Raw genomic sequence first — 144,179 nt, forward strand, 5'->3', positions numbered from 1 at the left:
TATCATCGACACAACTGCCGACGCCACGGTCACTGTGAGCGAAAGAAACAGCGCCGAACGCGGATCGTCGGAGGCCGTGGTCCTTTCAATAATTCGCTTTTACCGACACAACTGCCGACGCCACGGTCACTGTGAGCGAAAGAGACAGCGACGAACGCGGATCGTCGGAGGCCGAGCTCCTTCAATAATTCGCTTTCACCGACACAACTGCCGACGCCACGGTCACTGTGAGCGAAAGAGACAGCGCCGAACGCGGACCGTCGGAGGCCGTGCTCCTTCAATAATTCGCTTTCACCGACACAACTGCCGACGCCACGGTCACTGTGAGCGAAAGAGACAGCGCCGAACGCGGACCGTCGGAGGCCGTGCTCCTTCAATAATTCGTTTTCATCGACACAACTGCCGACGCCACGGTCACTGTGAGCGAAAGAAACAGCGCCGAACGCGGATCGTCGGAGGCCGTGCTCCTTCAATAATTCGCTTTCACCGACACAACTGCCGACGCCACGGTCACTGTGAGCGAAAGAGACAGAGACGAACGCGGATCGTCGGAGGCCGTGCTCCTTCAATAATTCGCTTTCACCGACACAACAGCCGCCGCCACGGTCAGTGTGAGCGAAAGAGACAGAGACGAACGCGGACCGTCGGAGGCCGTGCTCCTTCAATAATTCGCTTTCACCGACACAACTGTCGACGCCACGGTCACTGTGAGCGAAAGAGACAGCGCCGAACGCGGATCGTCGGAGGCCGAGCTCCTTCAATATTTCGCTTTCACCGACACAACTGCCGACGCCACGGTCACTGTGAGCGAAAGAGACAGCGCCGAACGCGGATCGTCGGAGGCCGTGCTCCTTCAATAATTCGCTTTCATCGACACAACTGCCGACGCCACGGTCACTGTGAGCGAAAGAAACAGCGCCGAACGCGGATCGTCGGAGGCCGTGGTCCTTTCAATAATTCGCTTTCACCGACACAACTGCCGACGCCACGGTCACTGTGAGCGAAAGAGACAGCGACGAACGCGGATCGTCGGAGGCCGAGCTCCTTCAATAATTCGCTTTCACCGACACAACTGCCGACGCCACGGTCACTGTGAGCGAAAGAAACAGCGCCGAACGCGGATCGTCGGAGGCCGTGCTCCTTCAATAATTCGCTTTCACCGACACAACTGCCGACGCCACGGTCACTGTGAGCGAAAGAGACAGCGCCGAACGCGGATCGTCGGAGGCCGAGCTCCTTCAATAATTCGCTTTCACCGGCACAACTGTCGACGCCACGGTCACTGTGAGCGAAAGAGACAGCGCCGAACGCGGATCGTCGGAGGCCGTGGTCCTTTCAATAATTCGCTTTCACCGACACAACTGCCGACGCCACGGTCACTGTGAGCGAAAGAGACAGCGACGAACGCGGATCGTCGGAGGCCGAGCTCCTTCAATAATTCGCTTTCACCGACACAACTGCCGACGCCACGGTCACTGTGAGTGAAAGAAACAGCGCCGAACGCGGATCGTCGGAGGCCGTGCTCCTTCAATAATTCGCTTTCACCGACACAACTGCCGACGCCACGGTCACTGTGAGCGAAAGAGACAGAGACGAACGCGGATCGTCGGAGGCCGTGCTCCTTCAATAATTCGCTTTCACCGACACAACAGCCGCCGCCACGGTCAGTGTGAGCGAAAGAGACAGAGACGAACGCGGACCGTCGGAGGCCGTGCTCCTTCAATAATTCGCTTTCATCGACACAACTGCCGACGCCACGGTCACTGTGAGCGAAAGAAACAGCGCCGAACGCGGATCGTCGGAGGCCGTGCTCCTTCAATAATTCGCTTTCACCGACACAACTGCCGACGCCACGGTCACTGTGAGCGAAAGAGACAGCGCCGAACGCGGATCGTCGGAGGCCGTGCTCCTTCAATAATTCGCTTTCATCGACACAACTGCCGACGCCACGGTCACTGTGAGCGAAAGAAACAGCGCCGAACGCGGATCGTCGGAGGCCGTGGTCCTTTCAATAATTCGCTTTCACCAAGAAACCACTGCCGACGACACGGTCGCTGTGAGCGAAAGAGACAGCGACGAACGCGGATCGTCGGAGGCCGTGGTCCTTTCAAAAATTCGCTTTCACCGACACAACTGCCGACGCCACGGTCACTGTGAGCGAAAGAGACAGCGACGAACGCGGATCGTCGGAGGCCGTGCTCCTTCAATAATTCGCTTTCACCGACACAACTGCCGACGCCACGGTCACTGTGAGCGAAAGAGACAGCGCCGAACGCGGACCGTCGGAGGCCGTGCTCCTTCAATAATTCGCTTTCATCGACACAACTGCCGACGCCACGGTCACTGTGAGCGAAAGAAACAGCGCCGAACGCGGACCGTCGGAGGCCGTGCTCCTTCAATAATTCGCTTTCACCGACACAACTGCCGACGCCACGGTCACTGTGAGCGAAAGAAACAGCGCCGAACGCGGACCGTCGGAGGCCGTGCTCCTTCAATAATTCGCTTTCACCGACACAACTGCCGACGCCACGGTCACTGTGAGCGAAAGAAACAGCGCCGAACGCGGATCGTCGGAGGCCGTGGTCCTTTCAATAATTCGCTTTCACCGACACAACTGCCGACGCCACGGTCACTGTGAGCGAAAGAGACAGCGACGAACGCGGATCGTCGGAGGCCGTGCTCCTTCAATAATTCGCTTTCACCGACACAACTGCCGACGCCACGGTCACTGTGAGCGAAAGAAACAGCGCCGAACGCGGACCGTCGGAGGCCGTGCTCCTTCAATAATTCGCTTTCACCGACACAACTGCCGACGCCACGGTCACTGTGAGCGAAAGAGACAGCGCCGAACGCGGACCGTCGGAGGCCGTGCTCCTTCAATAATTCGCTTTCATCGACACAACTGCCGACGCCACGGTCACTGTGAGCGAAAGAAACAGCGCCGAACGCGGATCGTCGGAGGCCGTGCTCCTTCAATAATTCGCTTTCTCCGACACAACTGCCGACGCCACGGTCACTGTGAGCGAAAGAGACAGAGACGAACGCGGATCGTCGGAGGCCGTGCTCCTTCAATAATCCGCTTTCACCGACACAACAGCCGCCGCCACGGTCAGTGTGAGCGAAAGAGACAGAGACGAACGCGGATCGTCGGAGGCCGTGCTCCTTCAATAATTCGCTTTCACCGACACAACAGCCGCCGCCACGGTCAGTGTGAGCGAAAGAGACAGAGACGAACGCGGACCGTCGGAGGCCGTGCTCCTTCAATAATTCGCTTTCATCGACACAACTGCCGACGCCACGGTCACTGTGAGCGAAAGAAACAGCGCCGAACGCGGACCGTCGGAGGCCGAGCTCCTTCAATAATTCGATTTCACCGACACAACTGCCGACGCCACGGTCACTGTGAGCGAAAGAAACAGCGCCGAACGCGGACCGTCGGAGGCCGTGCTCCTTCAATAATTCGCTTTCACCGACACAACTGCCGACGCCACGGTCACTGTGAGCGAAAGAGACAGCGCCGAACGCGGACCGTCGGAGGCCGTGCTCCTTCAATAATTCGCTTTCACCGACACAACTGCCGACGCCACGGTCACTGTGAGCGAAAGAAACAGCGCCGAACGCGGACCGTCGGAGGCCGTGCTCCTTCAATAATTCGCTTTCACCGACACAACTGCCGACGCCACGGTCACTGTGAGCGAAAGAGACAGCGACGAACGCGGATCGTCGGAGGCCGAGCTCCTTCAATAATTCGCTTTCACCGACACAACTGCCGACGCCACGGTCACTGTGAGCGAAAGAAACAGCGCCGAACGCGGACCGTCGGAGGCCGAGCTCCTTCAATAATTCGATTTCACCGACACAACTGCCGACGCCACGGTCACTGTGAGCGAAAGAGACAGCGCCGAACGCGGACCGTCGGAGGCCGTGCTCCTTCAATAATTCGCTTTCACCGACACAACTGCCGACGCCACGGTCACTGTGAGCGAAAGAGACAGAGACGAACGCGGATCGTCGGAGGCCGTGCTCCTTCAATAATTCGCTTTCACCGACACAACAGCCGCCGCCACGGTCAGTGTGAGCGAAAGAGACAGAGACGAACGCGGACCGTCGGAGGCCGTGCTCCTTCAATAATTCGCTTTCATCGACACAACTGCCGACGCCACGGTCACTGTGAGCGAAAGAAACAGCGCCGAACGCGGACCGTCGGAGGCCGAGCTCCTTCAATAATTCGATTTCACCGACACAACTGCCGACGCCACGGTCACTGTGAGCGAAAGAAACAGCGCCGAACGCGGACCGTCGGAGGCCGTGCTCCTTCAATAATTCGCTTTCACCGACACAACTGCCGACGCCACGGTCACTGTGAGCGAAAGAGACAGCGCCGAACGCGGACCGTCGGAGGCCGTGCTCCTTCAATAATTCGCTTTCACCGACACAACTGCCGACGCCACGGTCACTGTGAGCGAAAGAAACAGCGCCGAACGCGGACCGTCGGAGGCCGTGCTCCTTCAATAATTCGCTTTCACCGACACAACTGCCGACGCCACGGTCACTGTGAGCGAAAGAGACAGCGACGAACGCGGATCGTCGGAGGCCGAGCTCCTTCAATAATTCGCTTTCACCGACACAACTGCCGACGCCACGGTCACTGTGAGCGAAAGAAACAGCGCCGAACGCGGACCGTCGGAGGCCGAGCTCCTTCAATAATTCGATTTCACCGACACAACTGCCGACGCCACGGTCACTGTGAGCGAAAGAGACAGCGCCGAACGCGGACCGTCGGAGGCCGTGCTCCTTCAATAATTCGCTTTCACCGACACAACTGCCGACGCCACGGTCACTGTGAGCGAAAGAGACAGAGACGAACGCGGATCGTCGGAGGCCGTGCTCCTTCAATAATTCGCTTTCATCGACACAACTGCCGACGCCACGGTCACTGTGAGCGAAAGAGACAGCGCCGAACGCGGACCGTCGGAGGCCGTGCTCCTTCAATAATTCGCTTTCACCGACACAACTGCCGACGCCACGGTCACTGTGAGCGAAAGAGACAGAGACGAACGCGGACCGTCGGAGGCCGTGCTCCTTCAATAATTCGATTTCACCGACACAACTGCCGACGCCACGGTCACTGTGAGCGAAAGAGACAGCGCCGAACGCGGACCGTCGGAGGCCGTGCTCCTTCAATAATTCGCTTTCACCGACACAACTGCCGACGCCACGGTCACTGTGAGCGAAAGAGACAGAGACGAACGCGGATCGTCGGAGGCCGTGCTCCTTCAATAATTCGCTTTCACCGACACAACTGCCGACGCCACGGTCACTGTGAGCGAAAGAGACAGAGACGAACGCGGACCGTCGGAGGCCGTGCTCCTTCAATAATTCGCTTTCATCGACACAACTGCCGACGCCACGGTCACTGTGAGCGAAAGAAACAGCGCCGAACGCGGATCGTCGGAGGCCGTGCTCCTTCAATAATTCGCTTTCACCGACACAACTGCCGACGCCACGGTCACTGTGAGCGAAAGAGACAGAGACGAACGCGGATCGTCGGAGGCCGTGCTCCTTCAATAATTCGCTTTCACCGACACAACAGCCGCCGCCACGGTCAGTGTGATCGAAAGAGACAGAGACGAACGCGGACCGTCGGAGGCCGTGCTCCTTCAATAATTCGCTTTCATCGACACAACTGCCGACGCCACGGTCACTGTGAGCGAAAGAAACAGCGCCGAACGCGGATCGTCGGAGGCCGTGCTCCTTCAATAATTCGCTTTCACCGACACAACTGCCGACGCCACGGTCACTGTGAGCGAAAGAAACAGCGCCGAACGCGGATCGTCGGAGGCCGTGGTCCTTTCAATAATTCGCTTTCACCGACACAACTGCCGACGCCACGGTCACTGTGAGCGAAAGAGACAGCGACGAACGCGGATCGTCGGAGGCCGAGCTCCTTCAATAATTCGCTTTCACCGACACAACTGCCGACGCCACGGTCACTGTGAGCGAAAGAAACAGCGCCGAACGCGGACCGTCGGAGGCCGTGCTCCTTCAATAATTCGCTTTCACCGACACAACTGCCGACGCCACGGTCACTGTGAGCGAAAGAGACAGCGCCGAACGCGGACCGTCGGAGGCCGTGCTCCTTCAATAATTCGCTTTCATCGACACAACTGCCGACGCCACGGTCACTGTGAGCGAAAGAAACAGCGCCGAACGCGGATCGTCGGAGGCCGTGCTCCTTCAATAATTCGCTTTCACCGACACAACTGCCGACGCCACGGTCACTGTGAGCGAAAGAGACAGAGACGAACGCGGATCGTCGGAGGCCGTGCTCCTTCAATAATTCGCTTTCACCGACACAACAGCCGCCGCCACGGTCAGTGTGAGCGAAAGAGACAGAGACGAACGCGGACCGTCGGAGGCCGTGCTCCTTCAATAATTCGCTTTCATCGACACAACTGCTGACGCCACGGTCACTGTGAGCGAAAGAAACAGCGCCGAACGCGGATCGTCGGAGGCCGTGCTCCTTCAATAATTCGCTTTCACCGACACAACTGCCGACGCCACGGTCACTGTGAGCGAAAGAGACAGCGCCGAACGCGGATCGTCGGAGGCCGTGCTCCTTCAATAATTCGCTTTCATCGACACAACTGCCGACGCCACGGTCACTGTGAGCGAAAGAGACAGCGCCGAACGCGGATCGTCGGAGGCCGTGGTCCTTTCAATAATTCGCTTTCACCGACACAACTGCCGACGCCACGGTCACTGTGAGCGAAAGAGACAGCGACGAACGCGGATCGTCGGAGGCCGAGCTCCTTCAATAATTCGCTTTCACCGACACAACTGCCGACGCCACGGTCACTGTGAGCGAAAGAGACAGCGCCGAACGCGGATCGTCGGAGGCCGTGGTCCTTTCAATAATTCGCTTTCACCGACACAACTGCCGACGCCACGGTCACTGTGAGCGAAAGAGACAGCGACGAACGCGGATCGTCGGAGGCCAAGCTCCTTCAATAATTCGCTTTCACCGACACAACTGCCGACGCCACGGTCACTGTGAGCGAAAGAAACAGCGCCGAACGCGGACCGTCGGAGGCCGTGCTCCTTCAATAATTCGCTTTCACCGACACAACTGCCGACGCCACGGTCACTGTGAGCGAAAGAGACAGCGCCGAACGCGGACCGTCGGAGGCCGTGCTCCTTCAATAATCCGCTTTCATCGACACAACTGCCGACGCCACGGTCACTGTAAGCGAAAGAAACAGCGCCGAACGCGGATCGTCGGAGGCCGTGCTCCTTCAATAATTCGCTTTCACCGACACAATTGCCGACGCCACGGTCACTGTGAGCGAAAGAGACAGAGACGAACGCGGACCGTCGGAGGCCGTGCTCCTTCAATAATTCGCTTTCACCGACACAACTGCCGACGCCACGGTCACTGTGAGCGAAAGAGACAGCGCCGAACGCGGACCGTCGGAGGCCGTGCTCCTTCAATAATTCGCTTTCATCGACACAACTGCCGACGCCACGTTCACTGTGAGCGAAAGAAACAGCGCCGAACGCGGATCGTCGGAGGCCGTGCTCCTTCAATAATTCGCTTTCACCGACACAACTGCCGACGCCACGGTCACTGTGAGCGAAAGAGACAGAGACGAACGCGGATCGTCGGAGGCCGTGCTCCTTCAATAATTCGCTTTCACCGACACAACAGCCGCCACCACGGTCAGTGTGAGCGAATGAAACCGCGCCGAACGCGGATCGTCGGAGGCCGTGCTCCTTCAATAATTCGCTTTCACCGACACAACTGTCGACGCCACGGTCACTGTGAGCGAAAGAGACAGCGCCGAACGCGGATCGTCGGAGGCCGTGGTCCTTTCAATAATTCGCTTTCACCGACACAACTGCCGACGCCACGGTCACTGTGAGCGAAAGAGACAGCGCCGAACGCGGATCCTCGGAGGCCGTGCTCCTTCAATAATTCGCTTTCACCGACACAACTGCCGACGCCATGGTCACTGTGAGCGAAAGAAACAGCACCGAACGCGGATCGTCGGAGGCCGTGGTCCTTTCAATAATTCGCTTTCACCGACACAACTGCCGACGCCACGGTCACTGTGAGCGAAAGAGACAGCGCCGAACGCGGATCGTCGGAGGCCGAGCTCCTTCAATAATTCGCTTTCACCGACACAACTGCCGACGCCACGGTCACTGTGAGCGAAAGAAACAGCGCCGAACGCGGACCGTCGGAGGCCGTGCTCCTTCAATAATTCGCTTTCACCGACACAACTGCCGACGCCACGGTCACTGTGAGCGAAAGAGACAGCGCCGAACGCGGATCGTCGGAGGCCGTGCTCCTTCAATAATTCGCTTTCACCGACACAACTGCCGACGCCACGGTCACTGTGAGCGAAAGAAACAGCGCCGAACGCGGACCGTCGGAGGCCGTGCTCCTTCAATAATTCGCTTTCACCGACACAACTGCCGACGCCACGGTCACTGTGAGCGAAAGAAACAGCGCCGAACGCGGACCGTCGGAGGCCGTGCTCCTTCAATAATTCGCTTTCACCGACACAACTGCCGACGCCACGGTCACTGTGAGCGAAAGAGACAGCGCCGAACGCGGATCGTCGGAGGCCGTGCTCCTTCAATAATTCGCTTTCACCGACACAACTGCCGACGCCACGGTCACTGTGAGGGAAAGAAACAGCGCCGAACGCGGACCGTCGGAGGCCGTGCTCCTTCAATAATTCGCTTTCACCGACACAACTGCCGACGCCACGGTCACTGTGAGCGAAAGAAACAGCGCCGAACGCGGACCGTCGGAGGCCGTGGTCCTTTCAATAATTCGCTTTCACCGACACAACTGCCGACGCCATGGTCACTGTGAGCGAAAGAGACAGCGCCGAACGCGGATCGTCGGAGGCCGAGCTCCTTCAATAATTCGCTTTCACCGACACAACTGCCGACGCCACGGTCACTGTGAGCGAAAGAAACAGCGCCGAACGCGGATCGTCGGAGGCCGAGCTCCTTCAATAATTCGCTTTCACCGACACAACTGCCGACGCCACGGTCACTGTGAACGAAAGAAACAGCGCCGAACGCGGATCGTCGGAGGCCGTGCTCCTTCAATAATTCGCTTTCACCGACACAAACGCCGACGGCACGGTCACTGTGAGCGAAAGAAACGGCGCCGAACGCGGATCGTCGGAGGCCGAGCTCCTTCAATAATTCGCTTTCACCGACACAACTGCCGACGCCACGGTCACTGTGAGCGAAAGAAACAGCGCCGAACGCGGATCGTCGGAGGCCGAGCTCCTTCAATAATTCGCTTTCACCGACACAACTGCCAACGCCACGGTCACTGTGAGCGAAAGAAACAGCGCCGAACGCGGATCGTCGGAGGCCGAGCTCCTTCAATATTTCGCTTTCACCGACACAGCTGCCGACGCCACGGTCACTGTGAGCGAAAGAAACAGCGCCGAACGCGGATCGTCGGAGGCCGAGCTCCTTCAATAATTCGCTTTCACCGACACAACTGCCGACGCCACGGTCACTGTGAGCGAAAGAAACAGCGCCGAACGCGGATCGTCGGAGGCCGAGCTCCTTCAATAATTCGCTTTCACCGACACAACTGCCGACGCCACGGTCACTGTGAGCGAAAGAAACAGCGCCGAACGCGGATCGTCGGAGGCCGTGCTCCTTTAATAATTCGCTTTCACCGACACAAACGCCGACGCCACGGTCACTGTGAGCGAAAGAAACGGCGCCGAACGCGGATCGTCGGAGGCCGAGCTCCTTCAATAATTCGCTTTCACCGACACAACTGCCGCCGCCACGGTCACTGTGAGCGAAAGAAACAGCGCCGAACGCGGATCGTCGGAGGCCGCGCTCCTTCAATGTTTCGCTTTCACCGACACAGCTGCCGACGCCACGGTCACTGTGAGCGAAAGAAACAGCGCCAAACGCGAACCGTCGGAGGCCGTGCTCCTTCAATAATTCGCTTTCACCGACACAACTGCCGCCGCCACGGTCACTGTGAGCGAAAGAGACAGCGCAGGACGCGGATCGTCGGAGGCCCTGCTCCTTCAATAATTCGCTTTCACCGACACAACTGCCGACGCCAGGGTCACTGTGAGCGAAAGAAACAGCGCCGAATGCGGATCGTCAAAGGCCGTGCTCCTTCAATAATTCGCTTTCACCGACACAACTGCCGACGCCACGGTCACTGTGAGCGAAAGAAACAGCGCCGAACGCGGATCGTCGGAGGCCGTGCTCCTTCAATATTTCGCTTTCACCGACACAACAGCCGCCGCCACGGTCACTGTGAACGAGAGACAGCGCCGAACGCGGATCGTCGGAGGCCGAGCTCCTTCAATAATTCGCTTTCACCGGCACAGCTGCCGACGCCACGGTCACTGTGAGCGAAAGAGACAGCGCCGAACGCGGATCGTCGGAGGCCGTGCTCTTTCTATAATTCGCTTTCACCGACACAGCTGCCGACGCCACGGTCACTGTGAGCGAAAGAGACAGCGCCGAACGCGGATCGTCGAAGGCCATGCTCCTTCAATAATTCGCTTTCACCGACACAACTGCCGCCGCCACGGTCACTGTGAGCGAAAGAGACAGCGCCGAACGCGGATCGTCGGAGGCCGAGCTCCTTCAATAATTCGCTTTCACCGACACAGCTGCCGACGCCACGGTCACTGAGCGAAAGAGACAGCGCCGAACGCGGGTCGTCGGAGGCCCTGCTCCTTCAATAATTCGCTTTCACCGACACAACTGCCGACGCCACGGTCACTGTGAGCGAAAGAAACAGCGCCGAACGCGGATCGTCGGAGGCCGTGCTCCTTCAATAATTCGCTTTCACCGACGCAACTGCCGACGCCACGGTCACTGTGAGCGAAAGAAACAGCGCCGAACGCGGATCGTCAAAGGCCGTGCTCCTTCAATAATTCGCTTTCACCGACACAACTGCCGACGCCACGGTCACTGTGAGCGAAAGAAACAGCGCCGAACGCGGATCGTCGGAGGCCGTGCTCCTTCAATATTTCGCTTTCACCGACACAACTGCCGACGGCACGGTCACTGTGAGCGAAAGAAACAGCGCCGAACGCGGATCGTCGGAATCCGTGCTCCTTCAATAATTCGCTTTCACCGACACAACTGCCGCCGCCACGGTCACTGTGAGCTAAAGAAACAGCGCCGAACGCGGATCGTCGGAGGCCGAGCTCCTTCAATAATTCGCTTTCACCGACACAGCTGCCGACGCCACGGTCACTGTGAGCGAAAGAGACAGCGCCGAACGCGGATCGTCGGAGGCCGTGCTCCTTCAATAATTCGCTTTCACCGACACAACTGCCGCCGCCACGGTCACTGTGGGCGAAAGAGACAGCGCCGAACGCGGATCGTCGGAGGCCCTGCTCCTTCAATCATTCGCTTTCACCGACACAACTGCCGACGCCACGGTCACTGTGAGCGAAAGAAACAGCGCCGAACGCGGATCGTCGGAGGCCGAGCTCCTTCAATCATTCGCTTTCACCGACACAACTGCTGACGGCACGGTCACTGTGAGCGAAAGAAACAGCGCCGAACGCGGATCGTCGGAGGCCGTGCTCCTTCAATAATTCGCTTTCACCGACACAACTGCCGCCGCCACGGTCACTGTGGGCGAAAGAGACAGCGCCGAACGCGGATCGTCGGAGGCCGTGCTCCTTCAATAATTCGCTTTCACCGACACAACTGCCGCCGCCACGGTCACTGTGGGCGAAAGAAACAGCGCCGAACGCGGATCGTCGGAGGCCGAGCTCCTTCAATCATTCGCTTTCACCGACACAACTGCCGACGGCACGGTCACTGTGAGCGAAAGAAACAGCGCCGAACGCGGATCGTCGGAGGCCGTGCTCCTTTAATAATTCGCTTTCACCGACACAACTGCCGACGCCACGGTCACTGTGAGCGAAAGAAACAGCGCCGAACGCGGATCGTCGGAGGCCGTTCTCCTTCAATAATTCGCTTTCACCGACACAACTGCCGACGGCACGGTCAATGTGAGCGAAAGAAACAGCGCCGAACGCGGATCGTCGGAGGCCGTGCTCCTTCAATAATTCGCTTTCACGGACACAACTGCCGACGGCACGGTCACTGTGAGCGAAAGAAACAGCGCCGAACGCGGATCGTCGGAGGCCCTGCTCCTTCAATCATTCGCTTTCACCGACACAACTGCCGACGGCACGGTCACTGTGAGCGAAAGAAACAGCGCCGAACGCGGATCGTCGGAGGCCGTGCTCCTTCAATAATTCGCTTTCACCGACACAACTGCCGACGGCACGGTCACTGTGAGCGAAAGAAACAGCGCCGAACGCGGATCGTCGGAGGCCGTGCTCCTTCAATAATTCGCTTTCACCGACACGACTGCCGCCGCCACGGTCACTGTGGGCGAAAGAGACAGCGTTGAACGCGGATCGTCGGAGGCCGTGCTCCTTCAATAATTCGCTTTCACCGACACAACTGCGGACGCCACGGTCACTGTGAGCGAAAGAAACAGCGCCGAACGCGGATCGTCGGAGGCCGAGCTCCTTCAATATTTCGCTTTCACCGACACAGCTGCCGACGCCAGGGTCACTGTGAGCGAAAGAGACAGCGCCGAACGCGGATCGTCGGAGGCCGTGCTCCTTCAATAATTCGCTTTCACCGACACAACTGCCGCCGCCACGGTCACTGTGGGCGAAAGAGAGCGCCGAACGCGGATCGTCGGAGGCCCTGCTCCTTCAATCATTCGCTTTCACCGACACAACTGCCGACGCCACGGTCACTGTGAGCGAAAGAAACAGCGCCGAACGCGGATCGTCAAAGGCCGTGCTCCTTCAATAATTCGCTTTCACCGACACAACTGCCGACGCCACGGTCACTGTGAGCGAGAGAAACAGCGCCGAACGCGGATCGTCGGAGGCCGTGCTCCTTCAATAATTCGCTTTCACCGACACAACAGCCGCCGCCACGGTCACTGTGAGCGAAAGAGACAGCGCCGAACGCGGACCGTCGGAGGCCGCGTTCGGCCTCCGACGGTTCGCGTTCAACACTCTAAGAAAAAAAGGGTGTAGTCGGGTGCATCAGGCGCTCATGCACCCTTTTCCTGAAAGACGCACCCTCCGTTGCCCAGCCAGTGTGCTTGTACACCACAATGAGCATCCCCCTCTCCCTTAAAAACATCTAGGTGTACCAATGCACCGCCACGCTAGCCACGCGCCCCGATCAGCTTGTGCTTGGATTTCCCAATGGGGGTTACTCTTTGGGATGGGCAGTTTCTTAGGAAGTATGGAGCTATCGTGTTCCCTCGGTATTGACAGTAGAGTGGACGCTATGCTTGTTTTAGGCCAATCGGGTCTCCGGGTAGGATCACGTGACTACAGTCTCCAAGCTAGAGATAAGGCAGAGCACGGCACCAGACTGAAGGCCAAGGCCACGGATAGCATCCACTGCACTATTAACTTTGGGTCGAACTTTTAAAAGGATATAAGCGACAAATCCTTTCATTGTTGGGTTGCCCCTGAAGCTAAGCCTTTGCGAGGGTGGCCCCTTTTGGCCTTGAAGGAGCTGCAATTTTCATACTCATTTTTTTTCTTTCTCTCTCTAAGCTGAAAGCATGGAAGAAGGCACGCAGTTGCCGGACCAATGAACCAAAGGCTTTTTTTATCCCTCGACCCCTCTGTCTGAGCGCGGATACGGCAGGAGCGTGATCATGTGGTAAAGGTTTCACGGATGACGTAGTAGCGATTTTCTACCTCAAAATGTCTGCTTCCCGGCCTAGTTGCTTGTGTGCTGTGCTGCGACCAGCGGGGCTGCCGTAGATTTCGCCCGCGACAATGTATTCGAGTGTACCAAGATTTGCAGTGTTTGAAAAGTCCTACGCGTGTATCGGCAACAGGGGATTTCTTCAAAAAAGCCCAAGGAAGTTATGTGATGTGTTTAGTGTTCGGTTCGGCAAATTACTGCTTCGGACACATCGTGTTGAATCTTCACGGACCCCTTTCTTTTCATTTTTGTGTTTCTGTGGTTCTGCAGTGCTCGTGTCGACATATATATCGGATTACATATTTCAAGTCCGGTATTTTCATCGTAAGTGCACTGCAACCTACTCCCTTGCAACAACTGACCGTTCCGTTCCGGATTACCTCTAGAATTAGGCAGTGTCTATTTTCTATCAGCCGGGAGAATAATTTCCCCGAAATGCTATCGGCAGTCGCCTGCCATTAGCTGTATACAATCATGTGACAACTGCAGGTGGAATACTGACTTTCCTATTCTCCTGGCGTTTTGTGAAAACACGTTTTTGTCGATTAACATTTTGTAGAAACGTTTCATCGACGCTAACATTTCATCGTCACTCGTTACGCAAAATGCACGCTGTAGGGACATTTTGTCGCGCGTGTGTCTCTGAGGCGCGTGCTCACCGACCCAGCCGACCCGCTCGCGCCGCTTCGTGGCGACAGTCTGCGGCGGCTCATTACAAAAATGTTAGCCCACCTGTCCCACCCATACACGTCACTTCGCGGATACATAGTGGGGCGGCTCATTACAAGAAAAGAAAGGAGAGAAGCTAAAACAGAAAAGCTAATCTGAGCTGTCGATGAAACGTCGTTCGATGAATTAACGGCGACTGCCGGTGGATATTCGTGGAAATAAATCTACGGGCTGCTGGCAGAATGGACACTACCTAAGACTAACCCTCGGTTCTTGTTTGCTTAGTAATCTTTTCAGTTGTGTAAAAGCTTCTTTGTACGTCTTCAGATATCACGGATTGCTTGCAAGTTTGTACTTGTTTACGGAATAGGCTGTCTAAAAAACTTCTATGAGATTTGAAAACAACACCGTGTGTCCGTTTACCTGCGTTTTTGCAATCACCGGGGTGCATACATTTTTTTACTGTTTTCCTTGATGTCTTAAATAGGTTTATGAAGTTATGAAACGGGTGCATAAAGTGGTGTAACCATGCACCTTTGAATCGGGTGCATCTGTGTTCTCTTCGAGTTCAGCGAGTGTAGAAAGTGGTGTAACAATACACTATACATGCCTTGCACGTGACGTCATATTGCACCGTACCAGCCGCCATTGCTCTGTACCAGGTTCCTGTACGGAGCCTTCTGTGGCATACATTTGGCACCATCGAATCTGCTCTCCTCGGTAAGCCTTGACAAGAAAAAAAAATTCAATCGTGTCAAATGTAGGCTGCAGAATTTACGGGCACAGGAGAACGGTACGGAGCAATGGCGGCTGATGTGACGTCAATGCAAGCCATGTATTCAACGGGGTGCTCCTGTGTTCCCTTTGAGAGCAGTAGGTGTAGGAAGGGGAGTAATGGTACACTATTGAGCGGGGTGCGCCTGTGTTCCCTTTGAGTGAAGCGGGTGTATGAAGAGGTGCATGGTACACCATCGAATGGGGTACATCTGTGTTCCCTTTGAGTGAAGCAGGTGTAGAAAGAGGTGTAGCCGTACACCATCGAATGGGGTGAACCTGTGTTCCCTTCGAGTGAGATTTCTGTAGAAAAAGGTGTACATGTGCACCACACCAACGGGTGTACACGTACTCCCATATTTGGGGTGCACTTGTATTCCCCCAAAGGGTGTAGTATATGTGACAAGCACTTACACCCCCTATGGGTGTACCCCATGACACCCTTTTTTTTAGAGTGAATGATTCGCTTTCACCGACACAACTGCCGACGCCACGGTCACTGTGAGCGAAAGAAACAGCGTAAAACGGGGATCGTCGGAGGCCGTGCTCCTTCAATAATTCGCTTTCACCGACACAACTGCCGCCGCCACGGTCACTGTGAGCGAAAAAGACAACGCCGAATGCGGACCGTCGGAGGCCGTGCTCCTTCAATAATTCGCGTTCACCGACACAACTGCCGACGCCACGGTCACTGTGAGCGAAAGAGCGCCGAACGCGGATCGTCGGAGGCCGTGCTCCTTCAATAATTCACTTTCACCGACACAACTGCCGCCGCCACGGTCACTGTGAGCGAAAGAGACAGCGCCGAACGCGGATCGTCGGAGGCCGTGCTCCTTCAATAATTCGCTTTCACCGACATAACTGCCGACGCCACGGTCACTGTGAGCGAAAGAAACAGCGCCGAACGCGGATCGTCGGAGGCCGTGCTCCTTCAATGTTTCGCTTTCAAAGACACAACTGCCGCCGCCACGGTCACTGTGAGCGAAAGAGACAGCGCCGAACGCGGATCGTCGGAGGCCGTGCTCCTTCAATAATTCGCTTTCACCGACACGACTGCCGACGCCACGGTCACTGTGAGCGAAAGAAACAGCGCCGAACGCGGATCGTCGGAGGCCGTGCTCCTTCAATAATTCGCTTTCACCGACACGAGTGCCGACGCCACGGTCACTGTGAGCGAAAGAAACAGCGCCGAACGCGGATCGTCGGAGGCCGTGCTCCTGCAATAATTCGCTGTCACCGACACAACTGCCGACGCCACGGTCACTGTGAGCGAAAGAAACAGCGCCGAACGCGGATCGTCGGAGGCCGTGCTCCTTCAATACTTCGCTTTCACCGACACAACTGCCTACGCCACGGTCACTGTGACCGAAAGAAACAGCGCCGAGCGCGGATCGTCGGAGGCCGTGCTTCTTCAATAATTCGCTTTCACCGACACAATTGCCGACGCCAGGGTCACTGTGAGCGAAAGAAACAGCGCCGAACGCGGATCGTCGTAGGCCGTGCTCTTTCAATAATTCGCTTTCTCCGACACAACTGCCGACGCCACGGTCACTGTGAGCGAAAGAAACAGCGCCGAACGCGGATCGTCGGGGGCTGTGCTCCTTCAATAATTCGCTTTCACCGACACAACTGCCGACGCCACGGTCACTGTGAACGAAAGAAACAGCGCCGAACTCGGATCGTCGGAGGCCGTGCTCCTTCAATAATTCGCTTTCACCGACACAACTGCCGACGCCACGGTCACTGTGAGCGAAAGAAACAGCGCAGAACTCGGATCGCCGGAGGCCGTGCTCCTTCAATAATTCGCTTTCACCGACACAACCGCCGCCGCCACGGTCACTGTGAGCGAAAGAAACGGCGCCGAACGCGGATCGTCGGGGGCTGTGCTCCTTCAATAATTCGCTTTCACCGACACAACTGCCGACGCCACGGTCACTGTGAGCGAAAGAAACAGCGCCGAACGCGGATCGTCGGGGGCTGTGCTCCTTCAATAATTCGCTTTCACCAACACAACTGCCGCCGCCACGGTCACTGTGAGCGAAAGAAACAGCGCCGAACGCGGATCGTCGGGGGCTGTGCTCCTTCAATAATTCGCTTTCACCGACACAACTGCCGACGCCACGGTCACTGAGCGAAAGAAACAGCGCCGAACGCGGATCGTCGGGGGCTGTGCTCCTTCAATAATTCGCTTTCACCGACACAACTGCCGACGCCACGGTCACTGTGAGCGAAAGAAACAGCGCCGAACTCGGATCGCCGGAGGCCGTGCTCCTTCAATAATTCGCTTTCACCGACACAACTGCCGTCGCCACGGTCACTGTGAGCGAAAGAAACAGCGCCGAACGCGGATCGTCGGGGGCTGTGCTCCTTCAATAATTCGCTTTCACCGACACAACTGCCGCCGCCACGGTCACTGTGAGCGAAAGAAACAGCGCCGAACGCGGATCGTCGGGGGCTGTGCTCCTTCAATAATTCGCTTTCACCGACACAACTGCCGACGCCACGGTCACTGTGAGCGAAAGAAACAGCGCCGAACGCGGATCGTCGGGGGCTGTGCTCCTTCAATAATTCGCTTTCACCGACACAACTGCCGCCGCCACGGTCACTGTGAGCGAAAGAAACAGCGCCGAACGCGGATCGTCGGGGGCTGTGCTCCTTCAATAATTCGCTTTCACCGACACAACTGCCGACGCCACGGTCACTGTGAGCGAAAGAAACAGCGCCGAACGCGGATCGTCGGGGGCTGTGCTCCTTCAATAATTCGCTTTCACCGACACAACTGCCGACGCCATGGTCACTGTGAGCGAAAGAAACAGCGCCGAACGCGGATCGTCGGGGGCTGTGCTCCTTCAACAATTCGCTTTCACCGACACAACTGCCGCCGCCACGGTCACTGTGAGCGAAAGAAACAGCGCCGAACGCGGATCGTCGGGGGCTGTGCTCCTTCAATAATTCGCTTTCACCGACACAACTGCCGACGCCACGGTCACTGTGAGCGAAAGAAACAGCGCCGAACGCGGATCGTCGGGGGCTGTGCTCCTTCAATAATTCGCTTTCACCGACACAACTGCCGACGCCACGGTCACTGTGAGCGAAAGAAACAGCGCCGAACTCGGATCGCCGGAGGCCGTGCTCCTTCAATAATTCGCTTTCACCGACACAACTGCCGCCGCCACGGTCACTGTGAGCGAAAGAAACAGCGCCGAACTCGGATCGTCGGAGGCCGAGCTCCTTCAATAATTCGCTTTCACCGACACAACTGCCGACGCCACGGTCACTGTGAGCGAAAGAAACAGCGCCGAACGCGGATCGTCGGAGGCTGTGCTCCTTCAATAATTCGCTTTCACCGACACAACTGCCGACGCCACGGTCACTGTGAGCGAAAGAAACAGCGCCGAACTCGGATCGCCGGAGGCCGTGCTCCTTCAATAATTCGCTTTCACCGACACAACTGCCGCCGCCACGGTCACTGTGAGCGAAAGAAACAGCGCCGAACGCGGATCGTCGGAGGCTGTGCTCCTTCAATAATTCGCTTTCACCGACACAACTGCCGACGCCACGGTCACTGTGAGCGAAAGAAACAGCGCCGAACTCGGATCGCCGGAGGCCGTGCTCCTTCAATAATTCGCTTTCACCGACACAACTGCCGCCGCCACGGTCACTGTGAGCGAAAGAAACAGCGCCGAACTCGGATCGTCGGAGGCCGAGCTCCTTCAATAATTCGCTTTCACCGACACAACTGCCGACGCCACGGTCACTGTGAGCGAAAGAAACAGCGCCGAACGCGGATCGTCGGGGGCTGTGCTCCTTCAATAATCCGCTTTCACCGACACAACTGCCGCCGCCACGGTCACTGTGAGCGAAAGAAACAGCGCCGAACGCGGATCGTCGGGGGCTGTGCTCCTTCAATAATTCAGTTTCACCGACACAACTGCCGCCGCCACGGCCAGTGTGAGCGAAAGAAACAGCGCCGAACGCCGATCGTCGGAGGCCGAGCTCCTTCAATAATTCGCTTTCACCGACACAACTGCCGACGCCACGGTCACTGTGAGCGAAAGAAACAGCGCCGAACGCGGATCGTCGGAGGCTGTGCTCCTTCAATAATTTGCTTTCACCGACACAACTGCCGACGCCACGGTCACTGTGAGCGAAAGAAACAGCGCCGAACTCGGATCGCCGGAGGCCGTGCTCCTTCAATAATTCGCTTTCACCGACACAACTGCCGCCGCCACGGTCACTGTGAGCGAAAGAAACAGCGCCGAACGCGGATCGTCGGAGGCTGTGCTCCTTCAATAATTCGCTTTCACCGACACAACTGCCGACGCCACGGTCACTGTGAGCGAAAGAAACAGCGCCGAACTCGGATCGCCGGAGGCCGTGCTCCTTCAATAATTCGCTTTCACCGACACAACTGCCGCCGCCACGGTCACTGTGAGCGAAAGAAACAGCGCCGAACTCGGATCGTCGGAGGCCGAGCTCCTTCAATAATTCGCTTTCACCGACACAACTGCCGACGCCACGGTCACTGTGAGCGAAAGAAACAGCGCCGAACGCGGATCGTCGGGGGCTGTGCTCCTTCAATAATTCAGTTTCACCGACACAACTGCCGCCGCCACGGTCACTGTGAGCGAAAGAAACAGCGCCGAACTCGGATCGTCGGAGGCCGAGCTCCTTCAATAATTCGCTTTCACCGACACAACTGCCGACGCCACGGTCACTGTGAGCGAAAGAAACAGCGCCGAACGCGGATCGTCGGAGGCTGTGCTCCTTCAATAATTCGCTTTCACCGACACAACTGCCGACGCCACGGTCACTGTGAGCGAAAGAAACAGCGCCGAACTCGGATCGCCGGAGGCCGTGCTCCTTCAATAATTCGCTTTCACCGACACAACTGCCGCCGCCACGGTCACTGTGAGCGAAAGAAACAGCGCCGAACGCGGATCGTCGGAGGCTGTGCTCCTTCAATAATTCGCTTTCACCGACACAACTGCCGACGCCACGGTCACTGTGAGCGAAAGAAACAGCGCCGAACTCGGATCGCCGGAGGCCGTGCTCCTTCAATAATTCGCTTTCACCGACACAACTGCCGCCGCCACGGTCACTGTGAGCGAAAGAAACAGCGCCGAACTCGGATCGTCGGAGGCCGAGCTCCTTCAATAATTCGCTTTCACCGACACAACTGCCGACGCCACGGTCACTGTGAGCGAAAGAAACAGCGCCGAACGCGGATCGTCGGGGGCTGTGCTCCTTCAATAATCCGCTTTCACCGACACAACTGCCGCCGCCACGGTCACTGTGAGCGAAAGAAACAGCGCCGAACGCGGATCGTCGGGGGCTGTGCTCCTTCAATAATTCAGTTTCACCGACACAACTGCCGCCGCCACGGCCAGTGTGAGCGAAAGAAACAGCGCCGAACGCCGATCGTCGGAGGCCGGGCTCCTCCAATAATTCGCTTTCACCGACACAACTGCCGCCGCCACGGTCACTGTGAGCGAAAGAGACTGCGCCGAACGCGGATCGTCGGAGGCCGTGCTCCTTCAATAATTCGCTTTCATCGACACAATTGCCGCCGCTACGGTCACTGTGAGCGAAAGAAACAGCGCCGAACGCCGATCGTCGGAGGCCGTGCTCCTTCAAAAATCGGCTTTCACCGACACAACTGCTGACGCCACGGTCACTGTGAGCGAAAGAAACAGTGCCGAACGCGGATCGTCGGAGGCCGTGCTCCTTCAATAATTCGCTTTCACCGACACAATTGCCGACGCCACGGTCACTGTGAGCGAAAGAGGCAGCGCCGAACGCCGGTCGTCGGAGGCCGTGCTCCTTCAATTATTCGCTTTCACCGACACAATTGCCGACGCCACGGTCACTGTGAGCGAAAGAGACAGCGCCGAACGCCGGTCGTCGGAGGCCGTGCTCCTTCAATTATTCGCTTTCACCGACACAACTGATTTTTGTGAGTTTCAACGTCGCATTGTGCAGCAGTCTGCGTGACATACGTATTCGAAGGGTGTTTTCTAGAAGAGAACCGTGTTTTTCGATCCGCGTAAATAAACTACGCATCGTAGAAAGCTGAATATCGCCGAGACGCTAGTGATGGCGACAGAATGCGAAAGTTTGCGAGCATGACGTTACCTGAATCAAGAGGATACTAATACTTTATTTGTACTCAGTGGGGGAGGATTACCCACGCGTACAGGATCACAAAAGGCAATGCTGCCCATACCGGAATGGAGCCGATGTCCACCTAAGCCTAAAAACGTCACGATTTTTTTTTCTTTTTTTTTTTAGGACCTAGGTTTTCTTCTTTTTACCACAGACTCGGGTAATTTTGAACATGATCAGCATCTGCCAGCTCGCCTGCACACTCATTGTCGTCGTGTTTTGCGGTGCAGTTTATTTACTTGGACGAATGCACGGCTGTTTTCTCAAACAGCTGCCACATCTCGCAAGCAATCCCGGCCTGCCGGTTCGAGCTTCATAACTGAGAACACGCTTCGTTCGCGAGCTTAGAGCGTGTATGCGCAGCCAAAGCGCGGCGAAACGAGCGAATGTGCCTGTGCCTGTGCTTGTCGTGCGGGTTCCCAGGAGTGGCTCGCGCACTGAACGGCAAGTGCGCGAGCCACACGGGACGAGCGCAGCGCTCGTCCCGTGGGATTCTTCAACGTCCTCGTCTGTTTTTGCTGTTCCCTACGATGAATTCCCACCAACTCGCCCGACTCTCCATTCTTCTAAGTGTTAGAAACCAGGCATTGTGAAAAACATTGTAGTATAAAAGTGTTATTTGCAGGTCCTAGTCTCAGCAGCTGGACTGCTGCATCCTGCAAGGCAGAAAGGATCCTGAGGGACTGCACTGTCGAGATGAATCTCCCTGGTCGTGGAGGAGCCAGTACCGTTGGATACTTTCGACTCTGCCGTCCCCTACTGCAGCAGCGAGGTGCCATACAACTGCATATTTCCTGCTCCCAGCAGCACGCCAGACTCCGAGGCGACATACTCTCCATCCAACCCTGCCTAAAGTTTCGAGAGGCAAGCTATGCGTATGTGCACCTAGAACTTATAAGTTTGTCTGACCTTTGCACGCCTTGTGCATTTGTTTACCCTCCCTCCGCATGCGTCCACATGCTTGTGCCCCCTTTAATTTTGCCCAGTGACAGTGCTTGCTTCGTCATTGTGTGTTCATTATGCCTTTTATGCTATCCGTTGCTTGTGTGCCCCTCCTTGTGTTCCGATGCGCCACAGACGAGTATTGAAATACATGCTCTCCGCATATTTTTTTTTATGTCCCCCGCACGTAATCAGTGTTGTACACGTTCCTCAAAAAAAGAAACGAAAGCTCGTTTCTCGTTCCTTCTGATTTTTGGAACGCGTTCCCGTTACAAGTTACATCTGTGAAAATGGAACTCGTTCCCGTTACAGTTTAAGAAATGGAACGTATCGTTACATATGCGTTACATTTGTATTTTGCTAATTACTATATTTAGTTTAATCAAGCAGAGTTGCTTTTTTTATCTATCCCATTAGTAGTGAAAATACGAGTTTGTATGTCGTTACGGAAGGGCAACAGGAGAAGAAATCAAGCGGAAGCAGGGTTTCATTTGTGTATATATTCAAGTTAAAAATCTCGGCTTTCAACCATATTCATGTTTGTAGTGGACAATTCAGACGAGCCGAATGTACTTTTACCCAACATTGCACGAGCGTTTTACGGAAACCTCACACGTTTCAATTGAGCGAAGTCCCCTGTTTGAACTTAACAACAGTTGCTTCTCGATGTTGCTGTCCGCAAGACGAGCAAGTCGAGGAGAGGGTAGGGCTTTTGGGAGGTTAGTCATAAAAAGTACAAACACTTTTTTGCAAGGTTCGCTTTGTTGATCATTTTGAAGGTGGGGGGGGAGGGGGGGGGGACAAGAGAAGAAATAATGGTTATTTTCTTGTGTGTATCTTTTAAGTGACAATGTTCGGGATACAAGGGTGCGTTCGATGTCTGGCAGTCTGTGATATTGTTGTAACTGTAGGTCTCGTTATGGAAGTTCAGAAGTGGCTGTAGTCGGCCTTAGATTTCTGGGAGGATTCGTGGAACTAAAAAAAGTAGCTGGGCTTGAAATAGCCCTCTTTCTTTGTCTTTTCCTACGACAAAAAGCCTTGCTTTTTGTACCGCAGTTTCGGACACTCAAAAGCGGATAAATGTCCACCAGCTCTCCTGCACCCGAAACTGTTAGCAAGCGAGGACCACACAAAATAATCCACAAGATTAGTAGTCGAAAAAGTAACGATATCCTGCACTTAGTAAAGATATGGTTTTTGTATTTTCAAAATTACCCTGTTCGATGCAAAATAATAATTACCCCACTGGACGAAAAAAAGGAACGCCGTTACTCTTTCCGTTCCAGTAAAAATGTAACGCGTTCCCGTTCCAGTTCCAGCGATGCAAAATGGAACGGCGGCGTTCCTTCGTTCCTCCTAAAAGGAACGCGTTCCAGGAACGCCGTTCCTTGGAACGCCGTTCCGTACAACACTGCACGTAATACTGCATTGACTTTTCTTTTCATGTGCTGCCACAGACATCCTGAAGAGGCTACACCTTGGCAAAGCAGCTCTCCTGTTGGTCTTTAATAAATGGGGCTTTCATCGAGGAGGTAGACTGGAACTGCATAAACCAAACCCGGGCAACTGTGCATGACAGCACAAACATTTAACGCAAGTTCGATGCCATTCAGACTTACAAAGCTAAACGTATTTTCCAGTCTACACTACGGTTTCCCCTCCCATCTGCAACATTGTCTCTTCTCGATAATTCACTGGTTCATGCCTTGCTAACCTTTCAGGAAACAAATGAAAATAGTTTTAGCCAAAGCCGAATGATTATGCAGAGGTTTGTTCGGACAGTAGAACTTTTGCCAAGCACCAAGAAGCATGCTGGAAGTGCATTTACACACGGCATCTGCAAGAGTAACTGTTGCAGATGCCAAGACATGCGCTCTCAGCATTTGCCTATGTGCCCACCATTCTCCTTTGTGCCTTGGCAAAAAGGTTTGATTTCAACCACTGAAAGGAATGTCAGTTATTCATTTACTGGGTAACTCGTATGTGCATTGAAGGAGCAAAAACAAACCTTGTTCCTAAACAGCGTAGTGTACGAGCCTTCCCAGCCAATGTGGCTCTGCGAACCTCACGACAGACTAGTTTCGAAAAGTGTGAACTCAGAGTTTGTTTTAATAAACAGTACCACGTGACTCGCGGCGAGCTGCTCTGTCGGTTATGTTGTCGGTAAAACACCCAGATTCAAAGGATTGCGTTGTTCTGCTCTTGGGGGCTATATAGTGCTGTGATTGCTACTACCCAACCTTGGTGTCACACCACTTCTGCAAAAAGTCACTGTAAAATTGCCAGTAAACTTGCAAAAATGACACCTATACAATTATCTTGCAGAATATAACCTTATTTAGTAATAACTGTGTCAAAAAGCATTTAAAAAGAAACCTAAACCTTTGTTCCCTGAAATACAAGATATCCACTTTTAGGTTTGGCAACAGAATATTGTTACCGAATGTTTAAAAAAGATAGGCGAAAATTCGGTTCTGTTAAATCCTAAGATACGGCACCGAATTTTCGATTCGGCAAAAAGTTTGGCCCCTCGCTAGTATCTAGTCTTGCTGTTTCAAGATAATCTGCCATTCACAAAATTCGTCAAATCACCCAAAACAAACCATATTAAAAAAAATGTGCTTCCTCTTGGAGGTCATGGGAAACTCGAACAGCTATGAATGGGCAATATGTAAAAAAAAAACAAAAAAAAAACAGTGTCCCTGGTGGTTCAGATGCACTTTGGGAGCAGGAGACTGTCAATAGGTAGTTTCGGTTTCACTGGGTCGTGCATCTGTTGTGCTATTGTCTTCGCACCACCATTGCTCATGTTGTTGTGGATGCTCCACACGTGCGCACGATGCAGTAAGTACCCTTTTTTCTCGTTGCTACATATCAATAGCAGCGAATAACGAAACAATTGGGATCTTTTCTGACACGGGGAACGAGCAAAAACACCATAACGGTGAAGTCAAGTGAATGCAGATCGAATGCCGTGCCAGCTTACCGCGTGCATTGGTTTGCAACCTTGAGAACAGCCACTGAGACTAGTACTTTGTTTCTATACCACCCTTGTTTCCGCGGCCAATTTTCACACAGCAACGTAGCAAAGGGCGCAAGTTTGTGCTTGAACATTCTCGTACAGCGAGCTTCGTCATGTATTGTGTTAGCCCAATTGCAAATAGCGATTGGCGAAGCAAAAGTGTTATAAAATGAGTGCTAGTCTCAGTGGATGTTTGTGAGGTGGCAAACAAATGCACGCAGCGAGCTGGCACGGCATTCGGTGTACGTCGCTCTACGTTCACTTCAGTTCGCCGTTGGAATGTTCTCGCTCAAAACCCGTGCCAGCAAAATTAATTGTTTCATTATTCGCTGTGTCAGATTTGTAGCGACAAGAAGAAAAGGGCACTTAGTGCATCGTTCACAAGTGTGGAGCAATCCACGACGACATAATGGCAATGTGGAGGACGATAGCAGACGACAGATTCACAACCCGGTGAAACCAAAACTACTTATTGACAGTCTCCTGCTCCCAGAGTGCACCGGAACCGCTAGGGGCACCGCTATTTTACTTATTGCCCATTGGCTCCAATAGCTCATAGCGTCCGCTGCAGTCAGTTGTAAGGTGAAACGGAGTATGGAAATATTTGCACAGAAGCGCCGCGAAGATGGCAGCCAACAAAACCCCGAGTGTTCTTGGTGAGAAGTTATGCAAATCGAATACAACTTTGAAGTGGGCAATAGTAAGTTGTCACTTGGCTCTCACGGCTAACAATACATTTGTGTGAAGACCGGCCATTGGAGGATGCAATGTTTACTTTTGTGGTGAGAAAAACATGGTTCTATACCCAGTATAACAAAAACACTTTTATTCAGTCGCACAATCAGGGCACAGGAACCCGGACAGTCCCCCACTGTTTTCACCATGCAGGAGGCAAGTGGTTGCCTGTTGCTCTGCCCCAGTCGCAGTCACAACCATAGCATCCACTGCCTATAGGCAGCGTACCAGAAGCACCTGAAACAATATCCATTGACTGAATGTAAGAAAAAAACACCACTTTAATTAACCACATAAACTGAAGCAATGACCACACTGACCCGATCAGATGTAAGAAGCAATACTCTATACTCTCAAGTGTACACGTCTTGTGTTTGTTTCCCTGGGAAACCAATGATATATTATGGTGCTTTTATGTCCCCTTTCGCTGTGCATGTGATGCATCTGCCAACAAACAGCTAGTCTGCACAACAGACTATAAACACTGCAGAGAAGTGAGCTTGTACTGTATGCCAAGCACAGCAGAAATGTCGAGACAACCTTGCTCCGGAAATATGATCCACCATGAGCTCTATAAAAAAGCGGAACCTGGTAAGGACGGCAAGAAGGCGATCCCAGATTTTTTGCGAAAGAAGCTTCTGTGAAGGGAACAATTCAACCAATTTCGTGAAGTGATCAGTCACGACAGGAAGATACTGATTACTGTACGGATTACGAGGAAACATTCTCATTACGAGTCGCAGGAAACAATCTGCCAAGGAGAGTGGCTTACGATTGGTTGCATAAATCCTGGTAGGAGACCTTCGCGTGGCTTTGACTTCTGACATCCTGGGCAAGTGTGGGCATACTTCGTATATCCTGCCTGATTCCTGATCAAGTCTCGGCATGACGTAACTTATTGCAAGTAATACTGCTGCTGCTGTGACCTGATGAGGCTGAATCATGGAAGTGACTGATGAACGGCGTTCGAAGTTTCACAATCCTGAAAGGCGAGCCATGGGCAGCATCGTCTGCTTGAAAAATGTAGCTGAGAAGAAGTCCATTCTCTCTCAGCAACTATGAGTCATACCTACCGTTGCTCTCGGTGCGGCCTACCCTTTGTTCTGCAAGCTTCTCACACACCTCCCAACATCAGTCGGCCACAATGCCAGTTATTCGCACCAATGCATCTTCGTCCTGAGTGGAAAGGACCTGCAAAGGACCATACGAGAGCACATCTGCCGCAACAAAACTCCCTTCTTGTATGTAGTGGCTTAGTGGTAAACATCAAATGTCGGAGCTCATTGTGCAAGACGTCCGACTGGATTCCGCAAATTATTCGACCAGGAGAACACTTGATTGGTCTGGATTTGAAAGTATGTGCCATTGAAATACTTGTTAAATTTTTTCAGGGCAAAAATAATGGCAAGACACTCTTTTTCCATTGCATAATAGTAGTGTTTGGCCGCTGTTGGCCTGCGGCTGGCGAAGGTAACTGGCCAAAGAACGCCGTTGTGTTCCTAAAGCAGGACTGCACCAAGGCCAGAGTCGCTGGCAGCAGTTTGATCAACAAACGGGTTAAAAAGACCCGGAAACTAACGAAGCAAAGTCGATGATTGCCTTCGAGAGCCAAGGGAAAGCGTCTTGTTGCTTTTGTCTCCAATGCCAATTTTCTCTTTTGCACAAGAGCAAATGCAAAGGGTTAGCTATCTTGGCGCAGTGTGGGACGAGTTGGCAATAACATCCAATCAATTCTAGAAAGCACTGCAAGCTCTTGACGTCTTGCGGCTGCGGGCAATCGGTTATCGCGCACATCTTGTCCCAATTGGGGTGAAAAACTCGAGTTAACAGCAAAGCCAAGAAGGTTCATTTTCTTTTCAGGGTGAACTGTCAAGTTGGCATATTGCATTTGCTCGCGGGCAATCCTAAAATGTTAGACGTATTTCTTGAAAGATTGGGGAAAATGACGCCATTCATGTACGCCATCACAAACTTGCTCTTTGTATCATCGACACCAATGTCCACTCGATGTTGAAAGCTATCCGGCAAATTTGAAAGGCTCGAACACTCCCCTGTGACAGGTGAAAGCAGTTGTCGAAACCTCCTCTGGGTCTATCTCGATTATTCTAGACTGCAGTCAAGCATTGTGAACACTTTCGTGTTGTTGATCGCGTACATGATCGAGTCGATCAAGGGAAACTGGTATGAATCTCTCACCGTTACAGCGTTGGGGCTGCGACGCGAGAAGCCCAACGACTCTGGGAGTTGCAAACAGCTCCGGTGTCGATCCACTCCTGTAGTGCCTCATTCAGGAGAGCTCGTACATGGACGATGAGGGGCTTTGGGTTGCACCGCAGTTGGTCGAGCGTCGCCAGTCTCGATTCGATGCAGCAGCACATCAGTCTTTCCTGGAACTTCCGTGCAGTACTTCGGTGGAAATGGCTGCAAGATGCTCTCTGGCTGTTGCTTTTGTTTCCTGGACGCTGGACGCACCTGCAGGGCGTCTTAGACACCGGCAGGAAAGGCTGCAGCAAGCCTTGTTGTACAGAGAGCCGGGAGAGTTGCGCCGGTAATGCAATCCTCTCGCCTCGTGAAGGGGGTCACATCCAGCTGAACGTCCATCCGGCCAATAGCCGCCAACATCAAAGTCGAGCAAAAGTTTTTCGCCTGCAATAAAATCTCCACCAAAAGGTAATTGGCACGTTCAATCTTGGCAGTTAAAGAAAATGCTAGCGTGCCTCTTCGTCGAGTAGAATGCCGAGCTTTGCAGCGCACTGCAGAAGTGTATTTTAGGAACAAAGCGGTTCTTTTTTTTGTTTTGCACAGCTTAAAAATGTCTCCAATAAACAAACTTTCTGCTCCATTATCAAGAAGGGTGGCAAAGGGAATAGCAAGTAGACAAAGTGTCATGTGAGGCTCGATGTACTGATCTGTAGGTCGTATGCGACACAGACGAGAGGAGTGCTGGCGACTCACTCATCCAGAGGCTGGAACTCGCTGCCGCCAGCTTTGGCCGGCGGCAGCGAGATCTCCAAGTTCAGCGTCGCGGGCCCTGTTGGTTTTCCTAGTTCCTCTGGCCCCGGCACCACCAGTGCAGGCATTGGCTGCGAGAATGGCCACGCTGTCCGTAGTTGTAGCAGGACCTGGGCTGCCAACGGTCTTCTGTCGCTCTATTTCCCATGTTACCCCAGTCTCTCCAACACTTGCCGCTGCCTCTCATCTCCACTAGTTCATTCCCTCATTGCCAGCCACCCCTCGGCCCAAGCTTGGGCATTTGTTGGCCGTTCAATGATCTCGAACACGGTTAGGCAGCCGGCCTTCGCCGTGGGGAAACTGCAGCCAGCAGCTTCAGAAGGTCTGCAGCATCTGCGGCAGAATTTCGCTCTGGTGCGGGCCCTCGGGGGGGAGGGGGAGCAATTCCAGCTGCCTGGGGCTTCCCTGGATTAAGAATTTAGACTCTTGACAACCCAGCTTGTTGTAAAAACATTGGACCTCCCGACGACAGTCAAGGGGGTTCAGGGCGAGGGGCAAGTAGGCGAGGTTTGTACAGACCCTTTTAGAAAGGTGTCGAGTCGTAGTTGCTCGTTCTCGGTTGACGCATGTGGGGGGTACCCACGCACAGGACGGCTCGGAGGCTTCTGCAGCTGGGGGCAGGAGGCCTGTAGTCCACGCAAGCCGCGATGGTTTCCTACACGAGGTCTTCAATGGTGTCGTAGTTGGACTCATGAAGGCACATGTTGTAACAGGGGTGGCTGACGAACAATGCGAGTAACCCTCTGCGATTCGAGAGCAGCTTGCACTGCTCGGTTGAGCAGTTCCTGCATTACCCGAATATGCTCCACAAGGCCTTCTTCTGGGTTCTGTGTACGGCACTCGATTTCCCACCGGACTCGGGACTCGTACCCCAGCGCCAGGAACTCCTCTCGGAAGCTGCGGCGGAACTCCTCAAAAGAGGGAAATAGAATGACTAATACCCGTGCCACACGGGCAACTCGAATGCCATTTACAGCGAATGACATTCGTGTGATTGATGAATCGGCTCGCAATCTGTCGCGGGTGGAATGCCCCACGCTCGGAGTGTCGCATGCTGATTGGCCGATCGTTCAAATGTCATTCGTTGTAGATGGCATTCGAGTTGCCTGCGTCGCACGGGTATAAGGCCATACGCACGACATTGTGCACCTTGACCGGAAATGGCTATACGCACGACGCAGAGAGCTCACGCTGGACAGAGCGTGTATCACTGGGAGCTCGTTAAACTGGAAGCTCGCCTGCGGCTGCTAATTACAAAACTACCGTATTTACTCGAGTAATAGCCGCACTGTTTATGAAGAAAACCTGAGGGTTCGCTTTTCTGCGGAGCAGGCAGATTGCCAATTACCGCGATCGACGGCATGATTCCAGCTGTTTACAGGGCAGAGATAATGTTTTCGTGCGAAGGTACCATCTGTGAAGATTGCACTTGTATGGAGAATCGTGTTCTCGATCTGATTATTCACTGTTATTTATGCGCAACGCAATGATTGGCTGTATATGTGTTTTGTGGAAAAGTAGACGGGAGGGCCTTGTTCTTATATAGTGCTACTATAACTGGAGTGAATACAATATTAGCCAATTGGCCCAACCCCCCCCCCCCCCTCTCCCCCTTTGCGGCGTCCAGCCGACAACCAAAGCCTCTGCTGTTCCCCATGCATCTCCGGAAAGGGAGGACCATACCATTTAGTTGAGCGAAGTTTCGTCGAAAACATTCATTTTTTTCACTGTTAATCATAAAAATGTAAATATTGCTAAATGCCGCAACAAAACAATGTTTGAGAAAAAAAAGGTAAACCTACAAGGTTTATCTGTTCTGCTGCGTACGAGGCAGACGCGTTACCCCTATGCTACTTTACAGCTTCGGAAATCTTGTTTTGACAGTTAGTTGTATACGAGAACCAAAACGTTTCGCGTCGTGCGTATAGCCCTTTTCGGTCGAGGTGCAGTCAATTAGAATCTGCAACACCCACCATCGTCTCGCACTCGCCGGCAAGGCAAGGGGGAAGATCCGCTTCAGCACGTAGGCATCCGAGGCGCTACGCGTCCGAGGCGCTCGACGCTCTTGCTTAGACGCCCAGCCCCGCCACGAAGTCGGCGACGAACTTGCGGTCGTCGAGCTGCTCTGGCTCGCGCTGCCGCTGGCCGCCGGTCCCGCCCGTGACGGCTGCTAAATGCTCCATCACCAACTCGAGGGCGGTAGACATACGGTCACTGCAGGGTCATTAAGGGCCAGGATCTCAACCGAAGACGGACCGGAGCCCAACTCCGACTCCGTGTCGCTGGAGGAGTCCTCATCCTTGGCTCGCAGCTTGGGAGGCATGGGCAAGAAAAAGAAAACGAAAACGCACGGCAAACAAGACAAAAAACAATAAACAGACACGTGAAGCGAACATAAAAAAAGCAATTGGTCGCCAAGTGTTTTCTATTGAAAGGTATCCCGTGCGGACGTGCGGCAAGAAAAACGGGTGCCGATGATTGAAACGGTGTCGACGCCGATCGCAAGTTTCACGATCAGTAAGTCGTACTCCTTTGTTCCTTGTCGCCCCGCATTTTCTTCTGCCCATAGTGGCGTATATTGTGGAAATCGAGTTATAGCACACCCCGGCTGAGGCACAGCGAGTCGAAATCCAAGTGGTTCGTCACGCAGCGCGCCGGCCCTGCTGCTTGCGTACGGCGGCAGGGTACACCGGGCGGCAGACAACCCAACGACGATCTCCATCGGCCTGCAGCAACCGCACTGGCACCTTAAAACAGAAAACCGGCATCAATTATACACGCGAGTTTTACAATAAAAAGCGTATCACCTATCAGTCCGTGTTGCGGAGTTCCGTCGCCGAGTGCGTTCTTCTCTTTTGAGTCCGGAGTCCGCTGTCGATGCCGAAGACGCTTCGCTGGCTTCGCAGCGCCGTGGAATGCCGCCGTCTACGTTTGCGGCGCGTTCGAAGCGTCGGCGTCGCGCGTAGAAGCGGCGTCGCAAGAGGTGAACCTGATATCTGCCGTCCGCCGAAGAATTTCCTTACGACAACACCACATTTGATACGTTTTAAAATGAGTCCGTCCAATACGCGCACGTTCGAAACAATCACATGGTTGAAAAAACCCCGAGACTGCGGGTAAACGACACAACACTAAAAAGTCTCTAAAGAGAGAGACTTTTTAGTGTTGTGTCGTTTACCCGCAGTCTCGGGGTTTTTTCAACCATGTGCAATGTACACCAGCTCGTTTGCGCCCTTACTTTTTGTTCGAAACAATCAGTCCGCCGAATACGCGCGCATTTCAAAATCAGTCCGCCGGGACTAGCGATTGGCTGGCGCACGGCCTTCCTTGGTGCCTTCCCGTCAGACAGCGCCGCTGACGGCGTGCGCCCAGGCGCAGAACACCGATCTTTGATTGGATTTTTAATAGGAAAATCGGCCGCCCTTGAATGTAATTTTAGGATTTTTAGGATGCTTAGAGCCCGTGGATTGCGTTATGACCATAAATAGACGATCTCAGAATGCACTTGAGAGCCCCTTTAATGTGGTTGACGACGAGCAGAAAAGGTGTCACGTACTTGCAGTTTCACGAAGTCATCGGACGTCTTGGCGAGTGTTTGCGGGAGCGTTTGTCGAGTCTTCGATGTCCGGGCACTAAGTCCTTCTTGCGAGCGGGAGCTTGAAGGATTAGCGTTGATGTCCGCCGTAACGGTTGCGGCGATTCTGGCGGGAAAATGCGACGATGTGGAGCGTTCGCTCACTTTGCGATGGCGACTTGCGTGATTTGCGGGAGGCGTGGTACTTCGGCGCTTCGTTGTTCTGGTTTCGTTGAGGTGCCTTACATATTTTTCGCAGTTTTCGCCGAATGCGGAGGGCAAGTTCGTCTGCTTCTCGCGCAGGGGGTAGCGGTGACGTCAGAACGCCGAGCCCTGATTGGCTGATCGCGACCCCCTATCTGAGCGTCGTCTGCTCCTTTGCAACGTCGTCTGCTCGCAACGTCGTCTGCGTCTGCGTCTGCCTTACCTTTCCTGCGACTTTCGAAACTCCAGAGGCCTGATCTTAAGCCAAAAATGTGCGTAAGACAAAACTTAAGAACAAATTCGTTTTCACCAAACGAAATTTTCGTAAGTTTTGCTCAGGTTACGACGAAATCCTACGCAGCTCCGAAGCTGTCTTACGCACTTCTTACGATAAAATAAGCATGGCCCATAGCGTCGCGGTCGCGACGACCCACGGACGTTTATTTCTCTACCTGCGCTTCTGACCCGTCCCGACTTCAAGCAGCAAAAAAAATTAAGAAGTGCTTGAAACAGACCACGACGAACAAGAACGCTGGATTCACAAACACCCGGGAAAAGCTCCAACGGCTACGATTCCACCGAACGCGACCAAACGAGCTGGGCAGTTAGGCCTAGCAGGCACCCCGCGACTCAGCGACCGTCTGCCCACGACCGGCTGGCGTGCTGAATGGAATATGCCCGCGCGAAACTTGTGAACCCTTCCCGTATTATACTTTGATCGCTGACCTCAATTTTAGATTAAGAGGTCAATTTCGTCCTCTTGTTATCTCCTTGCTTCCCGAGGCAACGGTGACTCTCGCCGGTGAAAAAGCGGTGAATCTCCGACAGACGCAGGAAAGGTAAAGCAGCCATCGCTTTGACTAGCAGACGTAAAGCAGACGTCGTTAACTGCGTCAACCCGCCGACGCCGTTAAAGAGTGAGGGGTCTCGCCGCACACGAATGGAGGGAAAAAGTATTTCGGAGGGAACTTCCGGACACTAACACGCTCACTCTCGGTTCTAAGCAAACAAACCTCGGCGCCCCAGGACACCTCGCCAGTGACTCGTTTGACTTCCCTCCTTGATGCGCGTCTGGTAGTTGTTAGACAAAAACAACGTACTGCTCGAGTTATTTCGTCTGCCCTCTCTAAAAAGTGAAGTCGAGCTCGCTCGTAAAGACCTGCACTTCCGAAAGTCGCAGGAAAGGTAAGACAGACGCAGACGACGTTGCAAAGGAGCTGACGACGCTCAGATGGGAAGTCCCGATCAGCCAATCAGGGCTCGGCGTTCTGACGTCACCGCTACTTCCTTTCTCATGCGCAGAAGACGAAAATGAGCCCACTTGCGAGGCGTATTGTTTCGCGACGAACAAAGGCTCCCTATGTCGACTGCGCCATGCTGGGTATAACAACTATTTATTTATCAAAATGTACGACAGGTGGCAGTAGTATAAACATTTGTTCTATGCAACGATAGATAGCGACACTTGCTCACAGTTTTAGATTCGCAAAAGTCATAAATGCGAAAAGTGAAGGTGATACCAATAACAGTGATGTGATTGGCCTAAACCATTTGAGTGCACCTTTCGGAGCAGCCAAAACAGTGTTTTGGAGCAGCAAATGTAGCCTCTGGAGCAACCAAAACAGTGTTTTGGAGCAGCAAAAGTGACTTTTGGGGCAGCCAAGACAGTGTTTCGGAGCAGCAAAAGTGGCTTTTGGAGCAGACATTCTTAGCAAAATAAAAATATTTGTTTTAAGTGCTGTATAATTTCAGGGCTCTTTGTGTTATGTCTGATGTGACGTGTTGTGACGGAACTCTTCTGTTTTTACAGCTGAGACATCTCACAAGCGTACAGTGCTGTAGGCATTGCCGAGCAATTCCGAAAACCCGCTTGCCACCGCTTTACTGGTTCCCGACGTGCCAGATTTTTTGTCAAAAGTAAGCAAACATAGAACAATGAATTGCAAGCGTCCCGGCTGGTGCCTCTGTCGTGTGATCATGTTCGCATGCACATGAGGGCAACTTCGACAGGTAAAAAAAATGTAACTGTCGAGCATACAACAAAAAACAGTCCAGTGGCACGTGCTTGCCAGGCCGGCAAATAAAATCCACAAAAAAAAGCCTGATCGCATTGATGCAAAACATTGCGAGCCAGTGACAGAACGTTCTTGGCGCACTTTGTGTAACCACTGAACTCGAGACAAACAAGCGCGCTGTGCGGGTTCAGCGTGCAGACATTTTCTTCTTTCCTTTAGCTCACTTCTCTTCACCAACTTTCTTTCGCGGCAGATTCTTCACGTACCGGGGTCCCTCTCAAAAGAAAGCCCACCGAGAGTAACCTAGGTAATCAATACTTCGACACAGCAGTCCAAGTTAAAGGGGGATTTTTGTAGCAACGTATGATTTAAATAAGAACAGGAATGTTGATGAACATGCGGCGGACTTAGTTTGATTTTAGAAAGCGAGATATCTGCATCAACGTGGGGATGGCAACACCCGACGTCGCGTGAACACGGTGACTGGAAGGTAGGAACCAAATATAGTTTTCCCACGGCCGTAGCTTTCAGGAGCGAGTGCTTCAGCTCACAAAGTTACTCCCGCCGTGCAAAAACATGGTTTCGTTTCACGGCATGACGGCATGGCTGGTACCCGGCATGCTGGCGTCGGAGTGTCCGCACACACCCGCGTCTATCGGACTGCTTGCAGCACATAACACACGCGTGCTCGATTACGGTACTCAGTTTAGTTTTGGTTTCGAAAGGCGACCGAAATTGGCCCTTTGGCGCAGGCTTGGCGCAGATTACCCATATTTTTGCAAAATGTAGCTGGATGTAGCAGGGTTATCCTTTTGGCGCAGTTTGGCGCAGCAATCCGATCACTGCAATAACGAGATGCAAATTTCTCTACACTTTTCAGTGGGGTAACGTCACATGTTCTAAAATTTGCAGGTCGAGCGGGCGGTCTAGAAAATGCAGTACGTCACACATTTTTGTCGTTCTGCTGGTGTGAGCTTATCCAGTATTCATGCAGACCATCAAAATTATTTTTAACTATTGCAAACAGGTTGTACCGCCCAAACCACAACAACTGTCATTATGTTTTCATTGTTGCCAACAAAACCTTTGATTTAAAAAAATTAAAAAAACTTCGTGAGGATCATGCATAGTGATGTCTCAAAACTTCTATGAGCTATTTGAATCCAAAACAATAATTGCGGTTTTAAATTTTTTTTGTATATTGTTTGAGGCTTTTTTTCTCTGGCCCTGTCCTTCAAATTCAGGCGTCAAAAGTATAATTATAACCAATCAAAGCTGACCTGCAGTGGTATGTAGAATATCCGAGACCATCGGGCCCACCGAGATCTCCCAACAGGTCAGCCACTTCTCCTAGCACCCCGATGCATCACAGTAAAGCTTGACATGACCAGATACAGGCCCGCATACAGTTTATGCGGCTTCCGGGACTACACCAGTGCGGCCCATGAATCGAATCGAATAGCAAATTATCTACAAATTATTAAACGTTTTGAATATTCACACACAGCTCTACTTGGCACTTGATTCGTCTGCTCGGTCCAAAGCCCGAGAGTCACTAAACAAGTTCAGGCTTGAAGTATTGCCGCTTAATTTCCCGATTGTCGGGAAATTAAGTTTATGGTAGCTGCACATAAGAGACTTTCAAGTCGTACATCTTCCCAAAGATTTACCGATTTGCAGTCATTGAAAACATAAGATTCCAATCAAGTATGCATTCCCTAACGCTTTTCAAGAAACTGGGTATATATCTTCCGAAATAAATACCCGGCTTATACCCAATCTTATTTAAATTAAACAAATTTGAAAATAAATGGTCAGCTAAACAGTGATGTGATTGGCCCCATTCAATTCGGAGGAGCTTGTTTAGCAGTAAAAAGTCCATTTTGGAGCAGCAAAAAGATTTTGGAGCATAAAAGCACACTTCATTTTCATCCATATCACTGCAAATATTATGTAAGATTCATGCGTTCATCTGTCCAATCAAAGGGCAATGCCTAATTTGCGTTCTCACTTATATGCAACCTTTTGTTAGCATCGATTACACAGCAGGAGTGGGTCCCTCAAACACAGAACTAGCTCTTTAGTTGCATGTAGAAGCACCAGACAGGGTGACAAAAAGATGACCGACAAAAGACAGCACAAATTGCCGTGAATGGTTATTTTAGGTATTGAGTCGCACTGTAATAATGCTTAATTGGAAAAGGATGCCACGTCAAAGTTTGATTCAGAAATTGTGCCACGCCTCGCTTATGAGGAACGCATTAGAATGGCAATCTGGGCTAGTTGGTTCATGATAACTTTCAGGGCGCCGAAAATACACAAGGACAAGATACAAGAAAGGAGACGTGAACAAGGCGCACTCGCAACTAGCGTTTATGAAAAAACCACTCTCTTATATACTCATGGAAAACAACACAGTCATACTACACAGCCATACTACACAGTCATACTACACAGTCATACTACACAGTCATACTACACAGTCATACTACGTCCGGTGTAGCCCCCTTCGTAGAAAAGTGTGCTCTTTTGCCGATAGTGACACAGACGTGTCACTGATGCAGTCCTTGCCCTTTTCTTTTATTTCGAAGGCCTCGTGCAGCTCCCTCGATATCCGATCGGCGTATCTGGCCAAAAACCTCGTGTCACTAAATGACGGTGTGCAGGAGCAACGGCTGCAGTGCGTGGCGAGGTGTCCCGACGGGGTAGCCCGTGTAGCCGCAGCATGTTTGCGGGCGCGATCATTAAAGCATCTGCCCGTTTGGCCAATGTACGATGATCCGCATGACATGGGGATTTCGTATATGACGCCCGTAGCACATTCCTTGTACCTGTTGCGGTGCTTCGTGTTGCAAGGATCTGCTGACTCACGGGGATTGTTGATTCTGCGACACAGTCTCGATAGTTTGTTTGGTGCGGAGAACACAATAGGCACATCGTACCTATCAGCAACCTTTTTAAGATTGTGGGTTAGTGAGTGTACATAGGGGATTACCACCGGCCTCACTGCTGCTCTTTCACGGGGCTGCCTCCGTGTGCCTTTAAACTTTTTTTATTAGGGTGTCCGCTACATCCACCAGAACTCTCTGCGGGTAGCCCGCTTTTTGCAACCTCGCTGCCTGTCTCGTGAAGCTCGCTTGAGCGGTGTGTGCACATGATCTTCTTAGTGACGCCTCGAGACAACTAGATGCAATTCCTCTTTTTACAACTTTCGAATGGGCCGAGCTGAACGGAAGGATACCCTTCTTAGAGCGTGGCTCATATGTCCAGCATATGTGATTTTCTTCAAGACTTAGCCTAAGGTCCAAGAACTGTATATGCCCGTTCACTGGCTCTTCATGTGTGAACGACAACCCATCCCTGCATGACCTAAAAATGTCAAGCACTCCTTCAACCCCGCAGCTCGGTGCGTCAGCGGGTCTGCCGAGGACAAGAAAGTCGTCCACATATCGGAAGATGCGACACTGGTTCGCGTCGCCCAACCTCTCGGCAATCTTTCTTCCGCACACACTTAAAAAAATATTGGACAGTATCGGCGCAACACAAGACCCGATGCATATTCCCCTCTTCTGCACATACATCTCTCCCTCAAAAGGGACAAACATGCTCTCTAGGTAAAATGCCAAAAGTTCCAAAAAATGATCAACGGAAATGCCACAAGAGGCTTGGAACGGTAGAACACCGTTTCGTTCAATGCACTCTCTGACAGACTCAAACAGGGGCTTGTGCTCAATCGAATAAAACAGATCTACAACGTCGATCGAAAAAGCGCTGCGCATGCCGTGTGCTTCATTACTCAGGTATTCGATAATGCAGTCTAAATTTCGCGCAAAAAACGGATCATGCAATTCCAGCAAGGTCAGATACTTGCTAAGGTAGCTGGCAACATGAGCCTGCCATGACCCCCTCTCCGTGACAATAGCCCTGAAGGGGATATCTGTCTTGTGTGTTTTCGCGGTGAAGAAAATGTCAAGTTGAAGGTTCTTACTGGACTTGGCACTCTTTAGCAGTCCCGTTAGTTCCAATGCACCACACATTTCAATGGCGCGGGATTTCACCTTGGCTAGCGGGCCTGGTTTCACTCGTTTGAAGTTCTTCTGGATGGCTTCCCTTGCTTTGGTTTTGTAGAGGGCTTCAGGCAGGACCACGAAGCCTCCTTCTTTGTCCGAAGTGAGGAGCTTGAGGTTGTGCTCCAAAAAGTGGTCGACGATGGTGTTGGTCTTGAACTTCCTAGTCATTTTGCCCTCAAGGCGTTGCAGGACATCCACGCCATCGGCTACACACCTTTCTCTGTCTTCGGGTTTGGCTTTGTCTCCCATCCATCTGATCAGCGACAGCTTTAAAACGGGATTCATGCACGGTTCATGGCTGTACTTCGGCCCTTTATCCAAGCAGGCCTTGATTTGCTTAGGCAGTGTTACGTCTCCAAGCACAGTTACCTCCTGCTGCCCACCTTCGTTGCGTGTGGTATTCTTCGCCAGCCTCATTCTTGTTTGCTGCCAGAAGACCTCCGTGTACTGGGCTGCTGTCCGGAGGTGGAGTTTGTAGTTTCTTTCAGCGCTGCCTTCTTTCACACTGAGGGCGTGGCACTTGATCCTTAGGACGTCTCTGTACCTTCCCACCTGCTTCCAAGACTCCGATCTCAGGATCCTGCATATCCTCTTGGCATGGCCAGTCGAAGGTTGTGCTCCGTTGAAGAGGGCGACGACTTCGCGCGGGTAGCATCCGTGCCGGATGGCATAGCTGTATTGCCTGGCGCGGCAGCACTCAATCGCAATTAAGTTAATAAGGGGATAAACTGTATGGTAGGTGGTGGTAGAACATAGAACAGAGCCCGATGTAAAAGAAATGTACTGCATTAGAATTGCAATCTGGGCTAGTTGGTTCATGATAACTTTCAGGGCGCCGAAAATACACAAGGACAAGATACAAGAAAGGAGACGTGAACAAGGCGCACTCGCAACTAGCGTTTATGAAAAAATCACTCTCTTATATACTCATGGAAAACAACACAGTCATACTACACAGTCATACTACACAGTCATACTACGTCCGGTGTAGCCCCCTTCGTAGAAAAGTGTGCTCTTTTGCCGATAGTGACACAGACGTGTCACTGATGCAGTCCTTGCCCTTTTCTTTTATTTCGAAGGCCTCGTGCAGCTCCCTCGATATCCGATCGGCGTATCTGGCCAAAAACCTCGTGTCACTAAATGACGGTGTGCAGGAGCAACGGCTGCAGTGCGTGGCGAGGTGTCCCGACGGGGTAGCCCGTGTAGCCGCAGCATGTTCGCGGGCGCGATCATTAAAGCATCTGCCCGTTTGGCCAATGTACGATGATCCGCATGACATGGGGATTTCGAATATGACGCCCGTAGCACATTCCTTGTACCTGTTGCGGTGCTTCGTGTTGCAAGGATCTGCTGACTCACGGGGATTGTTGATTCTGCGACACAGTCTCGATAGTTTGTTTGGTGCGGAGAACACAATAGGCACATCGTACCTATCAGCAACATTTTTAAGATCGGCGTATCTGGCCAAAAACGAGGTTTTTGGCCAGATACGCCGATCGGATATCGAGGGAGCTGCACGAGGCCTTCGAAATAAAAGAAAAGGGCAAGGACTGCATCAGTGACACGTCTGTGTCACTATCGGCAAAAGAGCACACTTTTCTACGAAGGGGGCTACACCGGACGTAGTATGACTGTGTAGTATGACTGTGTTGTTTTCCATGAGTATATAAGAGAGTGGTTTTTTCATAAACGCTAGTTGCGAGTGCGCCTTGTTCACGTCTCCTTTCTTGTATCTTGTCCTTGTGTATTTTCGGCGCCCTGAAAGTTATGAGGAACGCTTTGTATTTAGCACGTGGGTGTGCCGCGACAACGCAAGACACGCAAAGTTGCGACAACTACTCTGTTGTATCGCTTCACTGCAATACACCCAAGTGCGGTGAGAAGTGCTTTCAACGAAAATAACGAACCCGCTGGAGCAGACCACGATGATGCAAATTATTGCGAAACCTCGGAGTATTGTTAGTGTTTAATGCGAAATCAAAGAGTATGTTATTTGAGACGACTGTCGAAATTTCCGAAAACCCGCACATCCATATTGTAACAATCCAACAGGGCAGGGGCACCTGAACTTTTTGAGTATCATCCAAGTGAAATGAAATTTTCGCGCAACGTTGGCGTGAATTGCTCACATTTTAGCCAAATGTAGCAGGATGTAGTCGGATAAGGCCTTTGGCACGTATGCGCCAGCAATCCCGTCACTGCTTGTACCAGGTGCGTGCGACTCCTAATTTTTAAGAAACAAATCTCATAACCAACACATCCCTCTGACTATATCACATTTGATACTATCACTCTACCACACATGTATGTACAAGGGAATTGCAAAAGAAAAACCCAGTTTTCTTCATATCAAAAATAAAATATGGATAGCCGAACTTTGTCTTAGCCCAAATGCAACGCTAACAGTTCAGACTGGACGACAAAGTTCCAGAACTTTGTGTCACCAGATTGAGAAGTTAAAAAAGCTGTTCTGAAACTTTCCAATGAAACTGGGGTCCATTCTCCGGAAGCAGACGCCGTTTTCGAGTATCGTTGTCATTTGCTCGTCTAAAATTTCCGAAAGCCTCTTTTATATATATTTCTTTTTTAATCGGGTAACGCCACGTTTTGAGACTTTGGCATCTGGTTCACAGTTAAACCAGAAGCCAAAGTCACCTCTCGTATTGAGAAAAACGCGATTTATATACTGACTGTCTCTGTCGAGGTAATAATGCAGCTTCTTAATATAACAATGCAAAGATTTTTGCACTTCTAGGAAAAATAAAGACTAGTGTTAATTCGTGACGTCCATAACTTACAAATTGTGCATAATTGTTTCTCTCTCTATGCAATGGCGGTCGCAGAAAAAAGAAAGGGAAAAAAAGCAGCCTTTATCAATTTGAGGGGGTAAAGGATACTCTTTTATGGTGAATATGTGCCCATTCCACGATTTTATACACTGTAATTAATTCTGTAGTTCAAGAGCGCGCCTACCATTCAACCTTTAATACTGCGACACAAAGTTGAACCAATCAAGGGTATGTTAGGCGAGTTACCACTTAGTGGCAACCTCTCGATTCTGCGAAAATATACTTGGCTGAGGTAAACAAATATATGTTGAATAGTAGAAACACAACATTTTGGATTTTAATCTAGATGTTATATTACTGTTTTGTCGAAATTAAATAACGCCATTCATTATTATTGGTACCTGAAAATAAAAGTGAATTGTAGGAATGATAAAAAAATTACACAGCATAATAGTTACTATAATGTCATGGCTGAAATAGTGCCTACTGCCAAATCAACGTGGGAAACATATTCTCAATATATAGCGGCACAAACCATTATTTTTGCTCCCCGGAACTAGACCGAAAGCCCTCAACCCGAACCGTTAAAATGGGTCGTCAAAATGCCTGTGCATACTATGGGGTCGGCTGAATTTCAGGGGAGGGGAAGATCGCCCTCATCTGCCCTGCTCCTAGCTTTGAGCACATGGCCTGCCACTGCAAGTGTGATGCACAACGACAAACAGTTGGGTATATCTTAGAATTTGCCGACTATGGTACATTGCCATTTCTAAAAACGATGTACCCTATCAAACAATTTTGATAGGGTACAACAAGAATCTTTGAACGTATCTGCGAAGGCTGAAACAACCCAGGCGACTTCCCGAGTCGCAGACGTCTCATTTGTCAGTGTCAGTCCTCTGATTTTGGTAAAACTGGGAGGTGACTACGCACCATTCTACACCCAGCATATGTACTTGACGGCGGGCTAGCAGGCGCACCTATAAGGGTCTCAACCTTTCTGCCTAGCCTTGCACGCTGCCAAGTGGGTATTGCAATTAGTGCAAATAAAAATTATTATTATTATATTAAACACGACAGTTTGCTTCGGTACGCAAGGGGCCTTCTAAGGAAGCTGCTAGACATGGAGTGGTGAAACTGGTAAGTGCCGATTTGGAGAAGATCTTGTAGCAGAAAACAACAGGTCTTGGAGCAGTCTTGCACCAGACAATTTCGAGCTGTCATGTCAGAAAATTTGATGAAATTCCTTTGAAAGTTTGCATGTGGAAAAAAAATGCAGTTGTTGGGGTGTTGAGAGACTATTTAAGGTGTCATACCTACAGGGGGACTGGCCGCAGAAAATATTTATTTATTGAACATTCATACGCTGGTAATTTGGCAGATGTCACAATTAATCTATTAGGAGTACCGATGGCATCTTTGGTCTGTGTTTGACATAAAAAAATGTTTTCGGCTACTTTGGAGGATTTGTGTCACGGTGACGTAAATGTCACCAGTTCGACATCAAACGGACACTTTTGCGTTGAATGTGTCTCACACTACTTTGTAGTAGTTAGGCATGCGCAAATGATGGATTTTGGGTTCGAGGCAAATTGAAAATGTATTGCGGTTTTGGTCGAATATTTTTTAATTGAATATTAAATAGTTCCTGCGCCTCTCTCCACGCCTTTCACTGCTCTTGTACCACGCTTAAACGAAAATTCAGCTGAACTCTCAAAGATTGTTCCCAAGCTTCTAATTGCCCACTTATAAGCTCTGTTAAAATGAATCTAACTATATTTATAGACTGTGGCCTCAGAAAGGCCAATACCTATATTGAGGTGGCAAGTAAACGACAGATTTGACATAAAATTAAACCTATAAAGGAGCCCAACCATACCCCATTGAGGGGATTTATAAATATTCTTGCTATATGCAAATATTTTCTCTTAAATTGTGAATTAAAAAGAAAAATAAAACAAGCAGAAATAATGAACACAGGCTGTTAGAACATCGCTGCCTAACATATACCCTTGCATAATAGTCACAGTTAAAATTTTAAGAACCTAAATATCAACAACCACAATGTTTCCTCTTTTTATTTTAATACACAAGGCGCGCGTATGCACCATACTGCTTTGAAGGTGTGTTTGTCACCTAAGCACAAGGCTGCGCTGCGGCAAAGTAAGTCGCGAGATCGTGGTGTTAGCTCCGCAACTATTGCTTCTCCACATGACACCGGTGGTTGAGGAGAAGCGCACTCAAGGGAATTAACCCGCCGCGATCAACACTTCGAGAAGTATGAATATCGCAGTTAATTTTTAAGCGAATATCAAATAGCATATTCTTTAAAGCTACCATTAGAATATTCATCCAACCCTACTCTTCAAACATCGTGCTAAAACAAGACAAAACAAAAATACTTTTTTTTTAAATTTTTATTAGCATTGTCAACAATGCCAAGTGCCAGGCACTTTCAAGGGGCGGTGCAACGATATTCAATTGGAATGTTTTTCACTTTACACGGGCTTACTGGCACTAGTGGGACTCCAGAATCCTCGCACGCAACACCGCTGGCCAAGAAACTCCTTTGTTGCGGTGTAATTTCAAAAACAAAAGAGATAGTTTTCATACATTCAATATCTCCTTCGTGAAACTGGATGACGTAGCTGGGCGGTTGCAGTATTGCCCAGTGACGATACTATTTTAATGCGGCTCATAGATTAGACCCGAGCATAGCGTGGGCTCGTGATAGTCGTGATTTGGGCTCGTGATAGTCGATATCTCGAGAAGCATTCAGGTAGTGGCCCGTGTCCAATCGCTGCAATGACGACAATAGCCCAACCATAACAATGTCTGGAACTCAGTGCATGTCCTGTGCCTTGCCAACCCCAGCATGTGGCTATGATCAACATTGGCGGCATATAATCGGCTCTAGATCACGTGGCCACTTGTTCTGGCTGCGAGTTGAGGGGGTGAACGGTGCTCGTTTTCCTCTCATTTTTTCTGCGAATTCGAATGCCTGTGGTGAAAAACGAACAGGTGTTTCACAGGTAATTAATGCCAGGGATCCATTCTAAGCGGTATTTGCACAAAGTACAAACATTGTTGCATCGCCCCTTTCAGTTTCCTTTTCAAGAACAGCTCTCTTTTGGTGCAGACATGACGCAAATCGTGCACAAATACAGTCTTTGGAGCAGCATGAAGCAGGTTATTTGTTCTTGTGCAGTTTGGCAGAAATGGCACAACAGTTTTACCACTGGACATGCCTAAGAACATCGGTAAAATCTGCACAAGCTGGGCTTCGAGATGCTTTCTCCCCAACTCCCGAGGCAGTCGAGAGGAAGAAGCCTACAAGCATTTTTGCCCTTTTAGAAATATCTTAAGCCCAGGCAGCAGCCGAGTGAATTTCTTCTGCATGTATTTCTGACTATAAACCCTATATGGTTGGAAAGTATTATGGCGCAAGACGGAACATTAAAACCTCCCAACTACTTACGAAATGGGCCCCTAAATCCAAACAATTATCAGACAAAGTTATCACACTCAATTACTTTTGAGCAGCACACTCATCACACTGCATGTCATGATCCCTTCAAGAACCAGTGAACGTCAGGATTCATAGGTTGACTTCCGATAAACAAGTTACAGCTTTGTTTCTATTCACTGTTGACTCTTTTTTGGTAATCTCAAGTGGGGTAATGTCGCCAAGAGTTGCTATGTTTCAGAAAGTGAGGTGGTGCCATGGAAGACAGAAAAGGTAGTATTGAGTAACTCTGCTCTGACAGATGAAAGATACTTTTTACTGTTACAAGCGGCGCAATATTTAATGACCATGTGCCTGATCCACCATGTCAACAGCCTATAGCACAATAAAATTGAATAACCACAAAATTTCTCGACTAGACAAAATCGAAGTGAAAGCTGAATGAAAAAAGGTACTGTCTACATCAAAACAAACACTGTTTATTCAAGCATAAATAAGAAATAAATATGGACCACTTATTATCGAAATTAGGTTTCAGCTACAAAATTTAATTAATCTGCAATTCAACTAATTGGCTGAAATAAAAAATGAGGTTTGGATCTATGCAGGCCCAACTAAGGCCTGTTGACTAGCGACAATCTAATTAAAGCTGAACGAAACAAACTAAAAGTACTCGCTCAGAAAGAGTTTTCAAGCAGGCTCTCGACTAGCTGAAAAAATTAATTGATAGGTACTAAAAAAAGGAGTACAGAGAATATAAGTTAAAAAACAAACTAAACTCGTAAAGTAACCATTGTTTTTTATACACAGCAATATTACACGCAAGGAAATTATAACAGTCATGATCCTTTTTAGTTGTAAAGCCCTTTCTGCGAAGCTACACAAGTTAGGACTCGCTTAATCCTAATCAGGGTGTAGCAAAGATGAAGACAGAAATTATGGTTCTATCTCCAAGAACACGTGGAGCGTATCGCTTTGAATAAACCCGTCCGTTTCGAGCTTCCCTGCTGTCGTCAGGTTCCGTCCGCATCCTCTATTTTCCTCTCCTTTGGGCCTCAGAAAGCAATGCTGAAGATTATCTGCACACTTAACAGGATTTATCTTGCGCGATATCACATTCGATGGGTCCTTGGGGTGGATGATACCGAGCGTGTACACCTTGCGGAAGGGCCACTCCAGCTGGAGATCATGATCCCCGGGGTGTATCATCATGAAGCACGCTAAGAAGACCCCATTTGTTTTTCGTTTGAGCGTGACCTCTTGGCAGACACTGTAACTGTACATGTTGCTCTTGGGACCAACCAACTGTTTGAACCCACTCTCCAGTACTTGCTTCTTCAGGTCTGCCCAGCCCTCAATGTACCAGTGGACCCTCGTAGGCTTAGAAAGGCTGAGCAGACTGAGCTCCTTGCTCACATGCTCTTTGTAGGCGGCCAGTCCTGCCTGGAGAGCAACTTGCATTGCTTCGGGAACTTGGGTGGTGCAGACTGTGCTGAGGTCCCTTAGCTGCTCAGCAAGCCTAGAAACGTGAGCCTCCCATAGGACCTTGCATTTTGCACCTTCCACTTTAACATCTTCACTGCACCGGTTCAGGCTGGTCTGCAGCGACACCAGATCTTCAGAGATCCTCTCCATGGCTCTCTTCATTTGGTGATAGGCTGTGCTGACATCCTTCGCGTCTTCTGTGGTGAGGCTCTTGGAAGGCAGACATATTGCTTCGTGAATGCCACAGCCACTCTGGAAGTGCTCCAAAACGTCACACTGCAACACAGACGAGCGGCAGAGGCAGCAAGGCACGACGCTCAGGCCGCACTCCTTGTAGTGGTCCAAGAGGCTGGCTACAGTGCCGATGAAGCTGCAGCCACTAGATGCATTCCAACAGGCAACCTTAGAAAAAGTGAAAAAAAAAGGTAAAATAAATATAGTTACCATCATATTTTTAAACTGGTTTAGTCTCGTTTTTTGCGGTTCCAGTTTTTATATTTTAGTAACCAGATAAACGCTAAAAAATTGATGTTAAAATGTTGCTCGGTACCAAGAATGATGTTACTCTAACTTCAAACCATCTTTCATCTCTCTGGAGGGTTTGTTTTATTTAAGGCTGGATACTTTATCTTTAAAAGTGTGGAAATAGTAAAATCCTGGCCCGAATCGACTTCAAATTGAATAGTGTTAAATAGCTGCCAAAAATTAGAATGTTGAATATAAAATATTTAACACAGGAATGCACGTCCTGCATAGCGACTCCCGCCCACAACCCGATTGGAAGTGCACCCGCCGTGCCACCACTGCGGCGTGACGCAACATATTTGTTTGTGTATAAACACAACTTTTTTTTTAATGGCAGAGCTTTTTAATATTGGAGATCAACCTCCAATCAAGACCAAAGAAGGTCGAACTGTAATAGTATGAAGTATAATTTCCGAGCTTAGCACACCTAAAGAGCTTTATATCGCATTAACCTAGGCACTCCCAAATTCAGCCGCTGCACCTAACACTCTGGTGCAAACCAGTGAAGCTCAACAGAGGCACACAGATGAAAAGCGGTGAATTTTGGCGCAAGTGCCACAGCACACTGCAGCCTATGGCATGAAGGCAGGTTGCAAGCTTGATAATCAAGTGATATCTTCGCAAGTAAAAGACCCCTATTCTGCCTTATCAGAGTAACTGCCATTCCACAATTTCACATTTTCTTCTCTCGACTTTTAGCTTCTGACATTGCTTGGAAATTCAAATGATAAAAGAAAATCTCAATACTTTGCTCCACCTTAAAAGGGCCATGAAAAGAAAATTCATAAATCTACCGGATTTTAACTTTTTCTATATTCATAAGACCACAAAGCCATTGATCCGCAAGAATTACGGGGAAATATTGTGTCGGCATTTCATGGTAGTACAGCGCCCCATGCTTTTGGGTAAAAGGCGATATTTCCCTATACCGTCGCCGATAGATTTTTCGGACGCCGGTTTTTCGGACCAGTCCGATTATTCGGACGTTTTCGCCGAACCGTCACTCACCCCATTGAGTTAATGTATAACACTGACCGAAATTTCGGACGCCTAAAGCTTATTGCTCTATATTTCGGACATAATTCGCACGATTTCCCCAGTTTACAGCCACAAAACAGCCGCCGCGATAGCGCCGCCCTTTTGGTTGTTTTGATTTGCCCTGAAGCATCGATGCCACGTCCTACGCAATAAACAAGTTGGGTTGAGGCCACAGTCGGTTTTTTGGTTCCGCAATAGCCAACATGGCCGCCGTCTGCCCATTCTTATGGCTCTTCCAGTTCTTCTCGTGGTCAGTGTTCTTCGAATGTGACCGAGAAAAAAGTGGCCGTCTGCCGTTTTTGTGGTCTTTGAGTACTAAGGCTTTTTTGCCGACAGGCTTAGTATTGAAGCGAGCTTGGTGAACTAAACATTGCCTACAAATAGTGCCCAAGTTGCGCCAATTTCAACTTCGCTGTTTGTAGCAACGAAGGAGCCGACAAAGCGCAGCACCATGATCAAACAGATCAACAAACAAGTGAAAATGCACGAGAACTTAAATTTGACATCAGGCAAGTGGAAAGTAGCCAATACGTAGCAGAATATGCGCAGAAATGTGATAATTTGGCTAAAATCGATTTTTCGGACCGCTTGATTATTCGGACAATTTCGGGTTCCCCTCGAGTCCGAACAATCGGCCGGCAAATGATGCGGTAACCGGACAAAAGCTCACCGGATAGAAGCTCACCCGTTTTTGCACAGACCCAGACAAAAGCTCACCTCATTTTGTTTTCGTTACCCGGGCGAAACAAGGGCTGAAATAAAATGCGGACGTGATGGACATTGCACCATTTTTAGGTGAACTTGTACCCCATCCCAAGCAAAGGTTTACTACGGTTGACTGAATGCCATTTCGTCGAAACATGTTTTAGAGAACGGGCACGTTTTATCAAAGCACGGTTTAGAGAAAGCAGAGCCTCAGTTTAGAAATATGCCGTTTATCGAAACGGGGACGCTATTCAAAAAAGGCTTCTCTACTTCGCGCGTGTATAACTAGTGCGCATGTAAACCCAAGCCCCCTGCTGCGCTCCCGCCACTTCGCGGCGGCACTCTTCGGCGGCTCATTACAAAAATGTTAACTCACCTTACTTATCCGTACACGCTGCTTCGCGGTGGCCGATTCGTAAAAGGAGGCTCATCGCCTTTTTCTCTAAACTTCGACTCTCTACAAGACCAACATCAAATTTTCTTCTGGTCAGTTTTTGCCCGCGGGTCTGTTAAAAAATGGGTGAGCTTTTGCCCGGTGAGCTTTTGTCCGGGACTCTCCGATTTTAGACTACTTCCATAAATCCCTGCATGCAACACGGCGCACGTTGCACTCTGGGAACTAGTTGGTCAGGGAGAAGAGTGCCATGGTTTCGTTTTCAATCGTGGACAAGAGATCAAACACAGAGCGTGGACTATTAACGGCCGTTATCTCACGCTTTCTTGTCCCGAGCACGTCATTCTGTAAACTAACCTAGATGGCCAGACCTCGAAGCTTTAGCACAAGCTCGAGACGTATAGCTTGTCTTAACGCATGCTTGTTGTATTTTTGTACTTGAGCCTTTCTGTTAGCGTTCCGAGGTATGTGGACGAGCCAGTGCTGGGAATCTCAACGCTGCGAAACTCGGGGACCTTGCTTGTTGGTGAATCAACAAGCTGTAGACACCAGTAAGTAGCTCGCGCCTTTTCATTAGTGTTGTTGATCAGGAAGTTTGTTTCTTGCGTCCATTGACGAAATATAACTTTTTGCAGGTCTGAATACGCGAGGTAACACTCGGAGGCCCCATTGAAAAGCTTGATTTGAACACACTTCTCACCTCTTATCTGTACTGCCCCGCAGCACTGCACAAGGCAAAGTCCCCACTCGCTTGCATTCCACTAATATTCAACATCGCGTATGCGCATAAAGTTATCCTGCAATCGTATAGGCACATTCGCACATACAAACCGTTTTAAGAAAGCAAAAGTCAAGCACTTGTGTGAAGAATGTCGCACCGTTCGCCTGAAGTGCGCCGGACGGGCATGAACCCCTATGCGGTGCGCCAAACGAACGAAATTATTCAAAGCGCATTTGACGGTTGCTAATGGCCATAATATTTGTTATGTGTTTGCTTTCTTCCTCACTGAGTATGCCGAGATAATTTCAGACACACCGCTCTGGCACAGATCTTGGGCGTCAGGAAAAGCTCGTCCAAAAAGTCTTAGTGAAGAGTAGGGGACGCTTGTTAAGGCCTCCGTCATAGCTAGCTGATCTCGGCGTTTCCGAAAACTCAATCTTCTATCAGCATAAAGTTTGAGTGGGAGATATATGATGACACGAGGAAGACATCATAGTAACTTTGGTGCGGTAGTCAGGTCGAATTTATTGCGTTTCCTTAAAAGTTCATTCGCCAACGCTGGGCTCAACTTTGATAATCCTGTGAGGATGCCGCTTGCTTTCCGCCCAATGAAGTAACAAGAAGTGACGTTTGGCAAACAAAATATGTGTAGGGCTCAAGGTGACCAAATTTCAGTTGTAGTTCACTGGTACTAGACGGGATTACTGACATTGAGCTCAAAGATGCAATTGCGGGGTTAGGTGACTAAGCCACGTCTTACGTTTGCATACGCACGCACAATATCCGGTGTTTCAAGAACCAAGAAAAGTGCTCCGGACTTCGTTTTCTATCGCTCGAGAATGAGTGTATTGTAAATTCGTAAAAAGTCAGATAATCGAAATCGAAAGCAGCGCGTTCGGTCGCGGCGTGAGATGAACCTGCTCAGTCGAAAACGAAACTGAGTGGCCAACTAGTTCCCAGATTTGGATCAGATCTTCTCAGAAAAATGTACCGTATTTTCGCGATTCTAAGCAACCTCACCCCCCCTCACTTCCAAATAGAAACACATGAAAAAAAGTTTGCATGCGAATGTAAGCACCCCCCTCCCAACAAGAAATTTGAGATTGGAGACGCTGGTATCGCAGAGCGCCGGAGTCGCAAACGGCCGCTGGTGCTTGGTTTCAACGTCAGTTAATAGATGGCAGCACATACCGCCATTTTTCCACTTTCGCATCCATGCATGTTGCGAAAGGGGGTGCGTTTCGTCTCTTTGGTCTCCTTGTGCTTGTTGCAGTCGGTTGTTTAGTCTGTTAAGCCTTTTTGTCCGTGTTGGCCTCGCAGTAATATTCCGTTCACTGTGCGCACGTGGTTTGCAGAAGTCTTCCATCATGAGTGCGAAGAGAACTTCGTACACAGTGAAGTTCAAGAGAACGGTTATTTCTAACATGGAAGACAATGGAAATCACAACGCTGCTAAACAGTTCGCAGTGCGGCGTTCCGCGCAGGCCGAGGCTGGGTGGAGCAGATGATGAAGAGGAACGGTTTCTCTTTGAGACGCCGCACCACTATTTGCCAGAAGCTACCGGTGGACTTCGAGGACAAGCTTGTTAACTTCCAACATTATGTGATGAAGCTGCGTCGCCAATCTCGCCACGGACTCGGGCAGATCGGCAATGCCGATGAGACCCCTGTGTACATCGACATGCCAAGGACGTGCACCTAGAACGAAGTAGGCGCCCGAGAAGTAAAAGTGCATACGGCTGGCAATGAGAAGAAAAGGGTGACCGTTATGCTGTGCATCACAGCCGACGGTCGGAAACTTGCGCCCTACATCATGCTCAAAAGACTAGTTGTGAGAGCAACTAGTCGACCGTGGTGCAAACTGATGGCAAGCGGGCTACTCTCCAGTCTTTATTTATTTCCTTTAGAACATTTACTCTTTCATTTTGATTATAATAAATTCATATTTCTGGTGCAAATTTTGTATTTCCGGGCCATGTTCCGAATATAAGCACCCCCCCCCCCCCCCCCTTTGAACATCGCGGATGTGAAAGGGAGTGCTTAGAATCGAGCAAATATGGTATGTGTTTTAAGTGGTGTACAAACGAAGGACACTTTGTCTTATGTTGTGTTCTGATGTGACGTGTTGTGACGGAACTCACTGCTTGTGTTTCCCAAAAGTGTACAAAACTGTAAACATTGTCGCGCAATTAAAAAAAAAACAAAAAACTTGCCACCATTTTGATGGTTTCCGACCTGCCAGATTTTCGTCAAAAGTAACAATAAATTGCAAGCGTCTCGGCTGGTGCCTTTGTCGTGCAACCATGTTTGCATTCATGTGAGGTCAGCTTTGGCAGGCTTGTGATTGCGCGTGCTTCGTCGCGCGAATGGAGACAATGGCTGTTTGATCGAAACTGAAACCATGCCACTTTGCTCCATCGCCGACCGACTTCCAAGATTGCATGCAAAATGTATCTGTCAAGCATACAATAAAAAACAGTCCAGCAGCACAGTGCACGTGCAGCGTGCAGACATTGCGCCCTTTGCTTTAGCTCACTTCTCTTCAACTTTCTTTCGTGGCAGATTTTTCACATACCGGGGTCCTTCTCGAAAGAGGGCCCACCAAGCAAAACCTAGGTACTAATCAATACTTAGACACAGCAGTATTCGAGTTAAATAGGGATTTTTGTAGTAACATACCATTTAAGCAACAAGAATGTTGATGAACATGCGGAGGACTTAGTTTCATTTTAGAAAGCGCCATATCCGCATCGACCTGGGGATGGCAACACCCAACGTCACGTGAACACGGTGACTGGAAGACAGGGACCAAATATAGTGTTCCCACGGCCATTGCTTTCAAGAGCAAGTGATTCAGCTCACAAAATAACTCCCGTTGTGCAAAAACGTGGATTAGTTTCACAGCACGACGGGATGGCTGGTACCCCGCATGCTAGCGTCAGAGCGTTTGCACACACCCATATCTATCGTTGAAAATATTTAAAAAAAAAACGCTAGACAAGACCCACGAGACGTCGAGAGTGCGAAACACGAGACGGCGGGAAAACCATGCAAGAGCGGGTGGACGATTATTGCAGGGTACTTTGTGTCGGGCGGCCGCTTGCGCCACATAACACACACATGATCAATTACGGTACTCAGTTTAGTTTCGCTTTTGAGAGGCGACAGAAATTGTAATTTTTGGCGCCCGCTCGGCCCAGATTACCCATTATTCGGCAAAATGTGCAGGATTAGCCGCTTGGTGCAGTTTGGCGCAACTGGTGAAACAACCGCACCACTGAACTTTGTCAAGGCAATTTTCGTAAGAGACCGCTTGACCAGACTACAGAATGACACGTCACCGTAGCTTTGATGTTGAGAAAACGGAAGCTTTGATGTTGAGAAAACGGAAGCTTTAATGTTGAGAAAAGATTCTCTCAATGTCTGAAGACCGGAGCGGTTGACACGGGTTGGTGAAGGATAACGCAAGTGGCGACAGTGCCAGGGAGTGGAGGCATATGGTTCAGACGATAATCAAGTCATCTCATCAGGAGCACGGAACCCTGGTTCTGTCTCATCACAGCAGTCGCCATGCCACCATTTTACAGACTTTTATCGCTACTAGCTTCATGACATTGCTCACATCACTGCCTGGAAGTGCAGACGATGCCATCAGCAGCACGGTAGACGGGAGGGTTTTAGTTACGATGAGTAGAGTCGTGAAATACATGTTTTTACCATTTTCCTTCTCTTCAACCTCTTTCAATGTTAGTGCCAAAGTATATTAAAGGGACCATGAAATGATTTTAAAATCGAATTTCATCCACCGCACATCGTAAAAGGTGTGAAAAGAAACACAAAAACACAAAAATAGGGAGCCAAAAAAAATTATTTGCTATAGAACTTTTAAAAGAAAACTAGACTCTTTTGCGCCTTCTTTCCTTCGAAAGCTCGCTGCCTTTTCACTACGATGCATCCGCGGAAACGGAGCACGTCAGCCGAATCCACGTCGCCTATTGGGTAAAAGCCTACCTCACCAGCACCGCGATCGTAAACAACAAATAGCCGGCGAATGTTTCCTAAAAGTTTTGTTAAATAATATTCAGATCCACATTTTGTAGCATAATTAGAGATGTGTGGCGAAAATTGCCAAATTTGATAATGCTGAGAGCCAAGCGCCATCTATCGTGTGGTAAACGAAGCAACTACTGCGCGTGCGCAGTAGGGCAGGGCCGACTTCAGTTACTTGGGTCGCTTGGGTCGCGACGACCGACAAACGGTTATTTCCTTTGATTTCCTTCCTCTCAAAACTCTGACTGACTGAACGTTTATTTTTCTACGTGTTCTTCTCGCGCGTGCCGACTTCAAGCAGCAAGAAAAAAAGTATTTAAAACAGACCACGACGAACAAGAACGCTGGATCCACAAACACCCAAGAAAAGCGACAACGGCGACGAATCGACCGACTCCGACGAAGCGAGCTGCTCAGAATATAGGCCTAGAAGGCACTCCGACTCGGCGCAGCGTTGCTTCGTCGCAAGACCGTCTGCCTACGACCGGCTGGCGTGCTGAATGGAATATGCCCGCGTTACCCTTGTGGACCCTTCCCATATTATAGTTTGATCGCTGAGCTCAATTTTAGATTAAGAGGTGAGGCCAATCTCTTCCCCTTGTTTTCCGAGGCAGTGTTGACGAACACTCGTCGAAAAAGGACACTCGTCGATTCTATCTTCTTCTTTTGTGTGATATAGAACTGAAATAAACGCCGTATGGATTACCTTCGTAACACGGTATGTACACTTTGTTATTGGTATGCCATTTTTATTCTGACAGACTGCACGTCACTGTCGAGCTATAACAGTTCGTGGGAGGTATACGTGCAATGCCGGTCCAACCTTTCTTTGCCGAGTGTCGCGTCAGTATCGAGTTGCAATCGTAAAAGATTGGTGCCGAAGCGCTTACCAACAGCGCGAATATAGCACTTCCATCAAACGTGCGTGTCCGCTCCGAGTGTGAACAGGTATTTACGTGGCTCTTGCCGACACTCGTAGTTCAAACATATCTTTCTTAATGTCGGCTCGCTCCTGCATCTCTGAGGTCGCGAAAAACGCCGCGGCAATATGTTTCCATCTACGTCGCTTTGCAAACGACTGACACGGGCCGCCTTTTACCAACAATAACAGTTGGGTTGACTTCTGGAGTCTTCACCGGAAGACTCGCTGCACTTCCCAACAGGCATACCGGTGTATGGGACTAGTCCCATGCTGTCGCTGTAGCGCAACATATCTCATTGAATTTCGCTCAGCTGCGATGCGGCGATGAGAGGCGCCGATTCAGAAAATACGTCGGTGACAGCGCAGTAAAACCTACCAGCGCATCCCAACTCGTCGCCGCTAACGCTCCCATTCTCCTACTGCCCAGAAAACTTCCGGTTCCGGAAACAGTGTACGTCACGGCTGGTTTTGCGGTCAGTTGGAGAGAAAGAAAAAGTCTATACTTCATTAATTTTTTGTGTAGAAGTTAATAAACCAAGACGAAAACGGATGCCTGTTCGGCATTCAGTGAACATTGACGGTTTAATGTAAAATTTATCTGGAAAAAGTAAAAAGGTCATTTCATGGTCCCTTTAATTTACTGTTTGCTTCGTTTAAGCTCATCTTGGTGCACGTTCAAGGGAATGTTTAAGCGAAAATTAAGGCCCGTTCACACTCTTGCGACCGAGTACGACTGAGAGAGACGAGATCTCTTAAAACTTCTTAAATGTTTTTGGAATGAGGGAACACACTGGCATTGTGGCGCCACCTATGCGTTGAGCCTGGAACTGCATTTCACAAGAACGAAGGTTTTGCGGGATTTCCGAGGTCAAATGTGCGTAATACCCATAGAAAGGGTCGTTTATAACATTGACAAAAGTTTTTTGAGCCAAGAAAAAGAGGATAATGCGCGAGAAATAAAAAAAAAATGAGACGGACCGCCGAGTTTACACTGCTTCCCAATAGATGGCGCCAGTGTGTTCTTTGATTTAAGAAGTTTTAAGGAACCCAGGTTTAAGAGGTCGCAAAGACAAGAGTGTGAACGGGCCTTTACATTTGGGCGCGATGTGTAGCAGAGTTGAGTTTGTGGTAGTGTTTGGCACAAATGGCGCAGCACTTCCGTCAATGGGTTAGGGCAACTCACCTTACGCTTCCAAATGTACTCGGCAGATAACTCCAGCTTCTCAAGATCTTCCTCGCAGAACGGTTCCTGGTCGACGGGGCATGCGCCTCCTTTGTCGACGCACTGAGCGTGGCACTTTGTGCACAGCGTGTGGGCGCAGGGAAGCCTGACTGCTTTCTTGTACACGACGCCGCACAGGGCACAGGCTCTTTGCGCAATGACCGGCTCTTGGAACAGCATGGGCCTCCAGTCAAGGGCGTCGGAGAACTCGGCCACCCGGAAGGATGCCACTTCCAGTCTTGCACCGTCGCCCATTCCGTTGATGGCAGGCAGGGAACACTGCGAAATTAGAGACAACCGATTGGATGAGCATGGATCATTTCTGGATACATTTGTTAAAGCCCAAACCAAAAGCATGTTCTAGGTTATACCTACTGTACTTGTTCAGGAGACGAATGTGTAATTCTTTTGTTGTCCTTATTTTTCCAACGTCAGATTGTTTCCTTTTAGATATTCTACAGTTTTTTCCTTCCTTCCCCCTTCCCTCCCTCTCTCCTCTCCCCTCCCTTTCCTCTCCTCTCTCTTCCCGAGGCAGAAAGGGAAACTAAAAAGTGGGCTAATACTTTCATTACTAAAGTAAGGCTCGTGAAGTTCAACAAAATTTGCTATCAATTTACCTATCTTTTTTTTTATATGTACCTATCTTTTTACAACATCTACTTGTTACACATTTCTAGCAAAAAAAAATAGAAGTGAAGAGACACAGACGGGCACACATTCTTTCATTTACAAAATTTGGTTGGCGGAGAGCTCCTATATTCCCGCATGTCTGACACTAAAAGAGACCTTTCATAGGAAAAATTATTCGGACAACTTTTTTGTCGTATAAGAAATAAAACTGCCACTTTCCAGCACCTCATATTTATTGAAAAAATCACAATAATATAAACAATTGGCTCTTATTCCATTTAAGCGCAAAGCATAAACATGACTGTGCAAAGCATTTGATTAGAGTAGACTCCATAGTTGAAGATAGCTAAAATTGCGATTTATTAAATATTGCTTCCACAAAAAAAGCAGAAAAAATTAAAAATGCTATGTTCTGCTTTGTTGGCAACATATGCACGTTATCATCATCGTCATACTGTTCCTCATATTGCATGTTTTCGTTTCTTTCGTTGAATAAAAAGAGCATTCGAATTTGAAACTTGGACCGAGTTGGGTGATGCATTCCTTCTTGCGGTGTCACAGAGGACACCACAAACGTGATGCCTCATGAAAGTGACAAATCTGGTAAATTTGCTGTATTTTGAGTGGATGAGTGTTGGAAAAAGTCTTATGGGGAATTCCATTGGGAGATCCGGACCACTTTGCAAAATCTGCGAGGGAGGCAAAATTCAGCTCCCATGGACCCGCTCCGAATCGACGAGCAGAAGATGGGCTCACATTTTTGGAGCGACCTGCCCCACAAGGTAGGCCGTTCGAAATGGCCACTGCTGAAACTTGACAAGCCGACCAACGCCTCAGCCGACTGAGCTTTCCGACGACCAGTCACAAGTGTCACTGCTTAGCTGTAGAAATAACACGCGACACAATCGCCAATGGTGGAGTTCAGATTGCTGGTAAAGACTTGAATAAACACAAAGAGGTAACAAACCATCATTTGTACGGTCATTGTTTAATCTGTTCTTGCTTTATTGCGCGAGAAAAAGCCACCGACATGAAGTGTAAAAACATACACAATCAGTGGCGGCAAAATGAACAGGCCTAACCCTTCGTCTGCCTCCTTCAAATTTTCTGCTGTTCTTTTTCTCATTCTTCTTCTAACGATCACAGATCTCAGCGCTTACGATTTGCCACTCTCCAGTCCCGGCTTTGTATCCCTGATAGGTAGAAGCATTTGAGCCGTCACAATCCCGTGTTAGTGTTAATCTGTTCTTACTTCGCATTCGCGAAGTAAGAACAGATTAAACAACGACCGTACGAGTGATGGTTCGTTACCTCTTTATGTTTATTAAAGTCTTACCAGCAATCTGAACTCCACCGATGGCGATCACTGTGCGTGCCCCACCGCTTCGAGGCGGTCAAAAGGTATGCGACAGTAGCCAATGCAGACGTCTTCCTCCTTATTTGACATGGGCTCCGTTGTACGGAAATTTTCACTCTGTCTGTGTCGCGTGTTATTTCTGCAGCTAAGCTGTGACAGTTGTGACTGGTCGCCAAAAAGATCAGTCGGCTGAGGCGTTGGTCGGCTTGTCGAATTCGTGCAGTGGCCATTTTGAATGGCCGACAGTCTCGGGCAGGTCGGCGGGTGGCTCCAATAATGCGAGTCCATCTTCCTCTCGTCGGTTTAGACCGGGTCCTACGGAGCGGAATCTTGCCTCCTTTCGGGGATTTTGGAAAGCACTCCGGGTCTACCAGTGGAATTTACCATTAGAGAGTTAGAGGGATGTTGTAGGTATTCCGAGAGGCAATGAACTTCCGTCGTTGGTCTCCAGGATGAACGGACTCTCGAGAGATACCTTTGGAATGAAGTTTTTCTTGAAGGACCATAAGGTGGACCTTCCTCTTCGACTTGTGTTGTGTTGGAAGTCGGGAGGCCGTTATCCCTGCATTGTTCAGATGTCTAGGTTGTACAGTACGCCTTTTCATGGGAAGCACTGCACTGTATTCTCCATGGACATGAGACCTGGAATACTTGCTAGAACCCAAGATGTTGCTTGCACATCTAAGTCATTTCCTGGGAAACGATTTGGTATGGCTTCATATGCGGTCTGGAATTCATTTAGAAACGAAGAATACTTACCGGCTCAGCAATTGCCGCAGTTCTGTCAGAGGTTTATTTACGCTTTCTAGAACTAAGCCGCACGATTTCATCCAGAACTGTTCCCCTTGTGGCATTTTTGTAAACATGTCGACAACCTATTGCATGGTAGCAGCATCACTTGAAAATGCTGTTCATAAGAGCTCTCTGGAGTTAAAGTATTCTGTAGATAGACCGGAAAGTGGTAACTTACAGCTTTTAGATCTATGGCTGAGACATCCTTCCAGTTTGTGCTGGGAATATGGCAAGCCAACTGCAAAACCACTCCTGCCACTACATAGTTGGCACTCTAAACACGCAAAGGCTGGCATTGTTTGCGATCAAGTCAGTAGTGCTCTGAAAAAGTCATGTTCTGCACTTCATTGGGTCTGTTCTATAATGCCGGTTTGACTGTTTTAGAAAGGCTGGGTACCCAAAGGATTACGTCGTCAAACAGCTGTTGCTCCTCGTTTCCGTTAAGAAAAAGTACCAGGATATTCTTCAACCCTCGAAGCAACTGGTTTTTCCGTTTTCTCACTAATTTTTCATTATGTTAGATCCATTGACAAGAGGTGCGATGTAAGCACAGTGTTCAGCAATGATTACAACCCGAGTCGAATGACTCCGTTTGCATCCGCCCGAGTCGGCTGCACTAAGAAACAGAAAAAAAAACAAGTTAACTGCAAGTCGGGAGTAGTGTACAAGATCCCCTTGGATTGCGGTTTATGCTATATAGGACAGACAAAGTGCTGTTTGAACGATCGTCTCGCCAAACACAAACTCTGCATAAAAAACAACAACCTTCGCACTCGGAAGTATCAAAACATGCAACTGAATTGACTGCCTTTGTGGCACTGAACCTCAATAACCCTAATAGGAAAAGATCAAAAACGGTTTGTTGGAATCTATAACTATCATGAACCATGAAAATGCCGTAAATGAAGCTCTAAGGTCAGACACAGAACTGAGAGATTCCTTTAAATTTGATCCCTTGGCATTTGGTCAAACTTCTCCCTACGTCCTAGCTAGTGGCGTCACCAGGGTCAGCGGCACCCGGGGCGATGGACTGCAACGACACCCCCCCCCCCCCCCCCCCTCCGCTCGTCGCCAGCCGCGGGCCCCCCCCCCCCCCCCCCCCCTCATGGCGCGTTGCGACACCCCCCAGGACGCTGTACCCGGGGCGTTCCGCCCCCCCCCCCCCCCCCCCCCTTGTGACGCCACTGGTCCTAGCAGGTATTGTTACACCTTTTTCCAAGGTCAGTTTCCTTTTTGGGTTCGTGGTCTTTTAGCCAATATTATTAGAATCTTAGTTTATTTTTATTTTTGGTGTATCTACAGTTTATCGATAGCAATTCTGTTAAATTAGATACCCGTTTATTCCATTTGTAAAGTCCATTCCACTAGATTTCGCATGCCTTACTTCAGTCATAAAGATTTTTGGCCTCGTGCACCAGCTGCAAATTGCAGAATGTTTGCTTTGCTTTGCTATTACAGAACAGAATCGCAATATCTCAAAAGAATGAGACAGTTTCTCCATTCCATTTGGTAAGACAAACAATGTAAAAATTAAATCTGCAAATTCTTTCGAAAATAAGATTGTTGCATCGCCCCATTAACTAGGGTAAGCACTTTCCTTCTAGCAAAAAGTGGGACACGGTTGTAGAAGGACGATATTATATCACGAGTGCGGCAACTGAAAAAGAAAAAAGCGATTAGGGGAAATTTATTAACATGCACACTACGAAATGTGGCTCTGCTAACACACTGAATATTCTGTGTTGCCCGAAATTATAATATACACCTGCGAATTGTATTGCGGCAATTAAGCTCACACAATTTTCACTCCAAGTGATATATTTTTAATCTGTACTGCGAAATCAGTTATTAAATCTGTCTAACCTCCTGAGACACCCTGTCCAACCCCGTGGACATTGGTTCCGAATTTAAGCTGAAACAAACAGAAATGGTAGCGGAAAGAACGGCTGTCCTGGTAGGAGGACAACGGATGTGGCGCCATCTGTGAAACGCTCGAAGAAATATTGGCCTCCTGCCCTGCCTCCAGTTTTATGTACAGATGGCAACCACTGGGACGAGCAGGTCCTATAGACGTCGAGCAGGTAAGAGAAACTTCTGGCCACATAATGTATTCACCAAGTCAATTATGCGATGGAAAGTTGCTCTTGCATTTAGGAAATCTGCTGGTACCTTTATAAGACCGACACGCGGGCTTGACGTCACAGAGCTGCGGCGGCGCTGCGATCGCGCCGGAGCCGGGGGGTGTGGGCAAAAGCGCGCACGTTTCGCATGGGCGTCATAGCATTTCAGCATGTCGCGATGCTGTGTTGCCGTTAATTGCACCGAAATGTACAAGAAAAGCAGCGCAGTGAGTTTCCACAAGTTCCCGGCAGACTCTGCAAGGCATAGAAGGTGGATAATATCCGTGGATAGAAAAGAATGTTCGCCTCGCGCGAACGACCGTTTGTGCGGCAAACACTTTCTTGAAGGCAAGTACGGCTTCCATTTCAATCTCCGTCCCGAGGCTTGCTTATGTGCGGGAAAACCGTTGTCTGATCGAGACCACCCGGATTTTGTTCCCATAGTGTTCGCGCACAAAGCACCGGCCAAGCGCTCGTCAAAGGCTCGTTACGCCCGTGCTACCCAGCAGAAGGGGAACGGCGACAGAACGGCAGTGTTGTAGGCGTTACCGAAAAAAAGTAACGAAATACCTTACTCGTTACTTGCAAATAAAAGGTACGCGTTACTGAGCTACGTTACCTAAGAATAAAAGGAACGAGTTACCGCTACCGATAAAAAGTAACGCACGTTACTTCTTATTTTGCGTTACTTTTTTTAAATTATGATTTAACACATTTTACGGTTTTGACGATACAGGTAATATATCCAGAAACATTATGTTCATGCAGAAACTGAACATAATTACTTTATCTTTTTTTACGGTTTCACTTAAATACTTACGAGAAAAAACGCAAAGAAAACATGGCTTGACGCCTAAAACACGGAAACAATTGAAGTGTAATTTCTTTAAGACTTGGGAAGTAGTAACGACTAACGTAACTACGTTACTTGAAATAGTAACATAAGTACGTTACCCGTTACTGTGTTGAAAACGTAACGAGTGGGTTCCTACGTTACTGAAAAAAGTAACGCGTTACCAACAACGCCGTTACTTGTAACCTGTTACCGCCAAGACTGCAGAACGGACAAAGCGTTACTGCTTGTCTTGCCTTGTGGTCATGAGGGTAAGAAAAATATCATACCCTGACTTCAAGACGCGTTGTGTATTTATTTAACTAATAAATACACTTCCGCAGACTTACAATCTGCCGATTCCGCCGGGAGTGGGAAACCGACTCGAAGTAATCGTAGGCCTCGAGAGACTTGTACGCCTGCACCGTGTCGGCCGTGAACTGGCTTGGCGAAAAAACTAAATAAACGACGACGTGAGCCATCGACGTCGGTGGCAGCAACTTTACGTCGAAAGTCCAGCAGGTCTTGTTTATACGGCGTACGGATCCTCGTTGGCAACGCCGTCCACGCACAGTTTGTTTCGATACCGCTGCCGTTCAGGCTCGGGCAACAAGCTCAAATAGACGGGCATAGCATACGACATACGTTGTGAGGAAATACGACGCACAAATAAAGATACAAGCGTCCCTACAACGTCAACAACGAGCGCACGCCATAGAGCGCAATGGCGAAAACACGGAGAGCCGGGCTGCTTTTGCCCACATAGCTACCGCGCATGCGCGGCCTTCCGGCCGTGTTGGTAAACACAGCTGCTCCGCGTGTCGGTCTATAGAAACAATTTACTTATGCGTTATTGGAGGAGCATTCAAGAAAATGTGCCAGCACGTGGACACTGGGTCTCTAGGCTGCTACTTCGGATATTTTTGGCGAGAAACGTTCAGCATCAAAGTGCAGATATTTTCATAACACTGCCTGATTTGAATACAGAAATAATTGGTAGGTATTTTTTTACATTTCAGCAATCTCAAACAGTCAGGCAGAGGATATCCTGGTCTCCATTTGTGATGCTTAAACATCTGAAGTCGAAGACTTCGAAAAAGAGAATCTCGGAGAGCTCTATGACTTTGAGACAGAAGAGTACACTGGTCATTTCTGCGTCGCCAATGACGACCTTAGAGACACGCATAAACCACCTGGCCATGTGCTCTGGAATCGAACGAGCTGTGCACCTTCGAACGATGATGTACCGCCAGAAGAGACGAGTTGCGTCTTTTCGGAAGTGACTTTTTGCCAGTCAAATATTTCAAGCAGTACGTTTAGGAGAACCTGTTTAAAATCATTGCAGACAACACAAACAGGCAAATACTACAAAAGAGAGAACACGGCCAAGATAACAGTTCAAGAAGTGAAGAGCTTCTTTGGTTGCTCTATGCTAGAGATTGTTTTTTTCGAATAAGGGCAAACTTGAGTTGTCAACTAGACGCCGAAGTGACTGATGATGATGAGAAGCAACAAGTCAGGCTCTGGAAGGTCGAAATGGTGCAAAAAGGATGCTTAGCTCTAGATGGGCCGAACTGCTTCTGCAGCGATGAACAGATCATTCTGCTTTCGGGACGCTCGGGACTCAAGCAGTACGTGCCGAACAAGACCAACCCGGTCGGGTTGAAGAGCTCGTACTCGCAGGGAAGGATGGATTAATCTACGACTTCGAGGTGTACAAGGGAAAAGAGACATTCCCTGATGTGGGTCTTGGCATGGCCGGCAAATCGGTAATAAAGCTGAGTGAAACCGTGATACTGAGCTCGGCCTTGTACTTTGACCGATGGTTTTGTTCAGTTCTCCTCGTGAAGCAGCTAGTGAAAAAACAAGTTTTTGCCATTAGACACTTGCGGGCAGTTGATGCGGTGGGATGATAAGCTGGCATGCACGAAATGGGTTGACAAGAAGCCCATTGTCATGGTATCGTCCACCTTCGGAAATTAGCCGGAATACTCGTGCAAAAAGGAAAAGAAATACATTGTAGTCGCACGCCGGTCAGTCATCAAACACTACAACAAGAAGATGGAGATGTAGACTTAGATGATCGGTTCCTATCTCTCTACAGCCAGAAAAGTAGAACAAACAACTGGACCCTTCGCACCATCCTACACGTCAGACCTGGCCTGCGTGAATGGCGAGCTCTAATACAGAGCTGACGAGAAATATGGTTGCAAAACAAAAACATCATGCAGTATCTGGAGTTGAAGGTGTCTGTTGCGGAAGCATGGATTGCACAAAAGATGGAACAAGTCGACCCAACAGAGAGTGGAGATGACAATGTGCCACCCAGAAAGAAAGTAAAAGTCCTTCCATGTGAAGCCGCCAGAAAGATGACCATCTTCCATAGAAGGATGACACCCCCAATGCTGCGAGGTGCCGCCACCCTGGATGCAACATGAAGACGAGGCACCGATGTTCGAAGTGCGACGTCTTGCAGGAGGACCTCCTGCAAGAACGAAGGTAGCTTCCCGCAATACTTTGATAGAAAATGGCGTACCGTTGCGCTTCACACGATTGCCAGCGACCTCCGCGCGTCCCCATGCCCCATTGCTCGGCAGTGTCACGAGTTGCATAGTGGATCTGACAGCAGTATGAAATGCGGGACGTCTTGAAGATTTTGGCAAATTTTGCGGAACAGGTGGTCTTCATACACGCATGCGCTTTTGATAATGTGGTAACATCTTGACTATTTTTCCGCCCAGTCGTTTCTTTTTGTCTTTTGAAGTGCGCGTAAGTCACGTGCTGGCTCACTCAGTGCAACGAAGGATGTCTTCACCCCGAGACAAACATGTCGGCACCCTAACCCCAGTCATACACGCGCGACGTAATGTCCCTAAAAAGTGCAATTTGCATAAGAAGTGTCGATAAAATATTAGTGCAGACGAAACGTGTCAACTCGAAACGTGCTTCGACGAAACAATAGGGACCCAGTTTTGACGACATTAGGGTTCGGTGGACGTCGGCGCCATTGAGAAATTTCGTTTTTCTCAACTATCGTATTACACAAGTAACGTCGTCTTCCCAAACTTTCTAGCTATATTCAAACCAGGGTGTCGAACCGGAACCGAACCGAACCGAAAACCGGAACCGAACCGATATTTTTTCCGTAACTGAATCCCAACCCGAACCGTTATATTGTTATCGCTATGAACCCGAACCGGAACTGAACCGGAAAAAAAATAACGGTTACCGGCTCATGTCAAAACGGTTCGGCCACGCGCTGTTGACAATGAATGTGCTATAAATGCCATTTGTTTTTTAAGTGCCGTTAACTGACACACATCTCGCTTAAGGTCTGTTCACACGATGCATCTTTTAGGCGCGCAACGGTTTCGCGACACTCAAGTTTCGCGAAATGTGTTCGTTCACACGCACCGCTCCACGTGCAACAACGATGACGTTTGGACTCGCGAAAATAGTTTGGGTGTTGACCATAAAGTGGCGCTTCAGTTGAAAGCCAACATCATCATCATCACCATGAACCATTCAGCGTCGTGTTCTCCATCTCCCGCCACATTCTAAGAGTTAAAACGTAGGCGAGCTGGTGAACAATCATAATTAAGAAATAAAACCTTAAGACAAGGAAACAAAAAGGGACATACACACCACCGTCTTAAAACCAGCACAGCATACAGCTGTCATTTACTGCCATTTACTTTATTTACTGTTGAATATGTATAATTTGAATGGAGGTTGACGAAGAAGAAGACTGTTGTGGAAGTAAATGAGAGCTGTACGCTGTGCTGGTTTTGAGACGGTACTGTGTACGTCCCTTTTTGTTTCCTTGTCTTAAGGCTTTATTTGTTAATTATGACTAAAAATAGACGCGAATTATCATCATCACCAATTACGCCTTCGTCCATCGCTGGATTTTTTTCCGATGTGCTACTCACTTTTCCTTCAGTGGAGCTTGACGTGCTTGCGGAAGCGCCGGCAGTATCCATCGTTCGTGGTTTCGGTTTTTATCGGATTTGGCTCGGCTACAATACCGGCAGTGAAGTGGTCTTCTCAAACAGCTCGCTCCCCCCTCAAAAGCCACGTGAGAGCGTTTCTGAGCGGCCATTGGCGGCGCCCTCAGAGTGATTGACAGGACTCGGTAAAGTTTCAGCAAAAGCTCGCTCCAGAAGCGAGGTGTGCGCGCAACTTTTTTCAGATGCGCGCGTCCTTTTCGGACTCGTTCAGACGGCGCAACCATTTCGCGAAACTAGGTTTCGCGACACTAGATGCGCGAGAAAAATGCATCGTGTGAACGGGCCTTTACATATTTTTCTTCTCCACTCAGTCTTAGGAATATAAACGCTGCATCCATGAATCTTGACAAACGATGCATCCATGAATCTTGACATAGGAACCAGTATTGCGCTGGTCGCGGCTTGCACGGAAAAAAAAATTGAAAGGCTGTGCAAAAAAAAAAAAAAAAAAAAAAAATCGCGTCAGGGGCGTTAATTTTTCTACAACCTCGTAAATCCTAAATGCTGCTGTGTGCTCATTTCACAACACGTTTCTAGAACGCGCGAGTTCTTGAAGCTTGCTTCCATCGGAATGAGAAAAGAAAAGGCTGTGGAGTTTGATAACAATGCATCCGGTTTCGTACAGGCACTTAGAAGCTAACATATTTGTGAGACAGCAAACTCTTCTATTTTAATATTTATCCTATTACGTCCTTCTGGCGTTGCGTTCGGCAAAGTGTTTTTCATATTCCGTATCTTGTTTAATGAAAACTTCTTTAAGGGTCTAATTTGAGTTACCGAAGGCTAGTGCAAATAAAGAAAGCTGTATTTTCTCCCCACTGTTCCTTCAGTTGCTTACACGCCGAGGTGGCGGGATAGATAGCGAGTTCTACTTGTAAGTGGGTTTGTAAGGAGGTCGCGGATTTTACAGCTACTGCGTCGGACCCAATTAGATGAAGTCCGAACGCGTAAACGTCGGTGAGGTAATCTTTGAGTGCACATAAAGAAACCATTCCTGGTAGAAATCCCTGAGCCTTACACTACGATGTACCCCGTTTCGTATGTGCTGATTTCAGATGTTTTATTTGTAATTTATTTTGATGTTGCAATTTGTCATTTATAAATTCCGAACCGGTCCGCAAACCGGTTCAGCGCCCCGAACCGGTTCGCGAACCGGTTCACGGATCGAATTAATCGAACCGGAACTGAACCGGAACAAAATAAATTTACCTGAACCTGAACCGTAACCGAACCCGTATTTTTTTCGGTTCGACACACTGATTCAAACAGCTAGTGTTACCTCCTCACAAAGCTTGTGTTAAGGTAAGGGCTCCTACAATGCGATTTCTTGTCTCGGCGACATTAGGCTTAGGTAGACGTCGGCTAGTGGAGTTTTTCTCACTTTTCGGACCAGGTATCATGTTCTCAAACGTTGTATCGGAACCGCTAGCATCACATTCTCACAGAGTACCAGCTCTCTGCGAAGCGCACTTCATTTACGCGGCGAAAAGGCGCTCCTCTTTTGTTATGGACACCCACCCGTACACGCCATCCGTACTGTCAACCCATTGTCCTCTGGCGTCGAGTGACCGCCTGGCTAGTAGTAAGCGAAACTTACGAAATCCCCCGTAGTGCAGATTGTGTAGGGCCAAAAACTGAAGTTGCTATCAAGACGCGAACGTGTATGAGATCGGACTTACCAATCTGCGAAGCTCGCTCTTTATACAGTGAAGGTGCTTACACAAAGACGTCAACAATCACCCCTTGGCTAACTGTCATGACTCATTACTGTCATCAGAAACTTTGCGAAACGCGCTTCGGCGACTTCAGCCTACGGATTGGCTTGAAAGAAGCCTGGTTCTAAATGCATTTCGTCCACAATTCTTGCAGAAGAAAAAATAAGCAAGAATACAGAAATCAAAATGTTTCATTTTTACTTTTTCACACTTATTTCCCGAAAGGAGAGAAACACATACATGACAAGGCGCTGTCCTGTATGTGTTTCTCTGCTCTGTGTCCCTGTGTTTCGCACTGTTTTTCATGATGAACGTTTGCCAACTAGCCCAACTGTCCATTCTTGTAAGCTTCATATTCATATTTTTGCACAAAACTTTAATCTTGCAGGACATCAGCTCGTTTAGACAATCCAATCCAGTTAATTCAACACGAAACCAGATAAATGGAACGCATTCGCACGAACTTCTGTTCAGCGTACAGGAGCACTGTAACCAGAGGCTAACCAAACAAGACAAGCTTCGCGAGAATGTCACTACTATGCACCAGAGCTATGCTCGACACCGACCATACAAAACATACCTCGCTACAAATTGGCCATGGAGAGGAGTGACATATGGTTTTGATTGTCCGAGTGGCAAAGTATTCCACGTGACCACTGCATGAAAAAAAGGTCAGCGACCGCTTGCATCACACCCATTCATCTTCGTGAGCGTTGAAACAAAGACCATGAAGAAATTTTGTCCTTCTCGACTATCGTTTTACACAAATAACGTCAATTCCTACAATGCAATTTCATGTCTTGGCAACATTAGGCTTAGGTAGACATCGGCTAGTGGAGTAATTCTCTTTCATCTTTTAAACCAGGTATCTTCACGTTCTGAAACGTTGTATCTAGGGTGACCACCTTCCTGCTAGCGAAATGCGGGACGCGGGGCAGTGGGGGCGGCAGGGGAGGTAGAGGAAATTTATTAACAGGTACACCACGAACCTAAGCTCTGTTAACACATTTAATATCCTGTGCTATTTATATACATTCTAATTGTATTGCAGCAATTCAGCTCAAATAATTTGCACTCCCAGTGATATACTTATTTTATGCCAAATGTGTTATTAAATGTGTCGAAATTAAAAACATTAAAATCAACTAAAGCAGAACTCAATGCATCAAATGGAAATAAGAAACCGTTAATCCTTTTCTGGTTATTGTTTCCTGTCAACGCTTACATTTATCAACATGGTCCTACACCCTAAAAAAAAAAAAAAAAAAAACCCCGTGCGTCCACTTTCCCGCACAACACTCGGAGAGCCAATCACCGCAACTTACGGAGACAGCTCAGCGAATGAGAATGCCGAAATATATGTTTAGACCGCAAAACGCAATACGAGTCGTGACATTAGGCAATGCAAAACGTCGCACTTCCATTGCTTAATGTCTCAACTCAGTCTGCGTTTTTTCATCTAAACATATGTGTCGGCACCATCATTCGCTGAGCTGCCTCTGTAAGTTACGGTAATTGGCCCTCCGAGTGTTGCGCGTGAAAGTAGGCACACGGGCTTTTTTTAGAGTGTACACAAGTTTTTAACATTATGTTCTTTTTCGACCCTCGTGAGGGTCAATCCACGGCAACCCTTTTGCATTGACGCAGCGGTATGAAAATAATTACAATATCTTATATTTAAAATTTTGGCGAGCAATTTTTCTTGCAATATTTTGCCACCAAGGGAGAGGCACAACGGAGCATGCGCGTCGGTTCTACTGCAAAAACGACGGTCGCTTTCCGCACTTTCCGCAGTGCTTGAATAGAAGATAGCGTACCCATCCGTTTCGCACGGTTACCAGCGACCTCCGCGCTTCCCCGTGCCCCGTTGTTCGGCGGCACCATGAGTTGCAGAGTGAATTTTACGACAGTATAAAATGAAGGACAATTTGAAGATTTGAAAATTCCTTGCGGGACACGAAACACGAGCCCTCAAGGGCGCGTTCAGTAGCGGCTTCGGAGTCAAGGAGTCACTGACTCCTTCCACTGTACGGCCAAAAGTCACTTCCGGTGCACGTAACTCCGGGGCTTCGGAGTCAAGCTCCGAAGCACCGAGTCCGGAGACGGTGGACGTAGAGTCAAAGGAGCTAAAATGACGTCATTTCCTGACTGGTGACGATTTCCGGCGCTAAAAGAGGAAAAAAACAAACAATATGGCGGGATAAGCTGCTTAGGTTCTGTCGCGGGTGCGCGGTTTGCTCGCTTTTGTTAATGAAAAGTGCTCAAGGTAAGACGAATAACGCGTTCCAATATCTTTTTCAGGTAAGGCTCTTTAGGAAAATGCATTGGACCGTATTTTTTTTGGTTTGAATAAGCTAATAAACAGCGTAAACGTTCATTTGACGCCGTGTCTTGATCGCCGTTGCACGGAAACTCGGTAATATTGACGGTAGTCCTGTCCGCGCTCAACAGAGAAAAACAGGGTATGAACGCGACTTTGGAAGCCGGTTGGACACTCACGCAGAGCATGATACCGATTAATGTTTTGTTTGCGTAGCTAAATCGGGGTGCACGTTGGCTGAGGCTCGCTTCGGCCGACAAAACCTTGATCGCCGAGCGCGGCCGAACTTCCCGTGTATACGAATATATCTTATAGGAAGTTCGTTACGAAGGGCAGAACAAACTTATGGCCGTATAAAAGTATCGCAACCGGCGGGGTAGATTCGCTGAGCTCTGTATTTTGCGTGTGCTGACGACGATTTTTGTCGGCTTTTATAACAGTAGCTGCCTTTGCACAGCCAAGCGAAGGGCTCGATCGCGTTGCATCGCTTCGAACAGCAGCGCTGATGTGTACAGTTACTCGCTTTTTCTTTAAACGACCTTGTCCAGACTTCTTCAAAACCGGCGTCAAATAAAAGCGATCGTGCTCGCCATCGTCTGCTTCCAGCTTATTCGGAGACCGTCTGGCACAGGGGGGAAGCTGAAGCTGCGTAGAAGCAGGTTTGGAGCCGCGGGTTTTTTGGCCGTTCAGTAGGCGCTCCGATGACTCCGACTCGAATCACTCCGTTCGGAGGCAAGGGAGGCGCTACTGAACGCGCCCAATGCGGGACAGTCCCGCGAGTCGCGGGACGGGTGGTCACCCTAGTTGCATCACAACCGCTAAAATCACATTCTCACGCACTTCCAGCGTTCTACGACGCGCACTTCCTTTACGCGGCGAAAAAGACGCTTCTCTTTCGTTATGAACACCCGTACACGCCACCCGTACTGTCAACTCATTGTCCGCTGGCGTAGCGTGGTTAGTAGTAAGAGAAACTTACGACAGCTCTCGTAGTGCAGATAGTGTAGGGCGAAAAGCTGAAGTTGCTATCACGTCGTGAGCGTGTGGGAGATCGGCCTCACCAACCTGCGAAGCTCGCTCGTTATGCAGCGAAGGCTCTTAGACAAAGAGGTCAACAATTAACACGTGCGCCAACTGTATCCACCCCTTGGCTAACTGTCGTAACTCATGACTGTCATGTCATCCACTGTATCTTATCAGAAACTTTTCAAAACGCGATGAAGCGCTTCGGCGACTTCGGCTTGCGGATTGGCTTGAAAAAAGCCAGGCCGCCAGGCTCTAAGTGGATTTTTCTCACATTTCTCACAGAAGAAAAATAAGTAAGAAAATAGAAACCGAAATTTTTCATTTCTATTCTTACAGCTATTTACTGAAAGCTTCCTATTTTCGCGCAAGGTTTTAATCTTGCAGAACATCAGCTTGTTTAGAGAATCCAACGACGTAAGACAATCCAATCCAGTAATTTTAAAACGAAACCGGATAATTGGTACGCATTCGCACGAACTTTGGTCCGGCGTACAGGAGCACTGTAACCGGAGGATAAGCAAATATGACAAGCTTCGCGAGAAGAACGTTGCTACTATGAACCAGAGCTATGCACGACACCGACCATACTATCCATACCTCGCTACAAGTCGGCCATGGAGAGGAGCGACAATGGTTTCGATTTCGATTGTCTGAGTGGCGAAGTATTGCATGTCAACACTACATGATACTGCTTGACAGCGCACAAGGTCAGACACACTTAAAAGTAATTTCACGCATACAAAGGAAGAACACTCACGCAGCGCAGCGCACGCAGTATCATGAATAACCAACTCGCCCAAGCTGAAGTTCTGATCAACACTACATGAAAAGAAAGCTAGCGACCGCTTGCACCGCACCCATTCATCTTCGAGAGCGTTGAAACACGGACCATGTGGCCTTGAAGGAACGTACTTTAGTCACTGCACCCGATGATCGCAGGTAAAAAAATAAAAGACGTTCACAATTCTCTGTAATGCCCGTGTCTCGAGCGGCTCTTGGAAGCCAATGGCGACTAAAAGAAACGAACAACACAGAGCGCTACTTACAACTGAAGTTTATTCTCAGAAAACACACATATATATACACCGTGGGTGTTGTGTATTCAAGTTCTCGTCCTCACCGGTGTGCCCCCAAGACGCCGATGCGGACACCACACACTGACATCGTGGCTAAACTGGATACCCACTTCGTCAGCAAGCCCTCTGTCACCTTGGAACGCTTTCAACAAAAGGGATCAGCTCCAAGGAGAGACAGTGCCGGCCTACCTCGCTGCACTTCGGCATCTCGCTCGTCATTGCGAGTTTGAGGACTGGCTTGATCGTCTACTGTGCGACCGACTGATATGCGGCTTGCGCGAAAAGACCCTTCAGCGCCGACTGTTGGCTGAACCAGAGCTCACAGTGACCAAGGCTGCTTAGATGGCTCGGGCTGCTGAGGAAGCAGCCGTTAAGACAGAAGAACTTCGTTGCACCAGGTCAGAAGCTCGCCAAGAGCAAAACAGAGTGGCACAGGCGCCGCGGAATCCCCTTAGTTATAGCGCTTCCACCAACGATCGATCTTCTCATGTCCAATGCTGGAGATGCACGGGCTCACACGATGCCGCAAACTGTTCCTACGCCAGTGTCGTATGCCACTTCTGCGGCAACGAAGGACACCTGCAGAAGGCCTGCCGTAAAAAAGCGGCAAAAGGAAAAAGAAACCGGGCAAGGCTTCTGAGCGACCACCAGACTCCGAACGGCGGCCCAGAGGCCATAATCACCAGCTGACAGAAGCAACCGAACCCCAGATCAGGATGTCTACCACGTGACGCCGTCCGTTTGCCACACGGCTAAACCTGTGAAGGAGGTTCCGGTTCTTCAGTCACTGTCGACAGTCAGCTCCTTCACCCCCGCTGTATTCGCAGACGTTGCGATCAACGGACATGCTTTATCTATGGAGGTGGACTCAGGCTCCGCCTGCACCGTGATCAGCTCAGAGACTTTCCGAGTTCTGGGTTTCACGACCATTAATCTTCAACCCTCTCCACTCCAGCTACAATCCTACACCCACGAGCGGCTCGACATCATGGGTACACTGGAGGTTGACGTCACTTACAAGACCCGAGAGGCACGCCTTCCTCTCCTGGTGGTGAAAGGAACCGGCACCAGTCTGCTCGGTCGAGACTGGTTTCCTGCGTTGGGAATCGGCCTCAGTGGCGTGCAGCAACTCTCTGAAGAACGAACCCTTCGGCAGCAACCAGTCAGCGTTGTGGTAGCCGAATTTCCTGACGTCTTCAAGGAGGGACTGGGAAAAAGCAAAGGACTACCTGTTCGCATCGAGGTCGCCCCTGCGGCTACACCCCGGTTCCTAGGTACCTGTTGCTCTACGTTCTCGCGTCGAAGCCGCCATCGACATTCTCGTCGAGCAAGGCGTCTACCAGCCAGTGCGTAATTCACGTTGGTCAACTCCGGTCGTCCCAGTCGTGAAGAAAAACGGCAAGATTCGCCTGTGCGGCGACTACAAGTGCACCGTCAACCCAGCGCTCCAATGGGAGACATACCCCTTACCTACCGCAGAGCAGCTCTTCGCCAACCTCGCAGGTTGCAAGGTGTTCTCGCGCCTTGACCTAGATCAAGCATACCAGCAGCTGACTGGGGACGACGAGACCGCCGACTTGCTGACGGTCAACACGCATCGCGGACTGTTTCGAGTCACCCGCCTTCCATTCGGTGTCGCCACAGCCGTTGCCATCTTCCAGCGATATATGGAGGAACTGCTGGCCGGACTCCCAATGGTGCACGTCCACCGGGACGACATCATCGTCGGAGGCCGAACGGAAGTAGAGTACCACCGCAACCTTCGAGCGGTTTTGAACAGAATCCAGGAAGATGGAGTGCGCTTGAGCAAAGACAAGTGCGCCTTCGGAGTGCCTGAAGTCGTCTTCTTGGGCTATCGCATCGACAGCCAAGGCATTTACCCGACTGAAGAAAAGGTCAAAACTCGGAAGGAAGCTCCAGCACCCAAGGACAAGCAGCAGCTTCAGTCCTTCCTCGGGTTGTTGAACTTTTACAACCGTTTCCTACGCGGAGCAGCGCACACGCTCGAACCCCTGCGCCGTCTCCTAGGCAAAGACTCGCCATGGAGATGGGGACCGGATGAAGCCCAGGCATTTATCAACGCAAAAAAATCTTCTGGAATCGTCAGCGGTGTTGAGACACTACGACGTCCACAAGCCCCTCGTTCTCGCATGTGACGCATCGCCATACGGGCTCGGTTTTGTGCTGAGTCATGAAAATCAGCCTGGCCTGGAAACTCCAGTCGCCTACGAATCCAGGATGATGGCTCCGACCGAGCGGAACTACTCTCAAACAGTACGAGAGGCGTTGGCCGTGGTGTCAGGAGTCAAGAAGTTTCACCAGTACCTGTATGGGAGACACTTCAAGATCTACACAGATCACAAACCCTTGCTTGGGCTCCTGCACTACAGCAAATCCATCTCAGCGGTTCTATCGCCACGCCTGCTCCGATGGAATCTGCTCCTGGGACAGTACGACTACGAGCTGGTCTACCGTCGAGGTCGACAGATGGGCAATGCCGACTCCTTCAGTCGGTTGCCTCTGCCGACAAAGGACTTCCAGCCCCCACCCCTGGAGGAAGTTCTCCTGCTCGAGGCTGCTCCAGAGAGGCCAGTCGACGCAGAGCGGATTGCTCGACTAACGAAACAGGCCGAAGCTGTCCCGCGTCCTCCGATGGATCAAGCTTCGGATGTCCTGACGAGAAGCCATCAGAAGAGTTCCAACCATACTATGTGCAGTAGAGTGGAAAGTTGGGCTAGTTGGTAGTTATTCATCTTGGTTTTAAAAGCGCACAAAAGACGAGGACAGAGTAAGAAACACAAACGACGGACGAGCGCTCACTCGCAACTGATAGGTTTTATTGGAACCTCAGAAAACACAAAAAGCATCCCGGGAGAGGGATGCATAAGCCAACCCTCCCTTTGCACTGACTGAGGCCGAGTTGGCGTTTCTAAAGACAACGACACGTGTCAACACGTAAACATCGTGATTTTACAGTTTTCAAGATGTGTAGTTTGACAACAAGGAGCTGCGGTGCGCATGAGCGATCTGGGGGGGGGGGGGGGGTGGCGGGATGCTTTTTGTGTTTTCTGAGGTTCCAATAAAACCTATCAGTTGCGAGTGAGTGCTCGTCCGTCGTTTGTGCTTCTTACTCTGTCCTCGTCTTTTGTGCGCTTTTAAAACCAAGATGCATACTATGTGCGCCGTGACGAACTCTCCGCATACCGTGACTGCATTCTTTGGTGCAGCCGCGTAGTTGTGCCACCTAGCCTCCGCCCCGAGATCCTTAAGATTCTCCACTCTGCACATCCCGGCATGGTGCGCATGAAGGGGCTCGCCAGAGGCTACGTCTGGTGGCCAGGCCTAGACAAGGGAATCGAAGAGCAGGTCAGCGCCTGCGCGACTTGCCAAGTCACAAGGGGCTCGCCTCCACAAGCTCCAGTGCATCCCTGGGAATGCAGCTCCAGGCCATGGTCCTGTCTGCACGTGGACTTTGCGGGCCCCTTCCAAGGAAAGACCTTTTTGGTCGTGGACTCGTATTCTAAGTGGTTAGAAGTACGAATTACGAAGTCCACGTCAGCAGCGACTGTTGTACGCGAACTAAGAAGGATGTTCGCCACCCACGGACTGCCCGATGTGGTTGTCTCGGACAACGGCCCTGCCTTTGCGTCAGAGGAGTTCCGCACGTTCCTCGCCTGCAACAACATTCGACAAGCATTGGTTACTCCCTACCATCCACCATCGAATGGTCAAGCGGAAAGGTTCGTCCAAGACACCACGAAAGCGCCGAGACGCTTGAGAGGCGCTGACATCGATGTGTGCCACACACGCTTCCTGTTTGAGCAGCATATCCTGCCAAGCACGTCGACAGGAAGAAGCCCTGCAGAGTTGATGATGTCGCGCCAACTCAGGTCGGCTTTGGACAGCGTCCACCCAGACCATCAGCGTTACGTCGAGCAGCGCCAGGAAAAGCACGCACAGAGCAGCAGAACAATTAGAGAATTCTGCCCCGGCGACAGCGCGTTCGCTGGCAGCTTTGCGTTCCCACGCTGGGTTCCCGCCGTCGTCTACTCTCGCAGTGGACCGGTATCATATCAGGTGAAGCTGCGAGACGGCACGTCTTGGAAACGGCACGTTAGTCAAAGTCAAAAGTCTTTATTTTCTCTCCGTTTGGAGAGGGGAGGCAGAGAAAAAAGCAACTCAGTGTTGCTTGACGAGCCTCTGCCCCCCTCCCGACAGCAGCAGAGAAAAAAATATATACACGTACACAAACTCAAACAAATTCACAATCTCTACACCAATAAAAAGAAAATAAGTGAGCTAAATCCCCTCCCTACCGCAGCAGAGAAAAAACTACATACACGTACACAAACTCACACAAATTCACAATCTCTACACCAATAAAAAGAAAATAAGTGAGCTAAATTGTACAATCGATTCATGCTTTAACTATTCCGGAACGTATTTAAGAAAATCATTAACAAATACAGAAAGCACGTCCTTACGAGTTCCGCTTAAAATATTTATATCGGATTCACTGCAACAATTTAAAAAGCGCGGTAGTGCATATCTCAGCATTTGATCGCCGTAATTGGTCCTGGAGTGCGGTACTGCCCACGCATCTTCAGAACGAGTGCTGTAGAGCGTTTCCCTGAACTGAAGATTTGAGATCGATAAAAGTAAACGGTTGGTACAAAACGACTTTTATAGGCAAGGGCTAATTTGTAACTATAGTGACTTGTAATTTGCACAATATGAAATTTTTTAAACAATGGTTTCGTATGACTGTCATAGCTAGTATGACATATCATACGAATCACTCTCTTCTGAAAAATATGCATTTGATTTATATTAGTTAAGGTCGTATTTCCCCATACCAAAAAGCAAGAGCTATATTGAGCGTAGAAAATAGAGTTGTAAACGAGTATCATGGCCGAACTAGGAATCATATGGCGATATCTGTATATTATACCACAGCCTTCGATAGCTTTTTACATGTGTATTGCACCATATCGTTCCAAGTCATGTACTGATTAAAGATTACACCCAGGACTTTTACACTCTCGACTATATCAATAGTGCCTGTACCAAGCAAAAGTACAGACCTAGGACTACAATTTGTATTCCGAGATCTAAATACCACGGCCTTTGTTTTACTTACGTTTATTTGCAGGGAATTCGATGATGCCCAAGCATTTAATTGATAAAGATAATGGTTCGCATTGCTTATAATTGTATCTATGTTAACCCCGGGAAAAAATATACTCGTATCGTCCGCATAAATAATGCAGTTCACATTACCATCAATATTTACTAGGTCATTAATATACAAGTTGAAGAGGAGTGGCCCCAAAATACTGCCCCGTGGTACACCGGCGGTTAGTGGTCTGAAATTTAATCGTTTCTTATTTATTTCATCACACTGATGGCGGTTTTGAAGGTAACTAGTAATCATTTGTAAAGCGACCCCGCGAACACCATAAATGAACAGTTTCTTAAGTAACGCTTTATAATTTATGCGGTCAAAGGCTTTTGTGAAATCAATGAATATGCCGAGTGTTATCAGCTTCGCTTCGATGTTGCCTAAAGGTGGTTCTTTTTGTTTTAAAAGTGCAATCTCAGTCGAGCGACCTTTCATAAATCCATATTGACAGGGCGTAATGATTGAAAATTTCTCACAAAAATTATTAAGCCTTTGATGTATGATGTTCTCTAATCCCTTGGAAAATATGGGTAAAACCGAAATAGGTCGATAATTTCCTAAGTCATTCTTATCACCGGTTTTATATATTACAGTTACCTTTGCTATCTGCATTTTTTTTTGGAAAGGTACCATACTTAAGTGCTAAATGGAATATGTGCGTTAAACAAGGTAAAATCGCCTGCAATACATGTTTAATTGGTTTTATTTGAATGTCGTATATATCGAAGCTTTTACTGTTTTGTTTAAGTTTTGAAACGCTGAGAATACTTTCTCTTCGTCGGTTGGAGTAAGAAATAAGCTGTCAGAAACACTAAGCATTTATTTGGAGGAACTCATAGAACACACACTTTCAGCGGGCTTAACAAAATGTTCATTAAATTTATCAGCTACAGCTTCCCCCTCTCTATCGGTGCCTTCAATTTTGATTTTCGTGATTGTCTCTTTGTGCGGCCCATTCTTAAGTATACCGTTCAATTTTTTCCGTATAACATCAGATCTGTTTACACCTTGAAATAAATTGTTAAAATAAGAACGCTTTGACTGCATTAAGACCCTGGTACACTGATTTCTTTGTTCCTTAAATTTAGCCAACACGCTAACGTCTCTGCTACGTACGAATTGATGGTAAAGAGTATTTTTCTTGTTTATCATTTTTCTTATTTCTGACGTAACCCTTGGTTTACGTGACTTGCGGAAAATACTTCGCTGTTGGTAGGGGAAGCAACGGTCGTATATCATAATAAACTTATCGAGAAAGTAATCAAATGCTTCGTCAGCTGATACGCTAGACAACACCGCACTCCAGTTCGCAGAAAATATCTGTTGTTCAAAATGCTGCAAGATTTTTGTGCTGATATTTCTAAAAAAAAATTGAGCAGCACTAGTTTTTTTTTGCAGTTGAAATTTACATGACTAAACATAAAAATCGGCAGGTGATTGCTAATCGTTACCCCGATAACGCCAGCAAGTATCTCTGTGGTGGAAACGTTCGTTAAAAATAAATCAAGCAAGTGTCATGCAGAGGCGCTATACGATTAGGCAGTGAAATAACATTAAACAATCCATATGACTGATACAGTGAAGTAAATCAAGGTGATGTTTAGAGGAGGTTAGCATGTCTATATTAAAATCACCGCCAAGATAAAGACAGGATTTATTTTCACCAACAACTTTTAAAAATTTTTCAAGAAATTCAAGGAAGGTAGCAACATTCCCAGATGGCAGTCGATAGACGACAGAAAATACAAATGTAGCATGTTGTAAAGTTAAAATCTCACAGTCCTTTGTTGTCGCTGTGAAATCACTGACAATATTATATTCAAGGTCGTTTTTAACGTACATACATACTCCTCCTCCTACTTTGTTGCTACGATTTAAATTGAATACTGCATACTTCTCTGGTTGGTCCACCTAATCACTCTGGTTATAATATTTTTCAGTCAGCATTATTATATCAAAAGAAAATGTAAAACTGTCCAGAGATATTCTAAGTTCAGCAAACTTGTTTCGCACTGATTGAACATTTAAATGAAATAACGAAAAGGGCACATTTGGTTGGTTTCTAAAAAGTTTAACAACCTCATTTGGCAATAAGTAAAAAAGAATTGTCATTGCGAGTGAGGTTAAAAAAAATGCAATACCCAAAGCAAAAGTACTCCAATTTTTGCAAGTCATCCTTAGTCTTTATTAGATGTGCTTGAGTTCCGTCCTTCTCCCTGACAAGAATCTTACCGTTTTTATAGCAAGCGTACTGGAACCCGTTTGTTTTTGCCCATTCTTTCGTTTCCCACAGTAGTGCCTTATCTTGCTGCGTTAAGTTTTCTATGATATGTGTCTTACTCCGAGCATTCTTTAGTCGTGACCGCCGGTCTAGCCACATATCGCGTGTCACCTGGCTGACAAAGCGAACAATGACTCCGGGGATCTTGTCTGCACGTGAGGGAAGTCTGTGTGCTGCGATAATTTGATCCGATGTCAAATCAGGCACATCCAGGTTCTTTGCCACTTCATTTATTTTAAACAGAAGATCTTTTTCGCTTGCAGGAATCCCATGCAGTTCGAGGTTTTGCCTGCGATTCCTCCATTCAAGATCGTGCAGCTTTTGCTTTAAGTGTTCGATTTCCATGTCCGCGTTCGTCTTTTCCAAGTTTGTAACAATTTTCTTTAAACTTTTTATTTATTCGTCCTGTTCACCAACGCGCTTGAGCATGACGTCATAGTTGTCAGACATATGCTGGAGTGACTTTTCCATTCCATCTACTGTTTCCTTAAAGTTTAAAGTGTGTCAAGCTCAGCATTCACGCCAACCAGGAGAGCAGCTACATTGAGTTCACTGGTTTGCACGTCGCTCTGAGTACCGGAAGCGGCACCTTGTTCTTTAGGTGGCCTACTGCTTTGACTGCCCCGAGACTTAGCAGCTCTGCGAGTCTGGCACCGCCCGGTTTTTCGGATATTTGCATTCTTTTTAAGTGTCGCTTCGGAAATTCCTGCACAATTGCCTAAGTGATAAGAGTATTGAGACTCCGTGCATTTAACCTGTAATTCACTTTCTAACATTTCTTCAGCACATGCCAGACATATAACATCAGTATCATGGGCCATTTTGTTTGTAAATCAGAATCACGCAATAAAAACAAAAAACACAGCAAAAACCACGAAACAAAACACAACAGCAGCAGCAGCAGCAGTGAATCACGGAGGAAGAAGAAAAAAAAAGATTTATACAACGTGAAGAAGACCAACCTGAAATGTCGAGATGAGCCGTTTAGTCTCAGTACAGCGCATTGCCGCTGCTGCTGTGCGTCCGCAAGTCGAGAGTGCCTCCTTTACAGGGGCGGTGGTGTGGCCGCGGTGACGCTGGTCCTATCTGCCAATTGTCGGCGGTGCTCAAAAGCACAGCCACGTGCAGATGGCGCTGATTTCCCTCACAAATCGCCGATGAAGCTCCCGGTCACAGGCATGAGTAGATGATCCAGGGCGCGATGACGGTGTTTCAGGGCGATGAAGTCCGGTAGAAGTGTGCTCCGCAACTGAAATGTCGAGATGAGGCGTTTAGTCTCAGTACAGCGTATTGCCGCTGCTGCTGTGCGTCCGCAAGTCGAGAGTGCCTCCTTTACAGGGGCGGTGGCGTGGCCGCGGTGACGCTGGTCCTATCTGCCAATTGTCGGCGGTGCTCAAAAGCACAGCCACGTGCAGATGGCGCTGATTTCCCTCACAAATCGCCGATGAAGCTCCCGGTCACAGGCATGAGTAGATGATCCAGGGCGCGATGACGGTGTTTCAGGGCGATGAAGTCCGGTAGAAGTGTGCTCCGCAACTGAAATGTCGAGATGAGGCGTTTAGTCTCAGTACAGCGTATTGCCGCTGCTGCTGTGCGTCCGCAAGTCGAGAGTGCCTCCTTTACAGGGGCGGTGGCGTGGCCGCGGTGACGCTGGTCCTATCTGCCAATTGTCGGCGGTGCTCAAAAGCACAGCCACGTGCAGATGGCGCTGATTTCCCTCACAAATCGCCGATGAAGCTCCCGGTCACAGGCATGAGTAGATGATCCAGGGCGCGATGACGGTGTTTCAGGGCGATGAAGTCCGGTAGAAGTGTGCTCCGCAACTGAAATGTCGAGATGAGGCGTTTAGTCTCAGTACAGCGTATTGCCGCTGCTGCTGTGCGTCCGCAAGTCGAGAGTGCCTCCTTTACAGGGGCGGTGGCGTGGCCGCGGTGACGCTGGTCCTATCTGCCAATTGTCGGCGGTGCTCAAAAGCACAGCCACGTGCAGATGGCGCTGATTTCCCTCACAAATCGCCGATGAAGCTCCCGGTCACAGGCATGAGTAGATGATCCAGGGCGCGATGACGGTGTTTCAGGGCGATGAAGTCCGGTAGAAGTGTGCTCCGCAACTGAAATGTCGAGATGAGGCGTTTAGTCTCAGTAAAGCGTACTGCCGCTGCTGCTGTGCGTCCACAAGTCGAGAGTGCCTCCTTTATAGGGGCGGTGGCGTGGCCGCGGTGACGCTGGTCCTATCTGCGAATTGTCGGCGGTGCTCAAAAGCACAGCCACGTGCAGATGGCGCTGATTTCCCTCACAAATCGCCGATGAAGCTCCCGGTCACAGGCATGAGTAGATGATCCAGGGCGCGATGACGGTGTTTCAGGGCGATGAAGTCCGGTAGAAGTGTGCTCCGCAACTGAAATGTCGAGATGAGGCGTTTAGTCTCAGTACAGCGTATTGCCGCTGCTGCTGTGCGTCCGCAAGTCGAGAGTGCCTCCTTTACAGGGGCGGTGGCGTGGCCGCGGTGACGCTGGTCCTATCTGCCAATTGTCGGCGGTGCTCAAAAGCACAGCCACGTGCAGATGGCGCTGATTTCCCTCACAAATCGCCGATGAAGCTCCCGGTCACAGGCATGAGTAGATGATCCAGGGCGCGATGACGGTGTTTCAGGGCGATGAAGTCCGGTAGAAGTGTGCTCCGCAACTGAAATGTCGAGATGAGGCGTTTAGTCTCAGTACAGCGTATTGCCGCTGCTGCTGTGCGTCCGCAAGTCGAGAGTGCCTCCTTTACAGGGGCGGTGGCGTGGCCGCGGTGACGCTGGTCCTATCTGCCAATTGTCGGCGGTGCTCAAAAGCACAGCCGCGTGCAGATGGCGCTGATTTCCTTCACCAATCGCCGATGAAGCTCCCGGTCACAGGCATGAGTAGATGATCCAGGGCACGATGACGGTGTTTCAGGGCGATGAAGTCCGGTAGAAGTGTGCTCCGCAACTGAAATGTCGAAATGAGGCGTCTAGTCTCAGTACAGCGTGCTGCCGCTGCTGCTGTCCACATTTGCCGACGAACGTGGGACATGCCGGACATCCCTGATACGCGTGATCGCGCGTATCAGGGACAAACCAAGACAAAATACAATTTTTTTTGGCGCATGCGATTTGGTGCATAATGGCACAAGGTATTGGCTGTGGCGCAGTTTCCGCAAAATGGCGCAGGATGGTGCAGACAAATGCGTCTGGCGCAAAATGGCACAAATGGCGCAGCCGTTCCACCCCTGAGCAGTGAGTATTATGAGTGGATGAGTTCCGGAAAAAGTCTCATGCGGACTTCCTTTGGAAGATCCGGAGCACTTTCCAAAATCTGCTAGGGAGGCAAAATTCAGCTCCGTGGGACCCGCTCCTAATTGCCGAGCGGAAGATGGACTCGCAATTTTGGAGCGACCTGCCCGAAAAGGTCGGCCGTTCGAAATGGCCGCTGCTGAAACTTGACAAGCCGAACAACACCTCAGCCGACTGAGCTTTCCGACGACCAGTCACAACTGTCACTGTTTAGCTGCAGAAATAGCACGCGACACAATCGCCAATGGTGGCGATTGTGCACCGCCAAATTTAAGGAAATTATGTAGCGCGCTTCTGTTAACTACCACCAAGCTCCCAGAAATCCCACGGATCAAGTTTGGCGGGGTTGAAGCGCTCCATGGAGCAGGAGGTACCAGAAATGACGAGTGGAAGATGGCCGACCTGAGCCGGATCTGCCAGCGGAATATGCTCACTTCAAAAGAGGCACTTTCGGAGCGCTCGAAATCTATGAGTGGAATTCACCATTATTTCAGAAATGCAAGCGCTCCAAAAGCACTCCTTTTGGAGCGAGCAATTTCCACTGGCACATCCGGCTGAAGTTGGGCATCTTCCACTTGTATATTTGTGGTAGCGCTTGCCCCGTGGAGCACCTCCAACCCCACAAAATCCATGGGATTTCAGGGGGTTTGGCGGAACTTGACAGAGGTGCGCTACATCATTTCGTTTAACTCGGCAGTGCACATGCGCGACGAGGTAGCTGCACTGGCTGCGCCATCGAGTTGGATGTGCTCGGATCAGTTTGGATGCGTCAGTTGTTCACGCTGGATTGTGACGGCTCGAGTGCATCTACCTCGCATAGATCAGGGATGCAAAGCCGGGACGGGCATGGCAAATCGTTAGTCCTGACATCTGTGATTGTGAGAGGAAGAATGAGAAAAAGGATGACGACAGAAAATTAAAAAAAGGCAGACGCAAGGTTGGGCCTGTTCATTTTGCTGCCACTGATTACGTTTTTACACTGCATGCTGGTGGACTTTTCTCGGGCAATAAAGCAAGATCAGATTAAACAACGACCGTACGAGTGATGGTCTGTTACCTCTTTGTGTTTATTTAAGACTTACCAGCAATCTGAACTCCACCAATGGCGATCGCTGTGCGTGCAGCGGTCAAAAGGTATGCGACAGTAGGGAACACAGACGTCTTCCTCCTTATTTGACATGGGGTCCGTGGTATAGAAAATTTCACCCCATCTGTGTCGCGCGTTATTTCCGCAGCTAAGCAGCGACAGTTCTGGCTGGTCGCCAAAAAGATCAATCGGCCGAGTCGGGCAGGCCCACGAACTGCTCCAATAATGCGAGTCCATCTTCATCTTGTCGGTTTAGACCGGGTCCCACGGAGCGAAATTTTACCTCCCTCGCAGATATTGGAAAGCACTATGGGTCTGTTAGTGGAATTCACCATTAGACAGACTCAGAGGGATGTTGTAGGTGTTCCAAAAGGCAGTGAACTTCCATCGTTGGTCTCCAGGATGAACGGACTCTCAAGAGATACTTTTGGAATCAAGTTTTTCTTGAAGGACCATAAGGTGGACTTTCCTGTTCGACTTCTTTGTGTTGGAAGTCCGTTATCCCTGCATTGTTCAGATGTCTAGGTTGTACAGTAAGCCTTTTCATGGGAAGCACTGCACTGTATTCTCGATGGACATGAGACCAGTATTACTTATTAGAAACCAAGACGTTACTTGCACATGAAAGCCATTTTTGGGAAACAATCTGGTATGGTGTCAGGTACAGTCAGGAATCGCAAAAACTGACTTTCTCAGGAATCTTGAGTTGTATTTACAGGCACCTCTGGTTGAACACAATAAATACTCCATTTAGAAACGAGGAATACTTATCGGCTCGGCGAATGCCCAGTTCTGTCAGAGGTTTATTTGTTTTCTAGATCTAAGCTGCACAATCTCATCCAGAACTGTTCCCCTTGTGGCATTTTTGTAAACATGTCGAAAACCTATTCCATGCTAGCAGCATCAGTTGAAAATGCTGTTCATAACAGCTCTCTGAAGTTAAAGTATTCTGTTGATAGACCGGAAAGTGGTAACTTACAACTTTTAGATCTATGGCTGAAACATCCTGTTTGTGCTGGGAATATGGCAAGCCAACTGCAGAACCACTCCTGCCATTACATAGTTGGCACTCTAAACACGCACAGGCTGGCATTGTTCGCAATCAAGTCAGTAGTGCTCTGAAAAAGTCATGTTCTGCACCTCATTGGGTCTGTTCTATAATGCGTGTTTGACTGTTTTAGAGTGGCTGGGTACCCTCAGGATTACGTCGCTAAATAGGTGCTGCTCCTCGTTTCCGTTAAGAAAAAGTACCAGGCTATTCTTCAACCCTCGAAGCAAGTGGTCTTTCCGTTTTTTTTCACTAAATTTCTCATAATGTTAGATCCATTGGCAAGAGGTGCGATGTTAGCACAGTGTTCAGCAATTCATTACAAACCGAGTCGAATGAATCCGTTTGCATCCGCCCGAGTTGGCTGCACTAAGAAGCAGAGAAAAAGAAGTCAATTGCAAGTCGGGAGTAGTGTACAAGATCCCCTTGGATTGCGGTTTATGCTATATAGGACAGACAAAGTGCTGTCTGAACGACCGTCTCACCGAACACAAGCTCTGCATAAAAAAATTTGCACTCGGAAGTATCAAAACATGTAACCGAATTGACTGCCTTTGTGGCACTGAAACTCAACGACCCTAATAGAAAAAGATGATCAAAAACGGTTTGTTAGAATCTATAACTATCATGAACCGTGAAAATGCTGTAAAAAAAGCCCTCTCTAACGTCAGACGCAGAACTGAAAGATTCTTTTAAATTTGATCTTCTGGCATTTTATCAAACCTCTCCCTACATCCTAGCAGGTATTGTTACTATTTACTAGGGATGCCGCAAACTTTTTTCGAACCGAAGTTTCGATGATCGAATCAAGTGGTTCGAAAGGTTCAAAAGATTTCGAATTTTCTATATCGTAAAATTCGACGGAAGTCAAATTTACGAACTTGTTAAGCTAAGAAGTTAGACGCTTTTTGAACCGTCGAACTTTTTATGCTAAAAAATTCGATCCTTTTCGAACTGATCATGCTGCAAAATTCGATGCTTGTCGAATTTGCGAACTTGACTGACCAAAAAATTTCATGCTTTTCGAATTTGTTGCACTAAAAAGTTTGAAGCTTTTCGAATTCCCCATGCTAAGGAAATCAATAATTTTCGAACTTTCAAACTTATTTATCAAGAGAATTCGAAAAGTTTTGAACTTTTTAATCCTGAAAAGTCAGAAGTTCGACGAACTTCGAACTTGTAGGGTAAAAGTTCGACAAACTTCGAAAGACCGGCGGACGGTTTCATTTGAATTCAAGTATGAGGTACATTCGTAAGATTTTTTTTCTCTCTAACTTTTACATGCGATGCTGCGTTCCTTACGAAAGACAATGTCGTTTATTTCAATGTTGTGGCATGCTTAGTTTTAAAGAAAGAAATTCCCGAAGGGGCGAGGAAGGACGACGGGTTTTTTATGATTATCGTTTGTGCCAGATTTGAAGCGCGCTGTAGCCGAAGCTATTTATGGTAGAGATGTTATATTTTTTTTAAGAATGATCTATGTATAGCCTAGGTAAGTGCCGTCTTAAGATGTGATTATTGTTAATCAACGTGAGTTTCGAAGGAATGTCCAAACATGTATCTACATGCAATTATGCCCTGAACTTGATATTTATTTTTGTCTAAGTTGTTTGAGGTATCGCATTTAAATTAACATCACAGACAGTACATATCATTGCCATCTGCAGAATACAAACTAATGTATTTATTGTTTTTTCACGTTAAGGAATAAATTAACTTAAGAGGGGGAAGATTTCTAATATTGTTCAAAATCAGCAATTCATAAAAAAAAAAAAATTTTTCTTCTCATTTTACGTTTTTGGGACGTGTTGCTTGTGGCCTGTACACATTTTGGTAGGAGAAACTTGTTTCATAGTTCTGGACCTCTGAATATGCAAGAATACAACACTTCCGGCGAATTCTTCATAGTTTTTTTTTTCTCCAGCTTTTTATCCCCGCATTTATAATTATATTTCTTTTTTTACTATGCGGAGGGCAAGTTCGTCTGCTTCTTGTGCAGGGGGTAGCGGTGACGTCAGAACGCCGAGCCCTGATTGGCTGATCGAGACCCCCTATCTGAGCGTCGTCTGCTCCTTTGCAACGTCGTCTGCTCGCAACGTCGTCTGCGTCTGTCTTACCTTTCCTGCGACTTTCGGAAGTGCAGAGGCGAGATTCACAAAACGATCTTACGCCAAAAATGTGCGTAAGACAAAACTTAAGAACAAATTCGTATTCACGAAACGAAGTTTTCGTAAGTTTTGCGCAGGTTACGACGAAATCCTACGGCAGCTCCGAAGCTGTCTTCCGCACTTCTTACGATCAAATCAGCATGGCCGACAGCGTCGCGGTCGCGACGACCCACGGACGTTTATTTTTCTACCTGCGCTTCTGACGCGTCCCGACTTCAAGCAGCAAGAAAAAATTAAGAAGTACTTAAAACTGACCACGACGAACAAGAACGCTGGATCCACAAACACCCGGGAAAAGCTCCAACGGCCACGATTCCACCGAACGCGACCAAACGAGCTGGGCAGTTAGGCCTTGCAGGCACTCCGCGACTCGGCGACCGCCTGCCCACGACCGGCTGGCGTGCTGAATGGAATATGCCCGCGCGACGCTTGTGAACCCTTCCCGTATTATACTTTGATCGCTGACCTCAATTTTAGATTAAGAGGTCACTTTCTTCCTCTTGTTATCTCCTTGCTTCCCGAGGCAACGGTGACTCTCGCCGGTGAAAAAGTGGTGAACCTCCGACAGACGCAGGAAAGGTAAAGCAGCCATCGCTTTCACTAGCAGACGTAAAGCAGACGACGTTAACCGCGCCAACCCGCCGACGCCGTTAAAGAGTGAGGGGTCTCGCCGCACACGAATGGAAGGAAAAGTATTTGGGAGGGAACTTGCGGACACTAACACGCTCACTCTCGGTTCTAAGCAAACAAACCTCGGCGCCCCGGGACACCTCGCCAGTGAGTCCTTTGACTTCCCTCCTTGATGCGCGTCTGCTACTTGTTAGACAAAAACAGCGTACCGCTCGATTTATTTCGTCTGCCCTCTCTTAAAGGCGAAGTCGAGTTCGCTCGGAAAGTCGCAGGAAAGGTAAAACAGACGCAGACGATGTTGCGAGCAGACGATGTTGCAAAGGAGCAGACGACGGTGAGATAGGGGGTCGCGATCAGCCAATCAGGGCTCGGCGTTCTGACGTCACCGCTACTTCCTTTCTCATGCGCAGAAGACGAAAATGAGCCCGCTTGCGAGGCGTATTGGCACGGTTATTTAGGTCGAAAAGACATAGCTTTGAACTTCTCAACCACTAAGCATGTGACGAGTAGTGCCTTCTGACGAGTTTCTAACAATGACCATCTACGCGATATTTTATGCAGTGAAGAGCGACAGTAGCTATACATATGCATGAATAATTTCAGATTAAAATAAGCTCGACCACGCCCTCTTTCCCCGTATTGTTTTCTTTAACAGTCCGAATCTTCTGGAAGGGGGGAAAGGGGAACTGAAGCCCCCCCTCCCCTCTTCCCCCGTTTTTCCTCTTCCGACGCCACTTGTATGGTAGAGCGCTCCTCAACCTCGACTTGTGTCGGCTTCTGTGCTCTCTGTGAGGCGATTCCTCCGTCTCAGAAAATAAACCTCCAGGACAATTACAAACTTAACTTACCATATGCCAGCGTCACTCGGGCGGCGTTCGATCGATTACTACCAGTGTGTAAAGGGTGGGGAGGTAGTTTGCCAGGTCGGTTCAAGGTTTTTCTGAGCCTCAACCTCCTGCCCGCCCCTGGCCGTTTCGAACTGGATGAGTATCGTAAAACAGTGTGTTCGTGTGATCACTACTGCGAGATGCAGGTTAAAGACCCCCCTCCCCCCTCCCCTCCTCCCCCGGGCTGGCGGTCACAATTACTGATCTATGGACACACGTCACTCTGCAATGGTAAATATTCCAGAACATCCCGGACACTCGTCGTCTCATTTAATTGCCTGACCAACTTCGCAGTCCAGATATCACACCCTAACTTTTCTAAACTTGATTTCGTGAAAACCACTGAGTCGTGAAAACGTTATTTGAAACTGAAACTGTAAAGGAACTTGAAAACCGAACTTCGAACTTTGAAAACTTGGACTTGAAAAAAATTTAAAATCTTCCAAGTTTTTTTTTCGATTTTAGCGTTAGAAGAGAATCGAAGCCTTCGAACTTTTCTAACTTTGTGGAGAAAGAAATTCAAAATTTTCGAACTTTATGTCTATAAAACTTCGAAGCGTTCGAATTTTATTTCCAAAGAATTTCGAAATCTTCGAATTTTTCTAACTTCAGATCACAAGAAATTCAAATTTTTCGACTATCACGAATTTCAAGTTAGGAAAGTTTGAAATCTTCGAATTTATCGAACCTCAAGTAAAAATATTCGCAATATTCAAACCCGAAATTTTAGACACCGTGAAAGCTTCAAACGTTTCGAATTCGAAACTCCACTGTGATCGAAAGTTGCGATTTTTTCTAATTCGAACCTCAGTCGGTACGAAAATATCGAAATTTTTCAAAATCGAACCTTAATTCGCTTCGCAAATATCGAAACATTTCGAAATCAAGCCTAGGGTGGTTCGCGACATCCCTACTATTTACCGGGTTCAAACATCTTTTTTCCAAGGTCAGTTTGCTTCTTGGGTTCATAATCTTTTAGTCAATATTAAAAGAATCTTAGTTTATTTTTATTTTTGGTGTATCTAGTGTATTGATAGCAATTCTGTTAAATTAGATGCCCGTTTATTCCATTTGTAAAGTCCATTTCACTAGATTTCACAAGCCTTACTTCAGTTATTAAAATTTTTTGCCTTGTGTACCAGCTGCAAATTGCAGAAGGCTCCCTTCCTTTGCTTTGCTATTACAGAACAGAATCGCAACATCTCAAAAGAATTAGACAGTTTCTCCATTCCATTTGGTAAGACAAACAATGTAAAAATTAAATTTGCAAATTTTTTGGAAGTTATAATTGTTGCATCGTCCCGTTAACTAGGGTGAGCACTTTCCTTCTAGCAAAAAGCGGGACACGGCTGTAGAAGGAGGACGGTATTATATCACGAGTGCGGCGACAGAAAAAGAAAAAGCTATTAGAGGAAATTTATTAACATGAACACTACAAAATTTGGCTCTGTTAACACATTGAATATTCTGTGTTGTCCGAAATTATATTATACACCTGCAAATTGTATTGCAACAATTAAGCTCAAACAATTTCCACTCCAAATTATATATTTTTAATCTGTAATGCCAAATCAGTTATTAAATGTCTAACCTCCTGAAACACCTCGTCCACCCCCGTGGACATTAGTTCTGAATTTACACTGAAACAGGCACGTAGCCAGGATTTTGTTTCAAGCGGGGGCCCGCCCGTGACACAATGCTGTATGAGGGGGAGGGAGAGAAGAAGTACCAGCAAAATGGAAGATTTCGGGGGGGGGGGGGGGGGGGGGGCTCCGGGCCTTATGGCCCCCCACCCCTCCCCCTGGCTACGTGCCTGCGCAGAGACAAACAGTAATGGTAGCGGAAAGAACGGCTGTCCTCATATGAGGACAACGGATGTGGCGCCATCTATGAAACGCTGGAACGAATATTCGCCTTCTACCCTGCCTCCAGCCTTGTGTAAAGATGGCAACCATTGGGATGAACAGGTCTTATTAACGTCGAGCAGGTAAGATAAACTTCTGGCCATATAATGTGTTTACCAAGTCAATTATGCGATGAAAAGCTGCTCTTGCATTTAAGGAATCTGCTGGTAATTTTTTATACAAACAATTTACTTATGTGTTATTAAAGGAGTATTCAAGAAAATGTCCCAGTATGTGAACACTGGGTCTCTAGGCTGCTACTTCGGATATTTTTGGCGAGAAAAATTCTGCATTAAAGTGCAGATATTTTCGTAACACTGCCTGATTTGAATAATATAGGAATTGGTAGGGTATTTTTTACATTTCAGCAATCTCAAACAGTCAGGCAGAGGATATCCTGGTCTCCATTTGTGATGCTTAAACATCTGAAGTCCAAGACACTGAAAAAGAGAATCTCAAAGATCCCTATGACTTTGAGACAGAAGAGTACACTGATCATTCCTGCATCACCAACGACGACCTTAAAGACACACATAAACCCAGGGTGTCTAGCAAATTGTTATCTTGAATTTCCCTGACTTTTCCAGATTTTCTTTGACAATTTCAGGTGAAATTCCCTGAGAGGCGGTTAAATATATAAGACCATTAAAACACAAGGCATCGAGTATTGGGCACTGTGAGGATCATTTTGCACGGGCTTTATCCAACTTGCATATATTTTCAAAATATTCGGATCAGTCCAGTCCGGATTAAACAAGCTTTTTCTTGCCGCCGACATCGTCGGCGGAGAGGCCCCTTCTGGAAAGGAAACACAATGAAAACACGAAGCTCAGACACACACGTCAATAACCAAATGGCAACATGACAGCATGGCCGCCAGATGCACACTTTCGGATACTTTCAGCTTAGGGCTTGGATTAGGATCTTTGGCTTTCCAATTTGTAACTAAATCTAGTAGCTATAACTGGATCTAGCCTAGTGTCGAGCCCTCAATCTACACCAGTCCAATCCAAGGCTTGGACTGGATTTGTCGGCTATTCCCTCTGCATTGTGTAGCAGACTACATCGGGTAAGCAGAGCCCGCACTCCGCTCTAAGCAGAATTTATTGCCCATTTTTCTGCCCCCAAGCCCCCAAGTCTTTGCTCAGGGAACTCGATGGCGTTTCCGGCTCATTTTCCCTGACTGGGCTCGCTTTTTGACAATATCCCTGACAATTCCCCGATTTTTTCCGGTAATTAAAATAACCCTGACAAATTCCAGTTTTCCGGTCGCAAGACACCCCGAAACCACCTTGCCATGTGCTCTGGAATTGAACGAGCTGCGCACCTTCGAACGATGAAGTACCACCAGAAGAGACAAGTTGCTTCTTTTCAGAAGCGACCTTTTGCCAGTCAAACATTTCAAGCAGTATTTAGGAGAACGTGCTTAAAATCATTGCAGAAAACGCAAACAGGCAAATACTACAAAGAGAGAGAACACGGCCAAAATAACAGTTCAAGAACTGAAGAACTTCTTTGGTTGCTCTATGCTAGAGATTGTTTTTGTTTTGTTTTTTAATAAGGACAAACTTCAGTTTTCAACTAGACGCCGAAGTGAGTGATGATGGTGAGAAGCACCAAGTAAGACTTTAAAAGGTGGCTCCCTTCGTCGAAATGGTGCAAAAACGATGCTTGGCTCAATATAAGCCAAACTGCTTCTGCAGCGATGAACAGATCATTCTGCTTTCGGGACGCTCGGGACTCGAGCAGTACGTGCCGAACAAGACCATCCCGGTCGGGTTGAAGAGCTTCGTACTCCCGGGGAGGGATGGATTAATCTACGACTTCCGTGATCTACAAGGGAAAAGAGACATTTCCTGATGTGGGTCTTGGCGTGGCTGGCAAATCGGTAATGAAGCTGAGTGAAACCCGGATACCGAGCTCGACGTTTTACTTTGATGAATAGTTTTCTTCAGTTCCCCTGGTGAAAAAGCTGGTCAAGAAATCTTGTTAGACAGATGTATCAAGGTGTTCCCCATGAAAACAGCTGTTTTGATGTGCCCCGCACGTCTCTTGTAAACCCATGTAGAGAAGCGGTATCCCGGAAGACAGGAATTTTTAAGTAGAGGGCCGAAGTTTTGTCTAAATGTAAAACCGTCGAGATTGGATGTGTTCTCGTCGATACAGACAGTCGCGAAAGTTGTAACTCAGGATGAGAAGGCAGCTTTTGTTGATCAAGCAATTGGCCGAATGGAAAATGTCATGGGCAGGGATTACCCAACAGAAAAAAGGAACTTTAGTGAAGTAAAAGCGGTAAAGAATGAGTTAGAATGTAAATCGTTGGAGTTGTTGCACACGGACAAAACTGGCAAGTTTGCAATCTTACCCAGGTCGGTTTTCCGGAAGAAGGCAAAGGAGGCGTTAGATACTCTGTTTGTGGAATGGACTGGGAATATTGGAAAGATGAGAAAGGAGATTAGTGGGGTTCTTAAGAAAGAAGATTTTGAGGGGATGGCAAAGGGGATATTGAGCTCGAGACACTCGACATTGAGCCTGAAGTTTTTTTCTAAAAGACCATAAACCTGAGCTTCCTTTCCGCACAGTGATAAATGAAAACGAAACTTGGCAGAAGGTAGGGTCTAAATTCTTGCAACAGGGATTAGAGTATGTAAGGCTTGAAGATTCGCTCTCGATGAGAAACTCAAGCGAGTTAATTGACATCCTGGAGGTCCATCATGGCAGGAAGTGCTCGATATTTTCTATGGACATTAAAGACCTTTATTATTCGTTGGAGAAGAGCAGACTCATGAAGCGAGTAAAAGAGGCCCTGGAGCGTAATCTCGTAAAATTTCAGTCAGGTTCCGGCATTTCGGTAGATTGTTTCATGACGGTGTTAGATTTGTATCTTCGATCAACTGTGGTTGAATACGATTGGTAAACATTTGTGCAGAAAGATGGAGTGTGCATAGGTTCATCGGTGGCACCAGCTTTGGCGGAAATATACCTCAACTCACTTGATTCTGCCGTGGTAGAAGGACTAGAAAAAATGCCGTCGGATAGCTGTATAGTAAGGAGATATGTCGACGACATTGTGTTATGCACCTTTCAGAGTGGACTTGCGGAGAAGCTGGAGTCACTAGTTGTGTCGTCAGCTCCTGAACTCAAGTTCACAGTGGAAAGGCCAACGAATGATATGTTGCAGTTTTTGGAGCTAAAACTTCATGTGGGTGAAACCCTATGCTGGGAGTATGGAAAGGATGCCCCGAAATCAGTACTCCCAAGGAAGAGCTGCCACTCTAAGAAGGTAAAGGCGAGTGTTGTTAGATTGCTGATCACCAATGCTCTGAACAGGTCATGTGTTCATTTTATGCCTAAGGCAGTGAGGGGGCAGTGGCAACGATTGACTAACGCAGGCTACGAGGGAGATTTCATCGGGAGGCAAGTTACCTTAATGTTTCGGGAAAAGGGAAAGGCGGAGGAAAAATCGAGTAACAGGTTCGCAGTAATGCCGTATTTTCACACCGTGTCGCACAATGTAAAAGCGTGTGCAAAAAAATTTGGCGTTAATGTAGTGTTCAGCGCGGACTTTAGGTTGGGCAACCTCACCCCGTTCCAAAGAGAAAAGAAAGGGTGCCAAAAGGGCCACAAGGAAAAATCTGTGCCTTGTGAAACCGGTGTAGTTTACGACATACCGATGACTTGTGGTTTTAGGTACATAGGGCAGACCTCAAGATGCTTGAACGATCGTCTGACTGAGCACAAAAGAAATGTAAATATAAAAGCGACTAATTCCGAAATTGCGACACATGTACAAGAATGCAGAAACTGCTCGGCCGAGTGGTCCGGTACAACGGTAGTATGCAAAGAAGTCAACGACGTCAAAAGGGTTGTAAAAGAGACAGTGAAAATTAGGTCGATCGGCAACTGTATTAGCCAGGCGTCTATGCTTTTTAGTGATAGGGCGAGAGCTTTTCTGCGAATATGATTTGAACAGGTCTTGTGTTTTTGGCGAGAGGTTTCTTCTTTGTCATCTTCTTGTCACGGGTGTTTGCGTACTTAAAAAAAAAAAAAAAAAGGTGCAACAGGTTGATGGGTTTGTACTGCAGTCGGTTCCGTGTGGTTAGATAGTTCGTTTGTTGTAAAGAGTGGCTGCAAGGTCGAGAATGTTCCCTTCGGCCGATTTTTTGTTGTGTGTTTACCGTATGTTAACTCAAAGTGGTTCGTAATTTTTTTTTTTTTTAAGAACTTTGTGGCTGCGAAGTCAAGGCGTGTCCCATTGGTGCCATCGTTTGAAATGTTTTTTTGGTGGCGGTGTTGGGTCAGGATGTATAAAAGGAGGGAGAACTGAATAAAGTGGTTAGCTGTGTTTGAGACGTCGTCGTGTTTCTTCCACCCAGTCTCAGGTGGTCAAAAATCGTAAATGGTCAAGAAACAACTTTTTGCCACGAGACACTTGCGAGCAGTTGATGTGGTGAGATGATAAGCTGGCACGCACAAAAAGGGTTGACAAGAAGCCCATTGTTATGGTATCGTCCGCCTTCGGAAATGAGCCGGAAGACCCGTGCAAAAAGGAAAAGAAATACATTGTAGTCGCACGCCCGTCAGTCATCAAACACTAGAATGAGTAGACTGAGGAGTAGACTTAGATGATTGGTTGCTATGCATTGGCACAGCAGTCACATCACTGCTGTCTTTCTATAGCCAGAAAAGTAGAACAAACCGCTGGACCCTTCGCACCATCCTGCACGTCAGACCTGGCCTGCGTGAATGGCTAGCTGTAATACAGAGCTGACGAGAAATGGGGCTACAAAACTAAAACATTGTGCAGTATCTAGAGTTGGAAGTGCCTGTTATGGAAGCATGGATTGAACAAAAGATGGAACAAGTCGACCGAACTGAGAGTGAAGACGACAATGTGCGACACAGAAAGAAAGTAAAAGTCCTTCCATGTAAGCTACCAGAAAGATGACCTTCATCTTCCATTGAAGGATGACACCTCCAATGCTGCGAAGTGCCGCCACCCTGGATCCAACATGAAGACGAGGCACCAATGTTCGAAGTGTGACGTTTGCAGGAAGATCGCTTCGGGCCTCCTGCAAGAACGAAGGGCGCTTTCCGCAATACTTTGATAGAAAATGGCGTACCGCTGAGCTTCATACGATTGTCAGCGACCTTTGCGCGTCTCCATGCCCCATTGCTCGGCAGTGCCACGAGTTGTATAGTGAATCTGACAGCAGTATGAAATGCGGGACGTCTTGCAGATTTCGGCAATTTTTGCGGGACCAGGTGGTCTTCATACACGCATGCGCTTTTGATAATGTGGTGACATCTTGACCATTTTTCCGCCCAGCTGTTTCTTTTTGTCTTTTGAAGTGCGTGCAAGTCACGTGCTGGCTCACTCAGTGCAACGAAGGATGCCTTCACCCAGAGACAAGCATGTAGGCACCCTAACCCCAGTCATACACGCATAACGAAATGTCCCTAAAAAGTGCAATTCGCATAACAAGTGTCGATAAAACATTAGTGCAGACGAAACGTGTGAACTCAAAACGTGCTTCGACGAAACAATAGGCAACCTGCAATGCTGTTTGGCGCCATCTAGCGACTGAAGCAAGAAATATTGGGTACCCCTGTGAGTGGCGGCTGCATTGTTCAAACGTGAGCCTTTACTCTGCCGCTTAACTTAGTGTCTGAAGCAAGAAATACTGGGTATCCCAGGAAGCCGTGATCGCGTAACATGCCAGTACAGCGGAAGCTACGTCCCTGGCGGGCCAATGGGAACGTGACTGTGTATCACCGGAGCACGCCTCCACTCCGAAGAAGTATCAGGCTTTTCGCTGCGTCATGTTCCAATATGTGTGCGTTGCGCTCGTATATGTCGAGCATTTCGAAGCCTTCGGCATGCTATGTGCGACTTATTGTTCCCCCTTTGCCGAGTTACAATGAGACAGGGTATAACCGTGGGCTCTCACTCTGCTGGCGCCGCCTGGCTATAGACCGACACTTGGAGCGGCTCTGTTTACCAACACGGCCGGAAGGCCGCGCATGCGCGGTAGCTATGTGGGCAAAAGCATCCCGGCTCTCCGTGTTTTCGCCATTGCGCTCTAAGGCGTGCGCTCGTTGTTGACGTTGTAGGGACGCTTGTATCTTTATTTGTGCATCGTATTTCCTGATAACGTATGTCGTATGCTATGCCCGACTATTTGAGCTCGTTGCCCGAGCCTGATCGGTAGCGGTATCGAAACAAACTGTGCGTGGACGGCGTTGCCTACGAGGATCCGTACGCCGTAAACAAGGCCTAGATGCTGGACTTCCGACGTAAAATTGCTGCCATGGAAGTCGACGGCTCAGGTCGTCGTTTATTTCATTTTCGCCAAGTCAGTCCACGGACGACACGGTGCAGGCCTACAAGTCTCTCGAGGTCTACGATTACATCGAGTTGGTGTCCGCACTGCCGGCGGGGTCAGCAGACTGTGGGTCTGCGGAAGTGTGTGTATTCATTAATTGATTAAATACACAGAGCATCTTCAAGTCAAGGTATGATATTTTTCATACCCTCGTGACCACAAGGCATTACAACCAGTAAAGGTTTGTCCGTTCTGCAGTCTTGGCGGTAACAGGTTACAAGTAACGGCGTTACCAGGAACGCTTCACTTTTTTCAGTAACTTAGTAAGCTACTCGTTACATTTTCGACACAGTAACGGGTAACGTACTTATGTTACTATTTCAAGTAACGTAGTTACGTTAGTCGTTACTACTTCCCAAGTCTTAAAGAAATTACACTTCAATTGTTTCCGTGTTTTAGGCGTCAAGCCATGTTTTCTTTGCGTTTTTTCTCGTAAGTATTTAAGTGAAACCGTAAAAAGAGATAAAGTATTTATGTTCAGCTTCTGCTTGACATATGACCTGTATCGTCAAAACCATAAAATCTGTTAAATCATAATTTAAAAAAGTAACGCAGAAGTAACGTGCCTTACTTTTTATCGGTAGCGGTAACGCGTTCCTTTTATTTTTAGATAACGTAGCTCAGTAACGCGTACCTTTTATTATTAAGTAAGGAGTGACGTATTTCGTTACTTTTTTTGGTAACGCCGACAACTCTGCCGTTCTGTCGCCGATCCCCTTCTGCTCAGTAACACGTGCGTAGCGAGCCTCCGACGAGCGGTTGGCCGGTGCGTTGTGCGCGAACACCGTGGGAACAAAATCCGGGTGATCTCGATCAGACAACAGTTTCCCTGCACATAAGCAAGCCTCGGGACGGAGGTTGAAATGGAAGCCGCACTTGCCTCCAAGAAAGTGTTTGCCGCACAAACAGTCGTTCACGCGAAGCGACCATTCTTTTCGATTCACGGATACTATCCACCTTCTATGCCTTTCAGAATCTGCCGGGAACTTGTGGAAACTCACTCCGCTGCTTTTATTGTACATTTCGGTGCAATTAACGGCAACACAGCTTCGCGACATGCTGAAATGCTATGACGCCCATGCGAAACGTGCGCGCTTTTGCTTACACCCCCCGGCTACGGCGCGATCGCAGCGCCGCCGCAGCTCCGTGACGTCAAGCCCGCGTGTCGGTGTATAGGGACCCAGTTTTGACGACACTAGGGTTAGCTGGACGTCGGCGCATGGAGAAGTTTTGTTTTTCTCAAGTATCATTTTACACAAGTAATGTCGTGTTCCCCAACTTTCTAGTTCTATTTAACCAGCTAGTGTCACCTTCTCACAAGCTTCTATTAAGGAAAGGGGTCCTACAATGCAATTGCTTGTCTTGGGGATATTAGGCTTCGGTAGACGTCAGCTAATGAAGTTTTTCTCTTCCATTTTTCGAACCTGGGGGGCTATGTTGCACGTTTTGGACTCCCAGGAGACTAGGGAAAAGGAAGTGACGTAGGTGTGAATGAACGTATCTAAGCAGCACCACGCAACGCGTCATCAGCGGCTCCACCAATCAACGTCCAAAGAGGGCTGTTGACGTCACTTCCTTCTCCCTAGTCTCCTGGGGGTCCAAAACATACAACATTCCCCCCCCCCCCCCCCCCCCCCCCCAGGTATCATGTTCTCAAACGTATATCACAACCGCTAGCATCACATTCTCACGGAGTTCCAGCTTTCTGCGACGTGCACTTCATTTACGCGACAAAAAAGACGCTTCTCTTTTGTTATGGACACCCGTACACGCCATCCGTACTGTCAACCCATTGTCCGCTGGCGTCGTGTGCCCGCTGGCTAGTAGTAAGTGAAACTTACAAAATCCCCCGTAGTGCAGATGGCGTAGGGCCAAAAACTGAAGTTGCTATCAAGACGCGAACGTGTATGAGATCGGACTTACCAATCTGCGAAACTCGCTCTTTATGCAGTGAAGGTTCTTACACGAAGACGCCAACAATCACCACGTACGCCCTTTGCATCTACCCCTTGGTTGTAATTAGGGGTGTCGCGAACCGGCCGAGGTTCGAGTTCGACCAGGTTCGACTTTTCCAACTTTTAGTGGAAAATTCGACGACCTTGTATTGAGGTTCGACTCGTGTGCGCATGCGCGACAGGCTGGCCAGTTGGCTTCGGATTGGATGGTAATGGCTAAGGGATAAATTAAGGGCAGCGCCGATTGGTTATTTCACTTAATACAGTACAAAAAAAATTAAGTTATAAACCTCTTCAGTGATTAGAATTAGTTTCTTTTAATTGCAACTGTTTATAAAATAAAATAACCCTTTTCTTAAAAAAAACATTCTCCAAACCTAGACATGCTTGTATCAAGGTCTGGCCACACTGTCCACAAAGTCGAACCGGTCGAATCTGTTGGAAAGTTCGAAGGTTCGTCGAACCGGTTCGACCCAGTCGAACCCCGAAAGTTCGACCTAAAAATCTGGTTCGACAAAAGTTCGCGACACCCCTAGTTGTAATCAGAAACTTTGCAAAACGCGCTTCGGCGACTTTGGCTTACGGATTGGCTTGAAAGAAGCCAGGTTCGTTTTCTCCACAATTCTTACAGAAGAAAAACTAAGCAAAAATACAGAAATCTAAAATTTTAATTTTTAATGTTTTACACCTATTTACCGAAAGCTACATATTCTTGCGCAAAGTTTTAATCTTGCAGGACATCAGCTTTAGAGAATCCAACGATGTAGGACAATCCAATCCAGTTATTTCAAAACGAAACCAGATAATGGACTTCTTCCAAAACCGACGCGCCCCATCGCGGCGAAATACCACGCAGTGCACTCTTGGAACTAGTTGGCCGCTCAGTTTCGGTTTCGAGTGGGCTGCTTCATCTCATGCTATCACGCCGCGACCGAACGCGCTGCTTACGTTTTCGATTATCTTACTTTTCACGAACGTACAATACACGCATTCTCGAGCGATGCAAAACGGAGACCGGGGCACTTTTCTTGGTTCCCAAAACACCGGATATTATGAGTGCGTATGCAACCGTAGTAACACGTAGCTTAGTCACCTCACCCCGCGAGTGCATTTTTCAGTTCAGTTTCCATAATCCCGTCTAGTACCAGTGAACAACAACTGAAATTTGTTCATCTGGAGCCTTTCACCTATTTTGTTTGCCCAACGTCAGTTTCTTGTTACTTCATTGGGCGAAAAGCAAGCCTCATCCTCACAGGGTATCAAAGTTGAGCCCAGCGTTGACGCATGAACTTCTAAGGAAACGCAATAAATTCGACCTCTTTACTGCACAAAAGTTACTATTATGTCTTCCTCGTGTCATCATATATCTCCCACACAAATTTTATGCTGATTGAAGATTAAGTTTTCGCAAACGCTGCGATCGGCTAGCTACGACGGAGGCCCTAACAAGCGTCCCCTACTCCTCGCTAAGCCTTTTTGGACGAGCTTCTACTGACGCCCAAGATCTGTGACTGAACGGTGTGTCTGAAATTATCTCGACGTACTCAGGCAGGAAGAAAGCAAACACTTAACAATTATTATCGCCATTAGCAACCGTCAAACGCGCTTTGAATAATTTCGTTCGTTTGGCGCACCGCATAGGGGTTCATGCCCGTCCGGCGCACTCCCGGCGAACGGTGCGACAATCTTCACACAGGTGCTCGTCATTTGCCTCCTAAAAACGGTCTGTATGTGCGAATGTGCCTATATGATTGCAGGATAACTTTATGCGCATACGCCATGTTGAACATTAGTGGAATGCAAGCGGGTGGGGACTTCACTTCGTGCAGTGCTGCGGGGCAGTACAGATAAGAGATAAGAAGAGTGTTAAAATTGAGCTTTTCAATGGCGCCTCCGAGGTTTACCTCGCGTACTCAGGCGTATTAAGAAAAACAGTAATTGCAAAAAGTGATATTTCGTCTATGGACTCACGAAACAAACGAACTTTCTGATCAACAACACTAAAGTAAAGGCCCGAGCTCGATGCATGCATACTTATTGGTTGCTACAGATTGTTGATTCGTACACAAGCAAGATCCCCGAGCTTCGCAGCGTCGAGATTCCCAGCACTGGCTCGTCCACATACCTCGATTGGAACGCTAGCAGAAAGGCTCAAGTACAAAAATACGACAAGCATGAGTTATGACAAGCTATACGTCTCGGGCTTGTCTAAAGCTTCGAGGTCTGGGCATTTAGGTTAATTTAGAGACCACAAATGACGCTACCGGGAACAGAAAACATGAGATAGCGGCCGTTAATAGCCCACGCTCTGTGTATAATCTTTGGTCGACGTGTCGATCGAAACCGAAACCATACCACGCTCCACCCTGGCTGGTCAACTAGTTCCCAGAGTGCAACGCGCGCCGTGTTGCATGTAAGGCTTTATGGAAGTAGTCTATTGGTATTGGAACGCGTCTCGCACAAACTTCTGTCCGGCCAAATACAGGCGGCGTTGGTCCGGCGTACAGGAGCACTGTAACCGGAGGATAAGCAAATATGACAAGCTTCGCGAGAAGAACGTTGCTACTATGAACCAGAGCTATGCATGACACCGACCATACTATCCATACCTCGCTACAAGTCGGCCATGGAGAGGAGCGACAATGGTTTCGATTTCGATTGTCTGAGTGGCGTAGTATTGCATGTCAACAATACATAAAGAAAGAAAGAAAGAAAGAAAGAAAAAAAAAAAAAAGCCAGCGATTGTTTGCATTGCACCCATTCATCCTCGAGCGCGTTGAAACACGGACCATGTGCCATTGAAGGAACGTACTTTAGTCACTGCACCCGATGATCGCAGGTAAAAAAACGAAGACATTTACAATTCTCTGCAACGCCGAATATGAGCGCAGCTCGTGAGGCGGAGGGGAGGGTATGCCCCTCCGTACACTCCCCTCCCATTTAGCGAGAAATTTTCGATAAATTTCCCGTGGAATTCAGCGAAATTTTTCCGATAAATTTACCGGGAAATTTTCGCTAAATTTTCCGTTGAATTCAGCGAAATTTTTCCGATAAATTTAGCGGGAAAACTTCCCGATAAATTTAGCGGTAACGTTTCCCGCTATATCTAGCGGGGAAATTTCTCCGCTGAACTTAGCGGGGAAATTTCCCCGCTAGATTTAGCGGAGAATTTTTTCCGCTTAATTTCGCGGGGAATGTTTTTGCGCTAAATTTAGCAGGGAAATTTTCACGCAGAATTTGGAGGGGAAATGTTCCCATAATGCAATGCGCGGTTGCTTTATTCCCATAATGCGACATGCGCAGTTACCCCAACGCCGCTCAAGCCGGACACGGGTGCTCTAAAAGAATGTCAAGTCAAATGTTCCCGTTTCTTATTGGTTACACTGTACCTAGAAGCCACCATTACAACAAAAGGAAAAGAAGTAGAAGAAAAAATTAAGTTTATTAATTATCCTCCCAATGCTAGAACTATTCTCTAGTTTCAGTACTGCTCAAGTAGGCGGTGTTCGGTGAAATGGCTTCTGCGAAACAGAGCTCGATGAGATGGCATTCAATGAAACTGTGTTCGATGATATGGCGTTGAATTGTTCAGACCCACTGCTATTACTACGAGTCAAAGGCTGACCTGCGAGATCATGTCAGAGAAACTGATGGCAGGGAATCATGTGCTATACGATCCTAGGTGGAGGTGGGTCGAGGCGGGTGCAGGAGTTTAAATCCCCGAGACTGTGGTGAGAAAAAAAAAATACAAAACTTGGAAGTCGAAGAAAAAGGCACAGGAGAAGACATTGAGACATATTCTTTTCTGGCATTCTCTTCGACTTCAAACTTTCCTATTTTTTTATAGTGAAGCTGTTGTACGCTAGGGCCTGCGAAAAAATGCATCCTCACATGTCGATAGAAAACTCCCCATTGGTCGTGGCAAGTATGAATGAAAAAACTACATAATACTAAACCCATTTACAACTTTCTGTACGCTGAATTAGAGCGCAGCTCTTGAAGAGGAGGAGGGGAAGGGTACTGAGGGGAGGGTATATCCTTCCTCCCTCCTCCTCACCTCCTCATCTTGTCTGCTACTCCTCCCTAAGAGCGGCATCGCCTCACGAGGGTCACGTCCCTATTGAAAAAGGCCAATATGAAGTCGGCTTATTGGAAATATTGTATTCCAATGAAGATGATGGAAACCAATAAAAACGTATTGTTATCCGATTAACCCAATAAGCACGATGGGAATTCATATCGGAGCACAATATCCCGATATAGTATGCGGTTATTGGTATACAACACGATATCGGAGCACAATACCTCGATATAATACACGGTTATTGGAATAGAATACGACATCGCGTGCATATTGGTGACCGACATGGACATACTGTACGGCCACACGATATACAAATATCGGTCGTCGATCATGGGACCAAAGGAGAATACAATATGGTATCGCGCGCGTAAATCTCAGAAAGCGGATACCAAGTTACCAACATGAATTACGTTGGCATATCCACACGGCAATACGCGAGAAATATATTGGGTGTATACACACATAGTATAAACGTTCTGCGTTGCGAACACATTAACATTGATCGACAGTGCAAGTATGTACAGCTGTTAGTACGGCACACAGTACACACAGCCTCGCGCGTTTGAAACTAGACAACCACCAAACCATTCAGAATAACTATAGCCGGAACACCCGCCGCGACCTACCTTTTAATGACAAAGCCCAAGAACGACGTGCTCATTGGGGTGATTGTTTTCCAACAAATGTTTATTGCAGTTGTAATGCAACAAAAGTTGATCGCCAAACGATAAACCCAACGTACCGGTATACAATTCGATGTTGCAACACAACCTCGCAATACAACAAGAAATCATCGGTGTTGAGACACAACCACCAGACCGAATACGATATCAATACGAAGTTACCGACGGCGAGAAACACAACATCAAACACGATATGTTCGAAGTTACCGGTGTTGGGACCGAAATCGAACACGATACGTGGCAATGTCGGTTCGCACGATAAAATTATGAGGGTGAATAGGCTTGACAGGTCACGTGCATGTAGTTGCTTCTTACGCGCACATTTATCGATATTGACCCACCTTTCTGGGTAATCCTACGTGGTACACAAAATCCACGACGACATGCGAGCACATTTCACCCACCACTTTTCGTCGCCTGTTTCGCGAGATTCACACACTGTCCAAAAAACGACGTGAAAAATACGTGCATTTGCGCCATCAAACGATACGTTACAGCCTCGTTTTTCGAAAAGATAGTTTCCATCGCCAACCCGCGCGCGCGCGCGCAAGCTCGCGCTTTGGAAGCAGTTTGAACTGCGAACTGTTCGAACTGTTCGAACTTCGAAGGGAGCGAGCCCGGCGAGCCCGCGATGCCCGCGAGTCGGCGTGCTGCCGAGCCAGCAGAGCGGCCGAGAGAGCTGAGAGAGCCGAGAAGCCGAGCATGCGCAGTGCGCAGCGGGCGGGCGTCGGTTGCGCGCAACGAGGTAGAGGGGCTTAGAGCGATAAACCGGGGTTCCGGTCTGCACTCGAAAGTGACCCCCATAAGGAGGCTGCCATTGTACGCAAATTTGACCACACGTCACATGACCAAACCAAATACGTGACGTCACAGGAAAGATGGCAGCGCCCATGCAGCGGCTGGCCCCAGCTGGACCGGAGCTTGTCGGATGCTTTGTTGGTTGTCGTTCGTCTCGGCGAGTTGATTTCAGACGCGGAAGCCGTCATATGAGGCCGGTCGAAAGCGAGTTCAGAGTTCAGCGTGGTGTTTGACGTAGGTATAACGTGAAAATACGGAGAAACTGTGTGCATTTCGCTGGTGACCGACCGGGATATTGTTACGGAAGAGACAATCTGACCTACGTTGCTCGGACCTCGGATTGATTCGGATACCGCTAGGATAAAATTTAAGGCGACGTTTCTGTGCTCTCGTTGACCATCGGAATCTTCGAGGTTTGCAGTGAAGCGTGTGCAATATATTTGGATACACAGTTTAGCGACGGAAATTGCGTGAGTCGTGCTTGGCGGTGTGCAATCGTGGTGCAGCTTCGATCAAATGACCGAGGGCTCACTTCGGTTGTGCGGCGCACCGGAAGGCTGCCTTGAAGCTGGTAGTTCCCGTGCCGTGCTGAATGATGCTGTGCTGCTTACAAATTGTTCCGGCGTAGAAGTGCACTTTCACGGAGCACAGGTGTGCGGCGCACCGAAGAGCTGCCTTCAAGCTGGTAGTTCCTGTGCCATGCTTTAGGTGATAGTGTGCTGCTTCCGAAATTGTTCCGGCGTAGACGTGCACTTTCACGGAGCACAGGTGTTGCAGTTGGTATTGATCCCGCTGGTCAGTCGCACGTTCCGTCAACACAAACGTTTCATCCACACTCGTTACGCGAATTGCAAGCTGTCCGGACATTTCACCGAGCGTGTTACGTACCCAGCTCACGCCACTTTGTAGCAACAGTCTGCAGTGGCTCATTACCAGAAAAGTGGTCCCACATCCATTTCAGTTCAGTTCGTCCACGGCAGTCGCCAAACCCCGAAGGAGAGGATATATTCGGACAGAATGCCACTAAAGCAATGCAGCTTCTTCAGTGGTCAGGATAGATTCTCTTCTGCTAGTTTTGTTATACTGTCACGGATCCTTGTTCCAGTCCTATCTTCTATCAATATTCACTATTCTGGGACACTGCAGGTCATGCTCAGCTGTAATCGTATGTTCAGGTGGAGGGGCTGGGCACTTTACCCGTAGCCCTTCACTCTGTGTGAACCCGGCGGCTCTTCAGCCGAGTTACCCGATAATGGGACACGGCTGGCGGACTATTCTGCGTCTTATACCCCTGTCGAGCCGTAGGCCCTGACCCGAGCCTGGCAGAACAACCGCAAGACGACCGAGTACCACAAGGAGTAACCTCGGAAATACACCACGAAGCACCTGAAATCCGAGCCAGTTGCTGCTACCAGGAAAAACCACCGGAATTCAGTCTCCTGTCAGAAAATCCGAACCTGACTAAGCCAACAATGACGAACCTGTAGCAGCAAACCGTGTCCCCTCCCACCATTGTTTGCATGCCCGTCGCAAATCACACTCCGACGCTTTTTCACGCAAGCTGTATGAAGACGTCAAGGACTGGATTGAACAATATGACAGTGTCGCCCACCACATTGGGTGGACAGACAACCAGCTCCTGCAGAACCTATAGTTCTCATGGAAGCAACTGCCGGCGCTGGTCTGAGAACCATGGATCCTCCTTAACGTCATGGGAAGTTTGCAAGATCAAGCTGAAGCGCGCATCCGTCAGCCAACATCAACGAAAGAGAGTTGCATTCTTGATTCTGCCCAGGACACTGCCCCAATGAGAGCGCCACCGAACTCATGGAGGATGTTTTGCGCTTGATCGAGCGCCCACACCCACGCCGACCTTGATGCTACAGAAGACAAGAACCTAAGAATCCCATGCGCCTCACGTGAGGGACAACACCTTCGGCAGCCTTGTCCGCAACCCCCCAACAACAGTCGAAGTGTTCATATCACTGAGGCTTCCAACATGGAATGTGCACTGCATGCCCGAGCCTGCCACTATGAACAACTTCCCGGCGTCTCGACACTCGAGTTGTCCAGCTACTACTTTGAAGCCAGCCTCCCAGGCATCCACGACATCACCCACGACGTTGTCTGGGAGGAGATCAGGAAGCTACTTCCTGCCATCAGTTGCCCGGCTTTTATTTTGATTGCCGAGATTGTTTCGGAACAAGTTTGACAGGTATTTCAACCGAGACTTCTGCGAGCGAAGCGGCATCTGACAAACCAAGGGCAACTTGCGCCACAATGGCACGACGACCGCCACCGGCTGCCCCTTAGTATTCAATGCCAATTCAATGAGACACTCTAACGCCGAAGCATTCCCGACATCGTGTGTAGGACTGTGCTCAACAAAGTACACCGAGGAAAACGTAGGTGATGCGAATGTGCGACCGAAAACCACTTTGCTACCACTGCATGAAGCCGACCATATCTACCAAAGCAGCCCGTACCAATGAATTGGTCAGCGAGGGTTCGTGCCAAACGACCTTCGATTACGTCTCGAGGAGCGACCACGGGAGATTAAGGATTACCTTCGGCGACCTTTGTCCCTGATGCCGAAGGTGCTGAATCGAAGATTCTGAATCCCTGATTACCCCAAAGCTCCTCATGTCCATCCCCTCAACAAGAGGTAAGCACGACAAAGCAGGTGAGAGGCGATGCAGTGACAGTGGATTTGGTGTCGGTTGTCGTCCAAGGACAATACCTAAAAATTTGCTGACACCAATTTTCTGTGTCCACTCCACGAAGCACACAATTTCCAACTTTGAGGGAGAATGCCCCTGAGTGACTTGAAGGAATAGAGTGGTTGGTTGCTCTCAAAAGTGAACTGCAAGCATCACCAGACTTGGATAGCAAACAAAAATTGTTGCCAGCTTTCAAGTCAATGGTGCAGCAAAAGGCACAGTCACGTAAGCAATACATGCCCGAGCTTGCGACATTGATGCCGAAAACTACCAGGAAAATTTTCGGATTAGAAGCAAGCCCTGCAGCTTCAGTGCACATGACGTATGATTACAAGACAGCATCAGTCGGTCAAAGTTGCCACTCGACCAAACTGAACACAGACGTGCCAGGAGCGTCATCCGACAACAAGGTCCACAAGTACTACGACTGAACGCCTGACACGAGACTGTCGCAGAAAGAACTCGTTATGGAACTATTTACTAAGAATCAATAATTATGTAATCAAGTGGAAATAAACATATTTGATACACTAACCAGATAAACATATTTCCACTTGCCTTCATGCCTTGAGAGTCTACACACCGAGAATTGTGTCCATTGCACGCTCTGGACCTTACGAGGACACTCTCTTCTCTGACCCTTCAATATTAATTAAGGGGTCATACCAGACTGGCAGACTTCTTGCAAGGGGCTGCACTCGTTCAACCTTTCCTGAACATGTGGTGCATCCGAAAACCAACTCCAGTGATGTGAAAATGTTATTTATTAATTTATTCCTTCCAGGGGCCTTCGTAGGCATTGCGGAGAGGATACTTAAAGCTACACACATGATAATAGCATTAAAGCACACTGCTGTAACTTGTTAATTGGAAAAACAAACACACCTCTGAGCATATAGTTTAATAGTATGTGTTGATGCATTGTTATATAGCATGACATTTCCTATATGTATGACACAATAGACCCTTTGCAGAACCTTATCAAGCAACACAACCGTCACCATTTTTTTCGGCGCTAAGCACACGAATGGGCCCCAGTTCACGTCGAACGCCAATGCAGCATTCGAGTCCAATAGGTGCTGAGCCGAATTCACAGGGATGGCGGACATAACATTCTTGTCGAACAAATACCCAAAGTATGAAAGCCTGGGGTAATTACAGTAGTAGCTATACTGTAATTTGTTTCATCAGAATTTGGCAGACGGCAAAGGCTACGGTCTCGGTGAGTCAATACACACATTGGAGAGAGGCACATGACAGCATATCACCAGAGTGCTCGTCTGCACAAATTTGTCACACACCTTTGCTCCGTCTCTCTGATTGGCTCGAGGGGGCTGTGGCGGTTGGCCTTTTCCAAGTTACGGTGATGCGAAGTATAGACAGCCCACACTTTTAAAAAGAGTCTATTGAAGAGACCGAAAGGAATGGTAGTCAACATTTTTCAACAAGACTGCTGTCCAGGCAAGGGATGAACAGAAATATGAATCATCTTATCCAGGTAATTAGAACAATTAAATAATTGACCGACTAATACAACGCACTCTTGATGGAAAAGAGTATAGCTGCAATAAATCCTACAAAACAGAAAAAATGCGCAGTTAACCTATGCATGCACCAAAACAGTTGTTCTTATAGCAAGTCGAATAGCTTTGAAGCAGGTGCCTGCAACGATTTATTCTTCCCCATACTCAATAAAACGCCAACCTCGTAGCTGAAAATGAGGGTGCACTTCGCACTCACACACACACAAAAAGAAAAAAAGGAAGAAAAGCGATCGAATGTAGAATCGTGGATTAGCACAAAAGGTTAAAATCGCAGGAGCTTCCTCGCTAAAAGTTGCTATGGTTGTTCGGTGACGGAGGGCTGAAACAACTTCCCTTAGGCCCTAACGCGACGTATACATTTCGCGTAGATTCTTAGATCATTCAACGTTCAAACAAAGCTAAGAGAATGCGAAAATTTCATGTTAAAAGCACTCAAAGTTCTATCGATCCTCGGACACATCCCGGAATCCAAGCACCGGTACGGCGATGCAGAGCTGATGCTGTCTCACAGGCGTTAATATCCAGATGATCCAGAGCGATCTTGCGCAAAAACGGTATAAAGTCTTATTCCTTCATATTTTCACATTATACCTGCGTCAGCAAGCACGAAGAAGCCCGAAGTCGTCGGAAAGCAGCTGCACATCACGGCTACCGCGCACCGAACAAACTCGCATCCGCCAGCTCTGAGCGCTGCCATCTTACCTGTGACGTCACGGCTCTTGGGAGGTCACGTGACGAGTGGTCACATTTGCGTAAAATATGGCGGCAACCGGGGGGGTGCCACTTCCGAACTTCCGGTTTATCACTCTAAGCCCCTCTACCTCGTTGGTTGCGCGACCCGGCTGACCCGGCGATCCGGCCAGCCGGCGCCGTCGCGCTGCCGGCGGGATTGGCGTTCGCCGCACACTGTGCTCGTGGGCATCGAGCGAAACCTACACACTTTCAATTGCTTCGAAAGGTACGTATACACGACTTTATTACTTGCAGCATTGAGTGCTTTGGTGTACGCGGATCAAAGTAAACACCGAAGGACAGAAAGGAGACGTGAAGTTTTTAAATCGCGGCCTTTTTGAACGCATGTGTCCCCTGTTGAAAACCTCTAGCTGTGTGAATGACGAAAATAATCCCTGGAGAAGGGGAACAAGAGGGACAAAGGACAAACATAGGACAAAGGACAATCATTCTTGTCCAGCTCGCTTGCTCCTTTGCATTTAATTGCATTATAATTATTATAACTCTAGCTGTGCTCTGTTGCAGGCGTCATTTCGACTGCGTGTGCTCGAATGTAACGTCAGTCACTGTTCTTACTCGGCTAGCTTTGCCAGTTTGTTATCTCATGTGCGAAATAGACGTAGAAACCAGCGCCGCGTCTCTTTCGGATACTCAGCCTCCAGCCCCCTTCCTTCTGGCGTGCTTTCTGCCGCGACCGTTCGGCGCATTGGATTCGCGGGCGCGTCGGGCTCGTTCGAAGCTGGTTCGAAGAGGCGTTGTTTGAAGCTGACGAGTCGCCGAAGTGTTACCGGAGCTTCTCTTTAGGAAAGTCGCGATCGACGCTCGGCGGCTCGGCTCTGAGCTCGTACTTTTCTCCTCCCGGGTAGACCATGAGTGCCGATGAACGAATTTGAAAAACGCTAGCGAGTGACTTTGTGACGCCGCCCAACTGTGCTTCTATCAACGGCGCAAAGCAAATAATGTACAGAAAAAAAAACGAAAAAAAAACGCGTTTTTTATATTTTGTTGGCCATGTTTCACCTCAACGCAAAGTGAATCGCGGCTGAACGTCGGTTGGCTCATTACTGTGCCTAGATCGTAACGGAACCTTTTTGGTGTAATCTTATTCTGATATCGTTATATCTCGCCTTTTCATCTTGGCTGCCCATTTCTAGACGACATTCTACACATTGCACTCCTTGTCGACATGTCGCTGGTGCTTGAGACTAATTGGAAGTCACTGTTTGCTCACTCTTTGGTGCACATATTTTATGTTCAACATCAGTTATCTGAAGGAGGCTCCATGAAACCCTGGAATTTGTTTAGAGGCAGAGCTGGCCAAATTACTCATATTTTGTAATTAAATTACATTACTAATTACTTTGCTGAAAATTGCTGAAATGTAATTAAATTACATTACAAATTACCACAGCCAGAAAGTAATTAATTGCCATTACAAATTACTTTTAAAAGTAGTGACATTACTTTCGCATTACTTTTGTATAATTTTAAATATAAAGGAGCTATTGATAACTTCCTTTTACAGATAACTTTATTTGCAGTATTTACACAGTTCATGGCACACAGCTAGAACTCTCTGTTGCATGTTTACCGATGGACAGAGGAACGCACGCGACTGATCCGTTTCCCACCCCAACCCGGACAACTATTTTTGGAGATGACTGAGGACCCTATGCAGATTATCTCTGGGTGGGGGGAGAACAATTGTCATTGTTCGCAAAATCGCGTCGAGGGCCGTTCTACCAGGGGCCTTAGTTCGACCTACTTCCCCTCCTTCGTTTCCCGAGAATGTCGAGCAGAAAAGCTCGAATGGCAGGCACTTACCAGCCCTATTTCTCACAGTGGAAGATAACACAGAGAGGGTACGCAGCATGCATCAGAAAAAGTAAGCGGAAACTTTCAAGAGGGGCCAGAAAACGTCGAATGCAAAACCGCAAAACATAGGTAGAGAATCGCGCTGAGCGGGTTTTACAGTTCAAGAGAGTGGCAGAAAATGTCTAGCTGATGGCGGGCGCGAGAGTCGCACCAGCCGTATGAGCATCAGCAACCTAGCGGCGGCCGAAGAGCGTTTTTTGGAAAGGTGTAGAGGGAAAAGAAAAAGTAAAATAAAAAGAAAAGCGCTCTTGTGTATTGTGGACACAAAAATATGCCTGGTGCGAAAAAGTAATTAGGTAATTTAATTACAATTACCGTCGCTGGAGTAATTCATTACATTACTAATTACTGGAACAAGTAATTAAATTACTGTAATTTCATTACAGTAATTACATTACTGCCAGCTCTGTTTAGAGGTACCTCTACACACTGTATTAGAGTGTTGTTTTGTGTGTTGTAGGTTCGTACAAAACCAAATTGCACTTTGTAATATACCTTATGACTGTTTACTACAATTAAAGTTGCAATGAAGCATTGGCCACGAGGGGTAACTCGGCCAACGTGGCCGACGAATTCCTCGCATAATTTTCTCCGTGGGTCATTTTGGATGTTAACAAATTTTCTTGTGAATAATGAGTGTTATGCACATATGTTTCTTCTACTTTTCAGACAGGTACATCAATTAGATAAACCCCAGCAAAGGCAGCAAGAGGGTCTCATAGGGTCACACCAAGGATAACGGCATTCTTGTCCGAGTCCTGGGTCTTCTCACCGAACTTCACGGAACATAATGGTACATTTCCTTTCCTTAACTTTCTGGGAGCCAAGGGTGAAAGACTAGGCAGAGGGCATGACAGGCGGTCGGCGGAGAAGTCACGAGCTGGCGCGAGACAGTGCGTGCTGAGCGAGGCTGGAGCTGGGCAGGAACATCGGAGCCGGGCTGCCTGGCCTGGCCCATGCCGAACCCCGGAGCGGTCCACCAGCGAGGTTTGAAGTCCGGACCGGTAGAAACGGCGAGTCCTGGCCATCTAGCCTAGGCCATGACGATCCCGGGGTGATTCCACAGCGAGACTCGGGCAGTGATAGCCCGTTACAGCCAGTCTACGCAGCGCTGGCGTGGCAAGGACGATCCGCAGGCCTGTACACTGACTCCGACTGTGAGCTCTGATCGACGGGCGACAACAAGGGTCGGCGTGCCTGGACTGCCGGCTCCGAACGACGGGCAACCGTGAGGTACAGTCAACTTATTCGCTGTCTTCTCGTTGCTGTATGTCACTCCCTGGGTGACAGGCGGAGCGCGTACCAATTGGGCGGTGATTATTAGTAGCTAAGCGAACTCCATAAAGAAACCAACATTAAAATGGAAAATCCAACGTGGGGCTCGTTCGGTATGCCTCTGCTTCTAGTCGTCCCCAGGGAGTCTCACGGATTCGTTAAGCGGGTTGTTCACTAACGCTAACGATGCCCGTTGAGACCAACATGTTGGAATTTTGGCGACTTGTCTCACGGCAGAGCTCAGCAGGTGTCTCCTCGAATCGAGTACCTAAAGGGCTCGAAGAACGAGGTTGCAGACCCGCTTTCTCGGGTACCCCAGATTAGTGGTTGGCAAGAGACGGGGAGCGCGTTTAAGATGTAAGAAAGTTGTCTTCAGAGGCAGAGGAGAGTCACGGCATGTTCGCTGGAAGGCAGGATAACGAGTGGCAGGAGGGGAAACAGCCAGGACTCATTGCAGATTTAGGATTTAGGCTTGGGGTGATGCGGTAGGCAAGTAAGCGCTTGTCGAGGCCTGGAGTACAGATGGGTTTTTGTCAGTGGGTGTTGGAAAGATTGCAGAAATGGCAGTTGACACCGGGAACACTGGCAGACAAGATTGTCAGCGGGTGTCGGGTAAACTGGCGGAAATTGCGGTTGGCACCTGGAATGCTGGCAGGCGAGTTAATGAGCACTATTATTTGTAACTGCTGGGCCAAGACGGCTAGTTGCTTTGCGTCAGTCTAACAATCGACGAAGGGCGGAGGGACGACTCTCCCTTGAGGGGGGTCGTTCCAAGAAAGCTACGAAATGATTTATATGATTCTTTCTCGACTTCACTCTGGCCGATCGTGGCAGTGACAGCAAGACCTTTAATAAGTTATGTCGCGTCACGACCTGGCCGGGGATGCGGCGGTAGACATTTAGGTGGCTTGTAGCTGTCCAGCTTGCCTTGAGGTGTGAACGGTTGAAGCAGGCTTGCTCGCTGAGCGTGAACGGTGGAAGCGAGCCTAAGGCCCACTTCAGACGGGGCAATTTCCCCCAGCAACTTAACGTCGCAACACCAGCAACACGGGCCGCCTGCGTTCACACGCTGCAACCGAATTGCTATGACTTGCCATCATCATGAATTTGGATTTTTCTTGCACTATATAGACGCACAACTACGTGCTAAAAACGTGTTTTTATATATTTGAGTGGCGTTGAGAATACTCACTCATGTTTCTGAAAAACTTTATTTCCAAAATGATCCATTTCAAACCAGGACCAAGTCTTCAGCTGTCATCCTCACCACCACAGGGGTGTCACGTAAAAATATTGCGTCCCTGATTGGCTGCTGCCGCTTCAAACTTCTCCAGTTTGTTAGAGTTGCTTGTCTTTTTTGAGCCGAACCTGATCTCAGAAATTCGTTCTGATCTGGGAAAACCTAGGGAACAACCCGCCAGCAACCTCAAAATTGCTAGAAACGTTGCTCCGTCTGAAGTGGTTCTTAGGGAACTGAAATCAAGGGCAGTGGAGCTCCGGGTTCAAACCCACCTGGAGACGTTTCTTTTCTTTTTGCCTTTTTTTAGTATACTGTTAACGACTTCATTTTCGCGGGCTCAAATTTTTGCAAATCGGGCCAGAGCTGAAAATTTGAAATTATTCGCGGGTTCTAATTTTCGCGAACCGAGCTTAGCTTCCGTAGTGTTCACATATTGCCCGAGTTGTTCGCGGGACGTATTTTTCGCGTTTGTAGGCGATTCGCGAAATTCGCCAAAATTAGTTCCTCGCGAAAATTTAGTCGTTTACAGTATATATATATATATATATATATATTTATATTTATAAATAATACCTTTTTTTAAGTTTTAACGTACAGACGCATAATTTACACACTAATTCACATTCAGAAGTGCTTTTATTCACACACTGGCTCCCTAGTGCTTGCAATAGCTTCTTGCTGAGCTATTGCAAGCTCTGCAAGGGGAGGGGCATCTTCCCACCCTTTGCAGGCTGTAAAGCTGTGGCTTGCACAGCTTAAGCAGGTCGCACCTCGCACACTGGCACCATCATCAAGCATACGGGCTGCATGAGTTGCGCCACACCGTAAGGCTATATACGGTCGGGTCACAGCACCTGGGACCATTCGTCGCTGTGCTCAGCTACGGTATAGTAGCATGGTCAGGTCATGAAGCAGGGGTACAACTTGGAAATGCTCATCTTCATCACATTTGAAGCACATTTTTTTATTACTTTTGTGTCGAGTTGTCAGCATTTTAAGGGCGAGGAAGCAAGCAGCAGCGAGAGCAAGAAAAAAATTGAAAGCCGCTCTTCATGAGAAATTATTACGAGCACTATTAAGCCGTGGAGTATTCTTAAAACGCTTCTAAAGTTGAATTAGCATATAAATTATGTGCTAATGCCTCAAAAATAAAAAAAATGTAAATCAAATTAATAAGGATAAAAATATGCACCAGGAGGGCTTAAACCAGAACTACACAGTCTGTAAATTTGAAATTTGACACCATAAACCACTTGGCCACCACCCAATTTCATTTTTAGGTCGTTTATCGATGTATATGAATTTCGTTTGCAGCTGTCGGCTGCAAGAGAGATAGCCTTATTTTCATTTACTTTACTATTCCCATCAAATATGACAAGTGACCAAGAATAGAAACTCATTTGTCAGCCGAGGCACTGTACTTGCATCAAGGCAAACTAGTCTGGCTTGGTAGGCTTATATTTTGTTTCATCACCCGTTTAGAATTCTGTTGTCGCTCATCAAAAGAAAAAAAAAAACTGACTAAGTCTGACTTATTCTGGTTTGCAGGTACCCTTGGCAGTAAACTCTGCTAAGTGGGGCAAAATATATATTATACATTTTTTAGCAAATATGCATTGTTTTAGCAAAATGAGCTACACTTTTTGACTAAGGTGAAACAGAACGAGCCTCTCCACCTCGGTCTGTTTTCATCTCTCGCAGACACTATTTCCTGCTTTTTGTGGTTTGTATCAGACTTTTGTGTCTCTGTCCGGCCAAAGCATCTGTGTTAGACTCAGACTGGTTTCTTTAGGATATGTGCAAGTAATCTTCGCAGCAAATGGCTGCCAATCAGAAACACAAGTTTATTCTCGGCCACCAAGAGCAAGTATTTTCAAGGTGAGCTATTCGCAACGCCAACGCCCTATAGGTGGCGGGGCGGTAGTTCCAAGATGGCGGAAGAGACGGGGATAGATTCTCCAGGATATCCCGTGCGCCTGCTCGCGCTGACGCTGTTCAGCGCGCTAAAAATTATTTATTTGTCAACATATGCGAAGCAGTTAGGGAGGGGTCCTATTACAGGTGACGGAAATGCTGATGCAAGTTAGGAAAACGAGCATGCTGATATTTAAAAGTTGCAGAAACCTCAAATTGCGAAGCTTTGTGGTGGGTGAGCGCGTTTTAGGCACCGGCCACGTTACTGTTTGTGGCAGAATATTTTTGAGGGGGATGAAGATATGTTTGCCGCTTTGCCTGTCCATTAGTTATCTAAAAAAAAAAAGCCGCGAACGGTGACCGTCAAGCTTCGGAGGAGCAGCGTTCACAGTATTGGTGTCTTCGCGTCACAGCCTCACAACTCACTGCTCGCCGTCTCGGTTTTAGTGTATTGCAACACGTAATGGTTGTTGATAGAAAGTTTGTTACCGCATGCTACCGTGAGGTGTAGCATTAAAACCGCGAGCTCGCGCTGCGCCTTTGAAGCACAAATTTCAGTGCTCGCCAGGAGCGTTGCCGTGCTCATCGTGCTCTAAAAAAAAAAAAATGTTGTAGTTCTTACCCTCCTTGGCACATATACGATCTCCAAAACTTCACTTCGCCGTGCAGCCCACTGACGTCGAACTGACGGCCCCAACCTTTACGAGAGGCTTGATGACGGCGCATTATAAGATATTAAACAGCTAAAGTACGCGTCAAAGAGTACCGAAAAAATAAACGAGGTTTTGCAGTAGGGCCAAGAAAACCCCGATTATTATTATTACTATTTCTTTTTTTTTACAGTCATTTACACTTACTTAAGCTATTTTAAAAAAGTTGCACAACTCGGCTATCAAGCCGCTCGTGAACGTTGGTGGCGCTGGTTGAACGTCAGTGTGCTGTACGTCCAACCGAAGTTTAGGGGTGTCGTACGCTACGCAAAAACTACCTATTAATATAATCGGCGTGTTTAGGGGTTTTATTTATTGCTCTATTAAAATACATATTTTAATATACCGTACATTTGTTGTACCGTGTTATTTGCAACATTGCGGTCCCTCTGGTCAAAACTGCGCGTTAAGCTCTCGTCACAAAGAGCTGGCTAACACAGACGCGCTTAAAATGCTTCGAGCATTTCTTTATTTTCTTTGTAATTACCGGAAAGCAAGTACGGATTTTCTGTCTTTTTAAAGTGCTTGGAATAAATGGTCAAGTTGCTTGTAACGGCCCTAAAACGCCAACCCACTCCCGATTTGTGGTGCTCAACATATCGTTGCGCAATGAGTTTTCTCCTACTTATGGCGAAGAATAGACTTTCCGCAGACCGTACTATTGAGTTCTTAATTATTAGCAGGAGCGTTTTCCATCACGTTGAGTACAGATTGAGCTGGCGGCCATGCACAATACCAGAAATCCGCAGCTTATGTGATACACGAAAAGTTCCTAATGAAATTAGACATCCCGGCTCTTCGTGCAAGGCTGTTGCAAGGCGGACCACAAGAATTCCTTTTTTAACGCGCTCACGTTTTTCGTTAAAAAGGCTTCGCGCATCAACGCCGACAGCCCCTGCCACCGTTTCCACCCCGCCGCCGCCGCCGCCGCCGCCGCCGCCGTCCCCGGTCCTCTGGTTCTCCGTTCGTCCGCGGGAGGACGAGCGGCGCGCTGGAGTTGCGAATTACCCCCTGTATGAGTTTTGTGTTTCATTCCTCTTGGATGCCATTTCCTATGTGTTCTGGTCTTGCATTAGTATTTTGTTGTGTCTCTTCTGCAAAAACACCCAAGTTTGACTAAGACCGGGTCTTTCTTATACATGCAGGTCTTGGTGGCGAGCACCAGCCAATCAAGGCCAGAAGTTTGCTCTTTGCCGCTCATGGCAAATGTTTTCAAGGTGAGTGATTGATGCCTATCTGAGTTGTGTGTTTTATTCCTCACAGACACTCTATTTCCTGTCTTTATAGTGGTCTTGTGTCAGGCTTTTGCGTCTCTGTCTGGCCAAAGCGTCTGCGTTAGACTAAGACTGGGTTCTTTAGGATATGGGCAGGTATTCTTCGCAGCAAATGGCTGCCAATCAGGAACACGAGTTTGTTCTCGGCCACCAAGAGCAAGTATTTTCAAGGCGAGCTATTGCCCGCCTAATCAGTGATGTGATGGCTGCGCCAATTGTGCCAAACTGCGCCAAGGGGCTAACCCTGCTACATCCTGCTACATTTTGCCAAAATATGGGCAATCTGCGCCAAAGGGCCAATTTTGGTCGCCTTTCAAAACTGAAACTAAACTAAGTACCGTAACTGAGCATGCATGAGCTAGGCGGCGCAAACGGCCACCCGACACAAAATACCCTGCATCAATCGTCCATGGTTTTTTGCATAGTTTTTTCCGCCATGCCGTCTCTCCTTTCATGTCTCGTCGTCTCGTAAGCGTAAGTCTCGTCTCGCTTTTTTTTTTTAACGATAGTTGCCGGCGTGTGTGTGTGTGCTGCGACGCTAGCGTGCTGGGTACCAGCCATGACGTGACGCTGTGAAACGAAACTATGTTTCGGCGCGGCGGGAGTTAATTTTTGAGCTGAAGCTCTCGCTCCTGAAATCAACGGCCGCAAGACGTTGGAGATATGGAGCTTCCTAAACTAAACATAAGGACCGCCGCATGTTCATCAACATTCATGTTCTTGTTTAAAACATACGCTGCTACAAAATCCCTCTCTAGCTCAAAGACTGCTGTGTCGAAGTATTGATTACCTAGGTTTCTCTTGGTGGGCTTTCTTTCGAGAGGGACCCCGGTACGTGAAAAATGTGTCGCGAAGAAAAGTTGAAGTGAGCTGAAGCAAAGAAGGGAATGTCTGCACGCTGAACCCACAGGGCGCGCTTGTTTGTCTCGAGTTCAGTCGTTGCACAAAGCGACCCTGGCTCGCGATGTCTTGCATCAATGCGCTCAGGTTCTTTTTTTTCTGTGTTTATCTCATACCTCACCTGCCGGCCTTGCAAGCACGCGGCGCTGGACTCTTTTTTGTCGCATGCTGTGCAGTTACATTTTGCATAGGCTTTTGGCAACCAGTTGGCGGCAGAGCGGAGAGGCATGGTTTCGGTTTCGATCGAACAGCCGTTTCGCTCGCGCGACGAAGCACGTGACCTGCAAGCCTGCAGGAGTTGCCCTCACGTGCATGTGAACCAACGATGCGAACATAATTGCACAACAGAGGCACCAGCCGGGACGCTTGCAATTCATTGTTTTACATTTAATTAGTTTTGACGAAAATCTGGCACGTCGGCAACCAGTAAAACGGTGGCAATCAGTTTTTCGGAATTGCTTGGCAATGCCTACAGTACTGTACACTTGTGGGATGTCGCAATATTTCTTTGGAGACATTGAAATTGGGCATTCATTACTACCCTAAGCTAAAGCAAAGCTTGCTCCAGCCTTGCAGAATGTTTCGAAAAGCAAAAAGAAATGTGTCATGTCATTGGCATTTCAGTTACATCTTGAAAGACTCCCAGGTGGCCGAACTTCACCATAATTGGTTTATTTCGGCGAGCATGATTCTCTTCGCGTGTCCAGCATTTAAAACAAATATTTTTATTTTTATTAGAATATCTGCTTTAAAAGCTACTTTTGCTGCTCCAAAACACTGTTTTGGCTGCTCCAAAGGCCACTTTTTCTGCTCCAAAACGGCTTAGGCCAATCACATCACTGCTATATGAGTTTCAGAATTTGTCAAGGAGCGCAAAAATCACAGCCCGGGGGTTGGCCATTGCAAAAATGTTGACTCAGAAGCGCATAGGGAGGAAGCTTTACAAAAGTATCCACCTGCCTCTACAAGTGAAACCAAAACTAAGAATCTCTGTTCTATTCGAAAAAAAAAATTGTCAGCCCGAATTAACTCAAGGCGGCACGGAGCAAACAAGCCATGGTACGAGTAGGCTTGGTTCAGGCTTTTGTAGGGGTGGTTGATGACTTGGTGTTTTCTAAAAAGTTATCTTTTTCTAAAAGTGTGGTGGTCGAATATTCGGGGATGGGCATTGAGTCAGGATCTTAAGGTAAAAATTTCATCCACATGCCGGGATTCATGTGCCTTGTCCCCCTAGCTAGGGGGACAAGGCCTTCAAAATTTTAGGTTCGCAAAAGGGGTGCGTCAGTATTGACGTCTCATTTTACGTCAGGCCTTTCATTTTAAAACTCCCTATGAATGACATGGCTAAAATTCGTTTGGGTGTACTTCCTCCCAGCTAGTATATGGTTCTGTCTCAAAAGGTCTAATCTTTTTTTTGTCTGCACCTCAGGTCTCCACCGACGATTCATCAGGACGAGACCCAACCGGGACATTAGGGAGGAGCGGCTTAAGCAAGGGAGGCTACATATACGACAGCTTCTTGCGGACAAGAAACGAAAATAGATAGATGGTGAGTGTTTCGATTGCTAATCCTTTTGGCATGCACATTCTGTTTGTTATGATTGAAGATTCCTGCAGAGTTCAATTTCAACTATTGTTAAATACCGAGCATGCGCTCAGATCGCAGAAGCGCCTACCCTTTGATTCGAAACGATCCGCAACTAATCAAAGGGCATACCAGACACCCATCCACCTGTTTTCAGCAATGCTCAAAATATTAAAAGAGCACATCAAGCGCCAGGTGCTTTGGCGTCTTTGCCACAATGGCGCCAGTTGCAGAGCTGACAGACCTGTGACTGGCACAAGCCATGGCATGGCCTTTGGGAACCAGGGAATCGAGATTAAAAAAGTAGCGCAGAAATTGGAGGCGGGTGGTGAAGGTGAGCAGAGTTAATGGAAAACAAGGATGAAGGGGGTCCGTCGCATGAGGCATTTATGTCCTGTGCATGTAATTTGAATGTGCTGTAGGCAGCTACTCGAAAAAAATTGTTACTTGTACGTAACTAATCAAAAATCTCTCTTGCAGTTTCCACGGCCCGCAAGCCAGCAGGTGCCAGTTCGCTCTCGTTCAAAGGTGAGGATTCCAGATTTTCTAGTTTGCTCTGAAGCAGCAATACTGAAGCCAAACAAGCGGTACGGCATATTTAATTGACGGAACTTAGAACGACTGGGGACGCTTTCACTGAAGCTTGTTTTGCTGCAATACAGGCGTGTATTGTAGCAAAACAAGCTTCAGTGAAAGCGTCCCCAGTCGTTCTGAGCTCCGTCAATTAAATATGCCGTATCGCTTGTCTGTCTGGCTTCAGTGTTGCTGTAGGCGACAAAACATGTGCCCAGTTTTGTCACAAGAGCCATATTATGTCACGCACATGCAATTTTGATTTTATCTGGCTTAGTGTGCTGTAGGTGGCTGGTCAAAGAAATTGGTACTTGGACGCAGCTAATCGCAAATCTTTCTGACAGTTTCCAAGGCTTAAGAGCCAGCAGGTCCCAGTTTGCTTCTCCTCAGAGGTGAGAATTCCAGATTCCCGAAGCAGGAATACTGAAGCCAGACGACCGGTACAGCATTTTTAATTGACAGAGCTCGGAACGGCTGGGGGCTCGTGCATTGAAGCTTATTTTTCTGTAATACACGCGAGCGACATTGACGTATGCCCAGTTACGTTGCAAGAGGTTATCTATGTCCTGCGCATGTATTTGTTTTAATCTTTTCGATTTAGTGTACTTTACGGGGCTACTCAATGTAATTGCTACTTGAACGCAACTAATCGCAAATCTCTCTTCCAGTTTCCATGGCCTACAAGCAAGCAAGCACCCGTTTGTTTTTCCTCAAAGGTGAGCATTCCAGATACTTTAGTTAGGTGCAAAGCAGGAACTGTGAAGCCAGACGAGCCGATAGGTTTATTTAATTGACGGAGCTCAGAATGATCCGTGGCAGTGGAATGGAAGCTTATTTTTCCACAATCAAACGCAGACATAATTTTGAATCTATCCGGCTTAGTGAAGGATTGCTACTTGTTGCGAACTAATCACAAATTTTTATTTTGCAGTTTCTATATGGCTACAGCTAGCAGGTGCTGCTTTCATTAAAAGGTGAGGATTTCACATTCTGTTTTCAAACAGCAAGTTTTTGAATGAGGGTCCTAAACAATTAACTTTCTTTTGCAGTAAATGCCAGATCCTCCAGTTCAGGAATATGTTAAATATATTTGGTATGGATAAGCCCAGTGTTTTGCTTCTTTATTCATAATTTGACAACAACACTTTTTATTTTATCACTCAGAAATACACACAAGAAGAGACTGCGTTGCAAAGAAATGTCGTGCTGAACGTGATATTCCAACTCGCATATAGTTTTATTGGTAGCCGATATAATATATTGGATTCCAATATCCATAATACGCTGAGTATATTGGAATCGTAAACCCTTATTGGATCCCCATACGACGCATGGGGATCCAATAAGGGTTTATACGGTATTGGATTCCAATATTTTCAGCGTATTATGGATATTGGAATCCCATAACAAATCCTTATGTAATACAATAAATGTAATGTTTTCCAATACACTGTCTATATTATATTGCAATACAATAAAAAGATATTGTTTACCAATATCCATAATACGCTGTTTATATTGGGGTTTTCCAATAGGGGTGACCCCTATGAGGTCACGTGACGATGACGTCATCAGTGACGTCACTGATGACGTTATCATTACTATACTCTGTTTCATACTTAGCGTGCAACGCTGTCAAAGCTACTGGCGCGAGCGCGTGGCTTCCTCTTCGGTTTTGTTTGCACGAGGGCGCGTACAAACCATCACTCGTGCCAGTAGCCCCACGCTCGTTCCAGTAGCTTTGACAGCGTTGCACGCTAAGTATGAAACAGTATAGTGACGTCATCAGGGACGATGACGATGATAATGAGGATGCCGACATCACTGATGATGTCATCATTACTAGTGACGTCATCAGGGACGATGACAATGAGGATGCTGACGACGTCATCAGTGACGATGCCTTCATCAGTGACGTCACTGATGACGTCATCAGTGACGATGACAATGCGAACGCCGATGACGTCATCAGGGACGATGACGAAGCAGATGACGTCATCAGTGACGTCACTGATGACGTCATCGGCATCCGCGTCGTCATTGTCCCTGATGACGCCATCAGTGACGTCACTGATGATGTCATCAGTGACGATGCCGATGATGATGCCGTCATTGATGACGTCATCAGTGACATTACGCGTCCCATAACGCACCGCGCAGTTACAGCAACGGCGATGGCGACGGCGCTCAAGCCGGAAACGGGCGCCTAAGAGCTGCGCTCTAAAATGAAAGCCGTTTATAACTCCCTGTAACGCCGAATCGGAGCGCAGCTCTTCGAGGAGGAGGGAAGGGTACTGAGGGGAGTTTATATTCCTCCTCCCCCCTCCTCCCTCGCGATCCTGCCGAGGGACAAGAGATAAAAGTTTTTAAAATCATTTTTCAAAGTAACGAAAATTTGGATACGCCCCCCCGCTCATCCTCCCTGCTCCCCTCCTTTCTCCTCCTCCCCTCACGGAGGTCACTTGACCTCGGGGGGGGGGGGGGGGGGTCACGTGACCCCCGAACATGGGGGGTTACGTGACCTGGGGGGTTACGTGATCTGGGGGTCACGTGACCTGGGAGGGGTTCACATGACCTTACGATTACGCCGACGGTGACGCCGCTCAAGGCGGAAACGGGCACCTGAGAGCTGCGCTCTAAAAGAAAGGGCAACCAGCATGAGTTAGCCTTCCTTGGCATTATTAGACAGTGAGGTCCTGATCCCTTGTTATCTCTAGGCATCGTCCTCGAGGTCATCCTTGAGGTCGTCCCAGGCGTCGTCCTCGAGGTCGTCCTAAAAGTTGTCCTTGAGGTCATCCTTGAGGTCGTCCCTGAGGTTGCCCTAAAAGTCGTCCTTGATGTCGTCCTCTAGGCGTTGTCCTCGAGGTCGTCCTTGAGGCCGTCATCCTCTAGGTGTCGTCCTAGACGTTGTCCTCAAGGTCATCCTAGAAGTCGTCCTCTAGGTGTCGTCCTGGGGGTCGCCCTAGAAGTCGTCCTACACGTCGTGCTCTAAGCATTGTCCTAGACGTCGTAAAGATAACAGCTTCGCTGGTCCTCCATCTTCACGTGAAGTGGAAGGGCTATACAATTTTTCCCTGACCACAGTCTCGCGTTTTATACGTCACGATTAAAGGAGCTGTGCAAAAATTTCGGGGCTTTGCTTAAATAATTGTGGAAGTTGATGCCTGACACTTCTGAAGTGAACTACAGAAAACAGATTTTGCCTGGATACCCTGGTTTTTATTTAAAAAAATGAAAAAGATCCAGGTTTTTGCCACCTCTCAACTCATATGTCATCTTCCGGGTCACGTGCGCAGTGACGTTGATGGGGTAGGCGTGGGCAGAGCCGTATATGGGGAGAGTTTAGTCAGTCTATGATCTCGCCGCCATAACGCTCTCCTCCTGCACTCCTCCCGAGTGAGCCAATCAGCACGCGGCGCAGAGCGAGATGCATTAGCGCATGCGCATGAACTTCCGGCTGCTCCCACCTGAGTGGGGAGGGCCGCCATCTTCGATCATTCTCCCGGCGGAATGCGTGGGATCGGCATCTAAATCTCGATTGTTGCCTTTTATATCGCTGGCTCTGGCAAGAAAATGACATTCTGTTATTCCTCGGTGGGTGAAAAAGCTAATAAATGAAGATTGTTCGGCATATGGCCACAAACTTTTATTCGGGCGAAAAAGAAGTCTGCCCGTAGCAGACGACGCGTAGCCTCAGCAGTGCTCTTCTCCGACAGCGTTGAGAAAAAATGGCGGTCGTTTCTCTGTTTCATACTTAGCGTGCAACGCTGTCAAAGCTACTGGCGCGAGCGCGTGGCTTCCTCTTCGGTTTTGTTTGCACGAGGGCGCGTACAAACCATCACTCGTGCCAGTAGCCCCACGCTCGTTCCAGTAGCTTTGACAGCGTTGCACGCTAAGTATGAAACAGTATAGTGACGTCATCAGGGACGATGACGATGATAATGAGGATGCCGACATCACTGATGATGTCATCATTACTAGTGACGTCATCAGGGACGATGACAATGAGGATGCTGACGACGTCATCAGTGACGATGCCTTCATCAGTGACGTCACTGATGACGTCATCAGTGACGATGACAATGCGAACGCCGATGACGTCATCAGGGACGATGACGAAGCAGATGACGTCATCAGTGACGTCACTGATGACGTCATCGGCATCCGCGTCGTCATTGTCCCTGATGACGCCATCAGTGACGTCACTGATGATGTCATCAGTGACGATGCCGATGATGATGCCGTCATTGATGACGTCATCAGTGACATTACGCGTCCCATAACGCACCGCGCAGTTACAGCAACGGCGATGGCGACGGCGCTCAAGCCGGAAACGGGCGCCTAAGAGCTGCGCTCTAAAATGAAAGCCGTTTATAACTCCCTGTAACGCCGAATCGGAGCGCAGCTCTTCGAGGAGGAGGGAAGGGTACTGAGGGGAGTTTATATTCCTCCTCCCCCCTCCTCCCTCGCGATCCTGCCGAGGGACAAGAGATAAAAGTTTTTAAAATCATTTTTCAAAGTAACGAAAATTTGGATACGCCCCCCCGCTCATCCTCCCTGCTCCCCTCCTTTCTCCTCCTCCCCTCACGGAGGTCACTTGACCTCGGGGGGGGGGGGGGGTCACGTGACCCCCGAACATGGGGGGTCACGTGACCTGGGGGGTTACGTGATCTGGGGGTCACGTGACCTGGGAGGGGTTCACATGACCTTACGATTACGCCGACGGTGACGCCGCTCAAGGCGGAAACGGGCACCTGAGAGCTGCGCTCTAAAAGAAAGGGCAACCAGCATGAGTTAGCCTTCCTTGGCATTATTAGACAGTGAGGTCCTGATCCCTTGTTATCTCTAGGCATCGTCCTCGAAGTCATCCTTGAGGTCGTCCCAGGCGTCGTCCTCGAGGTCGTCCTAAAAGTTGTCCTTGAGGTCATCCTTGAGGTCGTCCCTGAGGTTGCCCTAAAAGTCGTCCTTGATGTCGTCCTCTAGGCGTTGTCCTCGAGGTCGTCCTTGAGGCCGTCATCCTCTAGGTGTCGTCCTAGACGTTGTCCTCAAGGTCATCCTAGAAGTCGTCCTCTAGGTGTCGTCCTGGGGGTCGCCCTAGAAGTCGTCCTACACGTCGTGCTCTAAGCATTGTCCTAGACGTCGTAAAGATAACAGCTTCGCTGGTCCTCCATCTTCACGTGAAGTGGAAGGGCTATACAATTTTTCCCTGACCACAGTCTCGCGTTTTATACGTCACGATTAAAGGAGCTGTGCAAAAATTTCGGGGCTTTGCTTAAATAATTGTGGAAGTTGATGCCTGACACTTCTGAAGTGAACTACAGAAAACAGATTTTGCCTGGATACCCTGGTTTTTATTTAAAAAAATGAAAAAGATCCAGGTTTTTGCCACCTCTCAACTCATATGTCATCTTCCGGGTCACGTGCGCAGTGACGTTGATGGGGTAGGCGTGGGCAGAGCCGTATATGGGGAGAGTTTAGTCAGTCTATGATCTCGCCGCCATAACGCTCTCCTCCTGCACTCCTCCCGAGTGAGCCAATCAGCACGCGGCGCAGAGCGAGATGCATTAGCGCATGCGCATGAACTTCCGGCTGCTCCCACCTGAGTGGGGAGGGCCGCCATCTTCGATCATTCTCCCGGCGGAATGCGTGGGATCGGCATCTAAATCTCGATTGTTGCCTTTTATATCGCTGGCTCTGGCAAGAAAATGACATTCTGTTATTCCTCGGTGGGTGAAAAAGCTAATAAATGAAGATTGTTCGGCATATGGCCACAAACTTTTATTCGGGCGAAAAAGAAGTCTGCCCGTAGCAGACGACGCGTAGCCTCAGCAGTGCTCTTCTCCGACAGCGTTGAGAAAAAATGGCGGTCGTTTCTTCTCTGCTCCCTTCTTTCTCTCTCGCTCTTTCGGCGCTCTCCTCCCTTTCATTTACTTTTCTCCCCTCCGGCGCCTTCGTCGCCACACCCACTGGCCAAACTCTCCCAATATACGGCTCTGGGCGTGGGGTGCCGGAAAAGTTCTCTCTTTAGAGCCATCAGTGAGCAGCAAGAACTCATCCGCTCGCGATTGCGTGACCACGTGCTGGTGGGCGCCGCGCGAACAATATGGTGAAAGGAGGAAAGTCTCATCCGGGTCCGGCCATACCAATCCGGCCCTGTCCCCTTCCCCCTCTGGCTTCTGGCGGCTGTTCGTGGTAGCAGAGAGAGCGGACGGTTTTGTGAACCTAGGATAGATGGCGCCACTAAACCTCGGTATAATAAAAGTTTCGTCGATTATACCAGGTTTTTGACGCATTTATATATATGCTGGAACGACAAGATTTATAAAAAGTTACCTTTTATCGAGCAGGTATTCGCACAACTTCCTATCTTTCTACAAGATTCCCCATTGACGTCATGCCGCGTGTTTCTCATGGTCGCCGCTCGCGGCTGCAGGTCGGGCAATATTCTAAGTTTTGTCTCGCTATTACGCGGCGGAATCGCAACATTTTGATGAAACGAGGTGTGTTTTCTGTCATTTGTGACAAGGTGAACAATATCAAAAGCAGAAGATGCCAATTCTTTCAACGTCAAAATCGTTGGACAGCTCCTTTAAGTATCATCAGCTCGCCTGCACACTAACTGTCTTTCATCAAGCGTGGAGAGTGAAGTTGGACGAGCATACAAGGGAGTGCGACGAGAGAGTACTCTGGCAGACGCGTAGGGATACCTGCAGAGTTTTCTCCTGAAAGACTGGCAGAGGCCGAATCTTGCCGAACCCAAAATAACATACGCCGATTTGGCCCTAGGCTTCCACCTACCCCTACGTCACTTGTTTCTATGGTCAGCGACGGGCCAAGAGATCAGGGGAAAATCCCACTGGCTGCATCCAGTTAACCCCAGGACTTGTCCCAGTTAGAAGCTCTCAGCTGATCTCAGTTGGTCCCCATTAAATCCCAGTTGGGACCAGTTGATTCCCTGTTGGGATTCAAGCTGGTCCCACCCAAGTTTCATATTTTCACTAGATGGTAGGGTGACCAGACTTTCCATTTTGGCCGGGAAAGTCACGTTTAGAGGTTCATACCTGCCGTCTTATCATTGTCTCAATAAAGCCAAATATCCCGTTTCGTAGAATGGGGTTGAGAGGTGCTTGTGTACTCAACTATACTCAACAATAAGCCCCAGAAAAATTAGTTTTCACAGTGAACTGAATACTAGTAGCAGAGCTTTTTGTATCTCTATCTAAGGAGTATGGTCACCTTACTAGATAATCGCACTACCATATACTCCTCAACTCTGAGGAGTATGGTCACCCTACTAGATGGCCCAAGAAGCAAGCTCCCACAAGACTGTCAGCTTATGGGTGGATGGAGTATTCAGACCCACTAAGCACCGAGCTGGCACCGAGATTGAAGCCCCTCGACGTCAGACAAGTAGCTTCAAATGCACCAAAGCAGGATTCCCGTGCCTCATTCTACCCTTGGAAACAAATGGTGGTACAGCACTCGCTTATTGCAAGTGTTACACACGATTGTTCGATAACGATTGTCGGTACCTGTGGGAGAAACATGAAGCGTTATTTTAATCGAGGGGCTTTAACCGATGGATGGTTGGATGAATTCGGCTGAGCCCTTTAGATTGGGCGGTAGCTTACGCCACCTAGCCATTTTGTTTTACCATTTAAGCTTAGAACATTTAAATGTGAAAACTATATCCACTCCAGACTGCAAAGAAAGTGGGGCTCTAAAACCCCCTTGCCATCAGTTAATAAGAAAATATCTAGTTTTCCCTCGCTTTCTGCCACCATTCACTTAATCTTTGCTTGGTAATCTCTACCGTCTTGAAATCCACTCTCTCTTCGCTGTCTCTAAAACCCAATTACTTTATTAAATCTATGTTGTCTTCGGTAGGCACAGGGTGAAGCCGTTTACAGTAGAGTATCAAGTGCTCAGCCGTCTCGTCCTCCTCTCCACAAGCAGTGCACACTGTATCCATTTCCTGCTACTTCGCTCTGTATGTTCTGGTCCGCAGAACACCCGTCCTCGCCTCAAACAACAATGCTCGAGCTTCCCCTAGAATTGTCAGAAATGCTTGCTTTGTCAATAACTGTATTGTTTAATCTATAGCTTTCCAGAGCCGTCTTTGTCTGCATTCCCTCTAGCCACCAATCTTTTTCTGTGGCCTTAACTTTCTTCTCAACTGAGACCTGCTCTTCCGTAACTCCAATATAGCCTAAAAACTTTCCTTTTAATTTCCTAGAGCGCTGTCTCCACTTTGTGTCTATATTCCTCATGTATAAATGGCTGAAAACCTTTCGGGCCCATTGCTCCCCATCCATTTGCCTCAACCGATCCTCAAATTCTATCTTCCTCACCGTTTCCCTGCTCTCAAATGACGCCCATCCCATGTCTCCTTGTACTCCCTGGTTTGGCGTTTTGCAATGTGCCCCCAAAGCCAGTCTACCTACTCCGCGCAGTTTTATTTCTAGTCTCGCATGCACTTCTGATTTCATGCATAGCACTGCGTTTCCAAAAGTCAAGCCAGGCACCATGACCCCTTTCCAAATCTCTCTCACCACCTCATACCTGTTGTAATTCCAAAGTGCTACATTTTTCATTACAGCTGCATTTCTGTTGCCCTTATCTATTATATACTTTTCATGCTCACTGAGATATTCTGCATTATCACATATCCCTACTCCTAGATACTTGTATTTACTAGCTCTCTCAACTGTAATATTCTGCATCTTCAGCCTCTCAACTTCATCATTGTTAAAAATCATGACTGCTGATTTTTCACTACTGAATTCTAGACCTAATTCATCTCCTTCCCTATCACAGATGCTCATTAATTCTTGCAACTCTGTCCTGTTGTTAGCTATTAGTACGATATCATCCAATCCCCGTAAGGATTGCTGAATTTTTTGGCCTAGCTTACTGTACGGAAGGTCGAATCCAAGCCCACTCTTCTCTAGTCCAATCCTCTCAGATACAACATAAACAGCAAAGGCAATAACGGGCACCCCTGCCCAATAGGCCTCGTCTTATCTCTATTTTCCCCGTCGCCTTTCCTTCCCATGTTATAATCGCCTTATTATCTTTGTAAATGTTCCTTAATATTGCTGTTAGTCCTTCATCTAGGTTTAAACTCTCCACTATGTCCCACAGGTTCCTTTGGTTCACATTGTCATAGGCGCCCTTGATATCCAGAAATGCCAGCCGGAGCTGTCCGTTTTGTTTTTGCGCTATTTCTATACACCGTGTTAGAGAAAATATATTGTCCTCCAATCTTCTTTGTTTCCGAAACAAGTTCTGTAACCCGCCCACTATGCCCTCGCAATCTACCCACTCCTCCAATCTGTTCTTTATAATCTGCATTACCAACCTGTAAATAACTGGTGTCACGGTTATGGGACAATAATTCCTAATATCAGACTTATCTCCCTTTCCCTTATATGTCATACTCATCCTACTAAGCCGCCATTCATCTGGAATATTTTTTTTTTGTTATCATAGTGCCTTAGTTTCGCCTTAGATTTAGGACCCAAATTCTTCACCAGCTTGATTGGAATACCATCTGTGCCTTTCGACGTGCCACAAGGGACTCTTCGTTCCGCCTTTTCCCATTCTCTTTGTCCAAAATCCACGATGTCACGAGCTGGACTGCTACTTCCCTCGGTTCTCCTATCTTACACATGTAACCGTTCTCGAAATTTCTCCTCCATCACTGCTCCTATATGTCGTATCGCATCATCTCCCTCTAATTGATCTCCCTAATGCGAGAGTATGAACCTCTGTCTAGCTTGCGTCGTTTCATCGAGTGAGTTCAAGTGCCTAAAACTCCTAAAACTTCTTGGCTGCGTTTCTATCTTTCTTGCTTACATTACTCATCCATTCCTCACCCTTTCTCTGAATTTTCGCATTGATCAAACTGGATGCCTCTCGGCGACATGTTATAAAAGTGTCCCATTTTCTTTTCACTTCCGTTTTTGACTCCCCACCACGCTTGGAATACCTGTGTTCTCTGGAGGCTTCCTGACGTTTTTGTATCGCTTGCTTCACTTCTTTGTCCCACCAGCTTTTTGGTCTATGCCCTTACTTCCCCTTTCGTTTACTCTGAACTTTGTCTAGTTCCAGAGCAAAGAGCCTATAGTTAGGCTCTCGTAGGTCCAGTCTGTATACCGTTGTCCTGAAACTGCTGCCTCCCTTTATCACCTTCTAAATATGAATAAAACGTATCCAACAACAACCTCTATTCTTTCAACAACTATTTCCAACTCTTTGTCGCTGCAGAAAGTTTGCTTTGAATTATGTTGTCTAGTTTCAGCATTTACGTCTCTGGCGAAATTCAGCTTAAAGGGCCCATGAAACGGATTTTGGGTTGGGATAAATCATTTTCGATTGGGATTTTACTAATAGCACATCGTTCAGTGGGCCAAAAAAAAAGTAGAAAGACAAAAGCGTGACTTTCAGTGCGAAAATTTGAAAACACAGCGGACTATTTCGTACCTCCTCCCCTTCGTAAGCTCTCTGCCTTTTCACTGTGATACATTCGCGGTCCCAAAAGCGCGTCATTGGGTCCAAACTGACGTCACACAAAACCGGACCTCACTTAGTCCCTTCATCCCTAAGCTGACATTGTGGTGGAAGCTACGCGCTTGCCGAACCAATCAGCCGCCTCCCTTTATCACCTGATCTCAATCTCTGCGAGTGGGTATGCGCAGAGGAGCGTGTACATGTGGCAAGTGTGGCTGGCCCAACGAGCACGTAGCTTCCACAGCACTGTCAGCTCCGGGGTGAGCGGGTTGGGGGAAAGCAACTTTTGTCTGAATTCTGAGCGACGGGCTAATCTTCTAGGGGGACAATGGCTGTGTCCGGCTAGTCAAGCGAGATTCCGAGCAAGAGGGGCCTCCCCTCTTTTCGTCTTCTTGAACTGTTTGGTGGAATGCGCGATTTATGAGTTGAGGAGGAAAGCTAAGCAGGAAAAAGTTTAAAAAGTGTTTCATGACCCCTTTAATACGTTTTGATCACTACCAAGACTTTTGGAACCTTCTTCATCTATTTTCATTACTTGTAACTTTCCCTATATTTTGTATGACATGAGTACGTAATCTATAGTTGAATGTAGATTGCCACGTACCCGTTATGTGCCCGTCACACTTCTGACTGGTATTTCATAAAACTAAGTCATGCTTTCCCACCAGTTCTAGTAATATGCTTCCAGTTGAGTCCGTATACCCATCTAGACCCTCAATATGGGCATTCATGTTTCCCATAATAATTATTTCAGAGCCTTCCCCTAGCTCATTAATGTCTCTTGATATGCAATCAATCATTTTTCTGTTTTCCTCTTTAACACCTGTCCCTGTCCAAAGTAAACAACTCCAAGAACTGTTGATTCCCCAGAAACTTTTCCTTTCAGGCACAAATGCTCAGCCCACTCCTTTCTGATCCTTTGAAAGTTCATGTTCCCCTTAATAAATGCTCCGATTCCACCCCCCTTCCTCGTTCCCTTCCGATTCTGTTGCATTCTTCCCACACATAGTCAGGGTTGCAAGGTGGCTGCTCCATGTCTCTGAGGTGTGTTTCCACAAACCCATACACCACTAAATCCTCCTTTCTTAGTTGCTCCTCTACCTCTTCCCATTTTAACCTATTTCTACCACCCTGCATTTAATATATCCAATGTCTGATTGTGCTGTTTGTTTATCCGTGTTCTAGTACAATTCCTCCTCTTTTTAACCCTGGGATCCTCTCCTGACTTTGTTGGGTTTTCAGTTACTTCAGTGCCCCCAGGGCCCTCGGTCCCCCCAAAAAAGCAGTCACCATGCGGCCCATCCTATCCCCGCCCTGTAACCCGTGAGCTCACTGTAGTGAATGCCATCTGCAAAAGGGCGGGAGCCAGCCTCGTACTCTTCTCTGTTTACTTCCATTACGTCGTACCGAAGCTGTCGACTCATACTTTTAATCACTCTGTTGGCTTCGACAACCCTCCTCTCCGTTACCCCGGACTGCCCCCGAACTTCTGGAATGGTGCACACAACCATGTGCACATTCTCAGACATGTCCCTCAGCTTACGCATTCCCACGTTTAGCTGCTTTCCAAGGTTCTGGCTCCTACCCTTGAGCACATCATTAAGCCGCGCATGAACTATTACTAGGTTCCTTCCCTCCTGGTTATCCCACACCCCCTCATATGCTGTGGTCATATATCCACCATACACTTCCCTGGCTGGACCTCTACAGTTACCCTCTGGTCTCCCTTCACCCTGTTATGTACACCCCTCTTAACCCGTGCTACATTAGAGCTCCCCACTACCAGTACCCTAGATCCCCCTGGTACCTGCGTGCCTTTGTCCTGCGACTTATCTCCTCCTGTCACCTGACTGCCCGACGCCTGCTGCTGCTCGAAGGCGTCATTGAGCTGAGGGTCACTCAGCTCTCCAGCGTCGTCGAGCCCGCCAGCCAACAGGCTGGACTCCCGACCACCAGTGACCCCAGCCTGCAGACTGGTGGTTTGTCCCGCTAGAACTGACACTTCCTCCTTTCTTCCCTCGCTACTCTCACTCGCTCGAATTACACCTTCCAGGCACTCTACCCTACTGTCACACTCCCTCTTGCGCTCCTCTAAACCCGCCTTCCATACTTTCCCCAGCTCTTCCACCTGCTTCTCGTAACCGACCCGCTGCTCCCTCTCATGAGTAAGCTGCCTAGTCAGCTTCTCAAACTGGGCCTCGAGACCCACCCGCTTCTCTCCTTCTGCCATAAGCTGGGCCTCAATCTCCCGAACTCTACCCTCCCATTCCCCAGTTACCTGCTTAAGTTTTCACATAAAGCCGACACTCGAAACACATACCCGCCGCCTCCTCCAGAATCCAGAAACCAGTCTCCTCTAGGTAACACCACCTCCCACACCCCTCGCACTGCACCAACCCGTCCCCACCCTTGACATGCCGACCCAGATCTAGACCCTTGTCTAGACCGGGAACAAACCGTCACTTCCCGCCAAAAATTCAAACAGAGCGTAGTTTGCGAAACTAACTTGTTAGTAGCCTCAACTAACTCCAACTGCTGCTGTTCAAACCTAACACTACTACTGCAAAGCCACGTCCAATCAACTCTCAAAAAGAGAGAAAAAAGAAGAAAACTGGCACTTAGCTTCAGATGCTCGAGGAGAACCAGAAAACATGTCCGCTCACCGCAACCGCCGCCCCCGAGATGCCCGAGATGCTTGGACAGCGCCCTCTTTTGGAAGAACTCGTGCCCTCTGCTGGAGACTTAAATCAGAAATTTCAGGAAACATAGGGTTTCATACGAAGGAGAGGAGAGAGGGATTCTTGTAGGAATTTGAGGACAAAAAATATGCCAAAATGGACACGAAAGGGACGTTTTGGTAACTTGCAATACCACGAAGAAAACGAGATCTGTGCTTTTCCTCTTCACATGTCATCATTAGTGTGTACAGGGGTAGGCATATGCTTCTTATAGATGGGATTTACATTGTAAGTTCACAACTTGATATTCACCATTCAATATTTGCCTTTTGCGCACTGCCATCTTTCCCGCTGGCTTGTGGAACCAGCTCTGAGCGTGCGTAACCACTCTCTTCCGTGGTCGCAGCTTAGTGACACGGTGTTTTCTGCCCAAGTACAAAGTGCTCGAAAATTGTATGTCTAGCATCATCTTGAAAACACACTATACTGAACTGCAAAGTCTATGTGTCCCTTCTCTAATTCTGCGAAAAAATAGAAGAGTGAGCACCAAAAATGCACACTAGGTTGAATGTATCGCTTGCTGCATACATACATGCTGCCTTAATTCAACTGCCGGTTCAGTCGCTGGTTTTCATTTGCTATAATTGAAGTTCGGCCCGCAAATTAAGGCGGACGTCGGAAACGTCCATCGCAGTGTGTAGGCACCAAAGCTTGACTAATCACACCCTTCTGGGTCCCCGTAGCCGTAGGTAACGGCTACATTTCCAGCTGACGCTCCTCCTTCGACTTCTCCACCTCTTGCTTCAGGAGGGTGTTCTTTCAGTTCGCTCCCCCTTGAGCAAATGGTGGCACTTTAATCGTCCCCCAGGCCCAAAGCCTGAGAGTCGCTAACAAGTTTACGCCTAAAATATTGCCACTTAATTTCCCGATCGTCTCTGGGGCACCGCCATGTCGGTGTCTACTGCATACCAGGTGCAATCGGCCACTGTTACGATTCGAAGATGCAAATTCCTGGGTGTGTCAGGAACCCGGGCCCGGGCAATGACGGGTTGCTTCGTCGCGCGTTGCTCCGTCATTTCTGCAGTGCAGAAAAGCATTTACCGCCGTGTCAGATAAAGCCTCAGATAACCAAACACAGTTCAAAAGCGTATCAAGATGAAGTGATGTTAGTCTAGAACATAGCTTTATTTTTCTCCAGAAAGTTCCTCTTGTCTCCCCTCTCTGTGGGACACGTTTACAGACACGATGTCACCGAACTGGGAAGAGTGGTCGTTTGAGGTCTAATGCTTGTGGCCCATGTTGAAGGCCCGACAAAAGAGGACGAAGTTGAGAGCCATGGACTTCTCGGCATCACCACTGAGTCGCCCTTTAGTCGTTCGATCCCGTCATCTCGTCGTCCGAGCCACCGATGGAGAGCTTAAGGAATCGGACTCACTCCCTCCATCTTGCAGACCTTTGCTTCCTGCAGAAAGATATGTCTATGACCAGTGTGGTGGGGTCATTGCTAAAGAGAGGCTTTGGCAGCTTTTTGATCAACCCAAATTGACTTTATTTTTGGAATGCCCGGACCTACTCTTCCTGGCATGCTATTTACTTGTTATTTTTTTAGATTCCCGAAAGTTATAAGTGCGAAAAGTGACGGTGATACCAATAACGAGATTCAAATTTCTCTGCACTTTCCAGTGGGGTGACGTCACATGTTCTAAAACTTGCAGGTCGAGCGGGCGGTCTAGAAAATGCAGTACGTCACACATTTTTGTCGTTCTGCTGGTGTGAGCTTATCCAGTATTCATGCAGACCATCAAAATTATTTTTAACTATTGCAAACAGGTTGTACTGCCCAAACCACAACAACTGTCATTATGTTTTCATTGTTGCCAACAAAACTTTTGATTTAAAAAAAAAATAAAAAAAACTTGGTCAGGATCATGCATACTGATGTCTCAAAACTTCTATGAGCTATTTGAATCCAAAACAATAATTGCGGTTTTAAATATTTTTTTGTATATTGTTTGAGGCTTTTTTTTTCTGGCCCTGTCCTTCAAATTCAGGTGTAAAAACTATAATTATAACCAATGAAAGCTGACCTACAGTGGTAAGTAGAATATCCGAGCCCATCGGGCCCACCGAGATCTCCCAACGGGTCAGCCACTTCTCCTAGCACCCCGATGCATCGCAGTAAAGCTTGACATGACCAGATAAAAGGCCTGCATACCGTTTATGCGGCCTCCAGTGATATGTTGTGTTCCGGTTGGAAAATGTCACCAAGACACAATGTTTGTGTAGGTAAGCGTCTGGCATGCCCACGTGGCTGCTCTAATGGGGCTGGCCTTTTATTGGATATATGCGACATTATAGATGGCGCTAGGAGCCGTTCAAACAATACATACCACCCGGGTCTACACCAGTGCGGCCCATGAATCAAACCGAATAGCAAAAGGCATCTACGAATTATTAGAAGTTTTGAATATTTCCACACACCTCTACTTGGCACTTGATTCGTCCGCTGGGTCCAAAGCCCGAGAGTCACTAAACAAGTTTACGCCTAAAGTATTGGCACTTAATTTCCCGACTGTCGGAAAATTTAAGTTTGTGGTAGCTGCACATAAGAGACTCGAGTCATACAACTTCCCAAAGGTTTGCCGACTGTCATCCATTGAAAACATAAGATTCGAGTCAAGTATGCATTCCTAACACTTTTCAATAACTTTGAAATTGGAAACAGCGCGAAAAGACGAGGACAAGACAAAGAAGTAACGCGGACACAGCGCTGACTTACAACTGAGTTTATTGATCGCAATATATATTTGCGTTGTCACGAACAGAAGAGATGGAACTAAAGGCTATTTTTAATTCCGAAGTATGTACCAACTCGCCCAAGCCTCAACTTTAGCTTTTCAATAGGTAGGGCATTTGCCTTCCAAGAAGGCCTCTCTCAATCTCATTTAAACCAAACGAATTTGAAGAAAATTGGTCAACTCAAACAGTGATGTGATTGGTCAGATTCATTTTGGTGCAGCTCTTTTATCAGTCAACATTCTATTTTGGAGCAGCAAAAAGAGCTTTTGAAGCATAAGTGCACACTTATCACTGCAAATATTATGTCGCACTTATCACTTATCACTGCAAATATTATGGAAAATTCATGCGTCGGTCTGTCCAACCAAAGGGCAATGACTAATTTACATTCTCACTTATCTGTAAGCTTTTGTTGGCCTCGATTACACAGCAGGAGCGGTTCCCTCCAACACAGAACTAGCTCTTTAGTTGCGTGTAGAAGCACCAGACACGGTGACAAAAAGATGACCGACGAAGGACAGCACAAACTGCCGTGAATGGTTATTTTAGGTATGGAGTCTCACTGTAGTAATGTTAAACTAGAAAAGGATGCCATTAGGATTTCACAGCGTATCATATACGAGTTAAAGTTTGATTCAGAAATCGTGCCACGCCTCGCTCATGAGGAAAGCTTTGTCCTTGGCACGTGGGTGTGCCGCGACGAAGCAAGACACGCAAAGTTGTGACAACTACTCCGCAGGTGTCGCTTCACTGCACTACACCAGTGTGCGGTCAGAAGTGCTCTCAACGAAAATAACTAAATCGCCAAAGCAGACCACTAACATGAGAATTATTGCGAAACCTCCGAGTACTGTCAGTGTTTAATGCGAAATCAAAGAGTATGTTATTTGAGACGATTATCGGAAGTTCCGAAAACCCGCACAAGCGTATCATAACATTCCAGCCAGGTAGCGAGCGACGCCTGACCTTTTTATTTTCAGTATTATCTAAGTGAAATAAAATTTTGGCGCAAGTTGGCACAAATTTCTTACATTTTAGTCAAATGTAGCAGGATGTAGCGGGATAAGCCCTTTGGCGCGTATGCGCCAGCAATCCCGTCACTGCTCGTACCAGGTCCATGCAATTCCTAAATTATAGGAAAGAAATCTCATAACCAACACATCCCTCTGACTCTATCACATTTGAACCGTATCCTCAACGCACATATTCCACATATGTATGTACCAAGGTGTTCGGGAGAAAAGAAAACCCAGTTTTCCTCTTATCAAAAAAAAAATATGCAAAGCCGAATCTTGTCTTAGCCCAAATGTAACGCTAACGGTTCAGACTAGACGCCAAAGTTCCAGAACTTTGCGTCACCAGATTGAAAAGTTAAAAAAAAAACTGTTTAGAATTTTTCAGTCGGAATGGGGTCCATTCCCTGTAGCAGATGCCATTCACAAGTATCATTGCGTGTCATTTGCTCGCTTAAAATTTCCGGAAGCCTCTTATAATTATTTTTGATCGGGTGACGCCAAGTTCTGAAACTTTGGCATCTGGTTCACAGTTAAACCAGATGCAAAGTCACCTTTCGTGCTGAGAAAATTACGGTTTTCTTTTCGCTTCAACACCCAGCGGTATGCTGACAGTTTGTGTCGAGGTAATAATGCAGCTTCTTAATATAGCAATGCAAAGATTTTTGCACTTCTAGGAGAATGAAGCCTAGGGTTCATCCTTGACATTCATAACTTACGAAACATCCATTAGTTTCTTTCTCTATGCAATGGGGGTCCCAGAAAAAAACGAAAGAAAAAGAGAGCAGCATTTACCCCCTCAACTCGCAGACAGAACAAGCGGTCACGTGATCTGGAGCCGGTTATATGTCGCCAATGTTCATTGTAGGTAGTGATGGGCCAAACCTTTCCCGAACTAAAATTCGGCACCAAATCTTAGGTTAAAAAAAGTTGAAGTTTTGGCAAACATTTTCTAAGGATTTGGCCAGATTCCACAAAAATACATTGTTGACAGAGTTGAGAGTTTATATTTTGTTTTTCAAAGAAAAAAGATTTTTTTCTTATCTTTAGTGCATATTGACACAGTACAAAATAAGATGATAATCTACATGATAAGTGTCCCGGTGTCATTTCTGTGTGTTAACTGGAAATTTTACAGCAACTTTTTACAGAAGTGGTATGACGAGGTTGGGTAGTAGCGGGTGCAGTCATGATACGCAAGCTTCGGTCTCGAGGCCTCATCAGCGCAAGCCTGCAGGTCTGTACGTTGTTAAAATAAAGACGGTAACACTTTGTTCTCCCTTACTCTGCGAGCCACCGTTTCGTGCGCGAGAATGAATGCAACTGGCTGCTGGGGCCTCCACCAACAGAGATAACAGTATCGTTGTAAGTATGCATGTTTTACAACCCGAGTCACTTGACACTAGCTTCGCATGAAAGTGTGCGTCCCATATTCGCAACGTGTTTTAATCTTTTAAAATGCTGCTTTCTGATGTTAGGACACACGCGGACACCTGAGGAGATGGGAAGATTTTGAATGTTGGATGTTGAAACTCGAGCATTGCAGTTATTTTGTTCCGACACAAACTATACTAGTGACCCCCAACAAGATTGCTATCATTGCGAGGAGCGCTTTAAAGTACTTGTCAGTTAATGCTGCAACTACCTCGTTGCATCGCTGGAAAGATCAAATGAAGACCTCGTTATCCAGAATGTCCCGCATCATTTGTCACTTGCGCAGTGGACTGTGTCAATTCCTGGTCAATCTATTCTTGAGGCAGGAAATATTGAAGAGAACCACACTCAAAAAGACTGTCAAACACACACCATTTACTCCACACCTTGCCGTTACCGCTGGTAGTATTACACTGTACACTGTAGTATTACAACGCAAAGGCTCCATTTGCAACCCATGGCCTCGTCGCGTTCTCGCGCATGCACAGACACCTGCCGAATTTTAGTCAAATATTTGCGGAAGTTTCCTTCAAAAGTTTGGCCTATGCCATACTTTGCTGCATGTGAATTTGGCAGATTCGGCCCATCACTAATCGTAGCAACGCTCTGGAGTTGTCGGAGCACGGGCCATGCGCTGACTTGCTGACGTTGTTAGAGTTCGGCTATTACAGTCGTTGCAGCGATAGGACACGAGCCACTACCCGAATGCCTGTCGAGCTATTGATCGATTACAAGCCCAAATCGAGTGCTCACAAAGTGCTCGCGTCACTGCGTGAGCCACATTTAAATATTGTCACTGCAGAGATCGCAAAGCCTGACAAAGAAATCCTGGGGATCGCAATGTTGACACTGCCGACAATACAATCCCCACAACTTTGTCATAGACTTTTGCAAAGGAGGGACCGAAAGAGAAAGGTCCACTTTCATCCTAGAAATTTTGCAGTGCCACCGAAACTTTTCGGTCAGTGGCGTTGCGTACAAGGATACTTGGTCCCACTAGTGCCATTAAGCTAGTGCAAAGTGAGAAACATTCTAGCCCGATATCGTTGCATGGCCCCTTTAACTAAGCAATAAAAAAAATGAAAGCCGTTTACAACTCCCTGTAACGCCGAATTAGACCGCAGCTCTTGAGGAGGAGGAGGGAAGGGTACTGGGGGGGGGGGGGTCAAGTGACCTCGGGGGGCGGGGGGTCACGTGACCTTGGGAGTCACGTGACCTTGTGGGAGTCACGTGACCTTGGGGCGTCACGTGACGTCGGGGGGTCACGTGACCTGGGGCCACGTGACGATGCCGATGACGTCATCAGTGACGTCACTGATGACGCCATCAGTGATGATGATGATGACGATGCGGATGCCGGTGACGCCATCAGTGACGTCACTGATGACGTCATCAGTGATGATGACGATGACGATGCGGATGCCGGTGACGTCACTGATGACGTCATCAGTGGCTATGACGTCAACGGGGGTCACGTGACCTCGGGGGGTATCCCCAGGTCACGTGACCCCGGGGGTCACGTGACCTGGGTAACCATCGTGACCCTCGTGAGGGTAACCCTAGTAACCCTTGTGAGGGCAACTCTCGTGACCCTCGTGAGGGTAACTCTCGTGACCCTCGTGAGGGTAACTCTCATAACCCTCGTGACCCTCGTGAGGGTAACCCTCATGAAGGTAACCCTCGTGGAGGGTAACCCTCGTGAAGGTAACCCTTTTGAGGGTAACTAACCCTCGTAACCCTCGTGAGGGTTACGAGGGTAAGTAACCCTCGTGGCCCTCGTGATCCTCGTGAGGGTAACCCTCATGAGATTAACCCTCGTAACCCTCGTAACCCTCACGAGGGTTACGAGGGTTGCGGTTACGCCGCAACCCTCGTCGGCGTCGCCGACGCTGACGCCGACGCCGCTCAAGTCGGGAACGGGCCCCTAAGAGCTGCGCTCTAAAACATAGAATTTCCACAACAGCAGCCAGCACGGGAAAGCACGTCACCATCATTTCCAGACGCCAAGTGGGAAAGCCCCTCACCTAAATCAGCAAGCAGTGCCGGCAGGATGATGATGCGTTACGACTTGACGGTTCACGACGCCACCGAAGGCTGTGCTGCAACGACTGGCTGCGACGACTGTTCGACTTGGGGATTACGTTTGCCCACGGACGAACCCCAAAGCAGACGGCAGAGGTCGTTGCACGATGACTGTCGGATTCACGTGGACCCAATCTTGCTGGTCTTCCTGCGATGCAACCAAACCCGTTGCTAAGAACAGCAGAGGGATGGATGGCGCATCAAAGGCTGGTTTCCACATTTGCGTTTGACTCTGATTGTCAGCGCTACGACCGCTTGTGACGGTTTACAGCGAGATTAATTAAAGTCCTTCGATAAAATTCACGCTTTGCGTTTCTTACAAATACCAACAACCATTGCAGCGAACACGTGCGAGACACGTGCCGTGAGCGAGTGCTTCGCTTCGCCGCTGTTTGTCTCCAAGAGCCGCTTGAGGCATGGAGCTTGTGCACTGGCATATTTGAAGCTACTTTTAAGACAAAGAAACACATCAACCCCTTAACCGTTCCTAGCTTTTAAGAGTTTCTCAAGCTCAATCGCTTAACTGTTACCTTCAAAATAATATTCATAGGCGCAAAATTAAAGTATGAAATTCAGTGCTACCATTTGTTGGCACATCCACAAACTAAGCCATGAACGAGCCGGGTTCGCCCAAAACGGTCGAGTGCATGAACCGGGGTAAAGCAGACGAGCTATATTCGTCCTGAACGGATTGGGGACAGCTCCATGGCAACGAGATGAGATAATACCCCGGCACCATCTATTGGGTAGCACTGGAACACTTCCAAACTCTATATATTACCTTTCACTATGAGCTTGAAATAAATTTGATCATGTTATAAGAGACTATTTCTTCGAAATAGTGCATAGGTCTCAGCTCGCAAATAGTGCAATACTTTAACTCTGGTTGTAACTAAAATCGAAAGGGTTCCAGCGCTACCCGATAGGGCTGCATGTTCTCTCGGTTTAAAGAGACAGTAAACCAAACTTTTTAGTGTGTAAATTAAGTGGCCCACAATCTCTACCCGAGCCAGCAGCCGCAGATGTGCGAAAGCACTTACACAAAATTGACGTCATTCACGCTTAAAGCGATTGTCCCGTCAAATTTCGTATTGAAGAAAACATTTCGACCTCATTGTCGATGGCTGTAGGAGCATCTTCCACAACAAATCTGAATTTTGTGTGCTTCCCTCGACGAGTAAATGTACTTGAAACCAAGCGCGCATAAACGGCGTTTTCCTCTTCTGCCTTCAGAGCAGCGGAGGCTCTGACGTAACATGACGCAAAGATTGCACGGAACTGAAGCACCCTTCGAATTTTGTTCTCCGCCCGTGCGCTACGGTTTAGTTCACCCTCGTTACTGCGCTAGAAATTATTTTGTGTATGTAAAAGTACTCTTGCTGTGTGGTTGTCACACTCCACACGTCTCTGCGAAATTTCCAGTAGCGAGTAAAATTTAACGCTGCGGTGCGTCGGGAGCACTGTGTTTCCACGGAGAAATGAGGCATAGGATCTGACAATTACAAGCCTGGTGTGACGTCACATCAGGCACGGGAGCGCAGCCATTGATACTTGAGAAATTCGGCATAGACTTCCGTATAATTATCTATCATTGATTACACTAAATTGGGACATCGTTTAATATAAAAAAATCATGAGCCATTCCACTCCGAGAAGGTGGATGACCAGCGAAGCTGTTTAGCACACGACACAGACCCGCCCCGAGGCGCCGGAGGAAACTAGACACGCACGACGGGACCGCCACCCCGGGAGCGCGGAAGGAAGGGAAACAAGGCACGCAAGTGCATGGAACGACGACAAAGAGAGGGCGGTGCGACCATAGACATGGCCGGCGCGGGTCGCAGAGCGGCGAACCTTTGAGAAACCTTTATTACCTACCTGAGAGTCTACTGATCTTGAAAATAATGCCTATTGAGAACTAATCTACTGAATAGACATATTGCTAAATTACCCAAGAATCAAGAAGGCAGGCAATGGTGTTCCACGCGGCATCTGCAGCAGTAACTGTTCTAAAGCAAACGCCTAAAACAAATGGCATCTTGCACGCGCGTTCGTCAATGCTTTCTTTTAATTATTTACTTTGAATCTTTTATACGGGGAAGGCGCTCACGTGCGGCGGTGTGAGCGTAGTGTTTTTAGTCACTGCACACGAAAAATCGACAAAAGCCGAGTCATAAATAGCTTCGTTGTAATAAAAATGGCCAATGTTAATCGTAAGGCTCCTGCAGGTAACCATCGCAAGATTGCAAGAACCTCCGGCTTTCCCCAGACAATCCCTTCAAGATGAAACTGAGGTGTTTGCGCTCCGAGCAAAAGGAGGATAATGACAGGCTTTTCGTCTCCGCAAATGAAAGCTACGGACTTGTTAGAGCAATAAATCGCCTAACTTCTACACCAGACCCCACTGTGGAGATGAAACGCCTGTCTTTGTTCTCTTTTCCCCTGAGCTTACACATTTCACTGTCATCTTAAGCGTGGATGAAGGATTACGACGTCAATTTTGTTGCGTGTCCTCGCACACACCGGTGGCTGCTGGCTCGTGGAAAGATTGTGCGCCCCTTATTACAGACACTGAAATGTTTGGTGAAGCATCCCTTTAACCCTTTAACCACCAAGTTATTTTCGAAAAAAATGTACAAACTTTCCCAAATTTTATTTCCACATATTGTCTTTCATCGTTCTGATATTGCAAATACATTACTTGATTGGTTTCTAATTGGTATTAACACAAAACTTTAAAAAAAAA

At 48.2% G+C, this 144,179-nt stretch overlaps 1 protein-coding gene and 1 pseudogene across 1 annotated transcript; both read right to left on the minus strand.

The window, feature by feature from the left end:
* Nucleotides 1-46,161: 46,161 nt before the first annotated feature.
* LOC115324411 lies at nucleotides 46,162-56,503 on the minus strand. Its single transcript, XM_040501325.1, has 3 exons — nucleotides 56,249-56,503; nucleotides 46,935-47,112; nucleotides 46,162-46,883 (listed from the first exon to the last, which is right to left on the minus strand). The coding sequence occupies exons 1-3, from the start codon at nucleotides 56,465-56,467 to the stop codon at nucleotides 46,162-46,164; spliced, it is 1,119 nt and encodes a 372-aa protein (XP_040357259.1). The 5' UTR covers nucleotides 56,468-56,503.
* A 22,452-nt stretch (nucleotides 56,504-78,955) lies between these two features.
* LOC120840768 lies at nucleotides 78,956-79,459 on the minus strand (annotated as a pseudogene).
* Nucleotides 79,460-144,179: the final 64,720 nt, after the last annotated feature.

Source organism: Ixodes scapularis, unplaced genomic scaffold (genome assembly GCF_016920785.2).
Source record: "Ixodes scapularis isolate PalLabHiFi unplaced genomic scaffold, ASM1692078v2 PGA_scaffold11__112_contigs__length_91849675, whole genome shotgun sequence".
Classification (NCBI taxonomy): domain Eukaryota; kingdom Metazoa; phylum Arthropoda; class Arachnida; order Ixodida; family Ixodidae; genus Ixodes; species Ixodes scapularis.

Bases quoted from the DNA above. Each gene is read 5' to 3' on its own strand.
- LOC115324411 (XM_040501325.1), bottom strand. From the start codon at position 56,467: ATGCTGTTCCAAGAGCCGGTCATTGCGCAAAGAGCCTGTGCCCTGTGC. The intron at 47,113-56,248 runs GTGAGTTGCCCT...ACTTTTTCTAAG, and splicing joins AGTACATTTGGAAGCGTAAG to GTTGCCTGTTGGAATGCATC. The intron at 46,884-46,934 runs GTCTGCCTTCCA...ATGTCAGCACAG, and splicing joins TGGCATTCACGAAGCAATAT to CCTATCACCAAATGAAGAGA.